The sequence below is a fragment of the Lepisma saccharinum genome, chromosome 3 (genome assembly GCF_977018435.1).
Source record: "Lepisma saccharinum chromosome 3, izLepSacc3.1, whole genome shotgun sequence".
Taxonomy (NCBI): Eukaryota; Metazoa; Arthropoda; class Insecta; order Zygentoma; family Lepismatidae; genus Lepisma; species Lepisma saccharinum.
Genome location: NC_139231.1, coordinates 61,445,612 through 61,568,340, shown reverse-complemented (window position 1 = coordinate 61,568,340; position 122,729 = coordinate 61,445,612). Strand labels below are relative to the sequence as shown.

General features: G+C 37.9%; 2 protein-coding genes and 1 long non-coding RNA gene across 3 annotated transcripts in view; all 3 read left to right on the top strand.

Annotated features, from left to right (window-relative positions):
- The window catches only part of LOC145985814 (uncharacterized), a 3,468-nt gene extending 540 nt beyond the window's left edge, over positions 1-2,928 (top strand). The window contains exon 2 of the long non-coding RNA XR_014441456.1: positions 2,289-2,928. This is a non-coding gene — a long non-coding RNA (uncharacterized LOC145985814). The remainder of the gene's footprint in view (positions 1-2,288) is intronic.
- A 9,825-nt stretch (positions 2,929-12,753) lies between these two features.
- On the top strand, positions 12,754-48,784 carry FucTB (alpha-(1,3)-fucosyltransferase 10). The gene is made up of 7 exons (XM_083119902.1): positions 12,754-13,234; positions 23,010-23,097; positions 25,811-25,938; positions 36,331-36,550; positions 43,624-43,807; positions 46,993-47,167; positions 48,217-48,784. The coding sequence occupies exons 1-7, from the start codon at positions 13,142-13,144 to the stop codon at positions 48,724-48,726; spliced, it is 1,398 nt and encodes a 465-aa protein (XP_082976028.1). The 5' UTR covers positions 12,754-13,141; the 3' UTR covers positions 48,727-48,784.
- Positions 48,785-64,029: 15,245 nt separating this feature from the next.
- On the top strand, positions 64,030-95,933 carry LOC145985812 (tRNA-splicing ligase complex subunit RTRAF). The gene is made up of 5 exons (XM_083119901.1): positions 64,030-64,277; positions 73,305-73,529; positions 80,188-80,283; positions 90,825-90,985; positions 95,616-95,933. The coding sequence occupies exons 1-5, from the start codon at positions 64,217-64,219 to the stop codon at positions 95,817-95,819; spliced, it is 747 nt and encodes a 248-aa protein (XP_082976027.1). The 5' UTR covers positions 64,030-64,216; the 3' UTR covers positions 95,820-95,933.
- The last annotated feature ends 26,796 nt before the right edge of the window (positions 95,934-122,729 follow it).

The following is a 122,729-nucleotide window of genomic DNA, read 5'->3' as shown; positions in this document are numbered from 1 at the left end:
TATGTAGCAAACAAAACATTGGAACGTCAACTTATTCCTCTGTGTCTGACACATATACCTTGTATTAACAAAACCTTCCATGTCATCATCACTAAAACCCATAGCAGCCTCCCCGATGGCATAGCGGTAATGCAGTCACCTTGTAATGAAAGCATCCCAGGCTCGATACCTGGTTGGAGGCATATAGTGTTCCAGATTCCACTTTAAACTGTAGGTCCAGTCCCAATTAGTCTATCTGTGCATAAAAGTGGACTTAAAACAAAACTCAATCTCAAACTAAAGACCTCTAACACTTACAATTGAATGTATTACATAAATCATGACACCAGTATTCACTAGACTTTAAAAACTGAAACAAAATAAACAAGAGATAAGGTAACGTCAATGTCTGAACTTATTCTAAGCAGTTAAGAACATGGTTGACTGGAAGATACTGAGAATCCTCTCTTCTATGACTATGAGACTGAAGTAACTAGTGTTGCCCGTGGGACAGGCTTTTAAAAATTCGAGACGAGACGAGATTGATCATGTGTCCCGAGACAAATGAATATTTTTGAGACGAGACAGGCCAAAGTCTCATCTCGTGGGCAACACTAGAACTAACATGAAAGTTGGATGGTTAATGTAGCTACATAGCAAGTTAGTGAATAACCACTGATTGAGATTTTCTGTGTTTATAACTGACAATACTCACAATACTTTGCTGCTAAAAAAAAATCTGCTTCTAAATAACAAATTTCTTGCTGATTTACAATATCGGAGATGAAATGCATGACATTATTTTAGAAAGTATTTAGAAAATGGCTCTGTGGAAGTAACTTCCCTTTTGAGGTCCTTAAGTTATATTCGATCTTAAGATTTTATGTTCATATGAACTTGATGCACACATAAATTCCCCTTGCCTTAACAATATCATCCAATTTGTAGTTACTGCGCATGTAACCACAGTTAATATATATTTTATAATGTCAAGTTTCATGGATTTAGAAGGCCACAATTCTTGTTCTAGTACATAATGACACACTTATGCCATAAATGATTCCAGTAAATGTTTGAAAAAATCAATTTTTTAACACGGTTGTGGGGATTACGGTAGTGATCCACTCGTTTATTTTCACATGCTTCTGTAGTTTGGCAACACTAATCACTTTGACTCCCAGTGTACAGTGGGATCCATGAGTATTACCATCAAAATTGTCCATGACTATTTTAATTAATTTTTCTTACATCCTACGTGTTTTTAAGCGATGGATTTTTATGTATGCTGGTGCAGAAGTTGTCAACAGCTTGTTTTGACTTTTCTTTTAATTCTTGAAGCTCTCATTGGGTCAAAGAAAGTGAACGAACATGGCGATGGACAATTTGCACGGTAATACTCATGGATCCCACTGTACCTTCGTGGAAGAGTGCAGAAAGTCTGTTCATCCATTATGTGAAATATATCCATTGTTGACTTGTTATAAAGCTCACATTTCAGTGGAGCACAATAGGGATCCATGCAACCATTAACGGGAGTGTTTTCAGACACAGTATTTCTACATATACTAGTAATAGTTTCTAATATCCGTTATAAATGTATGAAATCCAAACTACGAAAACCATGTATGAATTTTGTAGGGAAAAGTAACAATAAATGTAACAAACTAAGTTGTTATTTTCATCATAATGAAATGTAATTCATTAGATTTAGAATTTCCTTACCTCTGTTGAGTGAAATGACTTTTTTGCTAATGAAACCAGAATACTATTCATAGGACATTATTGCTGTAAAACCATGCTGCTGTTATCAAGCTGGTGTGTGTGTTTCTTTTTTTTAATAATCCTGTGTAAACAAAAATGAAAAATCCAGAGATAAGTGGCAAAGTTTCTTTTTCCCATGGCATGACTGGTCGTGACGAACCCCTGATCATTGTCGTGGGTTTCCATGACCAGGTTACGCTACTCTTTCTTAGCTCCCCAATTTCCTCACGATGGCTGGTGGCCATGGGTTCCATACACAGGCTGAAATCTTGGGAAAATTTGTTATGCTTCCCCCAGGAGACCCAAACCTATGCATATCCCATTGTCAGAGCCAAATGCATGACACAGTGCAGATTAAACTTTTTTCCATTTATGTGTACGATATATATTTTTATAATCACAGTTTGTTACGAATGGGACAGCCCTAATGGTTAAGCATTAGCAGCAGCCAACGTGAGCATATCACATTGGTCCACCCCAACCATATATATTTTTTTCCATTTTTCTCTTTGTGATACATGTACTATTTATACTCTTTTATTTTTTAGGATTTGAATATACTGCATGGCAGACAGACATGACCCTGGAACACATTGACACTGTGATGTCAGATTACAGGAACTTGCGAAGTATTTCAAGTGTCAAAAAGCAAATTTTACTGAAGACTTTCAATGAGAGTGCAGTTTTATAGTGGTCCCAGCAAGTTAACCATTTTAATGGTGGTTTCCCTGTGTTGAGTGTACATGGGAGTTGTTCAGCATCCTGAATAGTAGACAAGTGGTCAAATGTCGTGTATATACGACTTTCTATCTGCAATACACTAGGAAACTGGCAAATTTCAGAAAACAAGTCGAACAGGTGATTGGATATGTTTGTTTGATTACAGAAAATATAGTATCCTGATATCAACAATACCTGCCCAATTTGTCAGTGCTAAACCAGGTGATGTAACACAAACAAAATTTTTCAAGTGTGTTGTGCTTTAACAATTTTTTGTTTGTCAATGAATAGCTACGAATGTTGTTTTGACAACAGTGGAATTGCTAAACCCATGCAATAAATTCAAACTAATCTATTCTCTAAATATACTATTGTGTATGGTGCAGTTTGGTTATTCACAGATCAACCCATATGCATAAATATTTCTAATAATTGTAATTTTTTTTCTCTGAAAAGTGTGTATGTCTCTCCATATGAAATATTTGTGGATACAAATAAAGTACTATTATAGAAAAGTAGGATTTATTAATTTATATAAAAATAATAATCCTGTGCATAACAGCCCATGAAGGGCCTTGGCTTACCTACCGGCCTCCCTCATATGCTTTCCTTCATCACCACTAAGTGTGGAGATCTTCAACCAGGATTGGAATAGTCGGGGGGGGGGGTCAGCATGACGTATCCCCAACCGTTGTAGTAGGTCTTCGTGACCAGATTACGCTTACTCATTCGGAGCTCCCCAATTTCCTCATGATGGTGGATTGCCACCGGCCGAAAATTCCTGGAGACTGAACTTGGGATCGAACTGCATACCGTCCCGCAGCTGCCATCCAAAGCAAGGTGCCTTAGAAGGCACGGGCACAGAGGACTTAATTTATATAGGTTCACAAAATTAATATAATTGCAGTAAATTACAGACTATTTAGAGAAATATTGGATTGGTAAAAATATCTAATTTTACTTGAGAGTATAACTGCTCTAATGAAAGTTGAGGTTGGCAGTGTGATTGGTATCTTCTGCACACTAATGTAAATTATTTTTTTCTGTAAAATATATTTAAATATGCCCCCAGCATGGCAGTCAATGTCAAGGTTTAGTTGTGTGTGACCAAGAGCGGCTCTGCTGTAGTGCTTGTTAAAATATTGACCAAAGTGCTGCCTACAATGAAAAAAAGGTACAGCAGGTTTAGCTTAATTGCTTGTCAGTTTTGATTTGGTGAATCCTGCAATAACTGAACCGGTTACACGAATGCTCCCTTCATCAGACATTTATTTTTGAATAAATGTAAATAAAACTAAAAATAACTGTCTGATTAAGGGAGCATATGATCTGCTGAAACGTCACAATGAAAAACTGTGTTTTTATGCTTGTAATGACTGTAGACTACAAGAGAAATAATTCTACAATGCAAGCAATGCGTACATACAAGAAAAAATATTTTCCAGAATATAGTAGTGGCACATTTTATGAACAGATGGAAAGTTTTCGGAACCATGGAACTTCCTGTTTGAGGTAAAATGTATAACATAAAACAACATGGGTGATAATTGGTTTTCTTGGGATATCAACATGGGTGATTGTTGTGCTGTTTCTGTGGCATTGGGTTTTTGCTGAATACAGCATTCATTGTGTGACCAATTCACCTCATGCAATTAAATTTCAAGTACATATACTCAAGAACCTTCATTTCCTCTCAGCAGACAAAATGAATATGTTACGTTTAGTTGTTCACAACCAAATAAGAGCCCTTCAGCTTCTATGGTGCTTTCCACAACCATTAAGACTGAAGGGTGGCTGTGTAAACAACGCTAACTGATAAAGTATCAGGGGGGGGGGTGGTGACAGAATTAACTTTTGCTAGCCAAGTTAGGATGAAATTTCATTTCACATAGACGATGGTTCACCAAGTAAAATTTTAAGCAAAAAATACAGGCACGACCAGGACTCGATCAGAGCTACCGAAAGAAAGGTTCACCATGTATGTCAACCTCATCTATGATAAATGTCAGCACCTTAATTGTAAAGTACATTTCCTTCCTTTTGATGCACACAACAATCACCACCAGAGATCTTTCAGAAAAGCCATTCACGAATGTCTCGCTTCTCATGCCAGCAGCACAAAGACATCCAAGCAGATTTTCATCCGCACCCATAGGATGTCAGCCAAAGGGTTGCAGGAAGCTTTGAAATATATTTTGCTTGTGAATTATTGTATGTTTGAAAAGAAATTGAGAACACTTTCAAGCACAAATAGAAACATTTCTTATAATTGAAAGGAACAGTCCACGTAATTTTTCCTTTCAAGTTCCAACAAATGAATGAAGGTAGCTTTGTTACAGAAACCACTGTCACCAGAAAATAAGAAGAAATGTACTTTTAACCATTGTACCCCTTCGAGAGTTAATGTTTTCCTTTTTAATCAACCAATTTTGATGCTTTACGAAATATATAATTGATTATTGCATGCAGAAAACACAAATAACAGATATTTTAACGCAAATTATGGCCAGCACAAGTAGAAACCTGCCATCTCCGAATACTTTTGCTGCTTTTTATTAGTAAAAAAATGCTTGTATGCACACTAAAATAATGAAAAACATGGAACTTTCTATAAGCTCCAAACCTAAGGCCCCCAACATAGTTGTGGAATGTCTTGTTGGGTGCTATATTCACTGCCGGGAAGTCTTTGGGCTGTGCTCCTTCACAGTAAAGTAACCGTTAAGGTATCAAATGTACTTTACTTCACAAAAACATGTTTCCGAGAGCTAAAAACAACTGAAAATGTTCACAGCAAAACATTTCACAGGTACAGAGGGTTAAGGGTACCAAACATGCTTCAAATGAAGGATGAAAATACCCAAACAAAATTTCTACTTTAGCAAACACTTTTATTGTACGTAATAAACTAAGTAGAAAAGAAATTTTTTTGAAAAATTTACTGTATTAGTTATGCAAGTTTCTGCACTTTAGTTTATTTTTGTGGGTAGACAGGTATCAATTGTATTTATTTTATTTTGTTTCAATGAATGTGATGGTCACATAAAAAACCTTATGTATCAATAGCACTGTTGAAAATTTGATTGAATGGTTGCAGCAACAAACTTAATTTTAAAACCAGTTTTCATTTTTAAAACATCATCAGCTAAAGTGAATATGTTAACAGCTCAAGAACATTCTTGTGATAAACAAAGCAACTGAATAAATTCACATCATTCCACTTGAAATCCCAGAACAAAACTGGTGCACATGCTGCATTAAGTAAAAAAAGGTAAAGTGTTCCCCTGTGCATAGCACCACGCCATGAAGGCGTATAGGGGGTGCGGGGGTAACGCCCCACACTTTAAGTAGATGCTCTAATTTTCTACATTACCGAAAACTATGTAAATTCACATGTATAACAGCCAGTCTCAGTGGCGGAGTGGTTAGCACACCAAGCTACAATGCTAGGGTTGTCGGGTTTGAATCCCAGTCAAGGCATTGGTGCTCTTTTTTGAAAGTCCCTTCATCAATTTAATCTCATTACCATTCATCCTCACCTTTGCAATTAGCCAAAAGTGACAGAAAAGCGAAGTAATATAAACCAAACCAATCAATCACATATATAACGAAAACGAGCACTATACTTATTAATGGTAGTGTCACAGCACCCTTGCTGACAAGACAATATCTATGCATGTTTGATTTGGAATGCCTGGTCTTTTAGTACAGTACACATTTCAACATCCCCCAGAATCCTACATATGAACATTTTCTTCTCTGTAAATTTGTCTTTGTACCTGAAAGTAATAGGGATAATCTAGTTTCAACTTCATGAGATCATTGTCTTTAGTTCAGCAAGATGATTTCACAGAGCAAATCTCATTCACAGTAAAGTTTCTCAAACTATGGGCACTTTATTCCATATACTCCCTTCCCACAGTATCAGCAAATACTATTAACCATTCCATCTAGTATTGCGCCCATGCAAGGACAATTTTTGTTTAGGAATAACAGACATGTAGACATTAGTAGTAAGACCTTTGACTGTGTTCATACTCTCTCATGGGTTATACCTTAGTTAGAAACTTCAGGAGAAAGGAAGAACTTGGTCTCAGTAGCTTAAAAAAATAGCGAAACAGATGGTGAAACTACCAGTTGTTTGATACAGTGTTCATCCCTGATTTGTACTGAAATCACTTTGAACTTCCTGCTTGACCACAAAATATAACTACATTTATTTTCCAACTCTGAGCACAAATACAGGTAGTTTGAGTGCAACCTGGCATATTAAAGCACTTTTGATCACTAAATTTTGGCCAGGTGCCTAAATTGAATAACATAATTTTGAAGAAATACATCTCACTAGTCTTTTGTAGGTTTCGGAATGTTTACAAGAGACTGATATTTCATCGGTGATTTCGGTATCACTTGTCATGTCCAACCTTCTTTTCTTCTGCACGGAAGCAACGAAGTCCATGATACTTATTGAAATGGTTAGTAGTGTTTACATATGAGGAAGCAGCCATGCATTTTCTTTTTCAATGCATGATAAATTATCCCTTTATTGTACACCAGGTTCAAGCATGAAGATGATTGCAGCAAGATGAGACCTCTCCAATACCAGCCATACACAAACACAAGCCATATGTTACTTCCCCATCCTCTTTCAATTGGAGTTCTGGGAATGCTTAATCTGAAACGCTGAAAGAAAAATGAAACGAATTAGAATGAAAAATATATACATAACTATCTGAAGTAATACACTAGCCAACATGGTAATGAAATTTGCAAGTTCTACAGAAAGATAAGAAATACATTTAGAATACTGAAAGTAAATTTAGAGAAACTGGTAACAGTTTAGTATATCGGAGACACATTTCTTCAATTTTACAGAAGAAACTACTTACGGAAATGAGTTTTTCCAAGGTTTACAATGTTCGTCAAGGTATTTTCTTTCATCGTGGAATATATTTGAGCAAGAAATCATGTATTTTTAAGAGAGATATCTCACCGACGCACAATTGCCATTGCTTTCATTTGCTTGCCCTACGACAACAGGATGCTGCGTACGTTTGATAACGTAAGCCCCTGTCAGTGTTTCCAATCCCCTTTTTTTTAAATATGCTTGCCTAACCTAACCAAACCTAACCTTATAGGAAATGGTTCGTGTGCCTATCCGTCAGCTACCCGTGCATAATGTACAATTTGCACAAGTGACAAACATGACAGTAGGTATTTTTGGTGAAGAAGGTTGGAAACACTGTATACCCACTACAGTAGTCAACCTCACCCCGCCATATTGTGTGTTACGAAAGCGAAGAAATGAATCAAAAGAAGTACTCTGTATGTGAAAATATATTTTTTTTCTTTTCGTGTAAAAAGCATAATGGCACCTTGAACTATGTTCCGCAATACACAATTGGTAAGTACGAACCATATGTCTCCGATATACTAAACTCTTACCGAGAAACTAATTTGTACATTTTAAATATGAAGAATGCATTAATTCATGAGGAATTGTTGTGAAAAGTAGCTTGTGCAGGCTACTCTGCCACAAATCACTGATGTATGAAAAATGTTATATATTTGTGTAGCACATCAAGGAACATGTGGAAATGTTAAAGTATCCAAACCCACTTAAAATGTAAAATTACCTGTATGTGTATGCACATAGGAGTATAATTATAACGCTAAGGGCACCAACCCTAACCTACTGATGTAAGCCTACAGAAACATGTTGAAAAATCGATCTGCACATAAAAACGAGTTAAATAATAATGAAACATGTTCAACATGTGCTTATAGTGATGTACGGAATTCGATTCAAGTAGAAAATAATGTGTATCATTATAACAATGGAATTGGAAAATTGGTAAAACACAGTAACAATAATGAAAATCATTCTTAAATACAGGTGGAGATTCATAGTACGTAATACAAGCTTTCACAGTAGAATAACAAAATTAGGCTAAAAATGAAGAAAAGTGGCTTAAAATAGAAAAGAAGCAAAATACAGACACACATAAGCACAAGTTGTATTTTTTTGTGGTTACTTTCTGCTTGGAGTATTTTTGTGTCGAGCAATAATAGAAATGAGGTCTGTGAGTAACACAACATCCAGACCTGATTAACTTTTGTGTACCAAACTAAACTTTTTCACCACTAGGCACCGTTTTATTAGATTGTGCGTCTTCGCACAATTTCGCATGTTCGCAACAATTTAAATTAGATTAGATCGAAGACATCCTTGCTTATGAATGGTGCATACGGTTTTAATAAACTCATAACTGTGATTTCCATTCAACAAATACAATAATTATTTTTATATTAAAATAGAATGGATACTTGCCTTTACGCAGCAACAGAACTTCACTTATTCTTCATATCTTTGTCAACCGTGGAAGAGTTTTACTGCTATTTCCAGATAGCACAGCACGGTCATTAATTGTAAGCGATGTCACCCACATTTTACACTTAACACATCCGTGCATTAAGATCATACGTGAAAAATAGTATCGATACATTTCATTCTGTATTTCATTGCAGACGAAACAAAATTGTCCGCGATCAGCTGTGCATGACCGAGATGGAAAAAGTCGCAACGCCATTGGCTGATGGTACAGTAGCCTCTCTTGCCAGCCAACAATTCGCGATTAAAATTACCACCTGAGCGCTAGTGTCGCTTCCAATATGGCCGCTCTAAGTAGGATAGATCTTTGTTTACATTCAGCAGTAGTACAAAAGAGCAGCGTGTTGTCATGACTGGTATGGTAGAAAACGTTTAAATTACGCATTATTTTTAAATATTTCGAATGCGATGTGAATTCCAGGTACTCTAACAAACGTGAAGCTGTACTGAGAACGAAGCATTTAATTATGATAGGCAAAAATAACACGGAAAATGCAGACGAAACTATGTATACGCACTGGTTGTCCAAAGCAGTGCTGTATCATCTACACGTCATGTAACTGGGGTTCTCGGAAATTATATGAAAATAAAGGAATTGAAATTGACCTGTACTTGAAAAGCTGGGACAGGAGAAAATTGCGAACATATCGTTGCAGTTCTTTCTCGAAAGAGAAAGGCTGGTTTAATAATAATATTCACGATTTCATGACCAGGCTATACTCACTGAAAAAGGACACCGTACTGAATGAAACAGTAACATTAGCATATCCACTTTTTTTCTGGTTACATTTGACATTAATTCATTCTCAAACTATTTTCATCTTCCCTCTTAATCGACTTGCACCTGTTCCAAATTTCACACATACGTAACACCGGTAATACATGGACGCATTGGTTAAGACGCTTCATGATTTTTCGGAAAAAGAAAGCTTTATTTATAAAGTACAATTTAAAACTTTACTTTCATGGAAATATATATTTATCTCTCGATAAATAAAGTAAGTAGACTCGTGCATTCTTCGTAAATTTCTTGCCGAATTACAGTGTTATATCCCCCATACCAATATTCTGTCAATTACGTTTTCCCTGATTTATTAACAAATTTCATTTTGTTGATTCCACGGGGTGGAAACACATGAAAACTTTTAATTTGTTCTGACCCATAAAACTATTTAGAGCAAAGAAAAACAAAAAAAAAAACCTGAACAGTAGACCTTACTTTCTCGCATATTCACCATGCTTTAAACGACTTCAATACAACGTATCCTACTTAGAGTACTTCCTGAAAATCCCGGCAGATGGCATATCGGTTAATTTTAATCGCGAATTCACTCCCATGCAACTCGAGACCCCGAATCCGTTAGCTGCTCAACTCGTTTACTTTCAATAATTCGCTTTTCGGCTGGCGACCGACTTGGCTACCGAACGAGAAAACTCACTCGTGAGCTAGGTGTTGACTTTCAATAATAAGCTCCCAGGGTTGGCAAAATTTGTGTTTTTTTTTAAAAAAGAACAAAACAAACTGTTTTTTTTGTTTAAAACATGTTTATTTTGTTTTAAACATAGTTTTAAACATGAGTTTAAAAAAACATGTTTAAAACAAATTCAACCTTTTCCCAGTAAATTATAGTTAAAGTCGTTAAAGAGAAAAAATACTCATTTTTATGATTACAATGGCGACAAGGACAGTTTATTTACCTTTGGAGATAAGGTTTACCATACTGCAGGGTAGGGGTGTGGGGTACAGAATTTTTTGGGTCGGGACGGGGAAAATTCTCAATTTCCCGAAAAAGTCGGAAAATTTTCGGGACGGGATGTGTTCGAAATTTCCCAAAGCTCTTGAAATCTCGAATTCTACATGTAATTTCCATCTTAAGTGCTTGTTTTTGCACTTCTGGTACAAAACCACAATGCAGAGAATGTCTAGAATTGACGACGTTTGAAAATGACCATTCGGAATTTCCAGACTGCTTGGGATCCCAAAACGTCGGAAAGTCAGGATCGGGACGGAAATTTTCTTTCCCGATCCCGGTCCCGACTTTTCGGGATCTCGCACACCTCTACTGCAGGTATAGGCGCCGACTCCATGGGGCTTAAGGGGGGGGGTCGAGCCCCCTAATATTAACAATGTGGGGCAGAGCCACCCAAATAATTTTGCTTAAGAGGATCTAATGTATTATTTTGCTTCTCTTGTAAAGTTTACTCTGAACTGTGCCACATGAACTTAACTTTTAATACACATTTAAAATTTTCTACACCATCAACTTTGGTGGACTAAAACCGCTAAACCATCAACTTTGGGGAGGCTATGACCAGAGACAGCAAAACGCATGATTTATTACTAGTATATACTAAGTATGTAATTATGAGTATTGTTAAAATTTTTACTAAGCATGAGTTTCAAAAGACGATGTGCATGAACTAGGGTAGTGGATGGGACGTTCGGGCTACAAATGGCTCTCGCATGACATTCAGAACGAGATCATTGATATATTAGGGAAATCTGTTTTGCGCTCCGTGGTAGCAGATAATAAAAGTCGGGAATATTTTGCTATTATGGTTGACGAAACTTGTGACATATCCAACCGTGGACAATTAATATTCTGCATTCGAACTGTGAATAAAAAAATGACATTTTTGAGGAATTCATGGGCTTTTATTAGGGGTGTGCGGGACGGGAAAAATTTTCAATTTCCCTACTGAGTCGGGAAATGTTCAAAATTTCCCGAAGCTCTGAAAATCTCGAATTATACACGTCATTTTCACTTTAAGTGATTTCTGGATTAAAAACTAACAATTTACGGTAAGTTCCAGAAATTGACAATGCAGAAAACGTCGAGAAATAACGACATTTTCAAATGAGCATTCGGTATTTCCTGACTCCACGGGATCCCGAAAATTCGGGAAATGATTTCCCGAAGTCCGGATCGGACTTTTATGAGATTCCGAACACTGTGGCCAAAACTTAAAAAAGGGAGAGAGTGAGTCATTCAATAATTTATTTCAGTGATCAGAGCCCCCCCAATAATTTTGACAAGTCGGCGGCCGTGACTGCAGGGACAAAAGTTGTGGGTAATAGCCCCCCCTTTTCCGTCACTACTGAAGTAAGTTAGGATTTATATTCATCTAAATTTCAAGAAACTAAATATTATAGAATTCCTATCCTCGTCCTGAAAAAATCACGGTGAAATATTTCCTGCTGCCTGAACAGTTTATATAGCAGAAAACAACCTGCAGTGTCATAATAGATTCTCCAGATGATTTTTTTCAAAGTACAAAATTATGTTTCCAAAAGTAAGCATCTGCGCTTCATTCAGTTATACAAACCAATGAATCGTATCGCAAAAGAAAAAAAATCACGTCACGATCAAAATCACGCATTGTGTATTTAGATATTAGTTTCCATTTCAAGCTTCCACCAGTCTCAAACTTACAGGACGATACGAAACAAGGAACTGAGAGGTTTCGATTTCTACAGTAAAGCACGGGTCTTTCTTGTCGCACAACAATCTTGCTACCTTGTGCATACATTGCTAGCCTGCCTAACCTAACAACATAGGCATTTAGCCTAAAATTATAAAGCTTTCTCCCGTGACGTCAGAACATAAGGTTGCTCAAGTGTTGTGCGATAAGTGAGACCTGTAAAGAACGGATTAATTGACACAGATTCAATGAAAAAAAGGGTTGCCAAACAAAAAAATTATCACAGACTATAAAATATCTACCACCAAAATGTGTTTTAAACACTTGTAAAAAAAACAAAGCCGTGTGTTTTAAACTTTTAAAACAAAGTGTTTTAAACACTTTTGTTTTAAACATGCCAACCCTGATTCCAACTAGAAATCCAGTTCCGTGTGATAGGGGCTTAAGAATTACGTGGCAGCAGCAACTTTGACACTTATTGTTACTGCTGACACGTGCGTGGCAGCAGACTCGGCCCAGAAATTTTGACATTATCATAATAACGACCGCCGAAAAAAAAATGAAGGTTGGGTTCGGGGACTTTTCGATCACCCTGTACTATTTATTTATCATGGCTTCATTCTATTTGAGTGGGCTGAGTCTATTTTAAGTGGCGACGCTCCTGTTCTGTGGAGCTAATGACCTATTTTTACTGGGCAACAGGTCCACTAATTTTGTGTTGTGTGTTTCTGTGTTAATATTAATTGCGAAGGACATTTTTTATTACCAAGGAGGAGGAAGAAAGTGTTCAGGAACGCGTGTATTGTGGCAACACTAGTAGCTACAGAAGTAGGATATGTATTCTGTGCTCTGGAATATTCCTTTTTCAAAATGAATGCTATTTTGAATATAAAATTGCGAATTCTATGCATCACACTTCTCGTAATGTCGATCGCCGTTGTATTTTTATATTTAGTTCTAGAGGTAAGTTCGAAACCGGCTTAACATGTTTATTGTAAGTACCAGTACACGGACAGAGTGCTGTACAGGGTCAATGAAGTTAGAAATAAGTTGTTTTATAAAGCGTATATTGATACCCTTGTATGTTGAATTGCATCTTCTGCAAATATGTTGTATAAAGAAACGCTAAAATTTTCGTATCCGCAAAACGTATTTTTTCAATTTTGCAGGAGAAATTACTTACCGAAATGAGTTTCTGTATACTTCACGAAGGTTTCTGAAGTGTTTTTCCCCTCGCTTAATGTATTTTGCCGGTAAATTATGTATTTTTCAACATTTATGTCTCTCCGATACACGAAAGCTGTTGCCTCTGTCCTTCCACTACGTGAATCAAATGTTGCGTTCGTTCGATAATGTAACCCCCGGTCAGTGTTTTCAACCACACCGTTGTTTTCCAAGAACATGAAAATTTTGAAGATTACAATTTTTACCTATGTTTGCCTAACCGAACCTAACCTAACCGTACCGTGCATGGTTCGTGGGGCGGTAACACTTTACTAGGTACTTGTCTGATAAGGCCCGAACACCTTTCACTCATTTATTTCCTTAATTTTAGCATTGATACTTACATATTCTGCATTGCGGAAAATTCTTTAAGGTGAAGTTATGCCTTTTTCCATAAAATAGTGTCAACTTTTCATATTACAAGTCATTATTTGTCTTCCTTGTTATGCGTGGGTAACAGACAATAGGGCGTGCAGTCGTGCTTGTGTTTTGTCGATTTGGAGTGGGTATGCAGTGTTTCAACCTTCTTCACCCAAAAATACCTACTTTCGTGTTTATTATGTCATCATAAACCATTGACGGATAGCCCCAAAAACCATTCACGATAGCCCCAAAAACCATCCACGATAGCCCCATGAACCATTGACGGATAGCCCCAAAAACCATTCACGATAGCCCCAAAAACCATCCACGATAGCCCCACGAACCATCCACGATAGCCCCACGAACCATTGACGGATAGCCCCAAAAACCATTCACGATAGCCCCACGGCTCATTTCCAGCAAGGTTAGGTTAGGTAAGCATAGTTAAAAAAAAATCTCGTAAAAAAAAGGCACATTTGGAAACACTGTCAAGACCGGGTGACTTTCAATGCTCGCGCCATCTGCACGTACATAATGGAAACAACGGCCTAATGTTGCAGAAGATGCAAGTTCCTTATGTAAAAACTGATTATTTATTGTTCTGCAGCATTCTATGGTGAAGTTTTTAGTTTCTGCGAAAGAAAATACCTCGAAGAACCTCGACAATGATACAGAAAGTGATTTCAGTAAGTAGTTTCTCCTGTAAATTTGAAGAAATTTGCAAAATATATCATTGATAGGTGTCTCATGTATAGTAACCCGTGGGGCTATCCGTGAATGGTTCGTGGGGTTTTTGAACCTGGAAAAAAAATACAAAATCAGTAACACGAAAGTAGGTATTTTTCGATGAAGAATGCAACACTGCATAACCACTGATCATGGACAACGCTAGTCAAGATTTCTCAGCCATATTGCGTGTAACACAAGCGAAAATGAACAAACTAGAATTACTCAATATGTCAAAAGTTGAGATTATTTGCGTGAAAAAGACGAAATGCCACCTTGAAGAATCCTTAGGAATGCAGAATACGTAAGTATCAATGTGAATAAGAAGAAAATAAAGGAATTTCAGACGTTTGGCGGTTAATGAAATTTTACCAGTGCAGAAAAGGGTAAGAATTGACAATATAGAGAAAGTCTGTAATTTTGTTAATTTTTGGTTGGCCTCCTAATCACGAATCTCTTGTAAAAAACCGGGAGTCACGTCTGGAAATTGTACATTTTGATGAAACATTGTTCTTTAACCCCAAGAACCATCCACGGGTAGCCCCACATATCATTGACGTTAGCCCCAAAAACCATCCATGAGTAGCCCCACAAACCATTGATGTTAGCCCCAAAAACCATCCACGGGTAGCCCCACAAACTATTGATGTTAGCCCCAAAAACATTCACACGAGGTTAGGTTAGGCCTGTTAGGTTAGCTTCCATTAGCATTCAATTCTCCCCTAAATTGATCGAAAAAATAGGGTTCGTAGTAAAATTGAACATCATAAACCATTTTCTTGTAAAACAAAGGCGTGTTTGGAAACAATGACAGGAGATTACATTTTCGTTCGTAAAACTACGCATATATACACACACACACACACACACACACACACACACATATATATATATATATATATATATATATATATATATAAAATTCAATCGCCTTTTTTTTCAAATTTCCAGACGTGATCCCTGGTTTCTTACAACAGATTCGTGATTAGGAGGCCAAAATTTGTTAGTATACCAAAAATTAACAAAATTGGAGACTTTCTCTATATTGTCAATTTGCTCTCAGAAAAGTAAATTGTGAAAGTACTGCATAGCGACCTTTCTGTTGTACATTTTTTCCATTTTTCTGGTAAGGGCCAGTATTCGTAATTAAAATAACGATTAATTGGTCCGGTATATGGGACTCCCAGCCCAAGTTCCTTTTGTTTTATTCCGATTTCATCATGCTACGAATGCAATTTTTACATGGTTATATTTCGATGTACGTCTGTTAACACATACTGTGGAGTTTTAGCGATTACTTAAGGTTTTGTTCAATATATGCTTTCGTGGTTAGGTTAGGCAGGTTAGGTTTGGTTCCCTTAGCATTAAAATAAAGTCCCTAAATGCATTCTACTAAGGTTCCGATTTACTACTTCTGCATTCATTCCCACTTTTCTATGATATTTACTGTTGCTTGTCGACGCGGAGAATATCTTGTCTGTGAGAAGTGCGTAAGGTCATTTTCAAGTTTTTTTTTTATTTTATTTTTTTAACACAAATAACTTTTTTCAAATCCAAACAGTGCTCATCACTTTAAGGAAGGTTCAAATTTTGTGTAACAATGATTTCCAAAATTTTACGATAATTAGTCTTTGTGCTAGGAGAAATCATAAAACAATCTGAATCGTTACCCCATTATCCTTTTCTTTCTTTTTGGATTCCTTGGCATTGTTCTCCGAACAGCTTAGGAGATGCAGTTGAACCTGAGTTATATATATGTCAAGGTGTAGATTTAGATTAGATTTATTTATTTCCATCCACTTCATCATATAGCCTATGTACAAATAGCACTATGATATGGGATAGGTCAAGAGAAAATAATACGTAAAACAGTATTACTTACAAATCAAATTTACATCCCATGTCATATCATTATTAAAATACTGTAATTGTATCTACTTTGAGGAACAAGGTGTATGTAATACAGGTTATTTCTGTCATAAAGTGGTAAATTAACGAATGTAAAAGTTGGATTCGTAAGTTTTATGTGGATTATCGTCCATTTTCTGTATAAATTTTACTTTCTGGTGATACGTGTAACTTTTCCTCTTTCTATTCTCCAAGGTTCTGCTCTTCTGTTTTTATTATGGAACATGGCAAACGTCAGCTATTGGTATTTTATCGAAATTATGCACAAATGAAGATGCACCTCATGTTCTGAACAATTGTGCCAAATATTTTTCCACTGATTCCATGCCATGTGCTGCCTCTCCTTGCCTTCCCTGTGACACTGACACTGCCACTGTTCCAAAATGTTTATTTGTTTTCAAACAGCGTTGTTTACAAAGCCAACAAGTCTCACCGTTAACAAAAAGTGCATGTTCCTCTGAGGTAGTTCCATCTGATCTCCATAAATCTGATATAAAATCACTACGACACTTTTCAAATTTTCTATTCGCGGCAAGAACATATAGGTACGGAAACTCACTAGAAACAAGATAGACCCATTGACTAAATAATGCACAAATGTAAATAAAAAAAATATACAATGTAATTGGTTGCGTTAGAGCTCTGCGCTCACTCTGACAACACAATTTCCACAACAATGGTCTCTCTAATAATTCCGTTTATGTCATCTCATAAAAATGTGATCAGGTTGCTTGTGAAACTCTAAACGTCAGCTACAGAGCACCACAGGCCAAAACTTTAAATACTGTTAAAATGGCACTTCATTAAAATTTAAATTGAGTGCGGTGGTCACTCGCGACTGATCGCGGGTTAAAGAAATGTTATGAAAAGGGGGGGGGGGGGAGAAAGGTCAGCAAAAAGGCAAGAATTCTGGATTTGTTATTTTGATGGACACCCTGTTGTACTTTCATAGAGCCTTCAAGTTTACCGAGCACTCTTTTCACTTTTCCACTAAAGCTATGGTTGATCATCCTGAGAACCTGTGGTATTTAACAAATTTCCAGGGGGGGGGGGGGGGAATTCTACTGACTGTCTAGAGACAGCATGAGATAATGCTTTGCAGGGGGTACCTCTACAACTTTATATGGTAAACTACACAGTTCATTTTACGTAAAAAGAAGACACACACCAAAAAAACTTTTTAATAATTGCCAATTTAAATTTGTATCTTGACAGAAAGAAAAGCCCAAGTCCGCTATATGGTCTGAACAGCTAATCGGGACTGTGCCTACAGTTTCTGAAGTGCGATTATGACACCCAACCCCAGAAATCTAGTTGGGGATCTGAATCAAACTTGGGTATAACTTTGCAGGGGGGGGGTGCAGAATCAAAAAGTGTTCTACCCCATGAAAATAGAACCCAAGACTACTTTGCTAAATTACTCTTGCATTTGCGAAATGCTTCTCAGGTCCCAGGAACTTAACTCAAGTTCCATTAGCTTGATAATTCTGAAAATTTGTTAGGTGGGCAACTGTCCCCCAAGTTACACCTAATTTGTCCAGGACTCCTTGAATACAAGACAATAAAGATTACCACTACCATATATTTAACACCAATCATTGTGTATGTAATTTCATGGTCAATTGTTGTTACTGAAATGATGAACAGAATGAATTTAATAGAGATTATTCTGTATTTTTCTTCATATTTTACCAAAAAATATTTCCAACAAAGGATACAACCTTCATGGGTGTCTGGAAGCTGGGGGGCATGGCTCCCCCCTGGAAAGTAGTTAGGATTCCACTTTAAACTGTAGGTACACTCCCAATTAGATTTTCTGTACAAAAGATTGGACTTAACAACAAACTTATCTTGCCATAATTTTCTGTTCTTTCTTTCAACAAATACATTATAATATTTAGAACAAAAATATACAAAAAAAACGTACGTGCACATATATATCACGAGAGAAACTTACGTTGTCACAAAACCCTTTTAAGAATAATGATTGACTCTCCCATACAGACGCACACAAGCAGGGTAGACGATTGTTCAACTGTTACGGACCTCATTTTAGGAAGGTACCAGGGTTGATGTGCGAGCTAGAGCAGTTCACTCTGGACAACTACATAGTTTGTGTGGCTTCGTAAAATTTACGAAAGTTTGGTGTTCTAGGTTTAATGTAGCCAATTGGATTCAGTCAAATTTTAATGATGTATTCAGCTTACATGGTGAACTAACCAAGAAGATGAAAGGAAGCAATGAAATACACAGGCATGATATGCCTATAATAAATCTAGACCAAAAACTATTTTCCACTAGGACACAAGAGAACTTTTGTCTGAGTGTGTGAATGTGCAATTCCTTCTTCTTTGTCTCCCCCAATCCTCAAACCAATATCTCTCAATGGAAACTGCCAATTTTAATTTTCAGTTCTTAGCCTGAAGAACACCCTCATATAGTGTTGAAACATTACATGTGAAGTATTTTTACGGAAATGAAGACTGCCTTGGTTTGTTTTTTTCTAAGGTGAAACAACACCTAATCGTTACTTTTTTTCTTCTTCTAAGTAATATTTCTAATTATTGAGTGTATAAGTCAAAATGTGTTGCCGTCGTTTGTTTCAAACATACTTAATGGAGGTGAAAATAAGGTTCAGTATGATGTAAAAGTCGTTCAAGCTTTAGAGGTGCTAGAACACTCTAAACTTTTGTGTGTGTGTGTGTGTGTGTGTGTGTGTGTGTGTGTGTGTAAAGTAAGAAAACAGCAGCAAGGGAAGTGGATGCATTGATCATTCATCAACCAGTTGAAAGTTACTTGGCAGGCCTTGCCCTTCAATGTTCTGTTGCTACATAGACACATCTTTCTTTGGTTGTTTTGTGCCACTTTCATACTTTTTTTAGGTTAATCATGAACATGATGAATGTTGATTAGTGAAATGGAGGAATAACACAATGAAACAGGTGTGCATAACAGGGAGATTGCAAGTACAGAATTAATTAAATACCCTAGCCTGCAAATGAAAACTTTTTCTGTGGTATGAACCTCAATAGGTGACTTTTAGTAATTGCAACATGCAGATTTCCAAAATGTATTCTGTTTTGTTGTATACATCAGTTTATTTCGCAATATGTTATTTCATTATTATATCAGTTAATTGATAGCAGCAAACCCCCCACCCCCCATTTAGAAATACTGTAGAAATTGCAAATGCAAGATAAATACAATAAATTTTAATAATATATTAACATAATACATAAAGAAATATCGTTACAATTATTATGTAACATGTGTGTACATAAAATAAATTATATATTCAACATTAAATGCAAGGAATAACAGTAATCAAATGTGTACGAGAATGTCATACACAAACAAACCAAATTAAGAAACATAAGTAGAAATTGACACACTTTTTAAAAGCTGACTTATCTATTAGAATGGATATTAGATGTGTTGGGTTTCCCTTTTTCTTTTACTGTGGAAATTGAAGTGTAAATGATTTTCTCGTGTGTTCTTTTGTAGGCTCATCACATAAAATAGATCAACAGAAATCAGCCATCTTATGTACATTTCAGCATCTCGGATAAAGCAGCTCCAATTCTTTAAAGTCTTGATGGAACCTCTTACTTACTCTTAACTGAGAACATCTAAATTCTCAGAAAAGTAATCAAATATGACATCAGGAAACGAAGCTTCAGGCTTTTATTTATTACAACCGACCACTTTGAATATGTCCAACATATTTTTCAAAATTTCTTTGTACAGTGGATCCCTCATATTAAGAAGAAATTCTTCACAACTTCTTTGAATGCTTCCCATGCATCATCTTCAATTTTGTTCATTGTCTAGTTGAAATTATCATAAATCATCAGCTTACGAATTTGCGGTTCATCAAATACACCTTCTCTGACTAGCTTGTGATAATGGAAATTTCATGAATAGATATTGGAAACATGGGCCACTTTTGTTTAGTGCCTTTACAAACTGTTTCATAATTCCAAGTTTTATGTGTAATGGGGGAAGGATAATTTTCTGACAGTCTACAAGACTTGCTTTTGTATCATTTCTGGATCCTGGTTTCAGGCCAATATACAGTATTCCAATGTTTGCCTCTGGTCCTACTATCCCACTCGCACATAAAACATGGAAATTTCATGTATCCTCTCTGTTGTCCTAGTAATAAGCCAATGACTTTAAGGTCACCGCAAATTTTCCACTGATGCTCCTGGTACTTTATTTTGTCCCATTCTAACTTCAGTGTTTCACATGAACCAGCTAGGTATGTAGAATGTGCAAGAGGAATGGATGCTAAAGTCGTTTTCACGTTCAGAAGACACAACGGCGCTTATGGAGAAACCGTACAGTGTTGCCAATACAGCGCTAGCTCATGTCGCCGGGAAATGATGAGCTTCCTTCACAATGTAGGTGTTACATATTTTATATAAAATGATAATTATATGTAATTATTAATATTAATATTATACTGTGAACATTACAGTTCATTAGCATGTCATTTTCCCATTAGATTTAATTTAATACACAGGCACATTTAATATTCATTCGCCTTTCTCTGTAATTATTTCATAGAATAACATTGAGATATGGTAATGTGTTACATATATATATATTTAAATTCATTATTGTCTATGAATTTATGTGTACGTTGGAAACTGAAAGGTGATCTTCATTTCAGTATTAATGTCGACAGTAATGTAAACAAAAACGTGTATTGCGAGAGCACTAATGTTGCTCACAACAGCAGCATTGGAAATAATTGTCAATTATTAAATTAAAGTAATTGCAATTCTATTATAACAAACTGAATGACGTTAATATTTTTACTGAATGGAAATAAAATAACAACTCGAAAACTTGGTGGTGATTAGGCGGAATGCTGCGGTGAGTCGGCTCAAGATGACCAGACAACGTCCCCTTACTCCGCGCGCGGTTCGAGTTAAAAAGAAACTCCAAATGCATGGAAGTAATATTTCTGGGAACCTTTGAGTGGTTATAAAAAATAATTTCATTATTTTCTTCAGAACTTTGTCGCTGGAAGCTTTTACTTGGAATTACAGAACAAAAAATTGCCAGTGACGACATTTTCTACTGCACGAATATAAAAAATCTCGACATACTTTATTTGAATATTTTTTAATGCGAATATGCTTTAAAGTATTGACAAATTCTGAGCACCACCATCACCTATGACAATTAGAAAACAGTGTAATAATGAATGCTTCAATTTTACGACATGTTTCAATGTTAGGAATGAAAACAATGTAAAAATTTTGTTTTCACAGAAAATTTGCGTTTTTAATTTATCTAAAAATATGTAAACAACTTACCACTTTTTTGTGCTCACCATCGTATTCTCTACAAAATTTCCTGCAAAACTGCAGGTACCGATTTTACGTAAGCTAAATTTGTAAATCGAGAAATTTCACAACAGCGTGCTCGTATTTCCCATAAGAAAAGCATTGTCCATAAGAGGCCATTGTGTCTTCTGAACGTGAAAACGACTATAATTTATTGCCATTGCATAGTAAAACGGCTTTAAGGCTTCATTTGCAGTAGATAAAAAGATGCCAGGAACTGGGATCATAAGCTTCCTCTCCTAACTGTTACACAATATTAGGGATATGGGTACAAAATACCAGTTGACCTTCTTGTGTGTAGTACTATTGCCGAAAATGTTAGTCACGATTTTTATGACAAGAAAATGTAACCCCAGGAGCTAAAATATTATTTTCATGTAGTTTCAATCAAGAAATCCCCTCTTTTCTTTTGTGAGCTGTAGGTCTCATACCAAATCATTCAACTCAGGTTGGGTAAGTAATTTCGGTGAAGTGTCTAACTCTTCTGTTTCGGGATACATTTCATCACTGCTTGAATGTGATGAACTGATTTCAAATTCATTGTCACTTACGTTTTCTGGTGGTTCAGGCACTAGCAGGTCAGGTCCATGCAGAATGGGACACCTACCTGATGGCAGATCAGAGCATTTAATTCCTTTATTTTTTTTGTTGAAACCAGTAACTTGGTACAATCAAAAATAACAATCATCATGATTATTTTTCTATTCGTGGCACACCAGAGGTATTGCGAAAGGCATTGCCTTCCATTTTCCTTCATACCAATGATGTAGTCCCTCGACACAAGTGTTACATGCACTATGTGGAGCAAAAGATTTATCCTGATCCCCTACCTTCACTCTGAAATACAAGATATATGGTTTTTTTCACGAAACAATATGTTTTCGGTACCTTCCCATTGATCATATAACACCTACAAATGTTTCAACAGTTCCATTGTGCATCATATCTAATGTATTTCTCATTTCATTTTTGTTTCATTCAAGATCTTTGTTCATATCCAGCGTAATGTGGAGAAATGCGGTAGTACAGGGTTATTCAAAATGATGGATACACTTTCATTCATGTATATTTCCTTGAATATACATTGAATATGAATAATATACATACAAGAGAGAGGGGAAGGTCTAAAGTTAATAATAAGAATGTAATTTATATTACAGCTGATGATGGAGGAAAAGCTGGAAATTCCATTGGAAGAAGCACATGTCTACAAACATGCAGAATTTGAGAATGTGTCAGTGCGATCAGGTCAGGTACTTTTCCTTTATAATTTAGAAAGTAATGATAATATACTATGCAGTGAACCTTATCAAGTAGATCAGAAAGAATTTCCTACTTTTCATTGAAAGGTTGAAGGTTTACTTTTATATTTGAAGTCTCAGTACTTTTGGTTTAGATATTCTTGTGGGAAAACAAGCTTCTGCATCATATTAAATTACAGTTAAATTGAAATTTCCTATTTACTGTTGTAATCCAATGTTAATTCTAGAAACTCACTTGTGGCATTCAAGCTCTTAGGAGTACACAGGTCTTGAAATATGTCGGGAGTTATTATAGCTTTTCAAGGAAATAATCATAAATATTTCTATGTGTAGGGTCTGTAAATATGTTTATAGATTATTCATACGAATTTAGATACTGGTCTCGGATCACATCCAATCATTTTCATACAAGCAATGAAGCTCACTTTTGCCACATACCTCTACTTCCCTCTAGCTTCAATTTCGGTGATTACAGCTACCACATAATGACCACACATGTTGCTTCCTCTCTATAGTTTTCTTTTCTTGATGTGATAAAATAATTTGGACCCTTGCCACCTCACTTAATATCTTCCCCCAACCCATTTTTAACCTGTTTTGCGTAATGCTTACCACCTTTGACGCAAACTGGAGACAATGCAGGTTGATTCTGTTTGTTCTGCTGATACTTGGGCACAGAGTGAACTATACTAGTGTGCTCTTAGTGCGAGGCAAAAATTGGGGAGGCAACTGGCCATCCAATCACCACCCCTACTGCAAAATGTACACATGTATTTAGCACCATGTACAATATATATGTATATACAGTCCCTGCAAAAAGTTTTTGTGCTCCTGTTCCTAAACGTTTTGCAGGGACTGTATATTTCTTTCCAAAGCTATTTCATCAAAACACCATTCATTCTTATTGGCAGGATTGTCTTACAAAGACAATGTAAAGTAACTAAATTACTACCTTGGTGACAATGAAGTTCAACCAGAAAGGAATACGTGATTAAATGCACAGAGGCATAGGCGGTGGAATGGGTGACCCGCAGAAGTGACGCATGTGTGTAAGAGGAGGCATGTGAGCAGGCAAGAGTCGTGATCCCAGCATGTTGCACCCAAGGTCACGTAAAGAACGAAAACGGGGAACTATACGCGTGACATTGAACTTCGACCAGGCACCAGACCAATACGGAAAATTCCATATAGTGGCGCATTCGACGGAAGCATGACGTCACGGACACGATAAGGGAGTCCACCATATATAAGCACGTGCTGTGCACCGAGGAACCGCAGTGCATCATCACCATGGCCAGGGGCAAACCTATTGACAACACCGTGAGGAGAAGAGTGATGGAGTTGCAACGGGATGGACTCAGTGAACGGGAAATAGGGCGCCAACTGAACTTACCCAAGTCAACCGTCCACTGCATCATCAAACACCACCAAAATACGGGTACTACAGAGCCAGGTAAGGCCCCCGGTCAAAAACGCCTGCTGAGCGTGCGTGACCTATGGATATTTAGGTGCTATATCCAGACCAACAATCATGTTTCTGTGGCCGAATTACGACTGTGGACTCGAGAACGCTTTCACATTGAAGTTTCAACCAGAACCATTCGCTGTTACCTACAGCGATGCGGTTACCGAGTGTACAAGGTGAAACGTAAACCCTTCCTTTCCATGTTGAACAAAGGCAATCGACTACGGTGGGCACGAATGTACCGGGGATGGACATTTCGGCAGTGGAACAGGGTTTTGTGGACGGACGAATCCATTTTCAATGTTGTGTACGGGAAAATATGGAAAACAGTCATTTGTCGGAAGGAGGAACAGAATGAAGCAAAATGTTATGCACGTCGGGTACAGAAACCTGCGTCAGTGATGGTATGGGGATGCATGACGGCATCTGGGGTTGGCCCACTACACGTCTGTGAGGGCATTGTGAATGCACACGCCTATACACGCATACTGGAGCGGCATCTTCCCACAGTGCGAAGGCACCCGTTCCACAGGCGTCGTCTCATCTTTCAACACGACAATGCCAGCAGCCCTCATACAGCGTGGCTGACAAGAGAATGGTTGACTCGCCATCACGTGCGAACTCTGCCATGGCCACCATCGAGTCCCGACCTCTCGCCCATTGAGAATGTGTGGCGTGTTCTTAAGCGACGTGTGCAACAGAGGGGACCCACAACAGTGGTTGCTCTTATCGCCTGCCTGCAGGAGGAAGGGCACCGCATCGATGTAGAATACCTTGAACGACTCGTCCGCAGCATGCCCCGACACAGTGCCACAGTTATTCGCCGACGGGGCGGCGTCACACCATGGTAAACAGGATCCCCTCTAACAGTGGTCGAACTTCAATGTCACGTGTAGAGGGACGAAAATGTTTTATTTTGTGTATACACCATACATTGCTGCGTTGCAGCGGAAATTTATGTTTTCCTTTGTTCCATGTAGCCTGCTGAATAGAATATGTTCAGCATATGCATGTGTTCTCCTTCTTTCACATCGCACTCCTATATTTGTGACTGGTCGAACTTCATTGTCACTAAGGTTGTATATATAACTTTGTAATGCAGTTGGAGATATTCTGTCAAAATGAATGCTCCTTCTTAATCTTAAAGTTTTACATGCATGTATGTGTGTGTGAATGTGCACATGTGTGCACTGGAGTGTTGTTTTTGTTTAATGTGCCATGTTTCTCTCCTTAGACATTGTGGATCCAATCATTCTCTGGTGGACACCATTCACTGGGGAACAGGGGGCAGTAAGGCAGTGTGGACAGCATAGATGCTTCTTCACTCAAAACAGAAAATTTTTGGATCATCGTCTGACAAAAGTGAGATAATCTTATTTATTTTGTATTTCATTTCCCAAATAGTTTATGTACACACTTGAAGCACACACACATGTGAACATTTATATCTGTGTACAGGACACCTATATGTATTTTATCTGAGCTAATACTCATGGCAATTCTCTTTGGTATGGCAGAGATTTAAGGTTGAGGTGTAGAGTTGCCTTCACAGAGTGCAAGGAGTTGAATGTTCATCTTTGATGCACAATTTTGCTACCAAATTGAACATGAATTTTGCTCATCCGACATGATTCAAGGAATCTTGTGTAACATTGGCTGATACACGTGTTTAAATTTGAAATGATCCTCGTCAATGTAGAATGGATTTTATGTCTTCCAGCAATATACGTGCAAACCTTTCCACACCCCTTTTTGATATTTTATATTTCCCTGTTTATAAATTCTTTAGCTATGTGCCCTTGAAAAACATTCTGTTGAAGTTCCACAGAACATCAGTACTAGTTTTTATTGAATATACAAGGTTTGTCCAAAAAGAAACCAAATGTTTTCAAATAAATTTATATACCTTTTACACAGCTTAATCAAATTTATCACTTTCAAAGTAGTGTCCTCCTCAGCTAATACAGCACTTCTTCCACTATTGGAATGTGTTCTGGAACACATTTTGTGGAATAGCCTGCAGGTCATGGAGCGATTTTCCTTTAATCTCTTCTATGGACTGGAAGTGGCATCCCTTCAAGGTGGATTTAACCTGGGAAACAAAAAGAAGTCTGCAGGTGCCAAATCAATGAAGAAGGAGCACCAAATGCTCTGGAGCATTGTCATGGTGCAGGATCCATGTTCCATGTGTCCATGCTGCAGCCCTCTTCTTCCTCACAGCCTCCCTCAAACACCACATCCCTTCCAAATGAAACTGTTTTGACCATGTGGGGCTTACTCATAATGCACAACACCTTAATAATAAAAAAACCACAAGGAGCACCCCTTTGACGTTGGAGTGACTTTGGCATGTCTTTTTTGGTTTCGGCGACAATTTGTCCACGCACTGTGATGACTGTCCTTTGTCAACGTCATAGCTGTATACTCAGGTCTCATCACTCGTTATGATGTTCCATGGGAAGCTATCATTCTCATTTGCTTGGTTCAAAAGATCTTTACTGATGAAGAAGTTTTCTCGGGATATCAGGAGGTGATTTTTTGTTTATCTGTCAGCAACCGTGGAACAAATTTGGCAGTAAACCGATGTATGTTGAGTTTTCCACCAAAATCGTATGACAGGGCGTTTTACTTATTTCCACTTCTTCTGCTATTCCACGGACGGTCAACTGACGATTTTCCCACCGCAACATGCACGTGTTCAACATGGGTGTCATCACACAATGTTTATGGCCATCAAGGCTTTCCATCATTTTTAATGGATGTTCTGCCTGATTTGAACTGCTCATACCGCTCATAACATTGTGTCCAACTCATAACAGTCTTCCCCATATGTTCTTGCCACATTTTGAGCGTTTCTGTAAACATCTTGCCTAATTTGAAACAAAATTTGATGCACATACATTGCTCATCGAGTATCTACATTTTCTATGTATCAGAAAATCGCGGCAGTCATGCAACACGACTTCACTTAACTGCTCACAGGATGAGAACTAAACAATGTAGACTGGTGCACTCAACTGTGCAGTACTTCTGAAGGATGCATCTACATGGCGCTAGTAAGTAGTTTCATTGGTGGGCACATTTGTAAGTTCGGTTCACTGGTTGAGTCACAATTTTCATTAGCTTTTCAGTAAGTTATTATAAATAGGGTTGCTGAAACTGTGAAAAATTTTAAATTAAGCATTTAAGCATTATTTATTTTAATAAGACATGTATTTACACTTCATGTGATAATAAAACAGTCTACAATAACAAAGTATAGAATACGAGTTCTTGTGAAAATGACAGGAGTTGTTCATGGTCCCTATATCATACACACCACAGCAAATGTCACAGCTTTCATATTTCATTGTTCAAATGAGGAGATAATATACACTAAATTATTGTTACAAGTGTACTTAACTTTGACATGAAAAAAAAAATAGCGACTGTGTCTACTTTGTATAAACTACGTAAAATGCAGGCTTAATTAAGACTCCCAATGTGGATATTTGCCATACAATGCCATATCTCTACTAACTGAGCTAGCCCTGGCTTTGCCTGATTTTTTAAAGTCCACTTTATTCTCAGATAGGCTAATCAGGACAGGAAATTCAGTATAAATTGGGATCTGAACTACTGCTTCCACCAGGCATTGAACATGGATCCCCTTGGTTACAAGGTGACAGCATTACCACTGCATGTTTTTTTGTCTCCCTGATTCCCCACCAGCAATACTTCAATGAATCTGTTGTAGGTGATTTCATCTCGGATCATACAGGTGCTGTCAACTCACCATCACGGATTTTGTTGAAAAAAATATGTTAAAGGACCACAGATAGATGTCCAAAAATAAAAGATTTTTCTTTTCTGTTGATTTGTTAGTGTTACAAGCTCATGAAGAAAGACACTATTTGATAAAAAAAAATTACAAACCACTATAAACAGGGTGGCGACAGACGTGGAAAACCTGAAAAAGTCAGGGAATTTGAGAGGTCAAGAAAAGTCTGGGAAATGTCAGGGAATTTTGTCTTTATTGACTTTTTTCTTTTTCATGGAATGAATGTGCCAGTCGTTTGCTTTGAAAGATGATGTTATGTAGCACTGCATGGGAACAGGAAATCTTGTTGCTAAATCTCTGCATTTTATGCACAACACAACCACAGCGCCAGAACAAAAACCAGTGTTGGGGGGAGGAAAGGGAGAGAGAGAAATTTCCGGAGGGGCAGAAAAATTTGTTAAGCCTCTAAATATCATGTGGAAAATGCATTTAATTATCATTTTTCTTGTCTGTATGGAAGTTTGAATGGGGCAGAACAGTCAACAAATGGAGGTGGGGGGGGGGCATTACCACTGTGGCACTGTGTGATAGTTGTTGGGGATCGTAGCATGGCATTTTGTCGGACATTCTGAAGGAACATGGAAAAAAAATTGCTATGCAACCCTGTAATTTTTTTAATGTCGTGATACAGCATTTGTCGGATGAACATTTAGGCTCCATTGATGCATACGATTTTTGTCAGATATCGCCGTCTAACTAATGTAGAACTTCGACAATATGTTCACTACAACGTGGGGGGCATTACCACTGTGGCACTGTGTGATAGTTGTTGGGCGTCGTAGCATGGCATTTTGTCTGACATTCTGAAGGAACATGGAAAAAAAAAAATGCGCTATGCAACCCTGTAATTTTTTTAATGTCGTGATACAGCATTTGTCGGATGAACATTTAGGCTCTATTGATGCATACGATTTTTGTCAGATATCGCCGTCTAACTAATGTTGAACTTTGACAATATGTTCACTACAACATGCTACAAAAATTGCATTCATGGCATTCTTATGGAATTGATTTTTGTTGGATGTCTTCGGACTGCAACATCTGACAGAATTTCCTTGCATAAACAGAGCCTTATACATCCAAGTTTGTCTGGTGTGTTACAACATTTGTCGAATGTAGCATTTCGATACTTGTCATTCTGCGACATCCAACAAAATCACATTCATTGCGCTCTCATAAATCCGATGTTTCTTGGATGTTCGAGTATGACATTTTTTGTCATTTACAACATTTGTCAGATGCAACATCCAAAAAAAATGGAGCCTTAGCCTTCTGCACCACTGCAAATATGCAGCTGGAATTTTATTACTCTTCTGGCTCATTTAAATCTTATTCAATGTAGAAAAGCTTACGAAGGTTATCTTTCATCAACCAGGCGTAATACTGGGTTTGCACAGGTTAACATTTGTTTACAATTACATGGAACTGTAATTCCATGTCAAGAAGAATCCAAACAATCATGATATATATATATATATATATGTTAAATAATGTCACGAAAGAGTAAAACAGAAATCTGCATTGGTAAACGTCATATAAATTTGACAAGTGCATGATGCTCTCAACCTAAAGTTTTCTGCAAGATCCGTATTGCCATTCATGCCCCCCCCTCCTCTTTTCAGTCCTGTCTGTTTAAACTCGTGCAATGTACAATGTTATGAAATAAAAATATAATAATAAATGTGTAAATATTTTAATATCTAATTACTCGAATCATTCAATCCTAAAAGCATATCACTTTCTTCAGTAATTGACGTTTCTCTGCCAGACCTGCTAAATTTTTCACTTTTCTTCTACTGATTTATACAAGGGGCATCCATGAATTAAGTTCCAATTAGTAGGGACCTTGATTTTTCGCAAATGCGATAATAGTTAAATATGTCAATTGCTGAAAAGTAGTTTTTCTGAATGTGCAGTGATGTGTGGACACATTTTTCACACTTTCGAAATAGCGAAATAACAAGAATTTGGCATTAAATGTAAATTGTTTGCATTTTTCGCTAATTTTATAAATTGCTTAAATAACAAAAAATACCTCGAAATCCAACATTCATATCTTTTTTAGGCTTAAAAAGAACAAAATGTGCTATATTTGTGTATCTAGAACACACAAGTTTTCCAACATTTTATCCAAGAGAAGACTGTAGGGTGTGCGGGATCCCGAAAAGTTGGGACTGGGATCGGGAATAAAATTTCCCGTCCCTATTCCGACTTCGGAAAATTACTTCCTGACTTTTCGGATTCCCGAGCAGTCGGGAAATACCGAATGATCATTTTAAAAAGTCATTAATTCTCGACGTTTTCTGCATTGTAAGTGTCTGAAACTTATCGGAAATTGTTAGTTTTTATTCCAGAAATGCAAAAGCAATCACTTAAGGTGAAAATGACGTGTAGAATTCGAGATATCCAGAGCTTCGGGAAATTTCGAAAATTTCCCCAAAAAATTTTTCCATCTCGACCAAAATGATTGTCCCGCACACCCCCAGAAAACTATAATGCATGTTGTGCGTGGGATAATTCCGACAGCCACATTTAATGAAATATTTCCCAGGATTTTCTCAACTTTTATCAGAACAATTTGCATCACAGAGAAAAGTTGCAGGGTTCATACAGAAGCCACATCATCAGTATTTTTCGCCCGACCCTGTGGCCGAGTGGTTAGCACATCGCGCTGCGATGCCAAGGGTCCCGGGTTCGAATCCCGGTCGGGCTTGGTTGTTTGTGAATGTCCATTCATCAATTTCATCATTTCATCACTCATCCCCATCTTCGCAAATTAGCCAAGAGGCACAAAACGTGAAGTAAAATAAACTAAATCAATCAATCAATCAATCAGTATTTGTCATGCGAGAAGTGTTTTGAATCACCAAGCTAAGTGACTGCGATTTTGGTGGAGATCGAGTGCTCACCTACCACCACAGGGGAGTCGTAACATCAGCATTTTCGAGTGAGAAATAATGGAAAATAACTTCCTCAATAATCAGATCCAACATAACAAACTGCCACGGAAATATGTACACCACGTGACCTATGATTTGAAACAGTAGTTTAAAAACACCATGAAGGTATAATTTTATGTAAATTTGGCACAAAATGCACTAAAATGAAAATGTGAAATTTGAGAAAAATAACAAAAGATCAAGGTCAAGAATATCAATAGTAATTAAAAGCATTAATTACAGTGACTCCTAATCTAATTTTAGTCATAATCACTACCGTTCTGGCATTGGTCGTAGCATGACAATAAAGTTTATTAGTTACAATGACTCCTAATCTAATTTTAGTCATAATCACCACCGTTCTGGCATTGGTCGTAGCATGACACTAAAGTTTGAGTGCCCATGGCATATGTGTCTGACAGCAAAGACTAGAACTATCTGTACTGCAGTATAGCTGTCCAAACTTTATCCTGCCAGAAATCTCTTCAGCTGATCAAAGATAAAAGTGGGTACATGCAAGGCCAGTACTGTCCAGGGAGTAGTCAAAGATCTCTCACTTGAAATGATGTTAAAGAGCCTGCATGTACTCAGCTGTATGGGGTCGTGCACATTGGATTGTCCTTCATTGTCTGGTCTGTACACCTCACACGATTGCTGGTGGCTCTATGTTGGATTCTGAGCGTGCAAAAATCTGATTACAGCACATAACTCGCAGCCGGTGGGAGACTATGAGAGCTGCCATCATTAACCTAGAACTGTCTTAAAATGGCTGTGTTTTACTCTACCAGATTACATCCACATGACACTTCTTCCTGCCTGCATATGCATGTTGCGCTGCGTGCAGTTGCCATTGAAACTTTTACATAAACTCGTACATAATCTTTCAACAGTGTGTTCCTCTTTTAATATTTGATTAGCTAAATCACCATTACAATGCAGTAGATTCCCCTTCCATAAATTGCTTGCATTTAATTTTTAATACATATATACCCTTTTCGCCAGTAATAATGGTATAACTGCATGTTGGCAGTTTCACAGTACTTCACTTGGATATACTGTGAATGTTTGTACTGAAGGAGAAATCCCATTGATAATGCAAGGAAATATGACACTTTGTTTTGTATGACTCAATTGTTTCACTTGTGTGCAAGGGTTGTTTGCTTTACATAGAAAAGAGAAGTAGGTTTGTGCATTGAAAATGGGTCTTCACTCATGGTTCTTGCAAGCAGAGGGTTCCAAACGTCAATGGAAATATCAACATGCAATAATGAGAAAGGCTAAAGAGATTGAAAAATTACAAAATTCCTTCTTTCATCAATCACTTCACTCTAATCTCATTTAGTCTTAACTTTAAAAATAATCAAATATTGTATTGAAAAACTGACTGCATGTGAAAAAATCCCGTAATTCCTCCCTAGCTTAATAATTTTCCAAATTCACTATTTTGCAGTTTGAATGCAAATCCTAGAGAAATGAAGTCAATTTCATGGAAGCTAATATAAGTACTTAATATACCTGGATCTGTATGACATTCTTATTTCGATTTGCAAAAACATGAATTTAGTTTATAATTGTCAGGGAAAAATTTAAATTTTTGTCCTGGAGAACCTTGAAAAGTCAAGGAATTTCATTTCCGCTTGTCTGTAGCCACCCTGATAAATCAAAAACAAAAAATGGTAGAGACTTAAGGTTACCTTTATTTGAAAGCTTGTTCAAAGTATTTCCAAAACCTTATTAAGGAACATATTTATGAAACTTTCTTCAACTCTAAAATTCAAAATTCAGAGATTTGAATTTTTTTTGAAAGTTCAATTATTTTTGTTTGAAAAAGTGAAGATTAACAGGACATGAGTTTTGCTGAGATAATAGAGTATGGGAACTGGACTAACTATTTGCAACGCCATTTCTGCACTAACATCTAACGTTATGTAGAAAATTATTTGTAAAAAATGAAAAAAGTGCATTTGACCTTTTCTTCAGAAATATTTTTTTCAAAAACACCCGTCTCAAAATTTCTGAAAATTATACAATATAGTCTTTTGCTACTATACTTGCAGCAGTTGAAATCAGACCTTGCAATATTTTTGTGTATAACTGGGGAGAATTTTTTTAAAAATGTCCTATGTTCCATATTTTTTTGGTAAAATATGTTACACTGGCAACACTTGTTTCTGACTGCTGCTTATCAGGAAACCTGTAGAGCATCAAAAATATCACTGGTACCGTGCATGCATGCATGCGTGTGTGTAGTGGTGAGGAACTACTTAAAATAGGATCATTCCACACCATTTCAAACAACCCTTGTTGCATCATCATTTTTAAAAATATTAATAATTTAATAACTTATTTCTATATCCTTCAAGTGTTTAAAAATCGACATTTCAGGCTTGCGTGTAGATCTGTCGGCCATTTTTTATTTTTCGCATGTGGTGATTTTACCGTTTTCAGACGTTTATGAAAATCGCTATAACTTTTGTTGTATTATTCCATATGTAAAGATCCAATATTCATTTTCTTCACAAAAAAAGGCTCTTTCTTATTGTTGATTACTAATTTTGCTCCCAGACTAGTAGTTTCTATGCTACGCTACAAGAAATACAATAAATATGTCGGAGAATTGTTAACTATATGAGGGGTCTGGTTCCTCCTTTTTTAAATAAACTCTCCAAAATTGAAGATTTTGAAAAACAAATATTGACTCTCTGTGACCCCAAACAGAGGACAGAGGAAAAACCTTAAATTTGCACCACAGTGAGGCCTCTTTAGACTCAATATGATATTAAAATTTGGTGAACGTGTTTTTCCGAATAAGAAATACATACATTGAAGATTACATTTATTCAAAATCAACGTTAGAAGTTAGTGCAGAAATGGCATTGCAAATAGTTAGTCCATTTCCCATATTCTATTATCCCAGCAAAACTCATGTTCTGTTGTTCTTTACTTTTTCAAAAAAAAAAAAAAAAAAAAAAAAAAAAATCAAATTTTTGTATTTTGATTCTTAATTTTAGAGTTGAAGAGAGTTTCATAAATATGTTCCTTAATAAGGTTTTGGAAGTACTTTGAACAAACTATCAAATAAAGGTAACCTTAAGTCTCTAACCATTTTTGGTTTTGGATTTATATTGGTTTGAATATTGCATTATTTTCCTTGGTGTATTTTTTTTTCAAATAGTGTCTTTCTTCGTGAGCTTGTAAGTGTAAGAAATCAACAGAAAAGAAAAATATTTGATTTTTGCACATGTATCATATTGTCCTTTAACATATTTTTTTCAGCTGATTTTGAAATTCGAAGGTGACACATTTATTAATTAACTGTATGATTTGAGATGAAATGTCCCTGTTATTGAATTATTGTGACAGTGCTGTTGGTAGAGAAATTGCATGGCATCAGAGAAATTCAGACTCAAGTCCTGGTCGAGCCTGCAGTTTTGAATTAGCTACTGTACATTTTGTGCATGTTCCAAAACATAATGTGGCTACTTTGCATATAAGTACGAGGGTTGCTATTTATGTATCTGGAACTGGCAACACTAATGTTGCTAGGTGACATCTAATATATCCATCCTTAAGTTGGACATTTCTATGGTATATGTACCCAGAACGTTGTGCTTACGGATGTTATTTTTGTTTGTTACAGGGACTTGAAAATTTCATCGGAGGCCAACAATTAAATTAACTGGAACATTTTCGAGCAATGATTTTCTACAACTTTCGACGTGGTTTATCTCAACAACAGTGCATCGATCAAGTCACTTCGACTTTTGGCGATGAAACACCATCTAAAAGCACTGTATATCACTGGTTTAGTGAATTCAATTGTGGCCGTCCAAAATCGGTTGTTGTGCCAGAAAACATTGATGCTGTGCGAGAACTGATAATGCAAGATTGTCATGTGTCATATCGTGAGATTAAATCATCCCTCGGCCTTAGTATGACTAGCATACACAAGATATTGCATGGACATTTAGCCGTGAAGAAGATTTGTTCACGTTGGATCCCGCATAATTTGACAATCGCTCAGAAAAAGGCTTGTGTCGATTGGTGCAAACAAATACTCACAAAATACAGTCATGGTGCTTCAAAAGCCGTGTATAACATCTACACAGGTGACGAATCTTGGATCTATGCATATGAGCCTGAAAGCAAACAGCAGTCGAAGGTGTGGGTGTTCCAAGATGAGCCAAACCCAACAAAAGTTGTTCGTGCAAGAAGCACTTCGAAGCAAATGGTCGCCTGTTTTTTTTTTGGGAAGAATGGACACGTGGCTACAGTGCCACTAGAGAATCGTAGAACCGTCACTTCTGAATGGCACACAATGTCTTTGGGGAAATCAGAAAAAACAACCAGCGACGCAGGATCATTCTTCACCATGACAATGCGAGTTGTCACACATCGGTCCAAACAACTCAGTATTTGACCTGTAAAAACATTGAATTGATGGGTCATCTGCCATATAGCCCTGATTTACTAGCACCCAATGATTTCTTTTTGTTCCCGTACGTGAAGAATAAGCTAAGTGGTCAACGATTTTCGATGCCAGATGCGTTCAAAATGCGTGTTTTCGAGATACCTCAATCGGAATGGACAAACTGCTATGAGAATTGGTTCAAACGTATGCAAAAGTGCATCGTTCATCATGGAGAATATTTTGAAAAACAATAAAACCATTTTCAATTATACATATTCTTTTTTGTTTGTTATTCCGGATACATAAATAGCAACCCTCGTAACATTGTGCTTTTTAGAAATTAGTATTTAGAATAAATTACAATAAATTATTTGGACTTGTAAGGAATGTAAAATAATAAAATAAAACCCGTACTTTGTTTAGTTTACATAATTTAGAAACAGAACATAAATTTGGTTGATATAGATATTGTATTCATGCACAGTGAAATGAAGTCGCACTTACCATGTAGATTATAGAAATTTAAATTGAGAGGTTGTGGAATTTTGCTACAAAGCACTATTTTATATTATGTTTGTTGACAGGTGATTATGTTCTATGGAAGCAATTTGAACTCTTCTGATCTTCCTATTCCAAGAAACTTGAACCATGACTGGGCCCTTCTGCATGAAGAATCACCCAAAAATACTCCAGTCCTTTCACATGGTGCCTTCCTGACTCTGTTCAATCACACAGCAACCTTCCGAAGGGAAAGCAACATTCCTTTGACTTTGCAGTATTTAGACAGTTTGGAGTCTCTTGTAGGTATGGTTTACTAAGTGATATCTGTTGGGCAATTGCATGTAAAATCCTTTATGATTAGCCAATAGTGGCAAAAAAGCAAAGAAAAGTAATCAATCAACCATATGAAATCAACTAACTAAAAATTAATTTTGAATCTTGATAGTTCATGCAGTGGCTTCTGTAATATTATAGTTTGAAAAATAACAAAATTTACCTCTCTTGAATGTAGATAAAAAGCATCTATAAATCTGTATTCCTTGGTCGTAGAGAACTCATGTTGGGTTGATTTCAAAGCTCCTTTAGTATATGTGTGAAAAGGAAAAATCAATTGACCACCATGTTGCAGAAGGCAACTTCTTGCCACTAATGACAGCTTGATGTGAGGATCATGTACGCCACAGACTTCATGACTAAATATAGTACCAAATATGCAAATGACTCTTGCTCTGTGCTGTGTTTGGTGTTATTTTCATGGAATTAATCAGGAATGTATGTGAATCGTTAGTTGTTGCTCTAATGTATTGAGACCATCAACGCAAGTAACAATATCAATTACAGCCACCCTCTGTGGCAGAGTGGTTAGCCACAGCACACTAGCACACCAGGGATCCCAAGTTTGAATCCTGGCTTGGGCCTGGGTGTTCTTTGTGTGTGTCCCTCCATCAATTTCATCATATCACCATTCATCATCATCATTGTAATTAGCCAAAAGTGATAGAAATGCAAAATGAAATAACCACATTACAATTTGTGTCTAAAACACACAGCCAAGTGGTGCTGTTACCCCATGACAGAAGACTTCTTTGTAATGAAGAGCTACTATCTTGAAATCCTACTAGAACCACTTTCTTGTTTCAATGTATCCACATGTTTATTACTTCAGAGAGTGGATTCATATGGACTGAAACAGATCTCTCCAAAACATATTTCTGTTGGGATCTTTGAGGTCAGTTTTTTAACCAGCCACAAGGAGCTTCAAAGACATCTTGTTATGGGGCTTGACATGCATGTCATTACTTGTTCCTACTACAAGTTCTGAGTTAATTAAGCAGGCACCATGCATTTTATGTAGTTTAAGAGAATGTTCAACATAGGTGAAACCTTGCTGGTAACGCAAACAATATTTGAATAGGTGAAACATATTGCTTCTGATGCATTTTCAATTTAAGTTGTACTTATTTTCACAAGGAAATTATACAGGGTTTTAAAAAGTAGCTTCATTACTAGAGACCGGATTATAAAGGGAATTCCTTTTCTTATTTTTCAACACAATAATAGAATAAATAACTACAGTGTTGATAATTATCTTCAACCAACAAGATTACATGGTTTTGACTTCCCTTTTTTCCCTTTTTCAGCCCACATTTCCTTTTTTCCCTTTTTTAAAAAACATTTCCTTTGTCCCTTTATTGACAAGATATCAAAAATTTTGTACGACTATTTTCCAGAAACAAAACATTCAACAATTGTCTATTTGGTACAGCTTAAATAATAGAAAGAACAAGCACCTTTTACCCTACCTTCCCTCCATGAGTGTTGGGATTACGTTTGCAGTGATTATTGCAAGAATGTGATCAGGGCTTAAGCAGTAACAAACACATTGTAAGCGGCATGCCTGTTGAGTTAAAACTTGAAAGTGTACTTCTCTGCTAGATTTAGACTTTTATTGTGAAGTTTTTAGAATAGTTTTAACTTTACTTTGTGACAATAAATGTGGTAAGCTGTTTCAATGAAGATTTGCACTCCACTAAAAATATTATTTTAAATGAAAACACAATATACATATTTAGAAATGGATACACAAGGTAAAGTAAAAAATGCAAGAAATTTAATGTATCCCTTTTTATATATGAATGGTACATATTCTGTTTTCATTTAAAATAATAAACTAGTCCTTTTTCATGTCCTTTTTTTGGCAGTGATTTCCCCTTTTTTGTTCCTTTTTACAGTAAATTTTTTCCCTTTAAAATCTGGTCTCTATTCATTACTTTTCAGTAAGTTATAATACTCAATGTAACTTACTTGCAGTGCAATGTAGTTATTATCTGTATTATAATATGCAAATTTAAAAAGTTCCACAAAATAAGAGGTTTATGTTTTGATACTGTTTTCTTCTTTTATAAGTTTTTCCATAATCTGTTTCATCAATTAGTCATGTTCAGCATTAGGTTATGAATAATTTAGAGATAGAAAGCAACTCAACATATTTAAAAATGACAGTGTGTTTCATAACGCTCCTCTATTTTACAAAAATGTCATAGCCATACATGGGCTAGTTGGACATGTCTTGAAGAAATAAACGCATGACTAGAATGTAATAATTTTTCTGAATTTCAGAGTCATGCTGCTAGGTTTGTATTAGGGAACTTGTTGTGCAAAAGGTTGCTACAAGTATACTTACGGTCCACACATTGAACATTTGTACGTGTAAAAGAACAGAGTTGTTCTTTCGTCCAGCTATTCTTTCATCAAGTTATATATAGTAGCTCATGTGTAAATACATCTTTGTTAGCTCCAAGGAAAGTTACGAAACACCTTTTATTGTGATTTACTTTTATTGTAAAATATGTGTTGTATATACAAAACAGTATAGGAGCCACAGTGGTCCAGTCAGTAAGACATCTCACAACCATGTAGAAGACCCAGGTTCGATTCCAGTTCATTCCATGTCAAATCAACCAATGATCTGAACCTTGACATCTCAGAAATTGATAGTTTTTGGTGCAGTGGTAGTATCAGTAAAGTTGACAATAACTGCCAAATTTCAGATTTTTGGGGCTCGTAGTTTTTGAGTTATTGACTTTCAAGAAAGCAAAAATCCCAAAATTTGACAACATTTTGAAATCTATACAGCTGTAGATCAAAAATTATTTGACCTAAAGTCGGAATCACGAACCTTCTGACCCTCTGTAAACAAACGTCTCACTTCGAGTAACGTATCACTCTGCGTCAGCTGTTCGTGAATGCTGTGGCCATCATATGCTGTTCACTGGCACTTCACCTGATCTTTAATTTTACATACCATGGTAAAACGTATTCCTACTTTAACTTATACACATTGAACTATAAGAAATTTTCAATAAGTTATTAAATACGTGTTCTTGTTCAAGAATGAACATATTTTTCTTCGCCAAATGTTCCATTTATCTGACACTGGGTTAACAGTTCCTCTTACCCCTCCTCTTTCAGTATGACATCGCCAAAGTAAAACTTACAAGAGAGTGAGAGAATCGTTTCAGTAAATTCAAGCCTTTTGGTTTTGTTGCTGCCCCTTCCACCAAATTATTGCCCAACATTGTTGACATACAGTGTATTGTTTTCTCCTTTGTGCAACAAATATACCTCCAGGTTTAGCGGAAGCTAAACAAAGATAAGCTGAGGAATAAAAGAGATTGTTTATATTTCTTTGTTTCTCGTGCACTGGAAAACAATAAGACGATAATAATACATTATTTAAAGACCCAAGTCTCATGCAAGTAATGTATTTTCTTACCTTGATTCAGCAGTTCCTTTTTGAACTGGAGGCATTTTTGGCGCTAGACAACGATATCGTCCCTGTCAATGAGTGTCGTCTGTGAAATTTGCTTCCCCAAAACAAACTCAACGTGCCACAAGAGGCGATTTAACGTCGAACCGGGAGATTGTCATCATCACTATTAACATCAGCCAATATCTTCTTTACAGTGGACAGCTAGCTCTTTGATTGAAAAAATACGAATGCACCTTGCGCCGTATTGCGCTTATCTCAAAATCGGTGTACTTTTTTATGCGAGCAACAACGTGTTTCTTCACGGGACTCACAACTTGACCGGCCGTTTTCCTTTCTTTCACCACACCTCTCAACAAGGGAGAGGAAAAAGTGACAATATTTAAGAATTCACCCCCAAATGTGCATCTTATTTTGTATGTAGGGTACAAGAAAATTTTACTGCCTCAAAATATTTGTGTATCCTACAGTCTTCTTTCCCCACTTTTTTTTTTGCTGTTTGCCAGGGACAATGCTTCACTAAGTTGCCGTTTTAGTTTCCCTTGGTATTTTTGCTGCATAAACCAGCATTTTGGAACGGGGGGTTAAGGACATACGAGTGTGTTTTTGGATGATGTATCTTTAGAGACGTTGACACACTGGAGGATACTGGAACGTGTGGCATTGAGATGTAGATCGACCACGTTGTGTGACATGCACACATTTGTCATTAGTTGTATTTTGTATTTGATTTTTGTTATTTAGCATCGCTTTTCTTCCATTTTTGGCCGATCCCACGATGAGGATGAGTTATCGTCAGATGAAATTGATGAAGGGACACCCATGCCGGGATTCGAACCAGGGAACTTCGGTGGCGAGTCCGAAAGTCGACCACTAGGCAAGATGTACATTTTGATTTTCCATATTTTACATATGTACATTTAACTCCCAACAGGTCATCAGTGAAACACTGCTTATTCCGCGTCGTTTGACAAATGGTATATCTTTGCATCTTGTGGCTATGTGGGGTATTTTATTTTCATAAGTTGGCAACACTGTTAAGGTACACGTGCTTTTGTTTACAGAAGGTCTTAAGTTCTATGATTCTCACTTTAGAGCGCTGAAATTGGTGTCATTCTCTTCTGCTTTTAATGAGTAAAATCGACCATGACTGTTCTATTTGAATATTGTAATTTTTCAGAAACTTAAAGAGAAAGACAATCTCAAAAACAATCCTTTTAATTTTTTTTTATACCAGAGTGACGACAGACCTGGAAAACCAGGAAAAGTCAGGGAATTTGAGAGGTCAAAAAAGGTCAGGGAATTTTGTCTTTATTGACTTTTTTTTTTTTTGTTGATGCAATGAATGTGCCAGGCGTTTGCTTTGAAAGATGACATTATGTAGCACTGCATGGAAACAGGAATTCTAGTTGCTAAATCTCGGCCTCAACTTTTAGGCACCTTTTATGCACAACACAACCACAGCACCAGAACAGTAACCGTGATGGGGGAAGGGAGGGGGGAAGAAAAATTGATAAGCCTCTAAATATCACGTGGAAAATGCATTGAATTATTACTTGTCTTGTCTGTATGGAAGTAGTAAGGAGAGAGAACAGTCAACAGATGGATGGTGGGGGAGGGGAGGGGCATTACCACTGTGGCACTGTCGGATAGTTGTTGGACGTTGTAGCATGGCATTTTGTTGGACATTCTGAAGGAACATGGAAACAAAATGGGAGCTATGCAACACTGTAATTTGTTGAATGTTGTGGTACAGCTTTGGTCAAATGAACATTTTGGCTCCATTGATGCATGTAATTTTTGTCGGATATTGCCGTCCGACTAATGTTGAACTTCAACAAAATGTTCACTACATCTTGCAACAAAAATCGCATGCATGGCATTCTTATGGAATTGATTTTTGTTGTATGTCTTCGGACTGCAACATCTGACAAAAAATTCCATGCATAAGCAGAGCCTTGTACATCCGAGTTTGTCTGGTGTGTTGCAACATTTCATTGAACAAATATTTTGGCTCCTTATATGCATTCGATTTTTGTCAAACATCAGTTCGATACTTGTCATTCTGCGACATCCGACAAAAATCACATGCATTGAGCTCTCATGAATCCAATGTTTCTTGGAAGTTCCAGTATGACATTTTTGGTCGTTTACGACGTTTGTCAGATGCAACATCCAACAAAAATGGAGCCTTAGTCTGCTGCACCACTGCAAATATGCTGCTGAAATTTTATTACTCTTCTGGCTCACTTAAACTTATTCAATGTAGAAAAGCGTACGAAGGTTTTCTTTCATCATCCAGGCGTAATACTGGTTTTGCATAGGTTAACATTCGTTTATAGTGACATGGAACTGTAATTCCATGTCAAGAAGAATCCAACGAATCGGGATAGTTGAATAATGTCACGAAAGAGTAAAACAGAAATTTGCATTGGTAAATGTTGTATAAATTTGACAAGTGCATGATGCTCCCAACCTCAAGTTTTCTGCAACACACATATTGCAATTTATGCTCCCTCCCCCCCCCCCCCCCACACACACTTTGGTCCTGTCTGTTTAAACTCGTGGAATGGCCAATGTTATGAAATAAAATTTTAACAATAAATACGTAAATATTTTAATATCATAATTACTCGAATTATTTAATCCTAAAAGCATATCATTTTCTTCTGTAATTGACATTTCTCTGCCAGACCTGTTAAATTTTCACTTTTCATCTACTGATTAATATGAGGGCATCCAGAAAGTAAGTTCCAATTAGTAGGGACCTTAATTTTTTGCAAACGCGATAATAGTGAAAAATGTCAATTGCTATGTGTCATGGTGCCATGCTTGTTTCCCTTTGCCTTTATGTGTAGCACTGTAGAGATATTATTTAACAGTGTTACTCACCTTTAATCTTGATCATCCAGATGGTATTACCGTTGAGGATGGATGGTCAACCAGGAGCATGTGACAGCAATTAACGTACATGGCATGAGCATGGAGTATGCCATTTTAAAAGTTTTAAATTTTTTTTCTTTTTCCTTTAACACTAATTATTGGGAGGCACAGTCTATAAAGTTTACCTCCACTAAAAGCCCTGTCTTCAAAACCAATTTCATCTCTACCAGGCCTGGATTAAGATGAAATTGGGCCTGATTCTTGAAATCTTCGGTGAACAATAAACACAACGACATTATAGTTACGTCACAGCGTAAAGAATAATAGTAACTATATAATAAGTAATGTTGTGTCTAGGCATCCGAAATTGGGACTCGAAATTTCATTCTAAGATTTATTTTCAGGTTAATATAGCAATAGAAAACTATTCAGCTTTTGGAAAATTCTCGTCTGTTTTCATCTGGGCCTATTTCAGGAATGGGCCTAATGCTGCAACATCAATAGCACCCACCTTAATCCGGCCCTGCTCTCTATGACAATTAATTCTCAAGCTATGATTTTTTTTTCTTGTACCTCCTGGCAAGTTTGAAAAGAACACGCTGGAAATGGCTCAGTCTTCAACAGGAATACCTTCGCACAAGGTGCCAGCTGCTAAAAGTTAATGCAAAATGTAAAAAATATGAAACAATATTGCTCATGGAGTCATATTTTTTCTTTGTTTCAGAGATGAAATATTATGTGCCATTGAACGAAAAAAATAAGCTACTATCAAAATTGGCCCCAGTTGTGTATGTTCAGTCTGACTGTAACACTCCGCTTGAGAGGGATGAGTATGTTCAAGAACTCATGAAGCACATTCGGGTAGATTCATATGGCAAGTGTCTTCATAATAAGGATTTACCAAAACAGTATGTGGTGCTTTTTATATATGAAATCCATAATAGTTTTTGTGAATGAGTGTGTGTAGTAAAATTGAATTCAAGTTTCCAAAGATTTTGTCAAGTTAGGTCAGAATTGCATAATATATGGAATAATATTCCATGTCAAAGCACTGGCAAAATTTACAAACTTGCCACCACCTTTTCTGATTTTGACCAAATTTGCAGCATTTATTTGTCTGGCTCCCATGAGCATGCAGTTTTTTTCCTTCCAAAAAAAATCCTTACCCACTTCCTAGTTACAATATATAGTATATAGCATTGAGAGATTTACACATTTCGTAGCTATGTTTCTAAATGAGATCGCAAAATCCAAAATTTTCAAAAAGCTGTAACTCCCAAGTGTTAACAGGAGTGTTTTTAACATTACAAGCATGTACAGGGGACCTGTAGGAACAAATTATTCAAATGTGATTTAAAAAACTGAGAGGGTGGTGAGCAATAATTCACAATTTGCTGTGAAATGACCTATATATTAATTGTGTGTGTCATGTTGAAGTAAGAACGTCAAGAAGTGCTGAAATGGTTGATGGGTATGCATTTCATTCTCAGTGATAAGATGGGTTTATTCTAGTCGAGAGGCTCCTAAATTTATGGAGAGGTAAACATAGGGAAGTGTGAAACTATCTATGCATTGCAGGAAGAACTGTGAAACAAAGGTAATAAAAACATTTAAATCATGTAAAGAAAGGAGAATGGCAGTAAGTATTAGTATGTGAAAAAAAGTAAGGTATTTCATAATGCTAGGTATGCTATGTGATCAAAAGTATCTGGACACACCGTGAAACGTGTGTGTAGCATGGAAGGTGACAAAGTACTGCCATCTACCATGTGGAACACATGGTCAGTGAGTGATCTTAATAGTCTGCAGACAGTGCGAGACAGCAGTATGGGACAGTCTGAGGAACTCACGGACTTTCAACGTGGTCAGGCGGTTGGGTGCCACTTGTGTAAGAAGTCTGTGCATGAGATTTCCACCCTTCTAAACATCCCTAGGTCCACTGTTTCCTGATGTTATAGTGAAGTGGAAATGTGAAGGAACATGGACAACCCAAAAGCTTGCAGGCCGACCTCCAGAGACCGTCAAGTGTTGAAAAGGGTCGTACAGCGAAATCATCAATCATCCATCGCCACCATCACACAGGAATTCCAAACTAATCAGGATCTATTCTAAGCACCATGACTGTTCGGCGCAAGGTGCGGCAGCTTGGTTTCCAGATGCCAAATGCCACCATACATGGTGCAAGGAGCATTAAAACTGGACCATAGAACAGTGGAAAACCATTGTGTGGAGTGATGAATCATGGTATACAATGTGGCGATTTGATGTAGGGTGTGGGTGTGGCGAATGCCTGGTGAACGGCATCTACCAGCCTGTACAGTGCGGGACAGTGAATTGCGGGTGTTACAGTGTGGTCATGTTTCTCCTGGAGGGGGCTTGGGCCCCTTGTTGCTTTACGTGGCAATGCCATGGCACAAGCTTACGTTGACATTTTAACTGCTTTCATGTTGCCTACCGTCAGAGAACAGTTCGGTGATGACCATTGTGTCTTTCAACATGACCGAGCACCTGTCCCTACTGCAGGGCATGTGGGGGAGTGGTTTCCTAAGGGTGGGCCAACACCATATTGACTGCCAGTGTTCCCGATGGAGGGTGGCCCAAACTTGTATTTCAATTCAGGTGGGTGCCCGGATACTTCTGATCACATACGGAAAGGACAAGCAAGAAAGTGAACAAAAGTGAAACAAAGTTTGGCCCCCAACATAATGTATTTGTTTTAATGCTTGTTGAATCTAAAGATTCTCTGAAGATATTGTATAGATGCAATGCATTTCCTATTCTTGAAAGAGATGCACTTTTTTGGCATCAAAATATCAAGAAAATAAGAAATTGTTCAGAGATAACTGTCATGGTAACATGGACAATTGCAAATAAATTTAGAAACTGCCACCTCAAATCAACTAATAGGAAAATTTTATAACACCCAGGTATGTATTTTAATTGAAACAACAAAGAGTATCCTTTGATATTTCAGGGTGTCTCCAAGAGTTGGAAATGACTTTTGTATGCATTTTTGACAGAAATGTGGAAGATTAGAGGCCTCAGAAAGATATCCATATTGTGAGATATCTTATTACAGATCCTTAATCTTTATTTATCATTGAAAAGTTAATGTGTTTTACAAGCAAACTAAGCATATGGCAGTCATTTGGAAATGATGAATTTGCTCTTAGTAATGTACCAACAAGGAAATGGCTTTGTGTGTAAGTGCTTCTATCCTGGAAGTAAACATGAACTTTCTAGTTTGTGTTCCATAGTTCTGAAGTTATGCTTCTTTTTAATTTTGAGCTATTAAATGTTTAAGAACTATTGGATATTTTTGTAATCTTCAAAACAAATTTTATGCATGTACATATTAACAATATTTAACCATGAAATTAAGAAACCTTTTCTGGAAAACCAGGAATTATACTTGAATTTTGTCTTTGTGGTGTTAATTTATAACAGCAGCTGGAAAAAATGCCAGTAGAATACTTTGGACTGCAAAACTGTACAAGAGAGTATCCCTCTTTGCCATAGTTCCATTGGATATGCAATGAGTTAATTAAGTATGTGTTTTGGGGTTTTCTGGTTGTAGAGTTAGTTGCTGCGTGAAATTTGCTGTTCTTCCATATTGCTTACATCTGAATCTCAATTCACTTCTGCTCACACATGTACAATTGATGGATAGTATGTACATTTCCATGGTTTTCAGTTGTCATTATAAACTAACTCTCTAGCCTTCTTAAACCCGAAGGTTCATGGCTGCAGCAACACAGGCCTTCCATCTGTCCCTATCTTGAGCAAGATCTATATACTCTTTCCCATCCCTACCGATTTCCTTTAGGACCATCTCAACGTTGTCCCTCCTACTTCGTCTTGGCTTTCTTCGTATCAACATTAATTGCTAACTCTATGATTGAAATGTTGTGAATGTGCAATATAATCGTTATTCCATACATGTGGGTACCATAAAGAAAATCAACATTAATATTGCAGTGATACTTTCAAAAGATATAAATCAACGGACTATTAAATATTATGTACATTAAAATCACCAATAATGTTGATGCTAGTTTTGAAAACAAGTTATTTATTATTTGATATTTTACAGGCTTTCAGATCCAATAGATGGTATGGATTCTGAGGAATTTTGGCATATTATGGCTCAGTACAAATTTACAGTTTCATTTGAAAATGCTGTTTGCCAAGACTACATTACTGAGAAGTTATGGAGGCCATTAGTTGTTGGATCTGTGCCTATCTATCTTGGATCTCCATCTGTAAGGGTATGTTTAATTAAGATTAAGTCTACTTATGGCTTTATATACAAGGTGTCTGCATGATAGTATCAAAAATTGAATTTTCTCTTCCAACACAAAACATCTATGCAATATTCAACTTCACCTGCACTTATTTGTAATATGTTAAGTGTAACTATGGGTAAATTTTTGATGAGCATTCTTCAAATTTGGCCTGAGCTTTCTGTAGGATGACTTGCCATGTCTATGACTGCAGTGTACTGCCAGGAAGTCTACTGCAAGGTATTTCTCTAAATATTCAGAAACAAATGAAGCTCTTTACTCTAGAGCCATGTATAATTCATTCACTTATCAATTTCAAAGATCTGTAACCTCAAAGCTAGTTGACGTATCAAGCTAAGATTTAAAGATTTTTAATTTCTTAAAATTAAACCTACCAAATTTAATCAAAATCATAGATTAGAAGTAGAATTTCATAGACTTTGTTGATTTCATGTTTTAGTAATGTATTTGTTTTGTATAGCACTTTTCTGCCATTTGTGGCTAATCATGATGAAATTGGTGAAGGGACACTCGCAAGTAATACCTATGCTCAGGCTGGGATTCAAATTGGGAATTTCAATGGAGAGTCTGAAAGTCGAGTCCTATCATACTAGATTACATGTAGTGGGGAGTTTGAGATCCTGTTTTTTTTCTTGGCAATATATTGTGATCTTCAATTCCACTTTTCAATGATTCAAAGGTCTGCAATCTATTTTTTCTGAGAGTAATTGCATATGATTATGACCCTCAGTATGTTTATTTATTAGTATTTCAAAACTGTAATCCATTACAAAATAATACAATAAATTTATTTTGAAACTGGCTTTTATTCTTCTTGTTCCTATTTGCAGGAACTTCCTTAAGCCAGCACTACCAAGATAATTTGAGAAAGTTTTGGAAAATTGAAACAAAATGTCATTGAAAAAATACAAGCACATTTCAAAATAAAATGTATTGCATCTTTTGTAATGTACAACAGTTGTTATGTGGAACTTGAACCATATTACATGAGTTTTTATGTACCTTTCTTGCAGGATTGGTTACCAAATAATGAATCTGTGATCATAGCATCAAATTTTCCTTCTCCAAAAGATTTAGCCAAATACATACATGAACTGAATACTGACGATGAAAAATATTCATCTTACGTGCAACACAAGATTGGAAAGGAACAGGACAAAATAAGCAACTCACATCTTATGTCTGCCATGAAAGATAGACCATGGGGAATAAATAATGATTTCACAAAGCCAAACTTTGTAGAATATTTTGAGTGCTTTGTGTGCAAACGAGTCAACAGTTACCTAGGTGATAAGAGACCACTGTTTACTGTGACAAGTGATCATTATGAATGCCCACCTCCCGTGTCTCCATTAACTTGGAAAGAAAACCCAGAGAACTGGTGGCTGGATCAGTGGTATCAAGGAAAAGCTGAAGCTGAAATTCTCAGAGAATATGTTATTCAGGGGAAAAAATTCAACACCAAAACCTTTTATGAAGAAGTTTTTAAGAAGTTTAAACTTTACATGATGAACTATTCATGAGAATTATGTGTTTTTTCAAACTTTAAATTTCAACCATTTTTTTTAAAAAATAAATATCTTCTATTTTAATAGTGAATTTGGAAGAACTTGTTTCATTTAATTGTATCTTAGTAACCTTCTCATGGTTCATGTAGAACTAGGATGCCGGGGGTCCCTGGTTCGAATTCTTGCATGGGCATGGGTGTTCTTTATGAATGTCACTTCATCAATTTCATCATATCATCACTTATCCTCATCTTTGCAATTAGCCAAAAGTGGCAGAAATTCGAAGTAAAGTAAAACAACAAATCAATCAATGACTCATGTATTTTTCAGTCAACATATTTTTTGTAACAGAAGAATAAAATGCAATTTCTAGGAATGAAGTCATAATCATGCATGCAATAAGGAACATGAGAAATAGAAAAGCCTTCAGAACAGATGGTATCCCAATGGAACTATGGAAATACGGTGGGAGAAAAACTTCATAATAGACTGATTCAATTGGGCACATGGGATAATATCAAATGATTGGAAAAATTCATTAAATGCACGGCCATGAAATTAGGTGGGTGGTAGAAGTTCGCACAACTCCACGTGTTCGGAGGTTTAAGAAAATGAAAGATCTCATTGTAGAGTTTTAGAGTTGGTCTTCGTAATCTGGAGCCTGTAACGAACTTTAAATTTACATGATCACCAGCTCTATATTGAATGAGACTCGAAAGTGCCCTGGAGAGAAGTCGGTCTGACGTTCGAACTAGGCAACGCAGCTCGGTTGATGTTGCCACACAGTGCACAGGAACCAGCAACTTTTGCCCCGTTCTTGCTTTGCTTTTCCCATATGTGCAATTCTGCCCAGCCACATATTTTCATGCCCATGCATTTAGTAATACCTATCCACAAAAAGGAAGAAAATTAATAAATGCTCAAATTATAGGAGGATCTCACTTACAGTTGCAACATACAAAATATATGCAGAAATTTTAAATGCAAAATTATAAAAAATAACTGAAGAAAAACTTTGTTTTCAAAAAAGGTCACCATTAATTTGACCATGCATGACCTTAGTTTGACCTTGATTGGACATTAATTTGACCATGAATTACCTTGATTTGACCACAAATGACCTTGATTTGGCCACAGATGACCTTGATATAACCATGAATAACCTCAATTTGACTTTCAATGATCATGAATAACCTCGATTGGCCATGAATGACCTTGATTTGACCACAAATGACTTTGATTTGACCCTGAATGATCTTGATTTGATCAGGAATGCCCTTGATTTTACCTTGAATGAGCTTGATTTGATTTGTATTTGACCATGAATGACCTTAGTTTGAACTTAATTTGACCATGAAAGGCCTTGATTTGACATTGACCACGAATGACCTTAATTTGATCATGAATGAGCTTTATTTGTCCTTCAATGACCTTGAGGCCTCCCTGATGGCACAATGGTAGCGTCGTTGCCTTGTAATCAAGGGGTTCTGGGTTCGATTCTCTGGAAGCACGTAGTGGTTTGGATTCCAGTTTAAACTGTAAGCTTAGCCTCGATTAGCCTTACTGTGCATAAAGTGGGCTTAAAACACCAAATCAATCAATCAATATCTATTATGTATGAAATTTGGAACAGGTGCAAGTCAATTAAGTGTGAAGATGAAAATAGTTTGAGAATTAATTAATGTCTGTAATCATAAAGGTAACCAGAAAAAGAAAATCGACATGCTAATGTTGCTGTTTCATTCAGTAAGTCCTTTTGCAGTGAAGATGGCCTCGATAAAATTGTGAATTGTATTATTATTATTATTCTGTGTTATTATTAAACCAACCTGCCACTTTGGGGGAAGAACTGCAACGGTATGTTTACATTTTTCTCCTGCCCAAGCTTTGCAAATGCAGGTGAATTGCTTTTTTTCAAATAATTTCCGAGAGCCCCAGTTACAACCTGTGATGCAGATGAGACAGCACTGCTTTGAAGAACCAGTGCGATACTTTAGTTTCATCTGCATTTTCCATGTTATTTTTGCCTATCATAATTAAATGCTTCCTTCTCAGCGCAGTTTAACCTTCGTTATAGTTCCTGGGATTCACATCGCATTCACAATATTTAACAATACCGCGTAATTTAAATGTTTCCCCCATACCAGCAATGGCAACACGCTGCTATTACGTACTACTACTGAATATAAACAAAGATTTATCCTACATAGAGTGGCCATATTGGAAGCGACACTAGCGCTCAGGTGGTAATTTTAATCGCGAATAGGTAACGGATGCTGTCCTTCGAAATGAACGGCAGCTAGGAACTGTGTTCCTAAAAAAATCTCTAACCCAGCCATCCCACGCTGCCTCCACCACTCCAACTGGCACGAACGGCACATGCTAGCTTATAGGTAATGAACGATGTCCTTCGAAACACACAGCAGCTACCAACTGTGTTTGTTAATAGAAACCTCTAACCCAGCCATTCCACCCTGCCTCCACCACTCCAACTGGCACACAGTCCATCAAATTCCATTGCGCAAATGTGCTTCTATACATCCTCCATCCAACCAACTCAAGTCAAATAATTGTAGCATTATAATTACTTTCAACGTTAGATTTTCTTAGAAAAGCTAGCTCTTAAAATTGTATGGACAATTTTCTCACACGCTAAAAATTAAATATTACTGACAATTTTTCACACCCAGAAAATAAATTCTAATAACTTACAATGCTGTCTCACCCACCCAACCTCTTGACTCCCATGATGGAACGACGTGTGCTAGCTTATAGGTAACGAACGCTGTTCTTCAAAACGAATGGCAGATAGAAAACGTGCTCCTAAAAATAAAACCTTCAATTGGGTAGTTACCGCAATATCTGGTCAGTAGATGACGGACTCAAGAGTCCTGTTTCTGCTTCAATAATAATGCTCGACGTAGAGTGCACCACCGACCGGGTGAAGCCTTCCATGATGACTGTACGTACTGTAGGTGGCTGGGGATATGGGTGCAGAACGTTTGCTTCCTGGTGTACTTCTCATCCGGTTTTCTCAGTCTCCTGGAATGCTGCGACTTGCATAGGAGAATTCCACAGGACACGGAGGTTGCAAAGTACAGTGAAACTGGCTACTATTTAAGTGAAGGGTGCCCTGTAGCAGGCCTTATTTTAGTTACGAATTAGTTGGTGGATCATTGATAGTAGCAGCCAGTGCCATCGCCAGGGAGCAGAGCTAAGTGCTGGCATATCCCTCAGACACCTACCGTTCTCCTCTTACTTTTATTTGTTTGTCCAGTAAACAGTAAACACCATCAGACCTTTTCTCTTTTCTCCCAAAGCAAGTGCTCAATCGATGATGGTAAAGTAGATGATTTAAGGTGCAAGGTGTGGAACAAGCTGGTGGTGGTTGGTGATATTCTGGGGTTGCTTCACATACACAGAATTGGGTCCTTTGAAGTCACTATTCACTTAAACCAGCATGGCTACATTTGATTTCTGGACGAACAGGTGCTGTGTGCTCAACATCTCACCGATAATCAGGATGACAACTGTGCCATGCATAGGGCCAATACTGTCATTGCATTGTACAACGAGCTTGCGGAGGAGCTCTCCCATTTTCCTTGGCCAACAAAAATATCTAATTCCTACTGAGAATCTGTGGGACCACTTGAAAGAAGGGTCAAGCAGAGAAACAGACATCCACGAAACCTGTCGAACCTTGTGACCAGTTGATGATTTGAGTGGCTTGCACTCAATGTGACCCACATCCACAGCCTTGTAGAGTCTATGCCATGGCGAGTTTCTGTTGTCATTCGCTGCAAGGAAGAACCAATTAACTATTTCGAGATATGATTTTTTGTCCGGTGTGCTAAATTATAGATTGGATAAATGAATTAAAATTGTTGGGTGCTTCGGCACATATGGCCATTTTGCACCCTTCAATGTATATGGGGAGATAGCTCCTTATCTCAAATTCTTACCTAAGAATTAAGAAAGTGGTGGAAAGTGTAAGGTTGTTAAGGGAGCTGCACAGGACAAACATAACACATTTAAAAGGTAAGATTACACTAAAAACTTCCTCACAGACAGTAGAAGAAACCAGCTTCTCTCAAGAAGCTAAAAATGTTACATATATTTAAGAATTATACTTACTTTGACCTTTGTAGAAGTGGATATTATAGTTGGGCCAAAACCTTTTGTTGAAGTATGTTAAAATATATTTTCGACAGAAAATTAACAAAAATTCTTGTATTCTTCTGTTGATGTGTGTAATACATAGACATGCATATTTACAAACAACACTATTTTGCTGCTAAGACAAAATTTTACTTACTTCCTCAAAATGCAGGAAAAATGCTCTATCACCTATCAGACTTCTCTCGCCAAATGGGCAACTGAGGCACCAAGTAGTACTGAATCTTCTATCCCACCTTCCAAATAGCACCGAAGTTATTAGCTCTGTTACAACCTGGACACATTACAGCCAATAAAATTTGTAATGAACGCAGATTTTACTTGCACATTATAACACACATGATGATCAAAATCGAATTATTTTGGTTTGTCAAGATCTTTTATATTTATAAGTTTTCATAGCAATTCGTTAAGGCCTTGCCGGGTAACAAATATGACAATATAATTAATGGTAAATATCTATTCAAAAATATTTTGAATATATTATTCCTTAAAATTACTCTCATTGTATTCTTGCGAGTACAGCTGACGTATTGTTGTTTGTTCGCAATTTAACATTGAAAAAATTACCTTCAAATGTCAATGAATATATAAACTCTATAAGCAATAACTTGAAGGTCATGTAGCTTTAATACAAATGTCATTAAATATTATATGAGGAACATTATAGTTCATAAAGTGTTAGTGAATTTTTAAAATTATATTGTAGCCTATACTGTTCCTTGGCATTTGTCAAACTAAAAATTTATTCCACTGTTTCCAGTAGATACACTTGAGTGCTAATATTTTTACTGCTCTCAGTAGCTGTACTTTTTTCTATGGCTTTTAGGAGAACAGTGGCTGTGATCAAGGTAGTGTGGGGCCCTAACTCCACACTGATATATGCCTTCATGGCAGCGACGTATACTCTGGGTCATCTAGGTAATCGCAGATGACCTATCTGTATTTCTTTTTTTAAAAAAAGAATATATATATACATTTCTTCGCAATATTCTTCCAAACCAATTTCGATGCATACATTTCTTTGCTTCCAGCGAGCGAATGCTTCCAACCGTTTGCCGCTGAATGTCTGGGAACCTTTCTCCAGCTGGTGGAATGACTTCAGGGAATCTCACCCTGACGTCATTCCTCCCGCTTCCCTTTCAACCCTTGGCGAGGAGGGAGGAAAGAGTGGGAGGAAACACTGCTTCTCAGACGCGGTGGTTTCGTGCCCAGGGTAACCTCCTTCTTGTGAGAGTCCATCGGTCGCACTCTCAACCTTCAGAGCCTTTTCCGTTCACTCCGCTGAACTAGGGAAAACATACCCGGTAGAGTGCGAAGAACAGGAAAATTGAATAACATGGGCAAACCAATTCTACGCTAATTTTCACTTTACATTTGCTTCTTCTCGCTGATTTCTGTTACTTGAACATAAATTTATCAAAAGGAAAAAGCTTAAATATTGAAGATGAAGCAAACTAAATTAAAATTCAAAGCTTAAGCAATTAAAGCACCTATATGCTGACTCCCCCCCATCCTTGTATTTACAAAAATAGTGATTGTTTCTCCTCTCTAATCTTCAAAATCAGCGAGAATACTTTCACGGAACTGAATATTTTTTAAAGGAAAATATATCAAAAATAAATTATATATATATATATATATATATATATATATATATTAGTTAATTTAAGTTGCTATATTCCGCCTATTTAGATTAATAGCGATGAAGATGAACGAATTAAACATAAAACGAAAAAACACATCAGGCACGTAGCCAGGTGGAGGACTCGGGGGGCTGAAACCCCCCTCCCCGAAATCCTACAAATATCTAATTTAAAAAGTGTATAGTGGTAATTAATTTTACTTCATTAGCAGGATTAAACACCTTGCATAATATGTTGTAATAATCTGAGATTCATCTTCAGGACTTCTAACCCCACTGTTTCAACTTTATGTGGCGGCTGCTAATAAGGGATGATCCCCATCCCGCATCCCGAAATAAAATTCTGGCTCTGGCCTGCAATGATTCGAACTTTTAAAACCTGTCATTTCGAGCTCGGAAAGGGATATTTTTTTTATCATTCATAGGGAATTTCATTCTGAGCCAGGAACACAACAACAGAAGTTTGGCGCGTGAAACTGAATGTGTGTAGTCGTTGGCTTCGTGTTTATTATTTATTTAGGTGTTAGTGTTTGTCGTGATAGTGCTGTGTTCAAGGGTAATGGATGTGATACAAGATTTGCTGGTGAAACCTTTTGGAACAAGATCTTTTCAAGAGAAGTTGCAAATTGTTAATACGGGTAGGCCAGTGTCATCGCTTGAACTTATTTCTACACAAAGACAAAAATCGGGAATATGTGAGGCATTTTCGCAAGCAAATTTTGACAAAACACCATGGTTGACAGGAAGTGTAAGTGTTAATAAGCTTTGCTTTTTTGTTGGCTGTGCTTACTTTTCGGGGCTGAAAAGAATGTATGGACACATGGCGGATACTGTAATCTTTGCAACGCTTGTGCCAAACATGAAAAATCCAAAAGTCACATACTTTCCTTTGTTAAGCTGCAATCTTTCGCACAGACACGTATTGACGTACAACTGGAGAAACAGCGTGCTTTGGATGTGGCACGGCACAAGTAATCGGGTCCTGGAGTAAGTTGAATTTTGCACTTAAATTAATATTGCAGGTTTTTATTTCACTAGTGCACGTGTTTCATTTTATATTTCACAGGTTGTTTTTTTATAGCTTTATAATACTGTCTTGTTTTATTATTTGAAATTCTACACGTATATTAAACTGCAATAACGAGAATTAATTGATTGTGATCGTAGCAATAAGACAAACATTCCGACACAATATTCCTAAATCCAATATGGATCCTGACATAAATTGCACGGAAACTTTTGAAGTTTGAGGATCAAGGGTCGGAGATTACCCACTTGTTAGAACCAGCATACGCCACTGCTTCATGGGGGTGGTGAGGAACACAGGGGAGCACTTTATACTTTTTTACTTTGCAGTGGTCCAATTTGAAACATTGTCTTCAGCAACCAAATTCACAGACTGACTAGGATTAATGAATTGAAATAGAATCCACAGAACAGGTGCTAGAATTTTATGTCAAAAGTTTTAAGAATATGCCCGAAGAACTTCTCTTTTCCTTCTTCAAAATTTGTTGTGTAATCTGAGAGAGAACAAAACGTAAGTAACAAATATGAGGAACAATATTAGAATATTAGAGAACATTTGTGATTCCATATACTACAGGCTGGCACGTATCTAGAAATATATTTAATACAATATTGTGGAAAGACTCAAGGAAGACTTTGTAAAAAGTCAAAGCCAAGCGACAAATCACTACACAACATTCCAGCAATAGCGGAATCATATGACGTCAGGAGACACTGCATTCTTCTATACTACCGGGTTCAAACCCATCGTTGACTAGCGAATTCGGAAAAGCAGAGTATGCAGCTAGGAAGCAAATGTCAGGAGCTTAAAAGAGGTATCCACCAGAATTCGGGACCTCAGGAAGATACCGACTACCAGGCAGAGACCTGCTCTGTATTCAGATCTCAAACGAAGCACGAGATTACAGACCACCACGATCGCCGAGGGCGACCGATATGCCTTGATGCGAGTTAGCCATAATCAGTACTGTGGCTCATAAGGCATCAGCCTGCTGGCTCAGACCTTTGTTCGGATGCCTTCCACTTGGAATCAGCGCAAGCTTCGTCGCCCGCCACAGAACCGGAAGACTGTGGGCTGCCGAATCCAGGACTTCTTGAGCTGTCACCTAAAGTCATTCTCTTGACCACACATGACTGCATCCAAAACAAATTAAATTGAGAAGGCACAGGCTGTGCCTGACCTCCAGATTTCGGAAGAGCGTTCAGTAGCCACTGCTTATTCTCATACGTAATACGTTTCTGCACAAACAAGTTGCATGAAGAGCATCATCCAAGCATTTGACATATGATGGGCGGAGGCAACAGAATTTGGACAGGCCACATTTTATGTGAGGATGCTTTTTCACTGAAGAATTGAAAAGCTATAACGCTTCTGCTTCTGGATGTTTTCACAATTTGATTTATGTGTCACTGTAGTGACTCACTACATAATCTTTTCGCCCTGGTGGTATCCAACGGAACACTGAACTGATGTAGATGGCATTGTGACTTTTGGGAAGACTTCGTTGGACATGGCGGATGGTTTGCTAAGATTTTGACGAATCTTGTATGGTGATATAACATTGAATAGCCTTCTTGATGGCCACCATTAATGCTTCGAATGCCCAAAGCTCCTTAATGCCATTTAGTTCTAATCCCTTAATCTTATCAGTTGTCGTGAATTCATATGCTTCCTTTTCATTCGCTTCCGTTCATGGTCTTTCTCTTTCATTTTATCATAAAAACCTGTTTTCTACCTTTTCTGCCTACTTTCGCATTGACGTTCAGCACCATTATACTCCATTATACTCCAGTAACATTACAGATTCACTTGAAAATGAGTTAGCAATATACCTATAGTAATCTAACATTATGATACATCACAAACACCATTTGGAGCATTTCACAGATATCACTGGTAATTCCATCACACCCTGATGTTAATTCCGTCACAGTGATGCACAGCCATTCCATGAACATTGCTGGACACGTAAGTATTACATGTGTGAGTAGTACCAAAACATATTTTTTTCTGGAAAAGTTTTACTTCCGTGTATCAACAACCTACGTTCTTATGCCAAGGAACTTGAAGAATTGTGACAGAATTACCATTTTGCCTTACCTATTAAAAAAAGAGTATGTTTCACTTTACATACACAGAATATCATAGTGAAATACATCAATCAGTTCTTCTAGGACATGTAAATCTTATCACACTACCATATTAGTTCCTTCTTGCCAGATACATCGAGTTCATGGACCGTTAAGATGCACATTCACCATACCATGCATCTTGCGGCCATCTTGTAAAATAGTGTTTCTGACCACCTACCGTATTGCTTTTAATGAAACAAAGTCATGTTCAATTAACTACAAGTATAAATCTCGTATGATATCATCTTCATTTTTACGTACAAAGTTTTTGAATTTTTGGTCTGGAGGTTGACATTTCCATGGAATTGCCCAGCTATCATAATATGTACTAGAGATATAAACACTTGTCACTTGGAAATTGTAGCAGTAATAACATAACTATGCAATATTAGATCACGTAGAACACAATCACAAGGTTCAGCTATTTCGCTTCTTTGTCTTCAAGTTGCTGTACTATAGGTACAGCCAACAGGTTCAATCACGTCATTAACAGTCTAAATGAGATACTAATGCCATTTGTTGAGTTAACCAAGTAACTACTTGGGAACAGCAAATATGCCATATTGGGTTCAGGTACCTTATTCATGATGTAGGTTACGTATAGCGAAGATCGGCATAATTTGTAAAAGTAAATGTCCTGTTAAGGAAATAAATGTCAAATAGGCAGAGTTGAATATTTTTTGAATGGCAAAAAACTATATTAGATCCAGTTTTCGAAAAGTAACGTTCCTGGTAATATTTTATGCATATTATTATAGGTAGTAATAAATATTGCATAAATCTTCTTTGGTATCTGTTATGTCTTATACTTAATGACATAAACATATCAAGATTGGAACTTCATAAATAAGTATATTCAAACTTATAACAAGGTGGAATACTAGTAGTTTTTCTTGTATGTACACATTGCTTGCATTGTAGAATTTTTTCTTGTAGTTTACGGCTATTACAAGCATAAGAAAACAGTTTTTCATTGTGACGTTTCAGGAGAACACACGCTCCCTTCATCAGACATTTATTTATATTTTGACTAAATATACAGTTATAACAATGGTTAGCAATTTTTTAAACAAAAGGAATCGCAGGTGGTACGATCAGAACTAAGCTCCCACTTATTTAACAATGTTCTCATCTTTACTTTACATTGTTTAATCATCTCTATTAGATATAATAAAGAACAGTGCTCAAGAGTTTGATGAAGTCTTTCAGGAAAGTAAAGCACTTGCTGAAGAGCTGAATGTTGATGTAAAAATCCCAAGAATTGCACAGAATCAAAGACATAGGTCAAATATTCCCTCAAAGAATGTCATTGATTATTTCAGATGTGTTATGTTCATCCCTTTTCTGGATTATTTAATATCTGAATTTGATTATAGATTTCAAAGAAACCAGATTGAAGTCTTAAGCACTCTACAGAAAGTCATTCCGAAATTCATTGTTGAAGATGATGACCCAGCTAAATTTTATGAAGATGATGTGCAGTCTATTTTAGCATTAGAAGGGGATCTCAAGTTATGGAGACAATCCTGGTTATTGGAAAAATCTACCCCAGATAATCCAGCAGAGGCGTACAAATTTTCTTCCTTGTATCCCAACATTAGTAGTTTGCTTCACCTGTTGTGTGTGATTCCAGTCACAACGGCTACAGCTGAACTTTCATTCTCCAATCTGCGAAAAATCAAGACCTACCTTAGATCTACAATGGGTAATGAACGATTGATTGGTTTGGCTCTCCTGAACATCCATAAAGACAATTAATTACCAAGTGAAACCAGAGGAGGTTATTGACATATTTGCAAGGAAACATTCACGAACACTACAGCTACAGTATTTGTAGGGTGAGGTAAATGTCTTTAGTAAGTTCCAATTATTTGACGATTGAAAAGTTAAACTGGTGTCCAAATTACTAGCAGCTTTATCATGTATCATGCATGTTACTGAAAAGGGCTCAGGTGCTACATTAAACTAATTATAAAGCAAAAAAAAAAATAAGAAATGAAGTAAAAACAGACTGTTTATAATATGAAAATACTTCTGTAACTTGACCTGGGGGGGGGGGGGGGCATGAGTTTCTGTGTTCATGAGGAATACGCTATTTTTAATATATTGTTTTTTTTACAATGTAATTATTAACTATATTTGTTCTTAATAACTTGGTCGCATGTACAGATGACTGGAATTGGTACTTAAAGAAATATTAAAGTATAAAAGACTTCTTTCACCATCGTAAACTTTAATTTAAAGTATTACTGTAATCTTCATTAGTATTTATGTGTACACTTTTGGAAATTGGTGCCCCCCTCCCCCAAAACTGAATCCTGGATCAGCCCCTGTGCACAGACTATGTACATTGGCCATAACTGCTAATTTACCATATACAATAATACATGTTATAATATATATCAATCTTCTCCCCTTCCAGAGAAAACAAACTTATGAGGGGTAAAACACTTGGGGCTTTTTACTCTTGGAGATTTCCTTCTTACAAAATCACTTTCTTCCTTCGAAGACGAACTGGTTTTTTATGTTTTATCTTTTGCTATTATATTATTCGCGTATTTTTGCAACATGAATTCATTCTAATTAGTATATGCAACGTTTTCATTAAATCCAAGATGGCTAGGATTATTTCTAACTTTAACACAAATGTTGTTGTTTAAGCGCATATTAAATATATTTCTTCTTAATATCAATCTTTGTTCAACAATAGACAAGATCAAAGTAATTTAATCTTCTTTATAAATTCATATACTAAATTTCTTTATTCAGTTTATGTGCAAGGGCACATATGAATTGCTTTATAAAGTCAGTTTCGTTATTTGTTGTCCTAGTTTAATATTGTATCATGTAAGCATATAATTCACTATCTCACTTTCAATAATATATCGTTTTTCTATTGGCTGTTAATTTTAGGAGTTTTTGGCGACATAAGAACTTCCACGTAGGCATTTTTAATTGTTGCCAACCTGAACTAGCTTACTATCGCTAATTAACATTGATTGTTATATAAATTATCAGTTGTTCTTGTGATATTTTTATTTTATGAGTTGCTAGCATTGTAAAAAGAACAATCTGTTCTGATGCACCTCACGCTTGGGGAGGCAGTTGAGGTCTTGTTATCTATGGTAGAGGCAGTGCGCGGTTCCTGTCGTGACAAAAGTTTACTAATCACTGACCTCGAGCGAACAGGACTCAACATAAGGTGCGTTGCAAAATGATAAGAAGGAATCAAAAAGTATGTGTGACACGTTTACTAAGTTACAGGTACAGGCACACAGCACATTACAATGCTCACCTAATGTACAGAAAGAGAAAACGTGTTGACCAGAAGTCATGTGCAGGCAAGGAGAAGGTACAAAGCAACACACCTTAAAAGTGACCATGTTTACTGTTGCAAAATGACAAGAACGGCATCCCAGACCTGCTTTAATAGCCAATACACGAACCATGGCAGTACACCATTTTGAAGACCCGATCACACATGCTGTCCACCAGAGTTTTCAATAGATTAGCATCAAGGGCATCCCATGCAGCAACGATAGCATTCCTCAAGTCATGAACGTAGTTGTACTGGGTTCCATTGGCGTACACTGAACGGCACAGAAGATTCCACAGGTTTTCCATGGGGTTAATGTCAGGGGATATCGCAGGCCAATCAATGACATGCACATTCCTGTCAAGAAACCAGAAGAAAGTGGACTCAGCAGTGTGTATAGTGACGTTGTCTTGCTGAAAACGCCACTGATCGCCACCAATGCCATTGGGAAATTGCAATAGATTGTCCGTTAGGACGTTTTGGTATCCGAGCGCATTCATACGGCCTGTGGGAAAGGCGAGATTCGTTTTCCCATGATTAACCAAAGCCACCCCACACCATTAGAGACTGTCCTCCTTGTTGTCTCTTGGAGAAGATCTTTTCCTCTTTGCGGAGATCATGCCAATAGTATCTCCAGCCATCGGGACCATCCAAATTGAATTTATTTTCATCACTGAAAATTACCCGCCACCGTTCCTCCTTTCACGCCATGTGGATGTTGGCCCAGTAGAGGCGACGCTCCTTGTGTTGTGCTGTGAGTTGTGGCTGTCGTTTGGCCTTGCGATATCGGAGACGATTGCTGTGTTTCACAGCCCGTGATAGCGTTGATTCATCCACATGAATATGAGGATCACGAGCCAACTGTCTGAGGGATGTTTCACCAGCAGCCAGCTTCCTCGGGACGTCACGTTCCTGTCGGGGCATCAATTTCTGTGGCCTTCCCGGTGCTTTCTTCATTCCATACCTGTCTCCAACTTTTAGGAAATTGTTCACCACACAGGCGCTGCGAGAAATTCGGCGTGCAATCTCATTCGAAGACACTCCCTCTTCTTTATATGCCAATATCTGGCCCTTTTCATGTTCCGACAATCCTGCTCGACGGCCCATTTTGCACCTTCATCAATGCTGTCGTACTCCTCAACAGGGCATGAATACCTCGCGACCTGCATGCTAGCTGCAACAGCGCCCTCTGTAGCCACTGGCAACGACATCTACTGGGGTAACCGCACTCCGTTCTTATCATTTTGCAACGCTCTTTTGGCTTCGACCTTGCCTGCTGTTACACATACACGTCTCCCTGAACAGTACCACGTTTCTGATAACATTCTTTCCTCTCTGTCAGTTTGCATCACTTTCGTTTCCTGTTTCCTTTTCGTTCCCACAATATGTTAAATTCCACACCGTTCTTATCATTTTGCAACGCACCTTATGATTTATTTGAACTGTGGGAATAAGTGGTAACGCGCGCGAGTCTGTATTTAAAGCAGGTGCATCATTTGGAACAAAAATATGTCAAATCTGCATTTCTAACTTCTTGTCACAGGAAAATTTAACTTTAACAAGTTAAATTTACACTGAAGATAAAATCCACATAATTAAATGGGGGTGATGGAGGGATGAGTACTTCGAAAGAGGAATCGTGTTATATTATCGCCCTGAGCTTAAGAATTTCTAGCTAGGGTTCTGCAATGTCTCGTGAAACAATAATTGAATCTGTCATATGGCTGGAGCATGTTATTTGGTTTGCCAAGGTTGAATTTTCTAGCTTTATCTTAAGTTGTGTAACAATTTGTGTTAAATACTCAAATTGCGAGTTTTATAAACCCACTCACAAACACTATTTATATGCATATTTACATAATTTAATTTACTACTTTTAACTTATCAAAGCTTTTGTTGTTTTTACGAAAATCGAACAATTAAAAAATTAGGACAGTTTAACATGGTATTTCATTCAAATAGACCTCAATTATTACATATTCATCCAAACTATTTTGGGGGGATTATGATGAACGATTTTAGGGGCGATCTTGAGTGATGGGCACCACTGTTTAGGAAGGAAGGCTAGATCAAGTAAAGTGTTCGGTAAAGCTAAGAAAAAAGTTACTTTCGGTAGACATGCTGTCGTAATTTAATACTTTGTGGGTATTACGGTATGGTTTGAGGGCGCGAATGATATGATTTGGGGGGGGATGGGCACCCCTTCGTCTTTTCCTATTCTTCGCTTGCAAGTTCGAAAGCCGTGCTCATTCTTTCCTTTAGCGGTACAACGTAATCCATCTGTCTCTCCGGCCTGACGTCCTGCCTGGTTCCATCTTCCCTCTGAAGCTCCGTTTTCCGAGAGTCATGCGGCGTTTTCTCACGTCCAAAGAATGAGAATGACGGTTTCAATCCAGTCATCGAATTGGTTGCATTATTGATGGCAAAACTTATCGCGTCCAAGTTTTCAGCCCACGAAGAGCAGCCAGGCAGCCATCACATCTGGGCAGGCAGCCAGTTCAGCGCCAACTAACTGGAACCAGTTCCGTGTGATTCGGCCTTTAGACACTGAACGTTCGAAGAGCAGACGACAAACGAGTTCTAAGTAGTGACGTATTAACATAGCTAGCCTCGCAACTTTGGAAGTCTAGTTTTGACCTTAAAATGAATACAGAGAGACGCGAGAACTTGCAGGAGTCATTTTTCCAAGGTGTGGTTTTTAAAATTGCTGTAAAAAAATTGAGTTGAAATAAATGTCCATTGTCCATCACAATGTTCGTGCCCTTTATTTGACCCATAAGAGCTTCAAGAATTAAAAGAAAACGCAAAACAAGCTGTTGACAACTTCTGCAGCAGCATACATAAAGAAAAATTGCTTAAAAACTCATAAGATGCAAGATAAAAATTAATGAAAATAGTCATGGACAATTTGCACGGTAATACTCGTGGATCCCATTGTACCTTTCGGACAGAGCCGAGAGACTCCCGCAATAGCTCTTTGCTCAAATTTCATTTGTCAACATTGCTTTCAAGTGAGTTTACGTTTCTGCTCTTGGCAACACTGCTTAACAGCAGACGAGGCAAGTGCGTTCCGTTTGTAGCGTAAAGAAAACGTGTTTTTGAGTTTTTCGGGAAGTGTCCCCAGTCGAGTAGCTCGGATATATTTATTATTAAATTACTTCATAAAGAATCAGAACAAAGTTAATTACGTGAGAATCTAGAGAATAAGTATGTTCAAAAGAAAGCTAACTGCTTTGGACTACCCTTCACCTGAAAGTTTCAATGTCAATGGTAAGAAACAAATGTTCATATTTAAAAATGGAGTTCAAATTACTTAATACAAATTTAGCATAACCACACACTTAGTGTTCTGTCATCTTTGTCACTTTATGTTGTCCACATCTAACATGAAATGAATAGTAATAGTGTTTTTATTTGTGAATATGTTATCACCCAGTTAGAGTTCGTAATTCTTACACTTTTTTTTTACTTTGGCTCTTGATACAATACATGAATTTATTTTAAAGAAAACAAGAACACGTGTATCGCTAGTCGTTCCATTAATTTTCATGTTCCTCTCAGTAAAGATGGCCACGGTAGCTCAGTCGTTAGGGCGTCTGACTACCATGTGAGAGACCCAGGTTCAATCCCCGGTAGGGGAGAACCTGGAATTTTCCCACCAAGTCGCTCCGGCACCCACCCAGTGTCGTATAAAGTGGGTATTACGTCTTCTCGGCGGAATACCTCTCACTCGTTTATTTCGTCCCTTTTTACATTCATACTTATTGTGCTTTACGAAACATCCTTTAAGGTGTGATTTTGCTTTTCTGACGAAAATAATATCAGTAACAATAATTATTGTCCGTCCTTTTTTCGCTTCCTTAAGACACAATATGGCGGGCACAGAATCAGTAGCGTCGTGGATCAGTGGGTATATAGTGTTTCCAACCTTCTTAACCAAAAAATGCCCCACAAACCATTCACGGTTAGGTTTGGTTAGGTTAGGCAAACATAGTTAAAATTTGGGGTCGTAGTAATATCAGGAATGTATATTTTGTTTTTTCATCTTCTTGCAAAACAACTGCGTTGGAAACCCTGACAGGAAGTTACGACATCAAACGTGCGCAATATCCGGTTCACGTAGAGGAAGCAAAGAACAGCAACGGCAATTGTGCATCGGAGAGATATTTTTCGTGAAAAACAATGAATTCCCGGTCAAACAGATTCAACGATGAAAGAAAATACCTCCACAAACTTTCAAAATGCTAGAGAAACTCATTTCAGTAAGTACTTTATTTTGTAAAAATGAAGAAATCCGTTCTTCCGAGATGATGATGTTACCAAGTGGGTTCCTGGAGGAAACTGTTGGGGTTAAAGGTGGCCAGGGGCATGGTGCTGATCACATCACCCCCATCTTAGGCCGTGATCAAGAAAGTGTGGGGCCCTAAGCCCACACCCCCTATACAGCTTCATGTCATGGTGCGTAGCACAGGGAAGCTCTTTACCTTTTTTTCCTCTAAGTAATTTTTTCCTGCTCTTATTTTGGTTATTTTTGTACCTTTAATTACAATGATGAACAGATGGCAGTTCCACAGGTAAAATTTTTGTTTCTGCAAAACTTATTTCTTCAATTTTACAGGAAAAAGTACTTACCGAAATGAGTTTATTTATATTTTGTGAAGGTCTTGGAAGTGTTTTTTCCCCTCGTTTAAATTTTTTTTGCTGGTAAATCATGTAATTTTCGACATTAATTTCACTCCAATGCACGAAAGTTGTTCCCTTGATGTCCGTCTACTACGTGAACCAAATTTTTCCGTGCGTTTAATGACACCAACCGGTCAGTGATTCCAAATACGCTGTTTTGTAACTGTGTAACAGTTGTAGAACGTAAATAAACATGCGTTACTGTTCATCATTTCTGATTACGAACTTGCGACAACATGACGTGCACAGGATGCGTGGTGAAATTGATCCAGTAGAATTTGTAATTTGCCATGGAATTGTGAAGGAATTGGAATGTCCCAAAAAATAAATTATCTTCAATTTTTCTAATGTTAAAAAAACAATTTTAACTATGTTTGCCTAACCTAACAGAACCTAACCTAACCTAACCTTGCCGTGCATGGTTCGTGGGGCTATTTATGAATGGTTCGTGGGGCTATCCGTGAATGGTCCGTGGGGCTATTTATGAATGGTTCGTGGGGTTTTCGAACCCGAAAAAAAATATTTTTCTAATTTTAAAAAACAACTTTAACTATGTTTGCCTAACCTAACAGAACTTAACCTAACCTTGCCGTGCATGGTTCGTGGGGCTGTTTATGAATGGTTCGTGGGGATTTCGAACCCGAAAAAAAATATTTTTCTAATTTAAAAAAACAATTTTTAACTATGTTTGCTTAACCTAACAGAACCTAACCTAACCTTGCCGTGCATTTTTCGAACCTGGAAAGAAATACAAAATCATTAACACGAAAGTAGGTATTTTTCTATGAATAAGGTTGCAACACTGCATAACCACTGATCATGGACAACGCTAGTCAAGATTTCTCCGCCATATCGCATCTAACACAAGCGAAACAGAACAAAGAAAAATTACTTGATATGTCTAAAATTGAGATTATTTGCGTGGAAAAAACGAAATGCCACCATCAAGAATCCTTAGGAATGCAGAATACGTAAGTATCAATGTGAAAAATAAGGGAATTAGAGACGTTTGGTGGTTACTGAAATTTTACCGTTCCACACACTACTTTATTAATTCCATTTCCCCAGTCTACCATTTTTTAAAAAAGTTTTTAAAATTTGTTACCCCTCTTGTCCTTTTATTCTTGTTATTTCTTATGTATGCCCAGGGCCTCTCCAATGTCGTAGTGATAACATTGTTCCGGGTTCGATACCTGGTGGAGGCAAATGGCACAGTGGTTCAGATCCCACTTTAAACTGTAGGTGCAGTCTCGATTAGCCTTTCTGTTCATAAAGTGGACTTAAAACAACAAATCAATCAATTATGTATGCCCAGTGTTTGAAATAAAAGGCTAGCTATATTTTGTTTTAATAGTTGAAGAATTTTTTGCCTATTTTCTTGCTAAAAACACAAAAGAGCATGTATGTATGAACAGTTATTAATGTTTTATTTACACATTTTGTAAGAAAGGTGATGCTAAGTGACATAAATACAAATGCAAATTAGAAGCAGTATCACAGTAGAGCATGAGCACAGTTCAGTTCCACAGTACAGTAGAGCACATGTGAAGAACATACATAGTTTGGTGTAAATCTCCCTCCCAAGTTTCACTACTGTTAAAGCAGTACTGCCGTCTGTAAACCACCAAAACTACTTAGAGGGCTCTAAAATGTAAGCCATGAACATGACATAACTAACTACATGTAACTTCGATTCAAATAAATAAATAAATATATATATATATTACGTATCTCCTGAACTTGTGTTCATTCCAGTTTCCCTGGTAACAGATACACAGTAGGGTTTCACTCGCATATTATGTGTAAGGGGGTACCTGTGCATCCCATAATGTGCCCTCAAATAATTAAAAAATGTAGAAGCTACCATGAAAATAATATGCGTTTTAAATAGTAACGCATTGAGTTTCATTTGAGATGCCCTGCTCTCTCTTTGCACAGAGCTCCTTCATAAATTAGCCTGCGCTTATTCCTCTTCAGGCAACAGCTTACATTGCTAACGTAACCTTCTCAACTCATAAAGCATATTTGTTTATTTACATTTAGGGCCTACATAAGAAGGTTGCAGTAACAATTTAATCCAAGCAAATGCAAACCGATTTATGAAAAAGCTAGACAGAGGGCAGGGGGACTGACCCTCCCTCCCCCCCCCCAATGGCATTAGGTAAAACTATTTCGTATAATTTGTTCCATTTAAGAGTGAAATATGTAGACAGATATTATTTTGCTCACAACTTGGTGAAGGATAAGTTCACATAACATGAACAGCAGCTATTATATTTGTTCATCTTGTACATGAGCAGAAGTCTAAGTAGTGGCAAGTATTTAGAAGATTCTCTATACTTTAGAAAGTTTTTCTTCTTTATCTGCACCTTCAGCCAGGGGTGGAATGTAGGGTAGGCACTATGATTGAATATTGTAAATTTTCTCTTGTATGATATAAAAAATATCTGTACAATCAAAAGTGGTATGGGGTGTGTAGTAAGGGATGATGTCAATAGTAGTCAATTAACTCTTCAAGAGATGTGGCACCCTTCGTAACTTCAATTGGCTGTTGATGGGGTGATACTGTCTGAATTGAATTGCTGTCAAGTTTACAAATTATGTGATATTATTTTATCTGCGTAGTCGTTCTGACGAAGCATTAGCTTAACCGTAACCGAATTTGCCACATCTATTTTTTGTTTTAACGAGGAAAAACGATTGTGTTTTGCAAAACAAAACTGGAAACTGTAGTTTTGTTGCTTTAGGCAACTCATGGCACAACATCCATCTATCAAACTTCCATACAACCTGTGATAAGCATGAAAGGAGAAGAGGATGACAAAAATGTAATGCAGCCATTGTTCCAAAGCAACATGTGGAGAATACCAAACAAATTGCTATTTTTAATGTAACTGTGAATGTTAAATCATGTCAAAAGTTTTTGTTTGTTGCTAATACTATTAGAAAAATTATGTTAATAGCTAATTTTAAAACTCTTCATATAAAGCAAATGAGTAAGGTTGTCAAAATGACTACACCTTAACTTTAGCGTTACTGGTTTTCCACCTTAGGGTTAACTTAGTGACCCACACACTTATATTTTACCTTAATTTAATACAGTTAAAGTTTAGAAACATGAGCTTGGTTTACAAAGTCTCCCTGGTAACTAGGGGTGTGCGTGACAGGTTTTTTGCCAGGACGGGTAATTTTTTTAAGTCCCGACATTCACGGTGGGAATGTTCGAAATTTCCCGAAGCTGTGGAAATCTCGAATTCTACACTTTAAGTGATTGTTTTTGTATTTCTGGAACAAAAACTAACAATTTCCGATAAGTTCCAGACATTTACAGTGCAGAAAACATCGAGAATTAACGACTTTTTGAAATGACCATTTGGTATTTCCTGACTGCTTGGGATCCTAAAATGTCAGGAAGTCATTTCCCGAAGTGATCAGGATGGGAATTTTTTTCCCGATCCCGGTCCCGTTTCGGTATCCTGCACACTCCTACTGATAACCCATGGACACTCCATTCCCCTGGAGATATGGGCCTGGCAAAAGCTCTGTGCATTATATAAACTGATGAAAATGGTGGTTTAATGACGGCAAATAGTATTATTTTTTTTTTAGTGGACAAATATTTGTTTTGACTATTTATGTTGCAGTGGGCTTCTGAAATCCCAGGTGGATATTAATACAATATGAAAATTGGTATTTTTGTGTATATTTTAGTTGTTACGATATAATCATTAATAAGCTTATGTTTGCTGACTTAGATTATTGTAATCTTTCAGGTAAAATAAATCTCTGAAGGGCAATCCTAATTATAGTTAAATAATTGTATGCAAAAATGTTGGATACGGCTCTGAACAACGTTTCTGATACTAAAACACAATTGCAGGTTGCAGCTATATTGTAATTAATTTATATACTGTGTGTCCGATAATTTTCCAGACTAGGACGAGGAACTGCATACACACAATGACACTTTTGGGTGTACGTTCCTTCTGCTTCAGTTCACTGAATTCAACACTCATACACAGGGTGGCTACTCACTGGGAATTATTTGTGAATTATTGGCTTTGAGAATTTTAAATTTAATTCTGCATGAATTTTTCTCCATAGACTTGAAAAATTGCAACTTCTATTAAACCAAATCCTGTTGGATTTATACATGCTTTAAGCCTGGTTTACATTGGTTGAGTAGCTGGAGCGAATAGGGTCAGTCGAGCTACTCTCCCCGTGCAAACGAGTGGGGAGAGTACTGGAGCCAGTAGTCAGGACAGTCCAGTGGCTGTCCACTGAGGACAGCGACTCGACCTAGTTGCTTCCACTCTCATTGATTTTTTTCACTCGCACATAAACTCCACAGACCACTTGGTCAATGTAAACACTTTCTGAGGACAATATAGACATATAGAGTCTGTGTTGTGTGAGTGTCCAATGTCCATGGAATTTGTGTCCATTATAGGAACAAACAAGATAAACTATGGGCGTATGAAGCTATAAGTGTAGGAGATGAGACTTGATGTATTTGGCGTAGAAGTAAAATTAAAAATAAGTAATTGACGTTCTACACAACCAAGAAATATCGAAAATAGAAAAATCAAGGAAATTTGTTTTCTTTCCAGACATGTCCTCGTACATTATTCTATTCATTTCTCGTGACGAAAAGTGTGTAAACCGTTTCAGAACTTTTTTTAAAAAAATCACCAACGATGTCGATGGTTCATTCTGTGAAAAGAGCACCAAACGAATCCACTTTGCTGGAGTCTAGTAAGAAGTGGGTAAACAGCTACTCACCATAGAAGGGTCAAGTTGAGCAGACAGGCCAGTAACTCTCCCGCTCACTCGACCAATGTAAACCAGCCTTTATAATGCCCTGAGGCAAGTTTTTCACAGCTTAGCTTTTATTTTTCTTGAGGAAGTAAAGGAAACCTACTTGGAAAGTAATACAGAATTCTCTCAATTTGTTTACTTTCTTAGTGTCCTTTACAGAATAATCTATCTGACAGATGGAAAATTATTGCAGGATAAAAAATCTTGAAACTGATTAGGTAAATTTGAGTTTGGAATTCTTATAGAAGTAACAATTTTTCTTAAATTAATATATCCCGTAGCATTTGTTGATTGTGTGTTCATGTATTTCGAGTTCCAGTGTCTGAAATGGCAATTGTAAACTCCACACCTTAAATTAAATATTTTAGATATATATATACCATTTAATTGAATTGAATTTGGATACATTGGAATCGCACATACCTTTTATATTGTTAATACATTAGTGTGTGGGTGGTGAGAGGCGGTAATACATAAGGTTGAAATAGAGAAATTATGCTTGAATTTTATCTTCATAGTAGACTGGCCACTCTGATACAGCTTGTTAAAACACTTGTGGAAGTATTTGACTGGAATAGGGTTCAGATAATAGGTCGAAGCTCTTTGAATGTCTGCAACAGCATCAAACTGAGTCCCTTTCAGCTGCAATTTCAGTTTCGGGAAAAGGAAGTACTCAAGGAAGAGAGAGATCAGGACAATATGGGGGATGAGGAACGGGTGTTTTTCCAAATCATGCAATATTTAATTGCACAATGACATCAATCCAAAATATGGATCATGTTTTTCCAAGAGCACAGTGGTGATTGTCTTGTGGACAGAAAAGGTGGGAGAACACAGATGATACCATGTCATGGATTCTCATTTGCTCTCAGGCATAGAGTAAGCAACCCTGGTTTTGTTACCTGTCACAATGTGGGACAGAGCAATGCATCCAATATATGTGGACAACACAGTAATCACGTTTGTTTTCATATCGTTGAAGATATGAATGCAGCATCTCATCCAGCAGGTACGGCACACACCTGTTGGTAGTTCAGATGCCATGCATTATGGATCATGCTGCATGATATCATCCACATCACACAGCAATTTATCCTGTAATGACAGATAGCTGGCCAAGACATTCTTCATCATGTATGTTAGTCCATTCACCATCAACTTCCTACACCATTCTCTCACTGTTGACTCATCAGTGCCATTGGTATGTATGAGGGGCAGTCAAATGAAAACCGAACACCCACCATAAAACACATTCCTCGCAAAAGTTGGCAACACTGTTGTTACGTATCGATACTGCCATCTATAGTGTAGGAGAAATGCATAGTGAAAACGCACAGGTCCACACAGTTGCTTCGTCATTGCTCAGGAAGTGAGCGTAGTGAAAAGTGTGTTCGTCCAGCAAGCAAAGAAGAGCAGAGAGGTGTGGTTCATTTCTTGGTGGCCGAGGGTGCTGGAACATGCGAAATTCATTGTCGCATGTCTGCAGTGTATGGCGAACACTGCATGTCCCTGACAAGTGTGCACGAGTGGCAGAAGAGATTCTGCGAAGGACGCACATCACTGCAAGACGATCCGTGCCTGGGACAGGCCCATCGAGCCATTGCGCCTGATGTGATTGGGAGGATGGATGGTCTGATCTGGGAAGACACGACGAATCACAGAGGAAGAAATTCGTGTTCAGGTAAGTATTAGTCATGACTCTGTGCATGCCATTATCAAAGATCACCTGCAGTTCCGAAAAATTTGCACGCATTGGGTTCCGCATCAACTGACGGAGGGACAAAGGATTGACAGAATGACTGCATGTCTGAGTCATTTGCAGCGGTACCACGAGGAAGAGTATGCGTTTCTGTCACGTATCGTCACAGGGGACGAAACGTGGTGCAACCATTTTGAACCCGAGAACAAACGGCAAAGCCAACAATGGAAACACGTCGATTCTCCCCCGCCAAAGAAATCCAAAGCTGTCCATACGAGTTCCGGTAAGGTCATGATGAGCTGCAGCTTCGACTGCAAGGGCCAGCTGCTTGTCTACTTCCTAGAGCGTGGAGCCACAATCAATGCGCAGTGCTATGCAGACACGTTGCAGAAACTGCGACGTGCCATAAAGTCAAAACACCCTGGAATGCTGTTGGACGGAATTATCCTTTTGCATGATAACGCCCGTCCCCATACTGCCAATCTGTTGGGGGATAAGCTTCAGACATTTGGCTGGGAAATGCTTGAACATCCTCCATACAGCCCCGATCTTTCCCCTTGTGACTTCCACATTTTTGGTGACCTGAAGAAAGACATTCGTGGATGTAGGTTTCATTCGGACGAGGAAGTGCAGCAGTGGGTGGTTGTGGAACCGTCAATGACCTACCTCTTTCTACAAGACTGGAATTGATTGTCTCGTCTCCCAGTGGGATAAATGTCTTAACACTTGTGGCAATTACTTTTGAATAAAACAAACTCCATTGTCACTTTGTAGCGGGTGTTCGTTTTTCATTTGACTGCCCCTCATATGTAGACAAATAGCTCAAGGTATGTACTTTCAGAGTAAGATGGTGTTATTCAACTATTTTTTTCATTCTTTTTTATTACCAAATAGGTGCTGCTTTCTGGACGTGCTTTGTAAATTGAATATTTTTTTTTATTTAAAAAATAATATAACAAAAAAGTTTGGCACTGGCATAGGTGCTCTTACATTCCTTCCATCAAATTTTCATGTTTTTGCTGACTTGAAATATTCATTTATATATGTTGTGAAAAGTTTTAAGAAACTGAAAAATTCTTGATTTATTTTACTTCCAGATCAGAAAGAATATTGTAATCTTGTTTTGTGGTTAGAAGACCAGAAGATTCGTCATTATAAAATTGAGGACCGTGAGCCATTGCGGCATGTTGAATCTGCTAATTGGCCAAAGGTGTTTAAGCAATATCAGGAGGATTTGGCATGTCCTGTTCTGTCTGGGAAACCATCTGAAATACTGGAATGGCTTCTTGCCTTTGCTGTTCGATTGGAATATGCAGATAATGGTAAAGTTGAATTCAAATTAGGTTTCCAGGTTGCATTTATTTGCCTGTTCTTCATGATGAGCATTTGTGAATTTGTCATGCACAATGCAACAGAAATAGAATTTAACTTACATGCTCACATGTAATAGTATAAAGTCATATATTTATTTACTATGTAAATTGTGTCATTAACTGAAGTTATATCATATAACTAAAATATAATTTTACGTAGTTAAAACTTTAAAGAGCACTTTGAAAATGTAAATTCGATGGGATATAAAATAATGGTAACACCTCAAAATATTCATGTAACACCATGCATAGGATAGATGCTTATTAAATTGTCAGGGTTACAGTTTCAAGTGTTTAATGATTTTCACAAGAATTATGGGACCATTAGGAAGTATTGCAGAATACTGGAAATTATTATGGAAGTAAGTGTGATGGTTCGAGAAAGTAATTGTCGCAGTATAAAGTTTCACAAACTACTATTTATCTGAGATAATATGATATAAAGAAGTGGCTAAGACAAGCATCTGTACTTCCCAGCGAACAGCCTTTCTTTGTTTACTATCATTTTGGACAAAGACTAATGCCATACTTGCACATGGAGCTCGAAGTGGTTCTGTGCTTGATACTAGGTACCACGTGATCAGTTGTTCAAAGCATTTAGTGATGTTATGGTAATGCTTAGTCATAAACCTGGCCCAAATAACCTAACAATGAAAGCATTTCGGGATCAAAATTCCCAAACATTTTGATAATGGAATGGAAACAAGACAATAGCTCACCATGCAGTGAGAGGTCTCGAGCAGAAAACCTCTTTGAGCCCCATGCAGATGGCAGCAGCAGTCTATATCCATGAGGACACAGATGGCTGCTTGCAAAGAATGTCCAACATTGCAGTACATGGAAAAAAAAAAACATTCTCCATAAAACACAGTAAATAATCACTGGGGAATTGATTTTAAGATGCAGCACCTTTCCAAAAATAAAACTGTTTTCATTCCGATCGTTTGATATATGTATTTTAGGATATGAAATCAAGTAATATGATCACACCTTTTCGTGAGATTAGCACATTTATCCCCTTTTTACCCCCTCTTTGATGCTTCAGCACCTTTTTCCTCCCCTTTCTTTCATGTTTGGTTAAAAAATTGGACAAACGTAAATGATTAACACGTAAGTACAAATTTTTAACTTTCCTTTTTTATATTCTTTTTGAGCAGCTACATAAAATCCTATAGTCTCATTTTGTAGAACAGAACGAGAGCTATAAAATGGTATAATATAATCATTGCAGCCCCAATTGTTCCCAAGATAATGTAGCCAAACCCCGTGAGAGAAAAGACAAACTTCAACAAAACCTATTTGGTAGAACCACATTTCTCTATATGGTCCATGCTCATTACGTACGGAAGGGGCAGAAAAAGGGAGCATTTTATCAACTCTTTTTCGAAAACATTTTCAGAAACATTTTTCCCCCCCTTTCCCGACCACAATTTTGTACCTTAAAATCTTTTTCGCAGTAACAGGGTGTGAAATCATTTAAGACTGGTGGGGGAAGAAAGATCTTCATCTACAAATCCCCCTCCCTACAAACATACATATAAATTATAGGATATACATATTTATAATGTTATTAAAAGTAAAAATAAATTATTAAATTAAAAATATATTATTAATTACTAAAAAAAATTGTTACTTTTTCTATATCAGATATTAAAGTAGCAAACTAAGTCCTTTACAAACTGGTTAAAGATGTTAATAAATTATGAAATAATTGAAGTGGTTTTATTATGTGTAAGTTTTTGCTTTATGTTAATATAAACCAATTAGATTTCATAGTATGCATTCCTGTTTTACTGTTATTGTGCGTATTGATGTAGATTTGTTAATGATCTCCTGAGAGAGAAAAAGCATTGAACACTCACAACTACACTAATTTGTGTATGCATTCGATATTATTCTTAATACAGTATATTTGATATTAAAAGTAATTTCTTATCTTTCGCTTGTTGTAACAAACACTCTCCCGCCCTGAAAATTTTTGATGAGGGGGATTTGTGAGGGCAAGATTGTTGGTGGGGGGATATCCCCCCCCCCCACAGGATTTCGCACCCTGCCTAGTAATCAATATTATGATTATGTGTGTAGAAGCACCTGGAAAGTTATCTAACCATGTTAGAAATGCCCAAGGACAGTGATTAGTTCAGAATTAAACAATCAGAACTTGGACCACTGTATGTATCTCTCTAGTATTTTAATGGTAAAAAATGGAGAGATGTCAAACACAGAGGCAGAAGGCACAAACACATTGCATTTTTTTATTCTGTTCCTGGACTTTTGACGAGCAGCGTTTCAACATGTAACATGGGGGAAAATGTATCTTTGTTGTGACCTGATTCCTCGTAGATGAACATGAGTAGAAGCAACATAAAATAAATGAAATGCAACAGAGTTGGTGAAACTACAAATATTTGTGTCCTGGAGTAAATATGAATTTATTAACCCATTTTTCACTGCAAATTTTTACCTGGACAAAATTATTTCAACTTCATGTAACAAGAGATATCTATAATAGGAAACCAATGTAATTTTGTTTCAACATACAGAGTGACTATGAAATTGAGTGTTGCATATATATACATTGTTAGCAATATGAGAGAAAATTCGTTTGCCTGCAAGGGGTATGATTTTTATCCCCACTGAAACAACAAATTTGGTATTTTAGAATTTTTATCAACATAAGATTTATTAATTCATATTTAGGATACTTAATTGCAGTTTTTAATTCTTTACGGTAATAGTAACAGTATACACTATGAGCAGTAATTGTAGTTCCAGATATACTTTTACAGAATTTTTGCTATACATGAAACAACAAATATTGAAACTTGGATTCTTTTTGGTGCATGATGGTGTTTTTTTTATATACATTTCATAATAATAATAATAATTCTATATATACTTATAAAGTCTGTTATGATTTCTGACACTTACAACATCTGCACCTCTTGCCATTATCAGTTTTCTTCGAAGTGTGTCCAACAGCTCCTGGCTGAGGAGGCAAAATAGTTATTTGACTTGGTCATCCAGTAACAGATGCAACCTGAAGGTTGTGACACACAGAAATTCTCATTCTGCTATCACGATACCTGGTGGTGCCACATAGTGGTTTGGATCCCACTTTAAACTGTAGGTCTAGTCCTGATTAGCCTTACTGTGCATGAAGTGGACTTAAAATGCCAAATCAATCAATCATGCTACTATAAGTTGAAACGTTAATAATGAAATAGTATCATTCTCATGTACTTTGTTCTAGAGTTCCAAGCATTTTTGTCTATCAAATCATATTTCGTTGGTGTTTCATGTTCCTCATCCACAGGAAGTACAGAGTACACAGCAGTGGCGGCTGGTGGTCTGGCTCTATGGGTGTGCACTTCAGCCTTGGCTATTTATTTGTTTGAGTTTATTTTTTAGATCCATGCATAGAAAAGCAGACACGACCTACAGTTTAAAGTGTGATCCCAACCACTATGTGCCTCCACCGGGTGTGTGGCTATTTGTTTTTAAAAAAGAGTTGGATTTATTGTTATCAAGAATTAATTTAAGTTACTGCTGAATAACTTAATAAGCATATTGCAAAATCATGTAGGAATTTAAGCTAAGTGATTACTGTTACTTCGATGTCATTATATACGTATGTATTAAATAACACATACAATAAACATGTTCGTTCTTTAACAGTAACACTCAAAGTATTTCTAAAGTAAGGCTATTATTTCTCGTCATCAAAACCGTTAATATATACCACGATCATGATTTACATTGGAGCAAGGTGGAAAGTAGAAGCACCAGGGTGCAAAAGAGGAGGCAACACCTCGCCCGGATGAAAATTTTATCTGAAGCTGCTCCTGCAAACAAGGTAGCCGATCCAAAGACAACATGCAGAAAATCAGTTGTAATCTATCTAGCAGTTGTTTATTTCTAATGGCCGACTGACCAAAATAACAAAATCAAGTGAATAATAAATATGAAAGAAAATAACAGTACACACTGCCCTGCTTCGTATTTCAGATGTTTTCCCCTTCCGTTGTGTCTCATATTATTACTGCAGTCGCTGCACGCTTTGTAGCTAACTTCCCATATTCAACAACGTTAAATATTACGTATATGCTTTCGCTGTGTAGAGTTTTCCCTTTCATCATGAAATCAAACAATTTGCACTGAAACAGGAACAAGCTTTTGACAGTGTAACAATTCTTGCAACACATGAACTGGCACATAATGAAAACAGCTGACTGATCAATGATCCCGTCACCCGCATTGATCGACTACAGCTCCATAAGGACAGTTTATTATGACCAAGCTGCTACACTAAGCAAAGGCAATGCAAGACATTGTTTAAAACACGCGTTTTGCTCTCAGTTGCTCCCCTTCTCTCTCCCGCCTAGCATGCTTGGAACAATAGTGTGGGCGAAGATACCATAGAAATGTCCCTTTTCCAAAAAAGGGCTGCGTCTACTCTGCCACATAATCTCGAATGGAATGGGATTGCAACACTGCATGAACACAGCACTGGTGGTGCTCGTCAAGCCCGTAATACTGCAAGCTTCAGGCGCCAATCCCCTCTCTTTCCTTGCATCTTTCCGAGGCATCTGAGAACGCTGCCACTCGTGCGAAACGAACGAACCTCAATCTGCAGTCGCTCGTAACACAAAGATATGGTCGGCGATTGGGCGTGGAAACGTTTGATGTTTTGAAGGAGATAGTATTAAGTGAATAAGTATAATAAAAATTAATTGCATTACAGATTTATTTGGGTGAGCACGTGCGAAAGTGCGAATAGGCAGAAGCCGCTACTGGTACACCTTCCTCCACTCCTGACTTACCACATTCTTTTTGGTATTTATTGAAGTTGACTGCATGTCTTCTTAAACAATTGGCTGTCGAGTGTTGTCAGTAGACTGTTGATCATCCTATATTGTTACATATTGAGTATGTACATCTATTTCAAAGGGTTGATTCCAAAGTGAAGTTGTCAGCTGGGATCATGTCTTTGTCATCTTTCTTAATGAAGAGAGAGAGAGAGAATATTCTTGCCTAGGCTGAGATTCAAACCCATGAATCCTTGCATCATAGCATGCTATGATAACCAGTGCACCATGAAGGTCAGCAAATGCTTTGAGTGTGATAAACTTTCCATGATACATTGTCATTGTGTATCGTAGTCACTTCTATCAGAAATGTAGCATGAATGTGGTAGCACAGAGTCCTAGAAAGAAGGTTGTAGATCATTTTTTTTGTGGCCTTTTACGCTGAAGTTGCTTAAATGGTATGCTTTAAATATGTCACAATAACTCCAACAAATCACACCAGTGCTGAATGCCTTGCAGCGTAGTTTCTAGCACATTCTCAAACATGGCAATGTTGCCAGGTGAACAAATTATCTAAAACATGTTGTCATCCAAGAAAGATACTACTTTTTGTAGTGGAATAATACCAGCACATGAACACTTATTGTACTATGTATTTGAAGCAAGATAATCAAGATTGGGATGTCTTTGAAATTAATAACACTAAGTTACCATCCTAATATGAACCTCAATCTTATTTCCATGCACATTTCAGAATCCTCAGTGCCGTCCTTATCCTCCTTTGCAACTGTGAAAATCATTACTCAATTAGGATAGTTGGGAATTTGTGCTTACGCTGTGTAGACAAACATTTTTTAACAGAAAATCTATTGTTCACAGAGTTCATGAAATATTCTATATCAGGGGACATTTAGAAAGCTGGTCAATCTGTATAAGGTGGTGTGGAGATGAGAATTACATACAAAATTAATGTGAAGTACAAGAAAACAATAAAAATTACTAATAGTGTATTGTTTTGAAAAGTTATGTATTTTCAAGAGTTACTAGTAGCTTTTTCATTTATTTGCTTTAAAAAATGGAAATCAAGCTACAGTGTTTTGTGGGTATGTGTTCCACTTCCTTTTACTCTAAATTGAATTTCCAAAGATTCCAAAGCTGATGATATGCTTCTCTGATCCTATTTACTGTTTTGGGCCAATATTCATATTATTATGAAAAATAATATTTAAAACTTGTGGGACAACTTTTAGGTCCCTACTGCATGAATCGCCCATTTGAGTTGCTTGATCATTTTTTTCACGCTATAGAAAATTAGAAACACACATATGCACTGAGAGAAGAAAGGAGGTGGGGGGGATTGTAGTAATTTTACAATGCTCTTCTACTGGTCTAAATGACCTGACAAACTTTAAGGGAGATTTCAGACCCAAGCAGCACATGTTGCATGGGAACAAGCCAATCAACAGGCTATGTTTCACACCATAGTGGCATGACATGCCATGCAAGCCTGCATTCGATTGGTGAAATTCTCAAATGATATGTCGCTTCAGTGTGAAATCTCCCTAAGGATCATAAATTATCACAGTTAAACTGTGAATATCAAATTTACTGAATTAGATATATGTTTACATAATTTTGCTACACCACAGAAACTTATTGCCACACAGTGTATTTGACAACAATGATAAACGCGTGACGGGTTACTAGTTAGAATTGTTTCAGTTTGTATGATCATTGCTTTAGCAGCAGACATGATGAGAATTCTTAAGAAATTTTAATGCTGTTTTTTCTTCTTTCAGTTGAAAAATATAAAAACCAAACTGCTGAAAATGTGAAGAAAAATATGGCAAATACTCCAAAAGTTGTTTCTCAAAACCCATTAGATAATTTGGATTGTAAGTACTAAATTGCCAGTTGTTTTAAAACCTGATTTTGTGAAATATTATAAGATCAAATGTGTGTGTGGGTGTGTGTGTGAGAATAAATTCCAAAATTTATAATGAAATGGAGAATCAAATTTTGGGTCAATGTTTTGAAAGTTCTATCATGATTTAGGAAGTAAACTGTGTTATATACACATTCCTTTACTCTGCTTGTCATAATAGTTTGGTTGTACATCACTTGTAATTCAGTGAAATGAAGTAGATATTGTAGTGTCATGGACTGCGTTAATAGTAGTGCCCGGATAGTTAGGCATTTTGCATGTTGCATATGCAAATTCATATTTTAAACATTTTTTTATAAATACATATTTCATATGAATTATATATATAAACTTCTTGCATATTTTAGAGCCAACAACCACTACTAAAATTGTATTTTATGTCTGTGCATTTGGCATATTGTCTTCATAATAAAAGAACTTCCTATTTCCTCCTGTCACTGCTGTTTATTCTCCACTTTCTTTCTATTACAATACAAGGAGATAAGACTTCTTTCGTCATCCTCGCGAGAATACTCAACAACTCTTTTTAATAGAAAAACAACAGCTATACAATGGCCAGTTTATGAATGATCTTGACTTGTCAGATCCTGTTACCATAAAATGTTCTCCAATTGTATCTTGTAAAGTAGAGCGAGTTTTTTGTATAAAATATTCTTGCTGAAAACAGGGGTAGAAAATTTTATGTATCATGTAGTAATCATGTGTAAATGGTCTGTAAAGAATGTAATTTTTATTTCATTTATAAAACAGCAGTGTAAAGAAGAGGGTGTAAACAGAACTGCAGCTTTTTACATATATTACATGATATAAAGAAATATATCTATTTACATGTAGGGTTTTTGCAGTAACTGAAAGAAAACGTTCAGAAAAGGTAAGGTGTTTCCTAAAGTGCATATTTATTTGCATATTTTGCACCTTTTTAGTGCATATTTGCATGCATATTTTAGGTATTTTAAGTGGATAACTAGTCAGGCCTTAGCAGATATCGGTTGACATTTTACAGATACCAGAAAGCAGGTGGCTCAGTCGGTAACGCGTCTGACTACCATGCTAAAGGTCCCGGGTCCGGGAACTTTTCTAACGATGGAAGCGGCCCCGGCGCCCAATCAGCGTCGAATGACATGGGTACCTGGGGGAAACCCTGGGGGGTAAAGGTGGTCAGGGGCATGATGCTGATCACATCACCCCCAGTCACGACCAGATCAAGAAAGTGTGGGGCGTTACCCCCACACCCCCTATACGCCTTCATGGTGTGGTGCTATGCACAGGGGAACACTTTACCTTTACCACTACAAACTTAACTGTATCTGACAATCGACATTCTGCAAATCAAATATATAATAGTAAACATTCATGTAAACCCAAAGGATTCCTTCACCTTCTTAATTAGTGTGTGTGACCATGGCTGTGATGGGTTTTGCCTTGGAAGAAGGAATTGAGTAATATTACATTAAATCATAAAAAGAGGATGAACTCGTTGTATGTTCATTAAAGCAACACAAATTGCAGACTACCCAGAGAAATATATGATTTGCAAAATTATAGAGTTGCCAGTTCTCATAAAATGTGAACTAATATGATTCAGTAAATAGTTTTTTTTAAAAAAATATGCCAAATTACATATAAACCTGATGAAAAATTTATTTAACTATAAAAATGACTTTCTACTATTTAAAACACACTACATAATTGCCATAGAAAATATATTGGTCTAACCAAAATTATTTTTTTACCTGCCTAGTTTCATCATCAGGAAGTAGTGCAAAAAGCAACCAAAGAAATAAAATATACATAAAGTAAAAATAAACAAAACCATTTGAAATTTTAGATTGTTTCTTATCTGCATGTGTAATGTGAGATGTCACAATTTTGAGTGTGTGTGTGTGTGCATGTGTGCACATTGCATGTGGAGTTATGCAGAAAATAAATTATGAGGAGCTCTTAAGAGAAAAGAAAATAATATTTACAAACTATTTGTATTACCATTTGATGTACATATTGTACACTACTTTTTGACACAGTTACCACCATTGTGTGAAGCACTTGTTGTAGCAGGTCACGAGTTTTTGTATGCCTTCATCATACAATGATGATGCCTGTTGTGATTCAAACCACATGGTAACAGCTTCTTTGACGTCATCATGAAACTACTGGCCAGCAAGGAAGGATTTCAGATACAGGACCACATGAAAATCACTTAGTGCTAAATCTGGACTGTGAAGGGGAGTGTTTGAATTGTTTCCAGCTAAATCCCATGGTAATTGCATGGTGGCGGCAGTGTGTGAGTGGACACTGTTACGAATCATCCCAAAACCCCTGCTAAGCATACTACATTGCTTATTCTGGATGGCAGGATGTAGTTTTTTAAGCATGTCTTATAGACACATGCATTGATTGTGGAGCCTTGAGGCAAGAAATCCACAGACCAAATACCTTTTCTGTACTTAAACACTTTGCATATTATCTTACAAGTTGAAGTGGCCCATTTGAATGTCTTCTTAGTTAATGATGAAGTGTGCCTCCTCTTCACGAACTGTTGCTTCGATTCAAGTGTTGCATTAGACACTAAGGTGGTCCTTGATTAGCAATGTGTGAATTTTTCCAGGACATCCTCTCAACTGATGCCGTTCATCAAGTAAATAAACCATGTACAGTTTCATTTCAGGCCAACCATGGGAAGGCAAGGTGCAGAGTATTTAAAAAAGTTTTAAAGTTTCAGACCTTCTTTCAAAGAAGGAATATGCTAATATGATTAATATTATAAGTATATAATAATATTAAGTACAAGATGCCCATAAATTATTCACCCCATAACACATCAAAATATATTTACTGTAAAAAGTTTCTCGGAAACAACAGACATGGAATTACATTCAATGACTAGTAGAATTTTAGTGAACATACTTCTCATTATTAATAAACCTCTACATGGGCACCCTGAGTGGCTCTCACATATCGAGTCTAGTGTTGAATTTACTCCACGTATTGCAGATCATATCCACGGTGATTGATGCCGCAGCCTCCTTAATTCCTGGGACTTCAATTCCACCAAGTTGGTAACTTTCTTGCTGTGGACGATGTCCTTCACGCAACCCCACATAGGATCATCAGGAGATTTTGTTTCCTGCCCACAACACACACATTGCCTTTTCCTGCATCATTACCATTTTACTGTTTTGCTGCAATGCATAATGATACTGAGTGTTGCCAAGTACATGGAAGATTTTTTTAATGTCTTCATGTTAATACTAATGATCTGCACTCCACTTGCATAGAAAGTTCTTTATGGACAACATTTATGGGGTGAATAATATCTGGACACGCTGTATTTATTTTTATTTTGTATTTGTATTTTTGTTATTTAGCATCACTTTTCCTCCACTTTTGGTTAATCCGGAAATGATGATGAATGAAGACTAGGTGAAATTGACGAAGGGCAGTCACAATGAAGTCCCATGCCCAGGCTGGAAATTTCAGTGGCAATGTTCAAGGTTGTGCTCATCCACCGAACCAGCATGTTTATTTTTATTAATATAAAATTTCATATTCAAAATCCATTACATGAAAAGTGTATCTTAATCGTCTTAAGTTTTAATAGAATTTTTAATCCTTCAGTGTGTAGGAAAAAGCTGCTGTAATTTTATAATATGTTTAGAGCTCTGTTATTCAACAGGAAAGAAAATAAAAACTGGTTAAGAAATGAATCGCAACTGCAAACTAAAAAAGGCATTTACTGAAAAGCTGAATGATCTTTTCGACATTGTTCAGCTTTATAAAGACGTTGCACATTGTTCAGCTTTAGAAATGAGCACAAACCATGAAGACAGGCTGTTTCTCCTAAATCAAAGAGAGAATGGTCAGGCTGCGTGATTGGGGGAAGGGGGGGGGCTATTTTTATGGGGAAATAAAAGAAACTAGCACTTAGGAAAGGGCAAGAGGATTGTAGAAAACAGAAATCCAAATGTCGTAAGGTTATAAATTACGGATATTTTGAATACAGTCTTTGGGTAGCAGTGACGAAGCATCACGGTCAAATCCTGAAGAGTGTGATCTTGAAATTTCAGAAGAATCACCTGGTGCAAGTGATTCACCTAGTCTAAAGAGAAAAGGAACTTGACAAGGTATCAGTACTCTGAAACTTTTTGCAGCATTGGATAAATGCAAAGTGACAGAGATGCAATCCATGTTTTAGCTGCAGCTTCTGAATCACTAAATGAAGGTGTAAATTATTTCATTATTAACAGATCATCCATCTGTCACCATTGTAAATATTTGCGGGAAGTTCATGGTGCAAAATATTGTATAATGTTTCATGATACAGAAATTTCCACATATTAGGATAGAAAGATGCTTGCTACAATTATGAAGTAACTATGCAATTTGTGAAAACTACAGGGACAGTGACATAATGGTGAACCATCTGTTCTCTTTAATTTTGTCTTAACTGCATGGCCCAAATATTCATGCACACAGACAGTTGCTGGCTCTGTGGATTATCATGCACATTTCCACATCCTTCGTTGAACAGTTGCACACATCTCCATACCATTGTCACTCATGGCATGTTCTCCACACAAGTCGCAAAGCTGACATTAAATTTCAGTCAGTTTCATGTTCCTCACATTCTACTGATTATAGATGGCATTTCACATGCAGTGAGCTTCTCAGATTTCTTCAACATTATAAACGCTTTTCTTCAATTTGAAGAATTGACATCTCTACGCTGGGAGGAACAAGGCAACGTCAACGTCTAAAGTAAGAATCAATAAACTTCCGACCCTCTGTAAACAACCATCTCACTTCGAGTAATGTATCACTCCGCACCAGCTGTTCGTGAATGGTGCGGCCATCATATGCTGCTCACTCGCAACGTTTAATTTTACGTAACATGGAAAAACGTATTCTTATTTTAACTGATAATCTACACATTGAAATATAATAAATTTTCTACAAGTGATTAAATACGTGTTCTTGTTCAAGAATGAACATATTTTTCTACGCCAAAAGTTCCATTTATCTGACACTGGGTTAACAGATCCCCCTTCCCCCCTCCTCTCTCAGTATGACAGCACCAAAGTTATACAAGAGAGTGAGAGATTCGTTTCAGTAAATTCAAGCCTTTTGGTTCTATTGCTTCCTCTTCCACCAAATTATTGCCCAACATTGTTGACATGTAGAGTATTGTTTTCTCCTTTGTGCAACAAATATACCGCCAGTTTTAGCAGAAGCTAAACAAAGATATGCCGGGGAATAAAAAGAGATTGTTTATCTTTCTCTCGGTTTCTCGTGCACTAGAAAACAAGAAGTTGATAATAAGCACATTATTTACGCACGTCTCATGCAAGTAATGTATTTTCTTAGCTTCATTCAGCAGTTCCTTTTTGAACTTGAGGCATTTTCGGTGCTAGACATCATCCTGTCAGAGTACGGTCTGTCAAATTTGCTTCCCAAAAAGGAACTCAACGTGGCACAAGATGCAATTTAACGTCGACTGCTAAAATTGGGGAGATCGTCATCAATCATCATTATCAACATCTTCCCCACAGTGGACAGGATGGCTCTTTGATTGAAAGAATATGAAAGCACCTCGTGTTGTATTGCACTTATCTGAGAATCAGTGTACTTGTTTATACGAGCAACAATGTGTTTTTTCGCGGGACTCACAACTTGACCGGTCGTTTTCCTTTCTTTCACCACACCGAAAACACAAAGATGCAGATGCACAATTACACTTGGACACCAACTGCACTGCTTGCTCAGGGTAGCACCGACACAACGTCACATAAACGTTAAGAACAACCTGCTTCTTGCCACTTTTCAAACGGCTGTATTTCCGAAAGACTACTCTGAAAACATGGGAGACCTTCCTGCATGCATGGAAGTCGCCACGTTCGAAACTGGCACTATTTTCTTGCTGTTCACGTGATCGATTGTAATTTATACAATACTCACATATTATTATTATAAACAGAAACCTTGTAATTTACATGTTTTTCTTCCGTCAGCGTACTTTCATAGAGCGGACTACATGATGCGCAAGAAATCCGTTATTAGGCTGTTGCCAACCTCAATACTTCTCACTAAGTCAAGTACAGAAACTGAAGTGGTATGTCGAATGTCGGCATATGATAGTGTGATTTCACATTGTCAGTGACGATCCTCCGGGGATGGGTGAGTGGGTGGGATGCAGGAGTCGATCGATAATCCAGAGGTGTTCACCATCCGGATGGTGACATCCTCACACTCCGGAATACTTTTGCGTGTGAAGGAGGGCAAGCCGTAGTGTGAGGGAGGTTGATTTAAAATGAACACCTCTCAACAAGAGAGAAGAAAAATGTGTCAATATTTAAAAATTCACCCCCAAATATCGTTGTCCACGCAATTTATTCTTGACATTCGGGAACAAGAAGAAGTCATTGGGTGCCAAATCAGGACTGTACGGTGGATGACCCATCAATTCGATTTTTTGACTGTTCATAAAGTCAGTTGTTAGACGAGATGTGTGACAGCTGGCATTGTCTTGATGAAGAATGATCCGACGGCGTTTGTTTGTTTTCCGTATTTGACCGAAGACCTCTGGCAAACAAATTGTTGTGTACCATTCAGAGTTGACCGTTCTACGTTCCTCTAAAGGCACAGTTGCCACATGACCAGTTTTCCCGAAAAAACAGGCGACCATTTGTTTCGATGTGCTTCGAGCGCGAACAACTTTTGTTGGATTGCGTTCATCTTGAAACACCCATACAGTTGACTGCTGTTTACGTTCCGGCTCATATGCATATATCTATGATTCGTCACCTGTTACAATCTTATATACATCTTTTGAAGCAAAACGATTGTATTTATTGAGCATTTGTTTGCACCAATTGACGCGAGCGTCTATTTGAGTTTTTGTCAAATTGTGTGGGATCCAACGAGAACATACCTTTCTCACAGCTAAATGATCATGTAATATTTTATATATGCTGGTGGAACTAATGCCTATGGTTGCCTTAATTAGGGATGGCCAGATCCGGATCCTGGCAGATCCGAAATCCGGATCCGGTTGGTTCCGGATCCTAAAATTTCTCGGATCCGGATCCGCGGATTCAAAACTTTCAGATCCGGATCCGAAAATGAAAATTTCGGATCCGGATCTGTTTTGCCATCCCACATGCGCTTCTTTGGAAAGCAAGAATGTGCTTATAACATATTGTTACCTGTTAATATACATATATATATAATATACATACACACACACATATATATAGTGTGTGTGCGCACGTGCGCGATTTGTAATTAATTAATACACTTACAAGGGAGGTCTAAGTCTCCCCCTCCGATTTCCATGAAACTTGACAGGTGCATAGAGCCTCCCCCCCTCAAATGTCAAGATGAGGAGAAATTGAAGTGGGGATCTGATCCCAAAACCACGTAAATATGGCATAGGAAGAAACAGGGGGCATAGGGCCTCTCTATACACCTGTCAAATTGCATGGGAATCGGAGGGGGACACAGGGGTCAGATGATCCCCACGTCAATTTGTCCTCATCTTGACATTTGAGGTGGGTTTTGCCCCCTAAAACAGTTTTTTAGCCGAAACAAAAAAAAAAACAATAAAGAAACACGTATTTCTTCCTTTGGGCCCCTCTATACACCTGCGAAGTTTCATGAAAATCGGAGGGGGACACAGGGGTCAGATCCTTACTTCAATTTGTCCTCATCTCTGCATTTGAGGGGATTTTGCCCCCTAAAACAGTTTTTAGCTGAAACAAAAAAACACGTATTTCTTCCTTTGGGCCCCTCTATACACCAGCCACGTTTCATGGAAATCGGAGGGGAACACAGGGTTCAGATCCCCACTTCAATTTGTCCTCATCTTGACAATTGAGTGGGTTTTGCCCTGTAAAACCGTTTTTTTAGCTGAAACAAAAAAAGACACGTATTTCTTCCTTTGGGCCCCACTATACACCTGCCAAGTTTCATGGAAATCGGAGGGACACAGGGGTCAGATCCTCACTTCAATTTGTCCTCATCTTGACATTTGAGGGGATTTTGCCCCCTAAAACCGTTTTTTAGCTGAAACAAAAAAAAACACGTATTTCTTCATTTGGGCCCGTTTATACACACACCTGCCAAGTATCATGGAAATCGGAGGGGGACACTTTGATAACCTCCCTTGTTAGTCTTACACTTTGTAATTATATAACACTGCATATATTATAATGTTTTATTTTAATTTGTAAAACTGTAACTGTAGAACAATTGTATAATTTTTGTATAACATTTCTATCTTGTTATATGTGTTAAAAGTTTCATGCTGGAATGAAATGTCTCACATTTATATGTGTTTTCATTTCCAATACATTCGAATGAATACATATTCGTTTCAATGGCATTTACAAAATCACCTCTGACATTTTATGTTAAACAAGTAAGATTATTTTTGTGCACGAGTGTGTTAGCCGATGAGTAGCAAAGTATTTTAGGAACAACACTTGAAAAAAATTCTTGTAGGACTAACTAATGAAAAAATTCTCTGTAATCGAAGATCATAATACCTTTTAAGGTGTGGTAATATTATAATGGGATTGAGATACGAAACTCTCGGATCCGGATCCGGAACTCTCAGATCCGGATCCAGATCCGAAACTTTCAGACCCGGATCCGGATCCGTTTGGCCATCCCTAGCCTCAATCTCACAGTATGTCACATGACGATCTTGCAGTATTAGGTTTTGCACAGCATCAATGTTTCCTTGAACAACAACTGATTTTGGACGACCTTTGCGAATCTCGTCGGTGAGCGAATGGCGGCCACGATTAAATTCGTTATACCAGCGTTTCACAGTGGCAAAGGATGGGGCTTCATCGCCAAATGTGGAAGTAAGTTTATCGATGCACTCTTGTCTTGATAATCCACGTCGAAAATCGTAAAAAATCATCGCACGAAAATGTTCACGAGTTAATTCCATTTTATTGTTGTCGCGCAATCTCCAAGGCAACATAAACAATACAATTGAAGCTATTGACAAAACATTTGAAGTACGTTATGGTCAATAATGCCAGACGATTCCGTGCAAACGTCAAATCGCGCCTAACTTCAGTCAGTGTTGCCAAGGCTAAAAATATAAATAGTGACCCTTGTATTCCGCATCTGTTGGCAAATGGAATGTTTTTACACCTTGTAGGCTATGTGGATTATTTTTTTTCCATACGTTTGCAACACTGTTAGGGTACACATGCTTTTGTTTACAGAAGGTCTAAAGTTCTATGATTCTCACTTTACAGTGTTTCAAGGGCAACAGATTCCGTTACTGTAGCACTAGCAGAGACAATTCCACACAGGTAAAACAGCAACAGCGAAAAATCAGGTGAGGCCAGGCCGGCTCAGTGGTAGAGCAATGGCACAGTATGACAGAGACCCGGGTTCGAGTCCTGGCCGAGCCTGCATTTCTCGCTGAAAAATCTATTATAAATGCTGTTAGAATGTCTGCAAGTGGCATCTGTGCCTTGCCAAAGAATCAACAAACTGCACACATGTGCACCATTGTGACTGCAGTGGCATTATTTACAAACAGAACTTATTTTGTTAATATCCTTCATATATATATTTTGCGTGCGTGCGTGCGTGCGTGCGTGCGTGCGTGCGTGCGTGCGTGCGTGCGTGCGTGCGTGCGTGCGTGCGTGCGTGCGTGCGTGCGTGCGTGCGTGCGTGCGTGCGTGCGTGCGTGCGTGCGTGCGTGCGTGCGTGCGTGCGTGCGTGCGTGCGTGCGTGCGTGCGTGCGTGCGTGCGTGCGTGCGTGCGTGCGTGCGTGCGTGCGTGCGTGCGTGCGTGCGTGCGTGCGTGCGTGCGTGCGTGCGTGCGTGCGTGCGTGCGTGCGTGCGTGCGTGCGTGCGTGCGTGCGTGCGTGCGTGCGTGCGTGCGTGCGTGCGTGCGTGCGTGCGTGCGTGCGTGCGTGCGTGCGTGCGTGCGTGCGTGCGTGCGTGCGTGCGTGCGTGCGTGCGTGCGTGCGTGCGTGCGTGCGTGCGTGCGTGCGTGCGTGCGTGCGTGCGTGCGTGCGTGCGTGCGTGCGTGCGTGCGTGCGTGCGTGCGTGCGTGCGTGCGTGCGTGCGTGCGTGCGTGCGTGCGTGCGTGCGTGCGTGCGTGCGTGCGTGCGTGCGTGCGTGCGTGCGTGCGTGCGTGCGTGCGTGCGTGCGTGCGTGCGTGCGTGCGTGCGTGCGTGCGTGCGTGCGTGCGTGCGTGCGTGCGTGCGTGCGTGCGTGCGTGCGAAAAAGAAGTAGGTTGGTTTACCTGCCTAATGATACATTTGTATTTTATGGTGCGACATCCTAACATTAATATATATATGTATTGCGTGTTTTTATGAATTCTTTCAGTGTAGTAACTAACTGCAAAGTAACAGGAAATTTGTGGATTGACCACAGCCAGAATTGGTTGCTCTTGGTACAAGTGATTAAAATATTTGAAATCGGTAAGAGTATATTTCACATTATGTCCTATTTTTTCCAGTTGAAAGTCCAGACTTCAAAAAGGGTGTTAACGCTCTGGCTCAGCTTGTGCAAGTAACCCCTCACCCTGACCACTTGATTACCTTGAAGGCTGTGAGCAAAGTGATTCGGCAGAGACTGTGTGCGGAGGCACTTGAGAATCCCAATGATATCATTGTTAAGGTTTGTTATTTATGCTAAGTTGCTCTAGGCAGTAGAGTTTTTCACATAGATTTCCGGTACTAAGAATGACCTTTAAATTGTATCCCTGGAGAATATTTTACATTTGGCTACACCACATTGATGCAACTATAAGAAAATTGAAGGCTACTGATTGCCCACAATTAATTTTTTGATACATGTAATGATCGCAGAAAGTATAGTCCATGGTAAGCCCTTCGAGTCCCACCACCATTATATTCTGATCATCATGAGCCCAATACCTCATTTCAAATAACTCACCAGTATATGCCAAAATGTTGAAATGACAAATGTGCTAGTGCTCACAAGTTGTTGCTGGCCTCTTGTGGTGGAGTGGTTAGCACATCATGCTACAATGCCAGAGGTCCCGGTTTATGCATAGGTGTTCTTTGTGAGTGTCCCTTCATCAATTTCATCATGTCAACACTCATCTCCATCTTCGCGATTAGCCAAAAGTGGCAGAAAAGCAAAGTACCTAAAATAAATGAAATCAATCAATTAAAAGTTGTTATTCATGGTCAGTATCTCCCCCCCCCCCCTGCTACACACACACTATTTTAGGCATTAATGATTTAAATTGGTACTAATAGTCGATGTAGGCAATTTTTGCCACAATAATTTACATATGAATGGCTTATTGCAGAAAGGGACCTGAGTCACTTTTGCACAATTCTGAGAAAAACAATGAAAAATCATATAATATTAATAGTGTAAGAAAGAAATGTGCCATTGTTGGCTCAAATATTCAACATAATGAATAGTTAATTTTGCAACCCTCAATGCACCCCCCTGCAGTATGCTGCTAGACACAGTGGAGATGAAAAAATTAACTCCGATACCTCAAAAATGTGACTCAGGTCCCTTTCTGCAATAAGCCATTCGTATAATGATTTTAATATCATAGTATCCGAAACATACTAATGCAGCCTATTTTTTTAAAATTTCCCAATTGGGGAAATTTCAGTAACTGAAACACGAGGTTTATATATACAGTGCAAACTCGATTTACGTTTTTCAGGGGACCAAGCTGAAAAAACTTAAAATGTGGGAAAATGTAAAATATATATATATATATATATATATATATATATATATATATATGTGTGTGTGTGTGTGTGTGTGTGTGTGTGTGTGTGTGTGTGTGATACTCTACAGAACTAAAGATTAACAACCGGAGTGGGTTTCCTCCTCATCCCCCTTCCAAATACCACTCTGATCTAATATACTGAGAGCCTGTGAATCCATACACAGGAACAATATAAGCACTGCGGGCAAAGTCCAGCATCTAGAAATAACCTATAGTCTAGTCTGCCATACAGTTAGTTACAGATTAGAAAATGTAGATGATGGAAACCCATGTCGTTACAGATTTTCTAAAAATTCTTTGTTGTTTGTTACCATAGTCTTCATATTCAATAAAGACATGAGAACTGTGGCTGCAAAATGGTAATACCTGTGCACTAGAGTACTGCATTGAGCGTGATACACTCGAATATATAGAATATCAAATATCATTTAAATAGGTCAATAATCGTACAAATGTATGTGTAAAAATTTGCCCATAATCATCTATTCATTGACATATCTTGCTATGTATTGGTAAGGTAGACTAAATTACATTTTAAAAACATCGATAAATAACACCTAGTGTATTGAAATGCTAATGTAAGAGAATAAGATATTGATTAATGCAACGAGAAGAGCACAGTATTTCCAACAAGATACGTATATTATTATAAATGCAATATTACAGTTTCTAGAGTGAACCTCCAGACATGAAACTAAAAACATTTGTAAATTAGTATTTTTGGTGATACTAAATAGTACAATTTATAATTTATTACACTTTCATTTCTATAATTGCATTTTGTGAGTTACCGATAATTTACTTCCCATGTAAGGCATACAGAACCTTAAAGTAAGTTGTTTTGAAAATTTTTAGTGCATATTTTGGCCTTTTTTAATGCATATTTTGGCTTTTTAGTGCATATATAAGGTATGCCCAAATGAAAAGGACACTACGGTTATACAAAGGCTGTCGCAGAGAAGGTGAGACTAATTCCTGTATAGGAAAACGGCGACCTCCATTGGCTAGCAAATGTACTAGGGTGAAAATTTGGTTCATTAGCTGCCGATTGAGACCAAAATGAGTGCAATAGGTCAAAAAGTCGTGACTGCGTAGCAGTTAAAAGACAAGCATGTACATGGATCCCTCCGAGAATCATTAAAATGAAACAAAAAAATTACAAACCACAAAACCACAAAATTTTTATTCAGAATCAGCCATATCGAGTAGACGTACATCTTTTTCAAAATAGGCACCATTGACAACTAAGCAAGCATCTCTACGCTCCTGCCACTTTGTGAATGTCTTTGAAAATTCGCCGTCAGGTTGTGAACTGAAGAAAACTTGCGCTGCGGTGATCACTTCTTTGTTCGTCATGAAATGACGACCACGTAAAGCGGCCTTTAAAAGTGGAAATTGCCAAAAGTCTCAGGGTGAAAGGTCCTGGCTGTATGCTGAATGCGGGAAAATTTCAATTTTTCTCTTCGTCGCGTAATCCTGAAAAGCCCACGTGGCATGCGGGCGTGCGTTATCGTGTTGCAATCTGAAGGAGTTCTTCAAATGCGGCCTCTTTTTTGCTACGTGCTGGCGCAGAGTCGCAATGACTCCTTGGTAATACTGTGGCTCTACTCAGTCTATCTTGATCGGAATATGCCTGTTGACACCTTGTATATGTTTCCGCAGCACTTTTCCCTAAACGCCAACAAAATTTTATGCCATGTCGCTGTTCATCTTGAATACTCATCGCGACAAGCAATGTTATGCACAAAAACCTGGAGGGGTAAACGAAACACGTTCCACATAAATCAACACAGCTGCTCACTAACGTGGTTTCGCAACATGTGACAACTTGCTACGAAAACAGAATGAGTCATCCTACACGACGTGACTAGTGCCGATACCATAGGCAGTGTTGCCAAGCCAGGAAAAAATCTGTCTCACCTTACCTTCTCTGCGACAGCCTTTGTATCTAAAGAATATTATATTACTGAATATTTGCATTACATAATATGTGAATTACAGTTAACGTGTAACATGATACCTACACATAATTGCTATTGATACTGATGCACTGAACCCAGCGCGTAAGAAGGGAGTGGATGGCTTCAGTGTAGAAACTCCTGTGTTGCTTACGGATCCAGTTTTTCACGGTGTTCTGAACTTCCTCGTCACAGGTGAACCGTTGACCTTTCAGTGATTGTTTTAAGGAGCCGAAGATATGGGAGTCACATGGGGAAATATCGGAACTGTACAGAGGATGTGTGAGGACTTCCCATTGAAATGTTCTCAGCAGGTCGAGGGTCTTCTTGACCACATGTGGCCTAGCGTTGTCCTGGAGCAGCAGTATCCCCTTCGGGAGCTTACCTCTGCGCTTGTTTTTGATGGCCGGTTTAAGCCTCAACAACGTGTTGCAGTACCGTTCAGAGTTCACTGTTTCACCCCGTTCCAGCCAGTCGATGAATAGAGGTCCTTCATCGTCGAAAAAGAAACCGAGCATCACCTTTCCGGCCTTCTTGACAGAGTGAGCTTTTCTTGGATGTGGGGAGTCGGGATGGTGCCACTCCATGCTCATCCGTTTGGAAGCAGGGTCGAAATGGTGACACCAAGTCTCATCACATGCCACAACCTTGACAATAAAATCCGTACCTTGCTCCGCATACCGCAAAAGATGATTCAAGCACACACCCATTCTCTCCACCTTCTGCGTCGCTGACAAATGCTTTGGCACCCATTGTGCACAGACTTTGCCATAACTCAGCTTTTTGTGGATTATGTGTTGCACAGTTCCCTTGCTTATTGACAGTTCGGCAGCAATTTCGTGTGGAGTCGACGATTCTGACTAATCAGATTATCCACAGCAGCAATCGTGGCAGGGTTGATGACAACGTACTCTTGCCCGGGTCATGGCAAGTCCTTGGTGCTTTCGCGTCCCGCCTCATAACGCTGACACCAATGGAATATGGTGTAACGTGCGAGACACTGTTCTCCGTAAACGTCCTTCATCCTGCGATAAATTTGTGAAGCATGCTCGCCTTCTGTGCGAAGAAATTGGATTACAGCTCTCTGCGCTGATCTGGAGGAATCCATAATGCAACCATCCGCGCAAAACAACTCTCGCCAACTGAGGAAACAGCAGGCGAAGCCGTTCGCTACACCTGCAAACTGGGACAAATACCACACCATCTATCGGCAAGCATATTTACCTTCTTCGATTAGATACAACGGCGCTACAACAAAGGTCTCCTTTTCATTTGGGCATACCTTATAAATCCACCCCCTATTGATCAGGAGTAATAGCAACAATAATAATTTCAAACATTGGTTTAAAGAGCTAAAATAGACAAAGAACACAGTAGACTATATAGAGTACAGAACATCTGCTTTTTGAAGTAGGTTTTAATTGTTTTGGTTCCTGATGAGGCTCTAGGTTTATATTCAAAAGACTTTTGTGGTGTTGGTAATTTTTCTGGCTTTTGGAATATGTAATCTTCAGTGTACTTGTGAAATGTTGAAGAAAACTCTGTTAATCTTACTATATTTTTACAGGGAAAGGCATTTCCATTCCAAGAGGCTGACTTAGGTTTTGACACAGGAGACTATGTGCTGAACCAAGCTGCAAAAATTCTTCGTCTTCTTTACATTCATGACCTAAGGGATCTGCAAACACGAATTAATGAATGCATAGTAGCTGTTCAGTCAGTAACAGCAAATCCCAAGACCGATACTAAGCTTGGGAAAGTTGGCAAATAAAAATGTATATATGTTTTTTGAGAGAGATTTCTGTTGGTTTGTGTGTATGTATGAATGTATTTTTAAGTATGTCTTTGAAGTATGAGTACGTAAATAAAGAGACTGTTGAGTGGACTGGTATTATTTTATTAATTCTCCATCAGTAAGTCACATACTATTCTTTATTAATGTGAAGGAGATGGTGTAATTAAACATATGGTACATTATACGAGGGGGTATCGTAAAGTTTTGACAATCACCATGAAGCTTTTTAGCTATAAGCGTGAATTTTTGTCAGTAAACTTACTAAACCCTATGCAGCTAATGGTGCAAAAACCAAGTGATTGTGTTTTTTTGTTTTTTCAGAAATCGTATGTGTTAAGAGGAAAGTGTGAGATGGATAATGTTGAAGCCCGAAGCGTGATAAAGTTCCCGCATTTGAAGGGGAATAATGCCCGGCAGATCCATGATGAAATGAAGGCTGTCTATGGTGATGATTGCCCATCATATGAGACTAATGCGAGGTGGAAAAGGAATTTCCAAACTGGCCACATGTCATTGACAGACGAGCCAAGAAGTGGGAGACCGTCATGCACAGACGACGCTGTCAATGTGAAGAAAGTGGAGTGTCTTAACCTGGAAGATCGACGTGCAACCATCCAAACAATAATGAACGAAACGGGGCTTAGTTATGGTAGTGTGTCAAAAATAATTCACGAAGAATTGCACATGACAAAGGTGTCTGCACGCTGGGTTCCACGCTTGCTGACTCCTTTTCAAAAAACACACACGGTGCGAACTTTCAAGGCGGATGTTCACCCTTTTGGAGCAGGATGAAGATGATTTCTTTGCTCGTCTGGTAACCGTGGACGAATGTTGAGTCTACCAGTATGATCCAGAAACCAAAACCATGAGCAAGGAGTGGAAGCACTCCCATCCCCCCCCCCCCCCTCACCCACCCAAGAAGGCAAAGGTGCAGAAGTCGGCAGGGAAGCCATGCTCTCGGGTTTCTGGGATTGTCGCGGGGTCGTATTCACAGACTACCTTGCGAAGGGTCAGACCATCACTGGCTACTACTACTGCACACTTCTGGACAAGTTGCGAGGTGCTCTGAAAGAAAAACGGCGCGGCATGCTCACGAAAGGCGTTCGTCTCCTGGCCGATAATGCACCCTCTCACTCTTCGAAAGTTGCGATCGAGAAGGAAAGGCAATGTGGCTATGAAATCTTGCCGCATCCACCCTATTCTCCCAATCTCACACAAAGTGACTTTTTCTTATTCCCTAAAATGAAAAACCGTTGCGGGGTCGGCGATTTGATACCACAGATGACGTCATTATGGAGGGTGAGCAATGGTTTTCGTCGCAATCCAGGGAGTTCTACAACGAGGGCCTTCGGAAGGTCAAGAAACAATGGGAGAAATGTGTGGCTATGGATGGTTACTACATAGAGAAGTCCTAAGTCCCTCAATATAAAACACCAATTCTAGCTCGTTTAGAACAGGGTGATTGTCAAAACTTTACGATACCCCCTCGTATATATTAGATATCAAGTGACCTATCAGTGCTATTGATATATGAAATTATTGGTTCGAATATGTAATCACTAGAGAGACATATTGCTGGTGAATACAAGCTCAACATTTACCCAGGCTTGACGTAAATACTGTCACAACTTCGAAAGGTAGCTCCTCATTGGTGTTCAAAGTTAACAACTTCTCCAGTGAGAATGAACACGTGAGCCAGTGCTAGTTCAGCAACAGAATTGATAGAACATTTGTGTTTAGCTTCCATGATGGAATGGGGTGATTACAAAAACTATGTGGTTGTTACAACACTCTTTAAGGTAGGATGTCAGTGGATGAAATTTCAAGACACTTCAGAAGCTTTGAATATCCAAGAGGTTTGTGTATCGTAGTATCCAGCATTTCATGGATACTGGAACAATGAATGACAGACCCAGGCAGGGATGGTCATGCACCATAAGGGCTGAAACGAATACAAGATATACAGGTAATGGCAGTGGCGGCGAGGGGGACAGTCGGCCCCCAATTTTCGCCACTTTTGTCCCCCCACTATGCTAAACCGTACAGTATCTACAATGGGAAATATACTGTCCCCCCCCCCCCATCGGTTTTGGAACCCAATCGCCGCCACTGGGTAAAGGTAAAGTTAAAGTTCCCTGTGCATATAGCACCGTGCCATGACGTCCACTTGGAACACACCAATGTGTTTATATATGAGTTGTTGAGGGACTTTTGAATCACCCTCTAGGCTCTTAGATGTGACTTTGTCAACATGAGATCAAGAACTTCACACACACACACACATGCATTATAATATACATACAGACACAAACACACACACATATTATAAATAGAGCGTAGAGGGTATGTTTGTGTTTATGTTTGTGTGTGGTAGGTTGGTAGAGGGGAGCCTTTGGTCCGTTGTTGATCCATGCAGATCTGCAGCTGGCACCTCCAACCACGATTTTACGTACAACACGTTGTAATAATCTTGCGATCTTATAAAAGCAGGAAATGTACTTGAACATTGCAATGGCCTTGCCCTAAGGGAAGTTAATTTTCGATCGCAAGGCGTCTACCGTACTATAAAAATCTGGGTGCTACAGGGAGCTTAGATCTGTTGTTGGGGTTTCATCCCCCCTAACCTCCTTGTAGCGCCGTCCCTGGCTGTATGTATTTCGTCCAATGAGTACAAGCTAGCAAAACTGTGAATTTCAACAAGTTTGTAGATAATTCTGCAGCTGTTCATAAAAACAGACGTACGCGTATTTTATTAGTTTCTTGCTGTGGTTCATTTTCCCATTTCAGCAAAAAAGTATTCACACTCTTTGCATACGGTGAGTAAATGTGGGGGAAGGAAGAAGTTCCCCCTTAATAGTCTCACTTAGAAATTTAGTGCAGAGGAATCTAATAACCGTTCTTAAACAACATTATGCTTTTATAGAAATAAAAGTATATACTATTTTCAAACCTACGAAAGTTCCAAGCAACTACGTAAGGAAAGGGTAGTGAATTACTTCCTATGTAATTGGACTCTCCCACTAGCAAATTTCTTATTAACACCTCCACATATTTCATTCTTTAGTTGTATTATCTGTATGTGTCTGCAGAATAAATTGTCCATATATTGCACATGAATAAATTATGTGTAGTTCTTTTGAATTTGCGGTACTAAACCACGTTTATATGTACATTAGTCTTTGAACGACAGATATGGAAAATAAAGCGCCAGCAGAGAACAATGGTGCCACTGAAGTTGAAATTCATCTAATAAAGTGATTTTAGGTGGGTCGGGATACACACGACCCTGTTTTGTTCCCACCAATGTAATAAAAACAGTGAGATGGAATGAGGGCTTTATTTCGTCAGCTGAACTCTTATCAAGGCCCCTGCTCCCCATAATCGGAGGATCTGAGACAGAAATAGTGTTATTTGTCGTATATCCAGAAAGTTGATTGATTTGCTTTATTTTACTTCGCTTTTTGTGCCACTTTTGGCCAATTTGCGAAGATGGGGATGAGTGATGATATGATGAAATTGATGAATGGACACTCACAAACATCCGTGGCCAAGCCGAAATTCGAACCCGGGACCCCTGGCATCGTAGCGCGATGTGCTAACCACTCCCCCACGGTGGCCGGCCCCAGAAAGTTGAAAGTGAATGAAATTTTTATGGTGTGTTTTGTATGGTCATTATCAATAGTAAGTCTGTCATATTATTCCACTAAATAATGTCTTTGGAAAAGAAAAAACAACAAATAATTAATGTATTTTATTTTACATAAGACCTATGCCTAAAAGTATTATTGTATATGATGACACAGAACTATCTTATGTTGAAAAGTATTATTGTATATGATGACACAGAACTATCTTATGTTGTGATTTCTGACTGTAATATATATATGTAATTGGTGTTAAAATAACGCAGTAAAGTATTAAGTAAATATATTTTATCCCCCTACTTACAAATCACGAAAGGGGTCAAAATTCGAAATTAAATTGAACGGACGTTCAAAATTTTTAAAAATAGCACTATTTCCATAACAGATCATCAAGTATTTTTTACCATTGACCCTCAGGAATATTTCAAACTTACAATGAACGTTCATTGAACTTATTTATGATCGACAGCTAAAAAGTCATTCATTTGCATGACTGGATGATAATCCACCACCAGATAGAATTTACACAATATTTACCTAAAAACTTTGGGTAAAGTCACCTTCACCCTAAAAAAAAAATCCCTTGGTAAAGGACTTTCGTGTTCTCACAAAAAAAAAAGTTATAATTTGGCACAATTTTTCTTTCGCGGGCAAAAGTAGTGTGTTTTGAGGTACAACCAGCACAACAAATGATGAGCCCCCCTCAAGCAGATTTGGCTACACTTAAAACAAGCTCAACATGCCCATATGAGTTTTTTGCTCAAGTGTAGCACCCCGTCTAATCCAAGATTTTTGTAAAAATGCCCTCCGGAATTTCCCGAAGCTACAGTGTACAAATGATGAGCCCCTCAGATTCATTTGCCTACACTTATAAAAGGCGCTTCTGTGAGATTGTTGTCCATAAATTTGTTAAAAATATGCCCCTCTTGATATTTTTTTTGCCCACACCTAAAACTAGGCCAAACGTATTAACACACACCCACACACACCCACCCATATTCACACACATTTATTTCCGGTCCATTTCTGGCCATTTCTGCCCACTTCCGGTCCATTTCTGGCCATTTCTGCCCACTTCCGGTCCACTTACGGTCTATTTTTGGCCATTTCTGCCCACTTCCGGTCTATTTTCGGCCATTTCTGCCCACTTCCGGTCTATTTTCGGCCATTTCTACCCATTTCTGCCCACTTCCGGTCCACTTCCGGTCTATTTTCGGCTATTTCTACCCATTTCTGCCCACTTCCGGTCTATTTTCGGCCATTTCTACCCATTTCTGCCCACTTCCGGTCCACTTGTGGCCTATTTCTGGTTTATTTATATTGCATCATGTTTTGCAACAAATTATTACCCAATATTAAGCAACAAATTATTAGACATGTGTTGTTTTCTGATTGGTTGCTTATGACATAATGTAATGATGTGTTATATTCTGATTGGCCTATTGTTTCAGATGTTTTCAATGCGGTCTGTGCTTAGGCTATATAAAGAGATTTTGCATTGCATATCAGCCAGTATTGTGAGAGTTGTTGAAGAGTAAGGGTGTGTTGTTGCAGTGCTGCTCATATTTTTTTAAACACAAAAATATTGCAAATTTATATAAATTGAATTACAAATCTATTTGATTTAATAGACAGAATTTTTGACAACCTGTCATACGTTTATTAAGTATAGAGTTTTGATTTGAGCCCCAAGAAATTTTATATAAATACCAAAGCCAAAAATATTAACACACATACATACATACACACATACACTAAATATACAAATCACACTACAGAACCCAACTGATATTTTTTATTAAGCATAGAATTTTGATTTGGACCCCAGGAAATCTTATATAATAAACCAACAACAAAAATGCCAAATCAAAAATATTGCAATCAGTGTAATAAGAATATATCCAGCCCCAATTGGGCCAGACACCAAAAGAATTGTGACCCAGGCAAATATAGAACTCCCACTAAAATATGTCCTAAATGCCACAAAATATTTAGCAAGGCATATTTCAATAGACATGTGGGCTCTTGTTCTGCACAGTTATCAACATTGCCCCCTCAACCATCTACATCTGGTCTGAAAAGGAAGCATGAAACACCTGTTAATGCTGGACCGGCAAAGCAGCCACGCTATGAACCCATCCATAGCAGTTTTAACGGCCAATTAAGGGATCACCGTTTTGTATCAGAGCCAAGATGTGACATTAAGAATTTTTTGAACAGTATAAATCCAGATGTGCAGGCAATTCTAAATGCACAAAATGGCTCTTATAAGCTGTCTCTCAAATTGTTTACACAATATAAGAAGCCAAATGGCACAAAATTTACACAGCCCCACATAACAGAAACTGTACCGGTATATTCAAATGCAAATTCAGACAAAATAATAAGCAGTTTAATAGATCAATTGAATATTAAACACTCTGAATTTGCAGCAAAAGAGTCTGGATGGAGCCTATGCGGTTCTCCACACAAGTTATATGTTAATATTTCTGAATTCAGCCCATTACAAGGATCTACATATCTACCATTACCTGCCAATATTAAAAACAAAACAGCCGTGGTTAACATAGAAAATACCGACCAGAAATGCTTTTTGTGGTGTATTTTAGCTGCTTTGTATCCAGTTTCAAGGAATCCACAGAGAATAAGTTATTATAAACAGCATGAACACAATTTCGATGAGGCAATGGAGGGTTTAGAATATCCAATGCTTGTTCAGAATATTGATAAATTTGAAAAAAAGGCCAGGCACATCAATGGCAAACAATTATCTATTAATGTATTTACTTGTTCTACTGGCCGTGACAATTGCTTGATAGATCCTCTCAGAATCAGTACACTTGATGATGAATCTGCTATTCCCATTGATCTGCTCTTAATTAAAGGGGATGGCACAAATCATTACACTCTGATACATAATCTTGAAGCTTTAGTCAGAACACAACTAGACAAAACTCATAAAATATTCAAGTTGTGCAGAAGATGTTTGTCTGTATTTGATAGTAGAAAAATGGTGAATGGGGTTCGGGAAGAGAATGCAGAAATTGCTAAAAACAAGTTACTTGAGCATCTGAAATACTGTGGCAACCATAAACCTGTTCATATGGTGATGCCAATGCCAAGTGAAAATGTAAAATTCAAAAAGTTTGAAGCCTTGTTGGAACACCCAGCATATATAGTCTGTGATTTTGAATCAAATCTCAAACCTCTTGCATTCTGTAGCCCAGATCCTGATGAATCTTCAATTACACCATACCACCTACATGAACCTTCCAGTTTTTATTATGTGGTTGTACAGGATGGGGTTGTTAGTAAAGAATATTTATACATGGGAGCAGATGCCATCAAAGAATTTGCACTTAGAATAGAAAATGAGTGCCATGACATAGCATCTAATATCTTATTAAAATCAAAACCCATGTTGCCTTTAACAGAGGATCAGATTGAAGATTTCAACAATGCAGAAAAATGCCCGGTATGTGATTCTGAATTTTCAGATACAAATATCAAGGTACATCACCATTCCCATACAGATGGTAAATTCTTAATGGCCCTGTGTAATAGCTGTAATATTAAGATCCAGAGACCAAAATTTGTCCCCATATTTTGCCATGGAGCATCCAATTATGATTTTCATCATTTGATCAGGTACGAGGGGTTTGACAAGCAGAATTTAAATATTTTAGCAGAAAATGATGAGAAATATATAGCTATTAGAAAAATAATTAAAGTTAATGGTGTTTCTATTCACTTAAGATTTCTTGATTCATACAGAATTTTATCGGCTAGCCTGGCTACACTGGCCACTCAATTATCTGATGATCAATTCAAAATCACATGTGCTTTGTTTCCAAATCAGGACCTGAAATTAATTAGGCGGAAGGGTGTATATCCATATGATTATGTTACAGATTTTTCTAAATTTGATGAGTGTTCTCTGCCACCACAACAAGAGTTTTACAGCAAAATCAGAGGATCTGGAATCACTGATGAAGATTATCACCATGCCCAGTTGATGTGGAACAATTTAAAATGCCAGACATTTGGTGATTATCACAAGGCTTATTTAAAACTTGATGTGACCCTCTTAGCTGATATATTGCAGGCATTCAGAAAATCTTCCATGAAAAATTATGAGCTGGATCCAATGTATTTTTACAGTGCTCCAGGCCTAGCATGGTCTGCAATGTTTTTAAACACTAAAATGCAATTGGATCTGATCCAGGATCAAGATATGTATCTGTTTATGGAACAATGTATAAGAGGAGGCATGGTGCAATGTTCTCAGAGATATGCCAGAGCAAATAACAAATATATTCCTGATTATGATCCAGCACTGCCATCAAATTATATACTTTATGTAGATGCAAACAGCCTCTATGGTTATGCTATGATGAAAAAACTGCCATATGCAGGGCTTGAGTGGGTTGAAGATTTCAATATTGAAGATCTTAAGGATTATGATGACAGTAACTATGGCCTGTTCTTAGAGGTTGATCTGACAATTCCTGATGATTTACACAACACATTTTCTGATCTGCCCCCAATTCCCGAGGTTAAGTGTTCACCTGGCTCTAAACAGAAGAAATTGATGATGACTCTAGAGCCGAAACAGGATTATGTCATATATTACAAAAACCTCCAGTTTCTGATGAAACATGGTGTTCAAGTGACCGAAATTGGAAAAGTTTTGAGGTTCAGGCACTCAAGATGGTTGAAGCCATATATTGATACAAACTCAGAGCTTCGAACATCTGCATTGAGCCAATTTGATAAAACTTTGTTTAAATTGATGGTCAATTCAGTGTATGGCAAAACAATTGAAAATGTCAGAAAACATATTGATGTTAAAATAATTACTGACCCCAGCCGGAGCAAAAAATTGATTGCAAAGCCCAACTTCAATTACAGAAGAATTTATGATGAGAATATGGCACTTTTCAACATGAAAAAAACAAAGATTAAGTTTGATAAGCCTATTTATGTAGGGGCTGTGATATTGGAATTGGCCAAATTACACATGTTAAAATTGTATTATGATGTGTTGAAACCTTTTTATGGTGATTGTGTAAAATTGATGTACATGGACACAGATAGTTTTGTTCTTGATATTCAAACAGAAGATGTTTATCAAGATATAGCACAGCCTGAATTGTTTAAATATTTTGATACCACTGAACATTCAAAAATTAAACCCCACAACAAAAAGGTGCCTGGCAAGTTAAAAGATGAGACACTTGGTGATGTTATTGTGGCATTTGCTGGGTTAAGGGCCAAGATGTACAGTTTTGAAACATGTAGTGGTGTTGTTGCCAAAAAAGCCAAGGGCATTGGCAGAGTGATTGTGGAAAAAGAGCTCCAATTTGAAGATTACAAAAATTGCCTCAAATCATGTAGCACAATCAGAACATCAGAAAATAGAATTCAGAGTGTGGATCACTTATTGACTAGCAATATTGTAAGAAAAGTGGCTCTGGACCCACATGATGACAAGAGATGCATTTTATCATGTGGCATACATACTCTACCATGGGGGCATTGTGATTTGAAAAATGGCAATCAATGCCCAATTACAAGTCATGATTTGAAATAAATAAACATGCCTATGAACTTCTTTGGGTTCAAAAAACAGGCTATTATGGAGCTGCCAACACCACAACCCTCTTCTGATATAATATCTAAACTGAGTGCTTTGTTAATTATTCATCTGAACAGCATACTTACAGATGTTGATGATAAAACAGGTAAAACATTGTACATATTTAACAATAATTTAAATCATTACCAATTACCTGTAGGTGGTCAATTGCAATTTATTACAACCCCTGAGGGTAATGTCAAGATTTCAGTAGGGAGAAATATTTATAGAATTAAGCACTCAAACATGATTTCTGGCACTGTATATACTGTTTCTGCTGGTGACTGCTTATATATTGAGGTCCCGGGGTCATATGACAAGCTTATACCTTTTTTTATAGAATTAAGAATCAGATATTCAATAATAAATAACCACTAAAACAAAAATGCCTAATGATATGTTTGGCCATACAAGGCATGAAGATCACAGTGATGAGATTCTGATGCTTGATGTCAGAGTCAAGAAATTAAGAAGTGATTTGCAAGCTTTACAAACCACACTCAATGCCAGTCTTCAATTAGAAATTACAAATTTACAATCACAATGCATGGACCCTCTTCTTAAAATTGATTCTGAACTCAAATTATTGCTTCAGAAATATACTGACCTAGCCACATTGGATAATTTTCAAAGTTTAGAAGAAGCTCTAGCAGCTCTTCAAGCCAAATTTAAGACCCAGGCCACCAACTCTGAGCAATTGAAACAGCAATTGGAAGAGCAGATAAATAATGTCCAGGCACAGATCCAAACAATTGTCAAAAGCATAAAATCACAAGAAGATTTTGATCTAGTGATTTCCACTCTAAAGGAACAGATTCAATCACTCCAGATACCTAATCTGGACCCCTTGAACAATGCCATAGCCGAGGTTAAAGAAAAAATTGAGACACTTGAAAATTTTATGAACAACTTGCCATCTTCTGATGCTTTGAGTGCAATAACTCGGAGTTTTGCCAATATTAAGCTACAACTTGAAACATATGAAGATTTTGGAAAAATTCAAAGTACCATAACCCATCTTGAGGGTACAATAGCAGCAGTGCAAAATGATTTGACAAATATACAAGAATCTCTAGAATCCCGCCTGTCCGGTATTGTAGATACCCTTGTTAGTGTCCAGCAACAGATCACAAAACTTGAAAACCTCAACACTGAATCTGAGCTTTCACATTTTCATCACTTGATCGATGATATCCAAACAAAACTTGAAATTTTACAACAATCAACACCCACTCAGGCAGATATAGCTCTGCTCCAAAATGCTATGCAAAATGTGGCTGATGCTTCTGAATTAAATAATGTGAAATTGGCACTTGAATCTTTGCAAAATACTGTAACAAATCTGCCTACATCACAGGAACTTAAAAATATTAAGAGAGCTGTGAATAGGATATTGAAATCAGAAGATATCAAGAATATCCAGACAGAGATCAAGCAACTTACTCAGACAGTGGCCACTCTACCAACTAATCAACATATTAATGAACTGCATGCCCTGTTTGAGGATATCAGAAGACAGGTCCATGATCTTACTGCTCAAAATTCAAAATTGGCAGTTATTGAAAATTTGCAACAAATTGTAGCTAATATCAAGCAACAGCTAGGGACCATGGAATCCAATCAAGCAAATGCTCTGTCTGTTTTTGCCACCCAGCTTCAAGAGATTGTGCAACAATACAAGAAACTTGTTGTGGACATAAAAATCAAGCCAGGCCATGATGATGTTGTTAGGACCATCAATGAGCACCTTGAATCTGTAACAAGCAGATTGCTTACAGCAGAAAAAGAAATAACAGGCATAATCGAGAATCCAAAACATACAGTAATTCTTGAATTGTACAGCATCCCCAACAAAGAATATGATTCACCATTTACACCAGGTGGCAAAATATATATGCTGTCCCCTGCACAATTTTATTACCAGTTTTTTGTTGGGGGCACACTGAGACCAATCAAGATCAAATATTGGCTACAACCACAGGCACACCACTACCCCACCTTATCAATAACAAATGCTGAAAACAAAGCAAAAATCACCAGTGTAGAGTTAGAGGATTTTACAGACCCCAATACATTAGAAACAGCCTATGCTGAAGATGATGGCTCTCTGGAATTTCATATACAAATAGGAGACAAATTATATTTAGAAAATCCTGTAGTATCAGCTGCTGAACACCCCATAGTTGCAATAATCTTGTTTTCATATTATGTCTAGACAAATTATTGTTGATGAATTACACAGACAAGCCAGACATAATTATAAGAGACTGCCAGTAGTCACAAAAGGCATAGATGATTTATGGCAGAGCGACTTGATTGAGATGGCAAGTGGACAGCTGAAAAACTTAGACAAAATCAACAAGGGCTACAAGTATCTACTCACTGTAATAGACACATTTTCAAAATTTGCCTGGGCTGTGCCACTCAAATCCAAGACTGGAAAATGTGTTACAGAAGCCTTCAGGACAATCATCAATCAGAGTGGAAGATCACCGCGCTATTTGCAAACAGATAATGGCAAAGAATTTTATAATTCTGTGTTCCAACAATTTATTAAAAGCCAGTCAATACAACATTATTCGAGTTACAGTGATCTCAAAGCCTCAATTGTAGAGAGATACAACAAAACCCTAAAAAATCTTATGTATAAACAATTTACACTTCAAGGTAATTATAAATGGCTTAATATTCTTCCAGAACTTCTACATAAATATAACAACTCGGTTCATTCCACAATCAACATGAAACCCTCTGAAGTAACTTCATCTGATGAGCAAAAATTGATCAGGACTGTTTATTATCCTAGATACCAGCCAACAACAAGAAAGGCCAAATACAAGGTGGGTGATCAAGTAAGAATCAGCAAATATAAGCACTTATTCAAAAGAGGCTTTACAAGAAACTGGAGCACTGAATTATTTACAGTGGTTCAAGTTAAACCTGGGACCCTTAACACATATATAATAAAAGACCACCGAGGAGAAATTCTCAAAGGCCGGTTCTATGAAGAAGAACTCAGCAAAACTAAACAGCCTGACACATATCTCATAGAAAAAATCATCCGCAGAAAAGGCAACAAGTTACTTGTCAAATGGCTAGGTCATCCGGAAAACAGCTGGATCGATGCAGACAAAGTGATAATATGAGCACCTGGGATGTTATAAAAAGGCTGCCAGAACCTGAACAGCAGATTAAGAGAAATGGCAAGTTGCTGCCTGAAAATATTAGATGTCTTATTGTTGGGCCATCAGCTTGTGGTAAAACTACACTAATGGTTGATAATTTTTTATTGGCACCCAACTGGTTAGATTGGAAAAACAGGCACTTGTATGTTTTCTCTAAGAGCTTGGAACAATTAAAATATCAGCAGCTGATGAAGCTATATGATGGATTGGATATAGCCACTTTTGAATCAGATGTTAAGCCACTTCATGAATGTCTCGATAATTCTGTTGTTGTGTTTGATGACATTATACTGGATAATCAAAACAAGGTTAGAAATTTCTTTACACAGGGCCGACACAAAAACATTGATTGCTTCTACCTGGCACAGACTTTTTCAAAAATACCGAAGCAGCTGATCCGAGACAACAGCAATTTTATATGTGTGTTTCATCAAGATCATACCAACCTCAAACACATACATGATGAATATGTAGGTGGGGACTTGAGCTACAATGATTTTTCCAAGTTTTGCAGTAGGTGCTGGAACCAGGACAGTTATGGGTTTGTCACAATTGATATGACAAGAAAACCCAATAGTGGCAAATACAGAAATAAAATCAACAATTTTCTAGACATTGAAACATATATAAATAACCATGAAAAGGCCAATCATTGATGATCTTAAATTAAGAGATTATCTTGTAAAAAGATTTAAGGGATGGAAATCACAGAACCGAGGAATTTATGAACAACACAAACAAACAGAACAGCCTATTATTGATGCTATTAGTGAATTAGTTAAAAATATCAAAACTGTTACAGAGCAAAATCAAAATTTGATCACAGAGCTTGTACCTGTAGCTGCAAGGAACATATTAGATTATCCAATCACCCCACTTTCCAGTATTCATACACCTAGTCCTGTTGCTCCTCGAAGAATTGAAGCTACTCAGGATCCTATTGAATTGGGTCTTCTTGCTCAAAAATATTTAAGCACACCTAAAGACAACAAAGATGAGGTCTTTGGCTTATATGCTGACACAGAGCGTGATGGTAGCATCATACATAGAATTGGCAATTTCAGAGTAACATTTATGGGAGATGATATAATTGTATATTCAGAATCTCATCTTGGACAAAGAGGTGGTTTTGTTAAATATCCTGGCACACCTGGATTGTGGGAACTGATGACTAGGAAAAGGCCTGGCAGCTATACAGATCAAGATTATGAACATTACAAAGAAATATTAATAAAATCAGATGCTCTATACCAGAACAATGATCCCACACAAAAAAGAGTCAAGTCTAGCAGTGGAGCAAAATACAACAATTTAATCAAGCCCATATGGTCACAAATTAAGACAGGCAGTGGAATCAAACAATACAACACCCTGCCTAAAGAATTTGTGTGGGTTGATGATGTCAGGAAACTTGTAGATAGGTTATTGGTGATAGCTGGGGAGGAAAATGCTGGCAACCACAATTTTTACAATGAAAAGGTTGGAATTATGGACATGATAAGCACAAAATTGTCTAATTTTATAGTGAATGACACTAAGGGGATTGGATATCTTATAAAAATTATTAATACTCTACCCCCTAAATTTTGGAATATTTCTGAGGGTCGGGGGTTGGTTAATGACATTATAAACAAGCTGCCATTTGAACTACACATTCCAGGCTATCAGTATTGTGGTCCCGGTACAAAATTGGACCATAGATTAAACAGAGGTGATCCTGGTGTTAATCCCCTAGATGCTGCTTGTAGAGACCATGACATAGCATACAACACACATTCTGATCTTGACAAGAGACATGTTGCAGACAAGAAATTAGAAGAGGCTGCATTTGGTAGATTTGTAAGCAAAGATGCTTCTTTAAGTGAAAAAATAGCAGCATTGGGGACCACCATAGCTATGAACACCAAACAAAAACTGGGGTGGGGGCTGTGAATATGTATATAATAAACCTAGAATGAAGGCCAAGGGTGTTATGTATCAAATACCTTATGCAGGTCTTAAATCTCTTAAAACTATTGATAGTCTTTTAACCAAAAAGCAGCGCAAGAAAAAAAGCTCTTGTATAGCTAAGGGCCATGGTATGAAATTGTTGCTTAGTACCCCCCAATTAAAAAAATTACAACAATCCAGGAAAAAATCACATGTGGGGGGTTTCATATTTACTATCCCGGCCATCTTAGCAGCACTTGGGGCTGTTGGGAGCTTGGCTGGGGGATCAGCTGCCATAGCAAAAACAGTAATAGATGCCAAGAAAAATAAGGCAGAATTAGATGAATTGAAGCGCCATAACCTGGCCATGGAGAAACAAGGCAAAGGTGTTAAGAGAGCCATAAATAAGTTTAAAAAAAACAAGAGCCGCTTACAAACCAAGATATTGAAGCTTTAATCAAGCCACTGGGCATCAAAAATTTTAGAGGTGTGTACATGTCTGATTCTTTGCCAGAACAACCACTCAACAAAGAGTGTGGCATTGTTAATTTGGATAAGTACAAAAATCAGGGCACTCACTGGATTTGTTATCTTAAATATTTAAACAATAAGGCATTTGTGTTTGAATCATTTGGAGGTGTTCCACCTGAAAATTTAGTAAAATATCTAAAATCAACTAATCTTTATTACAATAATGCCCGTGTTCAAAACTTCAAAGATGTTAATTGTGGACATTTGTGTTTATCTGTTCTTAGATATATGTCTCAAATAAATAAACCATCAATTGAAAATTTTCAAAAAGCCTTGTGGTATTTAAAACATCATGGGGGTATTCCATCTCACCAGCCAAAATTCAATATTGAAACTCAAATTACATGATGATATAGTGTATCCCAAAACAATAGCTCTCAGAGCATTTTATGGCATGTACTTGATCCCTAATATTACACACCACAACAACAAAATTGCTGTAGGGGATCAAAAAATTGTCATCACTCCAGGACAATATAATCTGTCCACTCTAAATGCTCAATTACCCAGAGGTATAGTATTAACTCAAAATTCTGTCACTCACAGAGTAGAGATTGTATCTGCTACAGAAACAGTGGATCTGGGTACTATAGGAGAGCTGTTAGGCTTTGAGAACAACACAAAACTTGAACCAGCCATCAAACACACTGCTATTAATATACCTAAATTCTTAGCCATAGAGACTCTGAATATTCACTGTAATGTGGCTGAGGGTATGATCACCAAATCAAATGGCATAGGCACTCACAAACAAACTGGCATCATTGCAACATTTAAACCTAATTCTGAATTTATGGAGCCAATCATCTACACTCCATCCCCAACATTATATTTTCCTGTGTGTCATAACAGAACAGATAATATTGAATTGATGGTCACTAATGAAAAAGAAGAAATAGTTGATTTTGCTGGAGCCACAACAACTGCTATCATAGAGATTAATATTTAAATAAAAATACATACAAAAAAAAATGGAAAATATTGAGAGTTATGAGCTACAATCATTCCCCCCAAACAGGAGGACATTTGCAAATTTATATCAACCCAACACAGAAATTGAGGTTGATCTTGATGTAGGGGATGGCTTTATACACCCCCACAGAGCAGATCTATACATCAAATTTGATGTTGTAAAGCTCGATGGAACAGATTATCCGGCAAATTCAAATATAAGATTGGTGGACAATTTTGTGCCGCATCTGTTCTCTGAAATTGAGATCAGAAAGCATGGTGTTGTTATAAACAGAGTGGATTATCCCGGCATTACCTCCACAGCTTTGGCCACACTAAAATTATCCAAAACCGAGGCTTCTTACTACAAAATAGGTGGATTTGAGGCTGGTGATAAAATTATATCTAAGAGCCACACAGTGCTGTTCCCTATGCGCCTGTTGCCAGGATTCTTCTCAGATTACAAAGATATTATGTGGAAGGGTGGTTTAAGAATCACATTTAGAAGAGCTGCCAATGATAATAATGCTTTGATGAGGTACAGCACATTAAACTCTACAGGGGAAGCTCTGCCCAATACCCTACCTGATGAAGGCAAATGCATTATTCAGACTATGGAGCTAAGAATCCCGGTTGTTGAATATGAAGCCAGTTATGCTCTTAAATACAAAGCAGATATAATAAAAAATCCACAGATTCCTTTACAATTTTATGAGTTTGATGCTACAAATTCATTCTCCAGTATACAATATGACATGCCGGATTTTGTGGTGGTGCTGTTTCAGACTGGAAGACACAATAATCAGGAAAAAAATTCAAGTAGATTTGATAACTGCAACATCAAGAACATATATCTTAAAAATGGCAGAAATGAGGTATTTCCTAGAGAAAATTATAATTTAAACATGTCCAAGGATGATTTCCTCAAATTATATGAAGCATTTACAGCATACAAAAGAGTCACTACTGGCAATACTGACATGTATTACACACCAGATGAATTCAAAGCACAGAGACCCATGTTTGTCATCAACACTTCAAAAAGGAAACAAGTTGTGGTTAATGACAGGACAAACATTAAAATTATCTGTGAATTCCACGATACACTCCCTGATGACACCATATGTAGTGTTATTCTCATAGGTGAAAAATCATATGTTTATGATGTAAGAAATGAGAGAGTCACAGAGCAATTCTAGAAGAGCTCTGCTTATTACCGGACCGGAAGTAAATATAAATGGGTGTGGGTGGGTCAGAGTGACTTTTTGCCTTAGTTTTTAAGTGTAGCCAAAACAATATCAAGGGGGGGGGGCATATTTTCGACAAGTTTATGGACAACAAACTGAGAGATGTAGCTTTTACACACATAGGCAAATCTGTCTGATGGGAGTTCTACACTAGAATTCAAAATTCTTTAGATTTAAATATGTACACACATGGCCGATTGGGCTATATGCCCCCCTTGACATTGTTTTAAGTGTGGGCAAATCGGGGCATATGAACTCTTCTTTTCTACACTAGGATTCAAAATTCTTGGGGATTAAGAGCATATCACACTTGAAGAAATGGGGAATAAGAGGATCTTGGCATAATTTTAAGTGTGGGCAAATCGGGCTGTTTAATCAAATGACCTCTTCTTTTCTACACCTATAAGTGGTCCCAGTAGTACCCTCAATTACACTACTTGTGTGGGTGGGTGTGTGTGTGTGTGGGTGGTTGTGGGTGTGTGTGTGTGTGTGTGTGTGTGTGTGTGGGTGTGTTAATACGTTTGCTCTAGTTTTAAGTGTAGCCAAAAACAATATCAAGAGGGGCTTATTTTTAACAAGCTTATGGACAACAATCTCACAGATGCAGCTTTTGTAAGTGTAGCCAAATCAATCTGAGGGGGGTCATACTTTCCCGGGAAATTCCAGAGGGCATTTTTACAAAAATCTTGGATTAGACGGGGTGCTACACTTGAGCAAAAAACTCATATGGGCATGTTGAGCTTGTTTTAAGTGTAGCCAAATCTGCTTGAGGGGGGCTCATCATTTGTTGTGCTGGTTGTACCTCAAAACACACTACTGGCAAACCTTTTGTAAAGGTGTACTTCAGTCTGTGCAATCAGCCCTTCCCATTTGTGAACAATATACTGGGAAAATCCACCGTCCTTCACTGTTGTCATTGCACTACAAAACCATCGTGATTTAGTATTAGGATATCGCGTAGTGAAGAACTGTTTACAAGCATCGCCCAAACCATTGATTCTCCCCCCAAAACCTTTCCCTGCCTTCTTTTTTCTTTTCCTAGCTCTCAGCATGCGGTTTTCTTGCCACTTGAGGAAGACTGGCCGATTGTGAAAGAAAAAAGGAACGGGAGAGGAGGGGGGTTCATGAGGGGCGCGAGCGGTACAGAGGGGGAAACGGCTAGCGCGACCAGCTTAGAAAAGTCGAAGTTAAAATTTACATACATTGCTCTGTACGTCGACAAACTACAGACATTCTAAAGAAAATTATGTAAGATCAGTTTCATTTCTTTGCTGTAGAAGAACAGTAGAAGCTTTCTTGTTCTTTAAAATGTTGATTTAAGTTATTACATGTAATTGGCGAGCAAGTGAATTTTACGAAATTGAGATAAGAAAACTACGTAATAAATAATGTATTTAAAAAAAGGCTTAACGACATAACAAATTTCATATTTGATCTTTAACTCAGTAAAATTTAAATGCCACACACTTGACTGTTCGAGCACAGAAGGTCGACGCAAGAACCTATTTTTTAGGTATCGTCACCAGCGGTGATACGGACTCTTAAATGAAAGCTTACAATATTCTGAACAAACGAAAACAAACTTGAAATTTCTACGGCAAACCTGAGGGAAGATACTATCATTTATAACCTAATGCGTTTGTTTCAAAGTGGAGCGGCAAGTAGCGTACACGGAGATTTTAAAAAGCGCGTAACTTCTGAACCCCTTGACCAATCTATGAAAAGTTGTCATTTTTGTAATTAGCTTCAAAAGTTCTATAAGTATACCGAATTTCATCAAAATCAGAGATGGTGGGTGACATTTTCACAAAATTCTGGATGATTTGACATGGAATGACCCTCTTGTTCTAAGTGTTCGTTAGTTGTATGTATTCTTGGTCTTGGTAGCTGATCACGGAACTGTTAGATATTGTTAAAATTATTGTTTGACGTTAATAATATGGGATAATTGAAGACTAAAATTGGTAAACACTGTAAGTGCCACAATAATTGAAACACAATTTTCCATGTTAAACTGTGAAATGTGCCATGCTTTATAATGTGGTAAACGTGAAATGTGGCTGGTAGTCCTCTAAGTAGTTTAAAGGGCGTGTAAAGAGGCACTAGTGTGAACGTTCTTACGGGCTGATGTGTTGAAGGATGCGATTTCCCAACACTTTCGCTTTTGGCACTAGCAACGTTTACCACTTTCAGTCCTCAATTGTTGTTCCTTTTTTTCATTTAGCTTTAATATATGAGTAATTGCTCATTATATATTATGCAAACTATTAAAATAAGCTTGAAAATCAGAATTGAAGTTTTTTTTTTAAAGAATTAAAAACTGTTTTACATACGCCAGTGTTTGTTCTCCATCACACCCGTCTGATGGCTAAGTTTCCACCTGGTTGTATGCAGGGAGGCGAGGGAGCTGCAGTGGGTGGCATACTCAACGGCGGCTGTTGGGGATCGCAAATCACACCTTTGGCCTAGTATTCCTAAATGAACGTAAAAGGCCGATAATTTCATGCAATTAATAAACTAGGTCAAATTTTCAAAATACGCCACTGAAAAAAACCCCTGTTTTTAGAGGATTCCTGGTATCGAAACGAGCAAAGTAAGTTAAGTTCCCCTTGCACATCGCATTTTTTATTTTCGTCATGAAGGCACTCGAGGGTGGTGTTGAGGTAGGACCTCGCACGATCTCATCATTTTGAGAGGTAATGTGATCGGTAACATTTTCCAGGTGCATTTATTCACTTCCCTGAGGTGGGAAAATCCCAGATCCGCTTTATGCGGGGACAAGGCTGGAAAACTTGATCATTTATTATCACCCACCCCGGGAATCGAACACAGGTCCCCCCTCTTGACAACGAGACAGCCTATCGACGGGACCACCGATGAACAAAGGAAAAAGGTTAAAATTTGTTTTTAGCCCATTTTATTCTCAGATAGGCCAATCGGAACCACTGTGCAATGTCAATGTGCCTTCACCGACGATCGAACCCAGGACCCCTTGATGACAAGATGAAGGCGTTGAATTATCACTACGTCATAGCCAAAGGGGAACCCAAAATGTTCTATTTTGCCTTTTTGGGGGGGGGGCGAAGGAATGTTGCTTGTGACGCTCCTATCCTTGAACACGCCTCGGATCGTAGGCAAAGGGGCAAACTTATTTTTTTTTGCGGGGGGCGGTAGGGTGGCATAAACAATATTTTTATATATCTAAATATAATATCTCTCTCTCTCTGTGAATTTTGGGAGGGGAGAGAATTCCTTGGCCCCCGCCCCCCAAAGTCGACGCGTATGATCGTAGGTCTACTCCAGTACTCTAGCCGAGCATAAAGTTGAAAAGAAAAAACCTTTTTTAACACACCGCATCATTTCTAGTCTGTGCCCTGCAATTCTTGTGTGCTCTTCTCCCTCTCCTTTTCTATTGCTGATTATGGGCCCGTTCCGAAGGTCGCACGAGTTTAACGCGATAAACGAGTTATGGTAACTGGCTGTCCCATAAGTGCTCCCGTGCGTTTCCTGAGTTCCATTATGCTGTCCCAAAAGTCGCATTCCGTGCGTTTCACGCAAGAACGAGATTCACCAAACGCACGGGCCAGGAGGCTGGTTTATTCCGTGAGAATCGTCTGCTCCTTGCAGACAAAGCGCGTGCTGATGGATTCAAACTGCACTAGTTCGGAAAATGTATTATAATTTTAACAGAGACCGATATGAAGCAACATGCACAAGATGAGTGTGCCTTGGCTAGGGTGACCAGACGTCCTCTTTTATCCGGACATGTCCTCCTTTTTAGGTTTCTGTCCGGGGTCCGGACGGATATTTTAAGAATCGGTAAATATCCTCCTTTTTTGGAAAAATGCTTCCACCCATAACAATAACCAGGTGTTATTTTACATGTAAAGCATATCACTTGAGGCCCGATAAGTATTCTAGCAATGCTCATTGAGCACCTGGGAGCTCAACCACTATCCCGGAACTGAAAAACAGTGGCGGATCCAGAAGTTACAGTTGGTAGGGCCGAATTTCAGTTGGGTATCTCACCCCACAGAAAATCAATTCCAACTTACAGTTGCACTAGTGTAAACAAGGGAGAAGAAGCCTACTATAAACATGAACAATATTGTTTTGCAAAAATAGGGATCCAGGGCTGGAATAGATTGTTGTTAGCTATAAGTTGGAAGAAGCACATTTTATATATTTATGAAATTAATGGTAATGGCAAATGTGCTGCAATTTTTTGCGGTGTTCTCTTTTTTATGTCTGTGTCCTCCTTTTTCGCCATTCTCTGTCCTCCTTTTTGAATGTATGTGTCTGGTCACCCTCCCTAGACGTGACCGTTCTTAGAATGTGATTAAAATGAGTAATAGTGTCCACAGTAGAGTTTATTTTTGCCATAACGACATTCCTTCCGCTGACGCCATGCGGAAACTTTCTCTAAGCAATACGCTGCGCCTGTGCTTTCGCCTAGAGTGTCCCATAAGTCTGTAAAATAACTGGTTTCACCAGATTGTGCATTTTTGGCTCTCCCTTATCGCACAACGCTAGGAGAGCAACCTTGCCTGTGAACCTTGCGTTCTGACCATGGGCGTCCGAAAGGGGGGGGGGGGCGTGCCCCTTCCTGGAAAATGAAAGGCAACCAAAAATTATGTATTTCACACATATAATTTCATTTTAGCCACAATAATATGTGTTACTTATTGCATTAACACCATAAATTCAAATTTAAGCGATGTTTTTTTTTTTAGGAAATTACACTCTTTTGGGGGAAAATGTGACTTGTTTGCCCCCCTGAAAAAAACACCTTCCTTGCCCCTCCCTGAAAAAAATCCTGCGGACGTCCATGGTTCTGACGTCACCAGGAAATGCTTTTATTCAGTGCCGGATCTACAACCCGCAAAACCCCGCAGTGCGGGGGGGGGGGGAGCGGAAACAAGTAAGTCTTTAACTGGCCCTCAGCCATTGACATAGTAGAGGGTTCGTGTATGTAAAAAAATAAACGTAGTTGGTCAGGGGTGCAGAAACGAATACAATATATACAGGTAAAGTTCCCTGTGTATATAGCACCGTGCTATTAAGGCACATTTAGGATATGTGGAAGTAGGGTCCCGCAAATTTCCGATGTCGGACATCTTGGAAGTGATGTGATCAGCTGCACGATCTGCCCGCCTTTACTCCCCACCACAGGTACAATTTGATTTGAGGCTGGATGGGCCATGGAGCTGCTTTATGTGTCCTTATTCCGACCTTAGACAACCCACCTAGGGTCTCCCGCGTCGCAGTCAGGCATAAATTTCACGAGAAATGTGTGGTGAATGTTTCTTCAACCTATCTTTAATCAGGAAAAAGTTACGGCTGCATAATTATTCGGACACACAGTAAATTTCTAACGTTTAAGAGCGGGAAGGGAGTGAAATCTGTGTACAGCGTTGAAGTTGATTTTCGTTTAAAAAATGTCATGTTTAGCACAAAATTGGACGATAAAAAGTTAAAAAACGAACATCAGCAACAATATAACGAAGGATGAATCCCTACCGTTGCAAAAATAGTGCCACAAAATTATTCGGACACATAGTAAATGTTAACGGAAGTTTGCGATACAGTGACAATTTCGATTTACGGATTGATTGATGTATGTATACTCTGTTCATATATATTAACTCTGGTTTCCTGTAGGTTTCTCCAAGTGTTAGGTAATAAATTTTGCCTGTATATTCCTTTCCCGGATTCTCTGGAGTAAGAGAACGCGAACGCGTTCTGTGCGCATGTTGAAGGGTGTGCGCCTCGTCCAATGAACGCGCGGAGGGGAGGGGCATCCACAGGAGGGGGCTCATTCGCGGTCCAGTAGTTCCGTAGTAAACATGTCAGCTCGCAAGTCTAGGGGAACTCTGCATTCAGGAGAGCGCCTCATAGTGTTGAATATGTTCGAGAACAACTTGTTTGAAAAGTTTAAAACACATGGCTTTGTTTTTTTTTACAAATGTTTAAAACAAAGTTCTTTGAAACATGTTTTTCAGACTTGTTTAAAACACATTTTGATACATGATGTTTTATAGTTTGTGGTTATTTGTTAAATTTGTTTTAATTTTTTTCTGTTCTTCGTAGCATCAAAAGACAAATAAACGTGCAATATTATTTGTTCTTTGTGTAAAACAATACACTGGCCATTGTTAAGAATAAAAGAAGATATTGGCAGCAGAAAACGCTTTGCTTTACGGCCGTTACACCGCGCACCACTTCGTTGTTTTCATCCCGCACCCTTCCCCACCCAGTCTGGCCCCGCCCACAAGCTTTCCCCTCTGCGCGTCGCTACTCCAGAGAATCCGGAAAAGCAGTATAGTATTATATGGATGTGAAACTTGGTCCCTTACATTGAAAGAAGAACATAAATTGAGAGTATTTGAAAATAAGATCCTTAGGAGAATCTTTGGACCTAAAAGGGATGAGGAGACAGGTAAGTGGTAAGGTTACATAATTTAGAACTACATAATTTATATTCATGTTCAGATATTATTAGAATAATTAAATCAAGAAGACTTAGGTGGGCAGGCCATGTGGCACGAATGGCAGAGGAAAGAGGAGTTTACAGGATTCTTGTTGGGAAACCTGATGGTAAGAGACCTGTAGGAAGGCCAAGACGAAGATGGAGGGACAACGTTGAGATGGACCTAAGGAAAATCGGTAGGGATGAAAAAGAGTATATAGATCTTGCTCAAGATAGGGAAAGATGGAAGGCCTGTGTTGCTGCAGCCATGAACCTTCAGGTTTAAGAAGGCTAGATAGTTAGTTAGTTCCTGTAGGTTTCTATAGCAATTACGATCGCGTTTTGTTTAACAAAGTTGTGATTTAAGAAAATTTTCTATGTAAAATTGGGGCAAAGCGGAAAGGAAAGTTCATTTGAACAACGTCAGTTAGTGATATGGCACCACGCTAAGGGTAAAACTTACCGTGCAATTGCCTCAATGTTGAAAATGAAAATGAAAAAAAAGTACAGTTGCAGATATTATTAAGCGATTTAATGATGAAGACAGGATCGAGTCCCACGGTCATACAGGGAGACCAAGAATTTTTTTCCCCAGAGAAGAGACAGTAATCGTGAGGAAAATTTAAAAAAAAACCAAAGATGAGTGCTCCAATGGTGTGTGCTGAGGTAGCTGAGGAGTGTGGAAAGCATAGTCATCCTGAAACTATACGAAGGGCAAACTATCATGGCCGTGTAGCCAGGAGAAAGCCATTTGTAAGTAAGCCAAACAGGACAAAAAGACTGGTGTTCGCAAAGGAACACTTAGGAAAGGATCAGACATGGTGGAATCGGGTAATTTTCACTGACGAGAGTAAATTCAATATTTGTGAGTCAGATGGGAGGGTAACAGTGTGGCGTAAACCAAATGAGGAGCTCCGAGGGAAAAATTTGCAAGCAACAGTGTAGCACGGGGGTGGTCACGTAATGGTTTGGAGCTGCATGTCAGCCCAAGGCGTTGGTAAATTGGCTTTCATCGAACAGACAATGGACAGGTACCGTTACCTTGACATTCTGAAGTCAAATCTAAAGACCAGTGGCGTAGCGTTATAGTACGCCCGTACGCCCGGCGTTCCCAGATTTATAATTTCAAAAATGCTTAAATGCTGCGATTATAAAGTAAAACGTGACTAATTTCATATATGTGTGACCTTCATGGCATTATAATGGCTATTTTTCGCGATCCGCTTGCAACGCTCCACTCTCAACACTCGTTCTAGCATCTCTTTTCAATGCCTTTCCCGGCCGTACGCCGAGCAGGTTCGGCTTACAGGACTCCTATATTCCTTGCTGCCTTTATGGAGGGAAAGCTTTAGAGATGAGTCGTTCGCGAACGAACGAATCTTTTCAACGAACGACTGATCCGGTTCACTGATTCGCTTCGAAATGGCTCAGTCGCGAACGAATACCGAAACCGCTCCGTGCTCGCATAGGAAAGACTGAAAGACGCCTCGAGCGCTCGGGGGAAACAGTTGGTCCCTTTGTTCACACTCCGCGCCTGCGATTGAAAACAAAATTCCAGCAAGTCACGTGATACCCGAACCAACCCCCTCCCTCCTCCGCTTGACCGGCACCCAGGGAAATAGGAGGGGTTTCCACTAATGTGGTCTTCAAAGGAAATTTCCTCGTCAGAGGAAAAAAAAAAGCGGAAGTGGCTAGAACCAGGGAGGGACAAGACGGGCACTTGTCACCCCCCTTGGAAAAAGATAGTGCTGTTCATTTGGTGCACTGTTCTTTTTACCTTGGAAAGTAAAATAAATATAAATGTTATTTATTCCCTTACTAATTAATTCAAAATAAAGCATCGCCATAAGTACGGGTACATATTCTTTGTCCCCCTGGAAAATAGTTTTGATTTATCCCCCTTTGGGGATAAAAAGTCTCGACAAGCGTATGGTTAGAATTATTTGGCAAATTTGCCGTTCATCCGAAAGAAAGGAAAATGCGAGAGGTATTTCGATCTAGGGATGTCCCGATTGATTGATTGAATTGGTGTTTTTACGTCCACTTTATGCACAGTAAGGCTAATCGGGACTGGACCTAAAGTTTAAAGTGGGATCCGAACCACTATGTGCATCCACCGGGTATCGAACCCGGGGGCCCTTATGTTAGCAAGGCGACGACGCTACCACTGTGCCATCGGGGAGGCCACATGCTGGTTCGGATATCGCTTTAAACTGTACACCCGAACTCACAAACTTTGAGAATTTTTTTGATAAGGAAAGATCTCGAAATACAAACATTTAAAACAAGAAAACCTCCATGAAGACATAAGTTTGTACATTAAAGAGCATAGATTCTTTGTTATATTCTAATACGTCTTACAGTAAAGCAACTTCGATTTCGCTGAAATCGTCGACGTACCACTGAAGGTCTGGGTTCGAAAACTTACATGCGCATCGTTATTGCATACCTTATGAGAGTCTCTTCATCAGATACAGTAATCATCATTCACCTTCGTCGTAGCAATTAGCCAAAAATGGCAGAATCGACACACAAAATAAGGAAAATAATTTTAAATTAAGACTCTCGAATATTTAAGTTTCGATCTCGATTTTACATTCCCCGACGTTCTTGACCTCGTCTTAACAAGTCTCGATGATACTTATCTCTTCTTTACCTACGCAGGATGACATTTTCCTTATCACTAAAGTACCATCTCATGAAAAATAACAGGGCGATAAAGAGAATCAATGTATACTTACCTTTGCTAGCGACTGCATATTTCTTTTTTCATACACTTATCCACAAAGGAAAAACACGCCCACATACAGAGGGGAGGGAGTTACAAGCGTCGCAGTTACAAGGGAGTCATCACTTAGTCTATTTTGCACCCGTCACATGATACGGGGTCCAACATAGGTAATAATACAACTGTAATGCCGTATAACTAAAATCTTAAGATATTCTGGCTTCAGTTAAAAGCTGAGGCTGTAGAAGGGCACTCAGCAGAAACAAGGGCGAAACACAGGACAACACACACTACGAAGATTATACTGGCCGTAGGTCCCGACGCCAGAGCCTCGTTAGCCTGCAAAATACAGTCCAGGTTGTACTACGTGGAAGTGAATTTGGAAATTGAATGTACTACGTGGAAGGGTCACAGCTTACGCCACATGCAACAGATGAATTCCAAGGACAAATAAGAATGTTATGAAAAATAACTATAAAATAAACAGGAAGGAGTAAAACAAATCTTTGCAGAGAAAATAAGTTTATTTTTAGTGGTTTATATCCACTACTATTTCACACATCC

Bases quoted from the DNA above. Each gene is read 5' to 3' on its own strand.
- LOC145985812 (XM_083119901.1), top strand. From the start codon at position 64,217: ATGTTCAAAAGAAAGCTAACTGCTTTGGACTACCCTTCACCTGAAAGT. The intron at 64,278-73,304 runs GTAAGAAACAAA...TTTTACTTCCAG, and splicing joins TGAAAGTTTCAATGTCAATG to ATCAGAAAGAATATTGTAAT. The intron at 90,986-95,615 runs GTTTGTTATTTA...ATATTTTTACAG, and splicing joins CCAATGATATCATTGTTAAG to GGAAAGGCATTTCCATTCCA.
- FucTB (XM_083119902.1), top strand. From the start codon at position 13,142: ATGAATGCTATTTTGAATATAAAATTGCGAATTCTATGCATCACACTT. The intron at 23,098-25,810 runs GTCAGGTACTTT...TTCTCTCCTTAG, and splicing joins GAATGTGTCAGTGCGATCAG to ACATTGTGGATCCAATCATT. The intron at 36,551-43,623 runs GTATGGTTTACT...TCTTTGTTTCAG, and splicing joins CAGTTTGGAGTCTCTTGTAG to AGATGAAATATTATGTGCCA.